The sequence below is a fragment of the Theobroma cacao genome, chromosome 9, assembly GCF_000208745.1.
Source record: "Theobroma cacao cultivar B97-61/B2 chromosome 9, Criollo_cocoa_genome_V2, whole genome shotgun sequence".
In the NCBI taxonomy this organism is placed as follows: domain Eukaryota; kingdom Viridiplantae; phylum Streptophyta; class Magnoliopsida; order Malvales; family Malvaceae; genus Theobroma; species Theobroma cacao.
This window is the reverse complement of record NC_030858.1, coordinates 36,607,981-36,731,762: the sequence shown is the minus strand read 5'-3', so window position 1 is coordinate 36,731,762 and position 123,782 is coordinate 36,607,981. Positions and strand designations below refer to the sequence as shown.

The 123,782-nt window shown below is 34.5% G+C and overlaps 21 protein-coding genes, 1 long non-coding RNA gene and 3 other non-coding genes across 36 annotated transcripts in view; 12 read left to right on the top strand and 13 right to left on the bottom strand.

Annotated features, from left to right (window-relative positions):
* On the bottom strand, window positions 8,571–10,752 carry LOC18590769 (exocyst complex component EXO70A1). The gene has a single exon (XM_018128312.1). It carries the CDS (start codon window positions 10,626–10,628, stop codon window positions 8,757–8,759), a length of 1,872 nt encoding a protein of 623 aa, XP_017983801.1. The 5' UTR covers window positions 10,629–10,752; the 3' UTR covers window positions 8,571–8,756.
* Window positions 21,078–21,151, top strand: TRNAR-UCG. The gene has a single exon. It is a non-coding gene; the product is annotated as a tRNA-Arg (tRNA).
* LOC18590768 (60S ribosomal protein L35) lies at window positions 22,082–24,264 on the bottom strand. Its single transcript, XM_007016483.2, has 4 exons — window positions 24,153–24,264; window positions 23,907–24,042; window positions 23,650–23,806; window positions 22,082–22,366 (listed from the first exon to the last, which is right to left on the bottom strand). Exons 1-4 carry the CDS (start codon window positions 24,262–24,264, stop codon window positions 22,292–22,294), a joined length of 480 nt encoding a protein of 159 aa, XP_007016545.2. The 3' UTR covers window positions 22,082–22,291.
* LOC18590767 lies at window positions 27,785–29,693 on the top strand. The gene is made up of 3 exons (XM_007016482.2): window positions 27,785–28,272; window positions 28,472–28,547; window positions 28,733–29,693. Exons 1-3 carry the CDS (start codon window positions 27,853–27,855, stop codon window positions 28,900–28,902), a joined length of 666 nt encoding a protein of 221 aa, XP_007016544.1. The 5' UTR covers window positions 27,785–27,852; the 3' UTR covers window positions 28,903–29,693.
* LOC18590766 (dirigent protein 24) lies at window positions 31,970–33,434 on the top strand. The gene has a single exon (XM_018128076.1). It carries the CDS (start codon window positions 32,505–32,507, stop codon window positions 33,432–33,434), a length of 930 nt encoding a protein of 309 aa, XP_017983565.1. The 5' UTR covers window positions 31,970–32,504.
* Window positions 34,382–35,510, bottom strand: LOC18590765 (dirigent protein 25). The gene has a single exon (XM_007016480.2). It carries the CDS (start codon window positions 35,285–35,287, stop codon window positions 34,382–34,384), a length of 906 nt encoding a protein of 301 aa, XP_007016542.2. The 5' UTR covers window positions 35,288–35,510.
* On the bottom strand, window positions 35,702–37,368 carry LOC108663488 (pentatricopeptide repeat-containing protein At1g07740, mitochondrial). The gene has a single exon (XM_018128069.1). It carries the CDS (start codon window positions 37,309–37,311, stop codon window positions 35,887–35,889), a length of 1,425 nt encoding a protein of 474 aa, XP_017983558.1. The 5' UTR covers window positions 37,312–37,368; the 3' UTR covers window positions 35,702–35,886.
* Window positions 38,058–43,190, bottom strand: LOC18590764 (DNA repair protein RAD51 homolog 4). Of its 6 annotated transcripts, XR_001929570.1 has the most exons (11): window positions 43,034–43,190; window positions 42,856–42,935; window positions 42,639–42,754; window positions 42,481–42,562; window positions 41,715–41,849; window positions 41,475–41,588; window positions 41,301–41,388; window positions 40,981–41,051; window positions 40,684–40,833; window positions 39,306–39,394; window positions 39,007–39,085 (listed from the first exon to the last, which is right to left on the bottom strand). XR_001929570.1 is itself a non-coding variant. In XM_018128071.1 (10 exons), exons 1-10 carry the CDS (start codon window positions 43,119–43,121, stop codon window positions 38,280–38,282), a joined length of 1,137 nt encoding a protein of 378 aa, XP_017983560.1. In that variant the 5' UTR covers window positions 43,122–43,190; the 3' UTR covers window positions 38,058–38,279. The 6 variants fall into 6 exon arrangements, 5 of the variants coding, with proteins under 5 accessions (XP_017983560.1, XP_017983563.1, XP_017983561.1 ...); XM_018128071.1 differs by lacking the exons at window positions 39,007–39,085; window positions 39,306–39,394 and adding an exon at window positions 38,058–38,492; XM_018128074.1 differs by lacking the exons at window positions 39,007–39,085; window positions 39,306–39,394 and adding an exon at window positions 38,373–38,488.
* Window positions 44,246–46,750, bottom strand: LOC18590763 (glutelin type-B 5). Its single transcript, XM_018126480.1, has 3 exons — window positions 46,235–46,750; window positions 44,658–45,378; window positions 44,246–44,554 (listed from the first exon to the last, which is right to left on the bottom strand). The coding sequence occupies exons 1-3, from the start codon at window positions 46,428–46,430 to the stop codon at window positions 44,401–44,403; spliced, it is 1,071 nt and encodes a 356-aa protein (XP_017981969.1). The 5' UTR covers window positions 46,431–46,750; the 3' UTR covers window positions 44,246–44,400.
* On the bottom strand, window positions 49,118–49,189 carry TRNAH-GUG. The gene has a single exon. It is a non-coding gene; the product is annotated as a tRNA-His (tRNA).
* LOC18590762 (UDP-galactose/UDP-glucose transporter 5B) lies at window positions 49,574–54,083 on the bottom strand. The gene is made up of 11 exons (XM_018126496.1): window positions 53,554–54,083; window positions 52,717–52,830; window positions 52,366–52,458; window positions 52,140–52,205; window positions 51,744–51,842; window positions 51,309–51,388; window positions 50,849–50,961; window positions 50,653–50,741; window positions 50,374–50,460; window positions 50,206–50,274; window positions 49,574–50,131 (listed from the first exon to the last, which is right to left on the bottom strand). Exons 1-11 carry the CDS (start codon window positions 53,665–53,667, stop codon window positions 50,015–50,017), a joined length of 1,041 nt encoding a protein of 346 aa, XP_017981985.1. The 5' UTR covers window positions 53,668–54,083; the 3' UTR covers window positions 49,574–50,014.
* LOC18590761 (monofunctional riboflavin biosynthesis protein RIBA 3, chloroplastic) lies at window positions 55,405–58,684 on the top strand. The gene is made up of 7 exons (XM_007016475.2): window positions 55,405–55,557; window positions 55,658–55,982; window positions 56,145–56,366; window positions 56,493–56,818; window positions 57,340–57,469; window positions 57,572–57,868; window positions 58,257–58,684. Exons 1-7 carry the CDS (start codon window positions 55,502–55,504, stop codon window positions 58,521–58,523), a joined length of 1,623 nt encoding a protein of 540 aa, XP_007016537.2. The 5' UTR covers window positions 55,405–55,501; the 3' UTR covers window positions 58,524–58,684.
* LOC18590760 (60S ribosomal protein L23A) lies at window positions 59,194–61,335 on the top strand. The gene is made up of 4 exons (XM_007016473.2): window positions 59,194–59,297; window positions 59,392–59,432; window positions 60,181–60,538; window positions 61,011–61,335. Exons 2-4 carry the CDS (start codon window positions 59,420–59,422, stop codon window positions 61,093–61,095), a joined length of 456 nt encoding a protein of 151 aa, XP_007016535.1. The 5' UTR covers window positions 59,194–59,297; window positions 59,392–59,419; the 3' UTR covers window positions 61,096–61,335.
* Window positions 61,961–62,031, top strand: TRNAG-GCC. Its single transcript has one exon. It is a non-coding gene; the product is annotated as a tRNA-Gly (tRNA).
* Window positions 62,452–63,084, bottom strand: LOC18590759 (putative RING-H2 finger protein ATL53). The gene has a single exon (XM_007016472.2). The coding sequence runs from the start codon at window positions 63,082–63,084 to the stop codon at window positions 62,452–62,454; it is 633 nt and encodes a 210-aa protein (XP_007016534.2).
* Window positions 64,897–67,136, bottom strand: LOC18590758. Of its 3 annotated transcripts, none has more exons than XM_007016468.2 (2): window positions 67,006–67,136; window positions 64,897–65,961 (listed from the first exon to the last, which is right to left on the bottom strand). In XM_007016468.2, the coding sequence occupies exons 1-2, from the start codon at window positions 67,039–67,041 to the stop codon at window positions 65,053–65,055; spliced, it is 945 nt and encodes a 314-aa protein (XP_007016530.1). In that variant the 5' UTR covers window positions 67,042–67,136; the 3' UTR covers window positions 64,897–65,052. The 3 variants fall into 3 exon arrangements, with proteins under 3 accessions (XP_007016530.1, XP_007016531.2, XP_017981928.1); XM_007016469.2 differs by lacking the exon at window positions 67,006–67,136 and adding an exon at window positions 66,139–66,596; XM_018126439.1 differs by lacking the exon at window positions 67,006–67,136 and adding an exon at window positions 66,050–66,139.
* On the top strand, window positions 78,164–79,422 carry LOC18590755 (probable aquaporin TIP1-2). Its single transcript, XM_007016465.2, has 3 exons — window positions 78,164–78,379; window positions 78,535–78,785; window positions 78,870–79,422. The coding sequence occupies exons 1-3, from the start codon at window positions 78,247–78,249 to the stop codon at window positions 79,242–79,244; spliced, it is 759 nt and encodes a 252-aa protein (XP_007016527.2). The 5' UTR covers window positions 78,164–78,246; the 3' UTR covers window positions 79,245–79,422.
* On the bottom strand, window positions 80,017–83,238 carry LOC18590754 (very-long-chain (3R)-3-hydroxyacyl-CoA dehydratase 2). Its single transcript, XM_007016463.2, has 9 exons — window positions 83,102–83,238; window positions 82,930–83,015; window positions 82,647–82,694; window positions 82,451–82,539; window positions 82,163–82,216; window positions 81,396–81,463; window positions 81,267–81,316; window positions 80,995–81,092; window positions 80,017–80,359 (listed from the first exon to the last, which is right to left on the bottom strand). Exons 1-9 carry the CDS (start codon window positions 83,158–83,160, stop codon window positions 80,255–80,257), a joined length of 657 nt encoding a protein of 218 aa, XP_007016525.2. The 5' UTR covers window positions 83,161–83,238; the 3' UTR covers window positions 80,017–80,254.
* LOC18590753 (transcription factor MYB59) lies at window positions 89,313–90,690 on the bottom strand. Of its 2 annotated transcripts, none has more exons than XM_007016462.2 (3): window positions 90,472–90,690; window positions 90,244–90,373; window positions 89,313–90,100 (listed from the first exon to the last, which is right to left on the bottom strand). In XM_007016462.2, exons 1-3 carry the CDS (start codon window positions 90,677–90,679, stop codon window positions 89,608–89,610), a joined length of 831 nt encoding a protein of 276 aa, XP_007016524.2. In that variant the 5' UTR covers window positions 90,680–90,690; the 3' UTR covers window positions 89,313–89,607. The 2 variants fall into 2 exon arrangements, with proteins under 2 accessions (XP_007016524.2, XP_017982154.1); XM_018126665.1 differs by having other exon boundaries at window positions 90,441–90,567.
* LOC18590752 lies at window positions 96,008–97,470 on the top strand. Of its 2 annotated transcripts, none has more exons than XR_001929216.1 (3): window positions 96,008–96,568; window positions 96,703–96,874; window positions 96,983–97,470. It is a non-coding gene; the product is annotated as an uncharacterized LOC18590752 (long non-coding RNA). The 2 variants fall into 2 exon arrangements; XR_001929215.1 differs by having other exon boundaries at window positions 96,016–96,568; window positions 96,784–96,874.
* LOC18590751 (protein UPSTREAM OF FLC) lies at window positions 102,775–106,425 on the top strand. 2 transcript variants are annotated; one of them, XM_007016459.2, is made up of 5 exons: window positions 102,775–102,910; window positions 103,013–103,287; window positions 103,747–103,816; window positions 103,907–104,779; window positions 105,648–106,425. In XM_007016459.2, exons 2-5 carry the CDS (start codon window positions 103,035–103,037, stop codon window positions 105,814–105,816), a joined length of 1,365 nt encoding a protein of 454 aa, XP_007016521.2. In that variant the 5' UTR covers window positions 102,775–102,910; window positions 103,013–103,034; the 3' UTR covers window positions 105,817–106,425. The 2 variants fall into 2 exon arrangements, with proteins under 2 accessions (XP_007016521.2, XP_017984014.1); XM_018128525.1 differs by lacking the exon at window positions 102,775–102,910 and having other exon boundaries at window positions 102,932–103,287.
* LOC18590750 (putative nuclease HARBI1) lies at window positions 107,924–112,806 on the top strand. Of its 2 annotated transcripts, none has more exons than XM_007016458.2 (3): window positions 107,924–108,178; window positions 108,468–108,643; window positions 111,546–112,806. In XM_007016458.2, exons 2-3 carry the CDS (start codon window positions 108,511–108,513, stop codon window positions 112,589–112,591), a joined length of 1,179 nt encoding a protein of 392 aa, XP_007016520.1. In that variant the 5' UTR covers window positions 107,924–108,178; window positions 108,468–108,510; the 3' UTR covers window positions 112,592–112,806. The 2 variants fall into 2 exon arrangements, with proteins under 2 accessions (XP_007016520.1, XP_007016519.1); XM_007016457.2 differs by having other exon boundaries at window positions 107,925–108,178; window positions 108,464–108,643.
* LOC18590749 (methyl-CpG-binding domain-containing protein 7) lies at window positions 114,553–116,653 on the bottom strand. The gene is made up of 5 exons (XM_018126942.1): window positions 116,444–116,653; window positions 115,774–115,896; window positions 115,554–115,667; window positions 115,072–115,167; window positions 114,553–114,777 (listed from the first exon to the last, which is right to left on the bottom strand). Exons 1-5 carry the CDS (start codon window positions 116,651–116,653, stop codon window positions 114,553–114,555), a joined length of 768 nt encoding a protein of 255 aa, XP_017982431.1.
* LOC18590748 (zinc finger protein ZAT12) lies at window positions 121,267–122,220 on the top strand. Its single transcript, XM_018126642.1, has one exon. It carries the CDS (start codon window positions 121,500–121,502, stop codon window positions 121,989–121,991), a length of 492 nt encoding a protein of 163 aa, XP_017982131.1. The 5' UTR covers window positions 121,267–121,499; the 3' UTR covers window positions 121,992–122,220.
* The window catches only part of LOC18590747, a 3,273-nt gene continuing 3,054 nt past the window's right edge, over window positions 123,564–123,782 (top strand). Inside the window, exon 1 of the mRNA XM_007016450.2 lies at window positions 123,564–123,768. The gene's annotated coding sequence lies outside the window, so the exon portion shown is untranslated. The remainder of the gene's footprint in view (window positions 123,769–123,782) is intronic.

Here is a 123,782-nt window from a genome sequence, read left to right as displayed (position 1 = left end):
CGTCCGCCGGCTTCCTCCTCTCAGATCCCCTCCTTTTTTGTTGTTTTTGTTTTTGTTTCTTTCTTTTGTGTTTTTTTGTGTGGCTAATCGCTGTTGTTTGTTTCTTTTTTGTGCAGGGTTTTAAAGAGCCGGGTTGTCCAATTTTTTGGACAACCCGGCGAGGGGGTTTTGGCACCCCTGGAGTTGGTGGCCAGAACCCCCCATCCCGCGTAGTGGGTGGGGGATGGGACGGCGACGGGATGGCTGGGCGTATGCCCAGCCATCCCGATTTTTTTTATTATTTTATTTTATTTATTTATTTATTTATTTTATTTATATTTATATTTATTTATTTAAGTGTCTACACATCTAACAAAAAATTAAATAACAATAAATGGAGTGATTTTTGTTATATTTATATGTTAAAGATACTTTCAATTTAATCTATATTTATTTTGGCAATCAATCAATTGAATTGACTTTATATTTTTTTTTATCATCACTTTATTACTCTCTCACATGTAAAGATAATACTGAATAATAAACCTATCATTCGACTTTAATATTACATCATAAGCATAATAAACTTATTACAGAAAAAAAAAACAACAAAAGAAACACAATGTCTAAATTCGAGGCACATGAGCTTTATTTTGGGCCACTATTCCTCTCAGCAGCTGTGCATCTTGGTCTTTACAGGGTATTTTTTCTACAGATTGATCAGTATATTGAATTGGGAAAAATTTTAGATTAAACTAACAGATTAACAAGATTCTAACATGTTCAGAGGCATATACATCTACCTAATTGAAGGGCAATAAAATAAACTTGTTATGCAGAAAAAGGAACTGAAAGACACTAGAGACGATTAGGCAAGAAAACTGCAAGAGACTGCATAGAGACTTTAGAGCAGACAATAATTGTGGAAGAAAGGGCTGATATCATAATCACATTACGAGTTCATTTTAGATGATTTCGAAGCCTCCCACAACTTTTACCGCCTAATTAATTAATACTAGTAGTGCTACTGTACATTGCTTCCAATAGGGTGATATGCATGGATTATATAACAACTCAGCAAACATTGATTAATTTAAAACTTGGCTTTCGGTCCCAACGAGGGCTCTCAGCCATTTCTGGATATCGATCATGATCCATTAGAAAGCAACCACTACGATACATTAATTAATAAAGGGGTCCCAGCAGATTATAATATCTTTGTAGCTAAACAACCGTCAAATCATGTTGGCTGATTGCTTCTGATCACTGACCCAATTTAATAGCACCCCAATAGTGCTTCGTTGGAGGATTTGGGATCTTCTCTCTCTTTCCTTTCATGTCTAATTATTATAAAAAATATCTTTAAAATATCTTTAAAAAAAATATAAGTCAGTATCATTTGTATGTATTATGAATTTAATTATTTGATAAATTTTTTTATAAATGTAATTTTTCAATATTTTGTTGGCATGATATATATTTCTCAGTAATCCTTCTAGAGGTACCGCATCAATTTTGCAAAGTGATATTATAAGAATTGCATTTCCACCTGTTATTTTGAGATAATTTTTTTTTTCAAATTTATTCTAAATTCATCTATTCATCAATATTCAATTAAAATTTGGATGAAATATATCACGTGTTTTTCACCAAAGTACTACATGATAAGTTTTGTCCACATTTCATCCAAATTCTAGTGGAGTTTTCTTTTTAGAAAAGCATTTATATTTGTATTCATTGTTAACTTGGATTTACAAGGATGCCGATTAAATCTCTAATCTTTTAGATATAGAAATAAAATTGGGTACAACATAACTCATCCTATTTTGATATATCAATACAAAAATCTCCTCTTATCATCGTCAATTTGCACTTTCTCACCCTTTTCTTGAGATCACTCTAGGTTCCTTGAATTGTAAAATTCTAATGGAGTACTAAATAATAGATGAATTTAAAACAAATTGAAAGGTCATGGATGAAAAAAAAAATTGAGTTTTTTAATTGAATATAGTAAGAGTACTTAAAAGTCCAACACTGTTTTGACAAGACAAGGAACCAAGGGATTGCTGAAGGGCAAAATGGGTGGTGGGATTAAAGGAGAAATCCGCTTGCTAAAAGTTTCAAGCAAAAGGGATTCAAGTCAATTCTTCATCTTGTCGCTTGTATAATGCATCCATTTTCGTGAAGGAAAAGGATTGAAAAGAGATAAGGACATGGCGATGCAAGGCTATCTGTATTTGCCTTAACCTGTGCTTAATTATCAAGATTGTGAAGTTTTTGAGTTGATTTTAGTCCAATAGAAAGGCTAGGAACTGGACGACAACCTGTCTTTGATAGGATGAGATCCGGTGTACCAACTGGCTTAAAGTAGCAAAATGGACTATTCCAGTTGAAAGGTATATAAGGTTACACTGCATTTATAAGCTGAAAATAGCAGCTTGTTTAACTCTCTCAGACAGACTTATCCCAAATTCTAATTTGTTCAGTTTTTTTCTTTTAAATACCGAATTAAGCATAAATTCGACCAAATTGGATTGAAAAGGAAGGGCATGTCAACATGAATTCAATAAATGCAAGATATATATATATATATATATATAGATGTGTGACTAAGTCTTCCTTTAATTAATGTCCATTTGGTGGTAACATGCTTCATTTGTAAGCTAAGTATTAATGTAACTAAAGTTCACATTTAAGAGAAAGAAAATTGGGAATTACACCAGAAGTTACATGGAGAAATGCTATTGTTCTCGGTGGCAATAAGCATTGTCACATTGCTCGATTGAAGGAGAAAGTACTTTGCATCAGACAATAACAAGTTGCATGATACATCCCACTTGAATGAAGACCTAGAATTTTAAGTCATTTGGCTACGGCACAGACTACGGTGACATCATATTATTAAAATCCGTCGATTGAATAATATATATATATATATATATATGACAAGAATATTTAATTATGTTATCCAATCAATGGATTATATATACCCCAATACACAAAATTTCATTGAAATGAAATTTTTGTATCCTTAATTGAGCAAATATATACATGTAAGTATGTATATATATATATATATTTTAAAAAAACTAATAGGTATGTATGTATGTATGTATATATATATATATATATGTAATTCTCTTGCATGATTTGGTTGACGTCTGTTCGGTCTGGGGGTCTGCTTTAAGGTGGTGTTGATGCTGGCTCTCTGGCTGTCTACGGCGCTGGTTGTCTTTGCCTTGTGGTTTTTGAAGGTCCCAAGTGTTGGTCCTTTATTATGGTTGTTCTTGTTTTTTAGGTGCTCGTTCTCCTGCCGCTTCTTTTTGGTTGGGGCGCCGGCAATGTTCTTTTGTTTCGAATGTTTTGTTTTGCAGCTGAGACAACTGCCAGATCCTTTTTGTGCAGTTAAGCTTTAATGTATTGCGATTTGTCAAACCGATTTTCATTCCAACGGGAGTTGCAGGCAATTACAACGCGAGAATAGCATTGACATATCGAATGTATGGTTAATAAAATCAAGACCTAAACTCAAAATACAGAGTTTCTATAAGGAGATACTAACAAAACCGGCCACATTGTTTGAGTTTAATTAATCATATTCTTAATGCCTCAACTAATTTCTCAAGTATTTAAACTTTTTTTTTTTTTGCTACAACTACTGTTTTAGGTGACCAATTGATCATTAATCAAGGTGATTTTAAAGCATTTTGGATTTTATGTTATACAAACTGTAACATCATTTATGCTTTGAGACCTAAGTATTGATTACATGCCGGATCGAAATTTTTTATCCCTATTAAGTATTCTGTTTGATATTTTTTTTATAATTTTACACTATGTGTTCAAAAATCTTAACTTTTAAATTTTAAATTTTAATATAAAAAGTTTAAAAGATATATAATGTAAAATTATAAAAGAGACATAAATAAATGCAGAAGATTTCTCTTCTTATTTTCTTTGATTCCTCTCCTAATTAACAACTTTAACATTTTAAAATATATCGAGAAAAAATAGAGCGAAACTTCTGGGTTTTCAAAAAAATGATTTTTTTCTCAGCATGTGCTTGCCATTCCTTTATTGGAATAGAAAAGTGCCATCATCAATAATCAAATACATTTATAGCCTTGCTTCATACTTAAGTTGCTTAGAAAGCAATGCTATTGATTTGCCATATATGGAAATATCTTTATCACAACCATAACCAAAGATGAAGCATCGCGTGACTTGCAAAAGCTTACACATGCACAAGTATATATGTATATCTGCCTGGTAGTCAACCAAACCTTTTAGGTTTCTGTTGGTTGAGTGCAACTGATGCTGCACATTCATGGCAAAATGCCCGTGATTCGAAGTAGGGTATAGCGCGGCTGTTTAATTAAACATCGGCCATGGCTTGGGTGTTCGCAGCTGTAAATGTATTATTTTTCTAGTATGTCAACCAAACCCTTTCTTCTTTTCCAGGTTTCCACACTCGTCTTTTGCCTTCTTCTTCTTTTTTTTTCATTTTTATAGGTCTTTTTTTAAAATTCTTTTCATTTATATTTGTCAACATTCAATAACTATTGCAGGTGTATTACATATCTTGCTATTTTTGGAACTAATTAATTTCAATTTTCCTGGGTTCTATATGGCTTCAATTAATTCTTCTACAAGAAAAATGTTATCCATATTAAGTGTACATATATATTTATATATAATATAAGGTGAAAAAAGAATAAATTGAAATTTTTCTTAAAGTTATTCATTAGGGTAAAATATTTGATTTGTTTAAGTTTTGATTATAATTTCATGCGGGTTTATTAATTTTCAAAATAAACACTTCACTTCAAACATTTAAATAACAATAATACCTAAATGTGAAAATTCTAAAATATTTTTCTTTTTTTTAATTTTTTTCTTTTCTCAAGCCAGTCAGTAGCGTTCTTTTACATCAGTTGGTCACCTCGTGACTAGATTTGACGGTGATTAGCTCCTTTAATTTGGCGCCAAATTAATAAAAAATAAAATTATTTTAAAAATATTATAACGTCATCAAATTAATAGAAATATTAACGGTTGATTAATTATTGAACTTATGTATTTGGAACGATTTGTTTATTTTCAAATCTAATGGTCCCATAAGGAATTATGGCTAAAACTTAAAAAAATCAAGTATTTTACCCTATTTATTAATATAATGAAAGGGATAACCCCATTACAGAAATGAAACCTATAATTAAAATGCTAAATCAAAGTTAGCGTAATAACCATAAGATTTTCAATATCTGAAACATCAAAACAATGACACAACCACCCATTAGCAAAGTTGAATACAGCTTAAACCACAAAAATCATCTTCCCTGTTAGAAAATAGCACTACTTACGGCCAAGCACATACCCACATACTATAAATATTGCAAGTACTCGGTTTAGTGATAGCTTAACCGTAGAAGTTGAGAACCTTGCCATCACCATTTACCAACCCATCCTGGAAAAAATTGAGAAAATCAACCAGTAGCACACATACAAGACTAGTAAATTTCCATCCAAAATAAATTGTGAAAGAGATGAAAGCACCATCCTTAAATCGGAATTGATTTACGTTTATAGAAACATTATCGGCAACGAGCAATAATATTTTAAGATTGAAGATGAATGCAAAAGATGAGCAACTGTAATATTTATTAATATTTTTTTAAATTGCTCCCATCTTAATTATTTTAAATTTTCAAAAAATGTCAATTTTTATTTATCGCGAGACACACCATGATTCAAAATTATGACAAAATTCACATCACATGTTAAAAAGAATAAATTTTATTATTCATCGTAAAATAAGGAAGAGAAATAGGTTTAAACTGTTCATTAAAAATTATATGTACTAGGGGAAAAAAAAATAGATGGAACCCTGCTTACATTAAATGAGTAACATGGGGAGGATCAGTATGAATATATATTTGAGACTTTGAGTGTATTGTAACTAAAGGTCATTAAATACCCATTTATTTATAACTCATGAATAATCTGAACTACTCCTTGTTTGAATTTTTTTTATTTATTACTACTAATTAATAAATGAAAACGAGATCACACTGTTTATTGCCCAGAATTTTGTTGGATTTGAATGGGTCTATAAATTAGCAACAGGCATACATCACAATCCAACTGCCTGCTAGACAGAAGGAAGGGTTATAGACCATGAGCCTGAGACCTGGATGGGTCATATTTCATACAAGATGAGGCCTGGTGAGTCCAGTGGATTCATGAATTTTGTTCAGCATGGACATGCAGGTTGGCCCCGGAATTTTCCTTCTATTGGACCCTGCAGCCTATGGACTTGAATGAAAACCCAAAACCTCCTTTGCTTCGGCTAAATTAAAGCAGCCGTCCACAGATCGGGATAGATTTAGTTGGTACGTATGAAATTTGGAATTGACTTTGGCTCGTCTGTATAAATTTTATTTTTAATTCAAATATTTCAAGATTTTGTAAACATATCTAAGAATTAAAATTACATAAAAGATAATAATATGATAATATAATATTTTCATAGATTCAAATCGAAAAAATTTTATTTAAGATTTGACCCTAATTAGATTAAGTCTAAGTATCACTAATCCTATATTTATAAGAAATGAGATGAGTGTTGGAGACTTTCCTTCACCTAATACTACTTAAAAAACATGTTTTTTTGAATTAAAAACATGAACTCGTAATAAGAAATATCAAAATTTACTCAAACCTTCATTAATGTTAATTTTCATAATAGATATTAGGATTGAGATAAATCCAAATTAAGAAAAAAAATTTTATGGATGAAAAAGTTAATACAATAAAAATGTTACACAATTAGATGAAGTTGAATGTCAAAGATAAATACATCTGTTATGTTGGAAGTATAAGTTCATGGCATAGTCACCTTGCTCAAGAATAGATCTATTGGTTCTTGTTTCTTTTTTCCATTATATCAAAAGAAAAGCTCCTTCTAACAATCTTCAATTCAGCAGGCTTTGTCTCTCGGAGTAGGCTGCCAAATCAACTAACACAAAATTCGGTTGTAGGCAAGCAAACTCTTGTGCATCTCTGCAATTTCTTCGGGTTAGAAAATAATTCTGGGAGAAGGTTGAATTAAAATAATCTAAGCAACGTCTTTGCTTTTCCCGCCCGTTGATTAAAGCCACTAATTAAATAATATATTATCAGAATTAGCTTGCAGGTAACTTTCAGAATATATTCCAAAGAGATATGGCCATGCACTCCTTTAAACTTGACATGTCCAAGTTCGTGCCTCCCCTGGACAGCACGTCTCGTGATCAACGCTTCTGTCTTCTAAGCCTCACTTCTTGACTGACTGGTAAGAGTTTTGAGTAGACATCCTGTATTACTTTGTCTTTGATCTTCTGGCTGTAAGAAGTCGTGGTGTGGCAGGTTGATAACTAACTCCAACAATAATTGAGCTATTTATATATATATATATATATAGTTTGACTGCCGAAGCTTAATGTTCAAGTATAAAGAAGTCCTTGAATCCTAATTCTTTGGGGCGGTCAAACAAAATAAGTTTGATTTTGCCAACGTCAATGTATGTAAAAGCTTGTTTTCAATGCTATTGAACTCATCTCCATGACCTAGCGATGAGCACATTGCTCGTTCTAGCCTTATATGTTATTCATGAAAACTTATCAATGTAAGAAAGATCAACTTAGTGAAGTTTTCAAATAATATTAATCTAGAACTTAATTTTGAAAAAGGAAGGAAAAAACAAATCAGACTTTGTCTTTTTGAATATGAAAGGCGCTTCTCTTTGCTTGTATAAAAATGATGACGGATAAATATTTGTTAATTTTTAGGTATTTATATGTGAATTTGATTATAAAATTTAATACTTATATCTTGTTTGAACTCCATTAACAATATTTTATGAAAATCTGAACTCTTTTTATTTAGTTAAAAATTATATGAGTACTCGTTATATAATTTGATCAGACTTTAATTTAATAATAAAAAATAAAATTTAATTAATTTTATGTATTTTATGTATTTTTTAATCAAAATTAAATTACAAAACTCAAAGTAAATTTTATATTTATACTATTTATAAATAAATGATTTATTAATTATAAGTAATGCGTACTTAAAAAATAATATAAACATTAAAAATTCATAGCCTATAATCAATTTCGAATAATAAACACTTTAAAGTTACTACTTGTATCTTTCTCAAACTCTTATTCTATTGAAACATATCAAATAATGTTTTACCTAATATCTTTTATCATCCTTAACTTTCATGCAATTGACTCTCAACTTTCACGTGAATAATATGTAAATTTAAGATAAAAGAAAAGGACCAAAAGTTTAGTGGTTATCAAAAGAATTACTAATATTTTACTTTTAAGTCAACAATTAGTATAGTTAAACAATTGTTGCAACGAAGTCATTCATATATCGATGGAATCACTTTTTTCTGATGAGAATGATTTGCTAAGTGTCACTTCATTGGCATTTACCTCTTTCCCAACATCTTGTTAATTAGAAGCTTCCTTTTTAACTTAATCCACCCCAACACACCACAAAAAAAACCAAACAAATAGAAATAAAATCAACAGAAATTAATTAATATGATTAATCAAAGAATTTTGTATTAATTGAGTTGAATTAATCTTTTCTTTATACACGTGTCAATCAGATTCACTACACGCCTCATTCTTCTTATAATTATCCACAAAAAAACAAAACACGAGCCTAAAATCCAATGTGGTCGGCAATTCTTTCCACGCACCGAAAAAAGGTCGGTTTCAACGACTCCGACCACCTCGGCTTGAACTTGACGAAACACTTCCTGAACTTCCGCTTCCGAAAAACAAATCCGACCAGTAATTTCCCAAATCATCAGGGGTATATCTGACAAGTGACTCAACCCACATTTTCTTCCTCAGCTGCATTCCGCCGTATTTCTCGAAAAACTCCTTGTAGATCGGGACAATCCGTCTTGCCAACGAGATTTTGATGTCATCTCGGAGTTTCGGGTCGGCTATGACCCAAGAAGTTTGTTTTGTGTATGTTTCTTCAAAGGCTGAATTAAATTTTCTAAAATGATCTATCACTTGATCAACTGGAATCTCAGCCGTTGAATTTTCAGGCAGTGACGCGACCACTTTGCTCCATCCCACCCTCTCGTAATTCGTGGCATACTGTTTCACTTTCAGTTCGTGCCTTGTGACCCAATCGTCACCTAGAAGGAACTTCAGATTCGATTGGCGGACTTTTCCGACGATGTATTGGAGATTATTTGCTAAGAACAAATAAGAAAGCGCCACGTCTTTATACATCGCGGCTTTCCCGTCCAGTTTGCATAGCATGACGAGGATGAGCCAAGCTAAACGGACCGAAATCGGCGATGAAATGCTCTCCTCGTTGTCGGGGCTGCCGAAGTAAGACTCGGGTAAAGGAGATGGAATCGTTAACGGCCAATCTGCAAGGATGTCGGAGAGACTCCCGCTATAGTCGACGAGGAAACTGATGTAATTCATAACGTAGCGTGTAAGAGGGTGTATTCCACCGCCTGCGAGAGTCGATTTGGATGAATCCTTTTGAATCGCCATTTCGAAGTCCGTTAACATCGTTCTAACGGCCTCACCGAGCCTGATTAAGGAGTTAACGGCGGTTGATCGGACGGTTGAGGTTAATTCGAAGCTGAAGATTGATTCAATCTCGGGCCAAAGATCGGAAACAGCCTCGTACAAATCCAAAATACGGAACATTTTCTCGGGAGTTTTCTTGCACTTTGCTACAGTTTCTGGGAATCCAAATAACGCCAAAGCTCCTTCTTTCGAAATCTCAGAAAAACAAGATTCTCTGATCTTATCCGAAACCGAAAACACGTGATCACAGAGGATTCTCTCTCCATAAAACAGGGTCTTAACCGCCATTTTAACAGCGTTTAACCAATTCTTAATCTTAAGCTCCAAGACTTCCCAATCCATCTTTTGAATCTGCTGAAAAGTCAAACTTTCAACTCCCAGATGATAAAGAGCTTCATCGACGATCGATTTCCGAATAATCTTGTAAATTTTGAGGCATTCCCTTGTGTACCCAGCTGATATCATGGCATCGGCAATGGCTTTTAAATCGGTCATTGCGGCTAGGGAAACTCTCTCGACCTCGGGTATCGACTCATCCTCGTCCCTCTCGTTTTCAGACTCATTTTCGAAGTCTGAAAAGCTAGACCTCGAAGTCGAAGGTCTGGCAGAAGAGTGAGTAGAAACGGATTCCGGGTCAAGATAATCCCGGTTCGACTTTAAAATTTGGTAAAACTCCCTCTCGAGCCGTTTCATGGCAGTCTGCATCAGTGTCTGAGCTGGGACAAGTTTCTCGGAACTTGCTTGGTGTGAAGCCAAGTATTGCATGGCTTTTTGCAGACCCTTAACGGAACTCAAGTACAGCTTCGCTTCTTCCCGATTGTCGTCGGAGAAAAGAGAACCGATGTTACAGTGGGATGAATTGCTTTCCGATAAGGAGTCCCATTTAGTGATGACGAATTCGGCAACTTCAATGTTTTCCTCCATTAAAGACTCGGAAAAAGTATGGGGAAGTGGAGAAGCAGGAGGAGTGATCCTAGTAGGAGATGGGGATTTGAAGAAGACGGTCCTCATTCCTTTCCTTGGCATGCAACCAGTTCTTCCAGAGAGCTTTGATGGAAATTTAAACGTCAGACAGAAAGAAGTAGTGATGTCGAAGAAGAGAAGAAATGTGTTGGTATGTTTTTGCAGAGCAGTACTGATGTGGATTATGGGGTGCTGTGGGGGGTATATATAGAGGGAGTAGGCGACAGCTAGGAAGGCGCGGGGAAAGGTCAAAACAAGAAGACTGCGAACAAGGTGAGGAGGGACAGTCCACGCGGTTGAATATCATAACTGTAGCGTTAATTTTTGGGTTGCTTTGCTTTGCTTTTGTACAAATGAAGTTTTGCGTCCAGGAATTGGACTCTGTGAGCCTGAAAATGACCAGTTCCTTTGTCAAATTGCTCGTTTGAGATAGCCAGCTAGCTTTCCTTGCACTTCCATTACTAATTATTGAACTTGCAATGGAAATTAATTTGATTTATTTACATTATTTTTCTTTCTCCTTTCTGGGGCAGAAAAGGTCTAGAAGATTGATTAGATTTTGTTGGTAAAGTGTGAAAGGAAGGTAGATTTTTTTGTTTTCACTAATGGAAAGAATATATAATTAAACGATTTAGTATTTTTCATGGATTTTTTTGAGGTCCAATCAATTTCATTTAATTACTATAAATAGAGCCAACCTAGCATTTTTGTTGTAGCCAACCTAGCATTTTTGTGTGTTCTTATTTGTCTAATTCTACAATTTACTGAAATTGATATATATCTTTTGTCCCGAAAATACGAAAGTATTTGGCTTTAATTATACAAAAACATCAACTTCAATCAGATATATATATTCATTCCCATTTATTTTGAATTTTAATATATGAAGATGTAAGGCTCTCGTGTTACTATTAATCAATTGATTAATACTTTTTTTAAAAAAAAAATAATTTTTTACTGCTGGGCCACCATGTAATATTTTACAAATGAAGGACTGTATTCCTTTTCAGCCACTCCTTTTCTTTTGTCAATTTTTAGGCCACACCAATCTTTAGGATTTATTGATTCCATCGTAAATCAATTTCACTAAAAGAAAATCGCCAATTTTAATCCGGGAGATAAATGAAAGAACAAAGAAAGATTTAAGATTAGAGACTTGATCGGTGTATTTGTAATTTCATTTTTTATGAAATATGATACTTCGCTTTAAAAAAAAAAAAAGAGAAGACACTCTTTATGAGTTAATTTTTTAATTTTTCACTTAATAAGGCCTCAATTTAACCCTAAAATATTACTTGACGTGATTTAAAATTATGTAATTAATTAACTAATGGTCAGGTAGTCAATAATTAAACAAAAAAAAAAAAAACGAGTGCTTATCCAGGGAAGGATTTATATATGTATAAACTTGACCTTAAAGAGAGAAAAAATGACATACGCACACATTATTTTACTTGGAAGTTGGAAGATTTCCAATTGCTATTGCTCCGGCCCTACCCTCGCCCCAATAAGCTTATTTTAATTTCATGAAATTTGACGATGGAGCCAGCAGATTTAGAGGAAGCCTTCGCTGCACAAGAGTCTTGGACCTGTTCAATATTATCGAAATATTCTAGGTCTCCAATTACTTACCCTTAAACACGCTTTTTAATCATCTTTTCTCTACATATTTAGATGTATAATCTTTGTTCTTTTACCCTTCTATTAAGTTAAGAAACCGTGCTTATTGATTTCTTCTTCCTCTTTTGTTTATTTTATTTTATCATTATACGTTAAAATTATGCATTTTTTTTGAATTTTTTTATTGAACATAGCTAGTTAATAGTCTATCATAATATATGTACAAATAATTACTTCAATAAGCCTAAAACAAAATCGATACATCCCTACAAGTTTTCACTTTCCATGGCCCAAATTTTGCATGCATGCATGCATGCATTCGACCAGTATTACAATGACCGATCTCTATTGACAAAACCACAACCGCATGCAGATGCATATGGTGACGGTTTTCACAATGGTTTCTGTCTCTGGTTTTGCAGCCAATTTGTACAAAAATAGACAAAAACAACTTAAGGATAAGTTGATTATGATCAGCAATCTTGCTGTTTCTTCCAGCTCCTGATTGTCTGAAGTTTCAGAGTTGGCATTGAAAAGATTTATGTTTTGGATTGTCCTTTTGTGGTCGGAATTCAGAAACTGTTTGATTGAGTTAACCGAGTCAAAAAATTGGATACCTTTGAGAGGCAGCAGTCAACCAAATATATATATATTTTGACGGAGGGAACACAGTTTTGGGGTATGGCATTTGCCCACAATAAATTATTCACCGAGTAAATGCACTTCCAGAAGATGCAAGTTTACAAATTATAAATGATGTACCAAGAACAAAAAAATTACAGCTGTCCGGATACTGCATTTAGGTGGGACTTTTCAAATCCAATTCTATGTTGCTTCTTTCACTAGTTTACTTCGATTTTTCCAAATTTTGGAGGTATTTGGCTAATTAATTCTCAACCCTTTCAATGGAATTTTAGATCATTCAGTCAATATTTTCAGCATTGGAATGGTAATCCACCTAGTTTTACATGGCATTAATATTCATAGACGTCCCAAATTGGACTTTGGTTCTGATATAAACATAGCCTTCGGAAGTTGGGAAGTCCATGCACTTGAGAGCATAAACAAATGCCGGTATGTTATTAAAGTAAGGGGCAAGCAGAAAGGAGAAAAAGGCTCACCTTGTGGCGAGAAAGCAATCGTCCTTGTCATGATAATTGTTGTTTTCCTCTACATCACCAAATATGTCATGACGGCCGTACGTCATGGCGATCGTCACTCCCACTGAATTTCTCATCTTTGTCCTTTTCCTTTTCGGATCGGCCATGCTTTGTAGTTATGATCAAACAGACAACATGATGCATGTAAATTCCTGGTAAACTTCACAAAGAGGAACAAACCATGCCTTGTGAGAACAAGGCTTAGCTAGCTTAACCAAGGTTAATGTTACAAAAGTTACGAAGAAAACCCCCCAGCTTGTATTTTCACTTATTCTTGACCAGGCCACACAGTAATTGAGATTGCAGGCATACAGATCCCAATTTTTTCCGCTCTTTGCAGACTTCTAGCCGATGGCGTTTGCATTCTCTTAGTTGATTTGTTTGTTTTCATGATGGTCCAGATTCCAAAAGGTTTAAAACCAATCAGCTAATTGTTCAGAAAAGAAATTGCAGTTTCGGCTTTTATAAGTGAAATGCACCATTTGGCTTTAGGGAGATTAGATTAAAGTAATAGTAGTAATTAATCAAACAGAGACTATGACAGTAATTAATAACATTAATTAAGTATGTATATGTCAATTATTTGATTCCAAAGTCACCACTATCTAAAGAATTCATTTGTTCCTTCCCCTTTTGCAGGATGAAAAAATGGATAATAATTAAATGGGTTGATTTAGTCAAAAGTTGACAGCATTGTGGTATCTTTACCCTACAGCAACATAGTTTATTAGATAATGTAATCGGTTGAATAATCTCTCTCACTTGTTTTTGTGGTTGAAGCTACCCTTTTTTGTTTTATTTTGAGTTCCTTGATGAAGGAGCTAATGCATTTGTCTTTATATATATAATATATATATTAAATGTCTGATTAAGAAGTTAATTAGTTCGGGATGAATAGAATATTAATTAGTGATAATTAAATTGACATTAGATTAAATATAATTAACGGGTGCTATACATGTGATTAAGTTCGTGGCTTCTATGGTAGGTCCAACATTGCCTTGCTTTGATTAGATAGAGTGGCAAAAGCCAAAAGGCATGGAAATGTAAACAATTCCTTCGCAAACAAACAAAAATGGAAACGAAGCAAATAAAAACGCATGCTTAGTTAAATATCATTTAGTAAAACCCACTTAATCCTTATATCTGCTAGAAACCATGTGACAAAAGAATGTAGTGGATAAATAGTGGCTAATTTATAGAGAGAAAAAATTGTTAAGGTAGTGAGTGTTAATATAATTATAATAATTATATATTATACAGATTATAAGTTAAATAAATATAATTTTATTACATAATCGTAATTGAAAAGAATCGTGCAATTTAATAAAGTCATACTAATTTAACCTACAATTCGTTTTTTTTTTTTTTGAGAATATACAAAATAATTAAAGCATAAGAAATAACACCATGAAAACTAATCCACGGGAATTTTGATATCTGACTTAACGTTGTTCTTGGGCTATTGGCTGGTCGTTGCTTGTCTACGTTTATTCTACTTTTCTACTAAGAGGTAGAATGAAGGGAATAAATCACGTTTTAAATTGCAGGCCTCCAACAGCCACGCGTTCGGTCAGTTGCCCGGAGACCAAGGCACTGAAAAGAACGACTATTTCATGATTGGTGTGCTCCTATTAAATAAATCAGCAAAGGAATATCTATATTCCTTCTTCGCCTTCTTCTTCTTCAAACTGAGAAATGTTCAACTAATTCTAAATCATTGGATTATTGAAACAATTTCATTAAAATATTCTTTGAAAAATGTTGTCAGAACTTCATTTCTGTTGCTCTTTTTCTTCCCGTAGTTTTTTCTTGCTTCAGCTGCCAAGGTTTTCGGATGCTCATATCACTGAAATGAGCTAATTTTGCCCAGGATTTCAGATGCTCTATCATATAAAAATGCTCTATCGTAGGAACTGATACAAAAATTTTTACTAGAGTAGAAGGTGCTGTGAAAATATATCATACAGATAAAGTTAATATAATATTTTTTAACAGCAATTTCAGTGGAGTTGCATGATTGATTTTATTCAAAAATCAAATCAATAATATTTTTAAATTTCATTGGCATTTTGCTTTTCACAAGTAATTTGGGTTTTCATTATATATATCCATTTTAAGTGAACATATTGATTTTTATAAGTAATTGGTGTTAGGGACCAGTTAAAGTTTTATCGATTTTGAGGTTTTTTTTTTGTTTATTTTAATTATATTTCATTATTAAAAGGAATTCTCTAGCTTACAAGCTAGACTTTTCAAAATTTTGGAATTATTCAGTCAAATGTCAAGGATTTCGACTTTAAACTGATATATTGAACTATTCATCAAATCAAAAAATTCAGCCTTTGAATGATTCGCTTGTTCCCCAATTTGGTAGAGCCTAAGTTTTAATTTCAAAAAGAAATTAATGAATTCAATCGCCTTTTTCCTGTTGAAAGCATCAGTTGCATGTGGGATAGATGCCTGATTAAATAAAAAACTTAATTCATTTTCTCATAAAAGCAAAATCTAAAGCCTGGGGACCATGCATGCACTGATTAATGCACCCTTCAAAAACTCCAAAATTAAAAGGCAAACAGTTACGTGAAATTAAAGGTCGCTGAGCTTCATGATTGAGATCCAGAAAGCGCAATTTCCGCTGCCGAAATGGTTTCTGGATCATTAATTGTGTCGTAGGGGCCATGGTACGTACAGCCAAAAAATTAGATTTTGTGTAAAATCTTTAAGTAAAAAATTTAATATTTTTTATTATTTAAATAAATTTTAAAAAGAAGTTAAAAGAGGAGAGGACGTGACATAATTTCCATAGATCAACGAATTTAATGTCGTTGATCCGAAAATTTTTGACATTTACTTTTATATTTTTTCTTTAAATATGAAAAAAAATATTAAAAGATAATTTTATATATTCAAAACGGATATATATATATATATATATATATAAGATGTTTTTAAAATTAAAATCTCAAAAAAGAAAAATTATTATTGAGATTAATGTTAATTGGAAATTGCGGTGTCTCTTAATCTTATATTGATGTGTGATGAAGATATCTAGTAATATTATGTGTTACAAAAGGATCAAATTAATAAATTCTAATGCAGACTTTCTTGTAAACAAAGTATAAATTAGGTTCAACGTGCCTGGAATTAGAGAGATTAGATTAATTAATAAAGTAACAACCAAGCAAAGAGTCAATTAAGAAATGACGAAGCAAGTGGTTATTGGTTAATAAACAAAACACAATTATTAATGATAAAAACATCACTTTGATGCCTTTTTCTTCTTCTTTTTTCTGACGAAGCACCCAAAGGATTGCTCCATCGTAAGGCTTGATTAAGTCAAGAAATTAATAATTTATATATAAATAAACTATAAAATCCTATTGGGGTTTCTTTTTCTTTCTATTTTTGAGTTTCACTTAAAATAATAGGAAAATGAAAGGAGCACTACACCAATTCCTTCTTCATAGCCATCGTCTAGTTAATTGGTTGCTATGAGAATCATCAGGTGCTCTTTCCCATTAATTTTTTTTATATAATTTGGCTTTTGTCTTTATTATTAGCATTATATTATATACCTATCCAATCCATGACAATTTGATTTCTGAGCTTAATTAATGCTCATGGGGTCATCAATCTTTTGTAAGTGATGAATTAGTTATAAACTTTGATATATATAGTAATTTGCAGGCCCCTAACTCCCAAAATATGTGGTCCATTTTGAAGAGACCAAAAATCATAATATTGACTGTTTCATCATTGGTGTGCGCCATTAAATAGATAAGAAATTAATTAAGGAGAATATATCAAGTTTAAATTTATAGACATAATTTTCCATCTTTAATTCAATTATTTTGTATACAAAAATCAATATAATTTTACAATATTTATCTCTTAAAAAATCTTTAATTTAAAACAGTAAAAATTAAGTAAAATTTTATTCTTAATTAATTGAATATGATCTAGTTAATTAGTTTAAGAATTTAGATTTATGCTAAATTACTTCACGGCAATTAAGAAAAGTCCCACAAACATCTAAATATTTAACTTATTAATTAATATATGATTTTATTACTTAAAAAAATATGAATTCAAATATTTAAAAAAAAAAAAAACCTAATGTGAAGGCTGGCCATGACGTGACTGTGTTGAAAGGTTTCCCATGCTGGAAAAAGCTTTCACTTTCAGTTCCACTGAAATTTAAAAGATACCAACCAAGAAAATCCTGCGGGCCCTAGCTATGTTTGTTTGCATACGTAAATATCAGCCCCACCGCGTTCAGTGGCAGCAAAGGCGGTCCAATGAACAGCCTGCCCTTTTTTTTGTGGCCTATGGAAAAGGAAGGGAGGGGCTTTTTCAGTGTAGATAGATGAAATGTGAGGTATATATATATATCTAACAAAAGTCAAAAGAGACAAATTTCCAGGGTTCAACTGTTCCGTTTAGATTATTGAAAATAACCTGCTATGCCTATGGGCATGTACCTGGTTCCCTGCTAATGTGTGAACTTGTGCTACACTTATTCTTCCAAAGGGAATCCATTATTTATCACAAAAAGAAAGAACCCATAGCTTCTGAGTCTTTTTAATGACTAAAAGATTTCATGCAACATCTTCTTATTGGAGAGCTAATCGAATTCAATACATAGAGAGACAAACTCTTTCTTAGTACCTTTAATCTGGCTATATGCCAATGATTAAACCAAGAATAATCAAGCAACAATTAAACTAGCTGACAAGCCTATACACCTAAGCCTCTAATTTCCACAATTAACAGATTAATGCCCCAACAAAAGCAAACCCATTATTTTCTTCGACATTTTGTTAGAAAGATTCGAGAAAAGAAAAAGAAGAGAAAGTCGTTCGAGATGCAATGAGTCTTTAATCGATCAGTTTCAGTGTGAACAACTGAAGAGAATCATTAGGTCAACGAAATAATGTGAAGGCTCTCTTTTTCTGTGCATGTGTCATTAATGTGTCCAAACTGAGTGAAATTCTCTCACAATGGCATGAATGATCTCTACATTATAAAATCTTGAGCTTTAAGGAAATTAAACATGAAATTGACAAATTTGTTGCCATTTCTCATCAAGAATCTATCAACAGTTGCACCCACAATTAAGTTTTGGAACAACCCACCTGCAAGAATAAGCTATAAGTAAATGGGAGGCAGTCTAAATTATAGAAGAAAGAAGTTGAAAATGACAGCTCTAGTCAAATCTAAGGAGTAAGAACAAGACGAGGAAAGAGGGATAAAAATTCATAATTCTGATGTGACATATTAACAAAGTATACGATGGATTAGTTAATATACGAACAAAAAGCGAATTTAATTTCCACTTCAAAATGTTACAGCTTTAGAAGCAAGACATTGTCCGAAATGTGGACAAATGTGAACCTCAGGCGCGTACCTCAGTCAAAACCGAGTTAAAAAGTAAATGATCGAGGTCATCGGTTTGAGAGTAAACCCCAGCTAATGAAACGCAAGTGAAAGGAAAAATATCTTGATGTTGATTGCATTGTTTACACGGAGAAGCGAGAGCCAAGAGGAGTCTTCCTTTGGGCTCAAACATTAAATCCTGTGAACATTTCCTGCTGTTTTTCAACTGTATTTTACATTGAAATGATGCATGGTTTCTAGGAAAGTAAACCATTGCCAAAAGGAAAAGGAAGCGTATCTGAATGAAAATGTCATGATCAATTATGCTATCAACGTGTCCAAATTAATCACTCCAAAAAAGTACTGTTTTTCTTTACTTAACAGGTTGGCTAGGTCAAATCTCTAGTTCTATAGTAAGCCGAATAAAACCTTGCAGTCCTCAAAATTGGACCATATTTGGAACAATTGCTATACAAACAAAATTAAACTTCATCGCTTGGGAAGATTAGAAATGTGCAAATAAATCCATTTGCAAATGCCAAAGCCATCAGAGATATATACCAGTTGGCCCAATACTCTCCTAGAGCCATTATCTTGTCACCAAAATTAGAATTTGGTTAAAAAAAAAACAACTTAATCCATAACGTTTTCATCTTTAATTTAACAAAATTAAAATAAAATTTGTGGATAAACTTTCTGTCAGTGACGTATTTAAAATTTTATATGAAAAGTGATTATTACTTAATTTAATTAGAGGTGATGAAATTATATATCTTAAATTTTTTATATATTAATAATAATTATTATTTTTCATCATCATTTTCAATGCGCCCTTGCTTTCCGTCAACTCAAGAAACTTCCTAAGCAACACCCCATCCCCACAATTCAGTTATGAGTAGTAAAGTACAAGTAGGTTCTTGCCGTCTATTAATTAAATTATATCGAACATTTGACTTATTGATTAGTGTATAGTCTTTACCTAAAAAACAAATTTCAATTCCTCTTTTTCAATTAAAAAATATATATCTCCATCGAAATTAAAAATTGATAAATATGAATAGTATGAAAACTTAAAAGTAAAGTATATATGTACCCAAAAAAAAATTCATGGATAATTACAAATTAAGTTGAAACTTGGAAGAGTTTTCCAACAGACAAAAACCAAAGATGGATTATATCGAATCCCGCCGGTCTATCTTGTGATCAAACGTGAATGATGATGAACCTTTGCACCTAATCGTAAGAGAATGGACCGACTTACTAGGGGTCCCCACCTTCAAGTTTTAAAATTTCATAATACATTTTTATTGTTTTAAAAATTTTATAATATTATTTTTAAGAGAATTTTTTTATTTAATGAGATGTTTCAGTAATTAGTCAACAAATACTTTTAGTTGAATAAAACTCATTCCATTGTGGGGAACAAGTCTTGTAGTAAAATGTTGCATAATTTTCTTAGAAATTTGTTTATCTTTTCATTGAAGAGAAAATCATTCAAGATTTTGTTATTAATTCAATGATAGATGTTTGTAACTCTATAAAAGATTATCGAGCTCAATTAAAGATGTTCAATCTTAACATGCAATAATTATTTAAAAAATATTTTTATTTTATACTTAACGTGTAATTTGAATTATTTTGTATAATTTTCACATAAATTTTTTTATTTAAATTATTTTATATTTTTATCAAATATTGAATTTTTAGTATGATTGTTTTTGTTTTCACCTCCCACGAAATCCTGACTCGTCATTGAACCGACTAACCGAACTTTAGCTGTGATACATTTAATTCACAAAAAGTTGAGAAACTTGAAAGAAGAGTCGTGTGTGGTCTTTCCATCGTCTTCTTGAGAAATTTGCAGCCATACGTACAGGGAAAAGTCGTGAAGCACATGGAGTGCTGCATGTGGGTAAAGGTTCAGATTATTGAAGTCCATCGACCTAACAATGGCATTTATTCGAGAGATTTTGAGTTCAAATTTTTCTGACTTAGTCGTTGTGAGTATGTATTTTGATATTTGGTGTTGAAAGAAAGGGATTTGGGGGGAGACAATTTTGGTGTTGGAGGGAACCATGTGTCAGTTTAGATGAAACAAAATTTATTGTTAAAGCCCATCGACTCCAGTGAGGAGGTTCGGTTAACCTAGAGCGAGGATGTTGAACTAAGAACCAGGATTGAAGCCCACCCTCAAAGTCTGACAACTACATTACTTTAGGGGGGGTGGGGTGAAGCACTAAAATTTAACTCATTGTTAAGTCAAAATGCGATGAGATATTCACATGCATGGAATATGGAAAGGGTTTCAAAAGTTTGTTTTCTATATGCAACATATGAGGCCTTGTAAGTCAAAGACCGCATAGCGCAGTGGATTAGCGCGTTTGACTTCGGATCAAAAGGTCGTGGGTTCGACTCCCACTGTGGTCGGCTCCTTTTGCATCTTCTGGGTCCTAATGATTGGGCCGGGTTAATCTTTGACTCATCTCGTCTCCTTTTATCTTTTTTTCTCTGTTTTGGGCTTAATCCTTTAGGTTGAATTGGACGAACCCCACAAAATCCTTATGCTAAAGACAGAAATCCAATCCAGTACGAGTCAAATGAAATGACTCATGTCACAGCTACAAATAAAAAAAAAGTTTTTATGGGATATCTTGAATCTACCACAAAAATCCATTCCACTCGTAACCCAAATGGAATGACCTGTGTCAGAACTCACAATTGATAAATAAGAGTTTATTTTTGATACACTATTAACGTATAATCCTTATATTCTAATTACATAATCACAAAATATCACTTCAATTGTTTATGCTATATCACTTATAATCACAAAATGTACTTTACTTGTAAAGGAAACTTGTTAATCACAAAATATCACTTTAATTATGAAAGAAACACCTTTTACCTTTGACATCTAATCAGTAGATAATGCATATTACAATTTGTGGAGGTTCAGAGGTTAGAGCTTGTCCACTTCAATTTTATTGTTCATATTCTATTCAAATTCCTTTTAATCTTGGTTCAGTTGCTAGCCATCAGCCAGCCCCCAGTTTCCATGAGATTTACAATGTAAACAACAATCAAAGCAAATGGTGTTGCCTTCTCTTCTTTGTTCCTACTGTGACTGATTGCCCACACCCCCCTCAAGTTTTTTGGATTAAGAAGATATGAACACATTCTACTACAAACAACCTTGTTAAATTCGCATCAAATTTTCCACTTCAATGGGAACTGGGAGATATATCCTAGGTTTTGCTACACTGGAAGTAGTTCTTTAAGCTGTGTGTATATGCAACATTGCTCAAGAGGGTTAGGGAGGGCCAACCCTTGAATCTGCCACAAGCCCACAACCAAGCATTGATAAAAGCAGTAAACCATGGAATTATAAAAGAAAGGCTCGACCAACACTCATTAAGTTCCAATAATTCATAATAGTGAGAAAGATGGGAGGGAAATGGAAAAATTATAAAGAAAATGAAAATTCAACAACAACAAATTTAAATAATATCCTCCAATAGGCACATCGAATCTAACACAAAGGTATCCCTTCCTAAATTAATCTCAAGCTTACACCTTAATGGCATACTTCCTCATTGGAAAGTACATCTCCCTCTTCTTCTCCCGCTCTGTTTTCAAAGATTGCTGCATCAAACAAAATGCACGAGGTCAATTCAACACAGCAACAACATCAAGTCTTGTTCCCAAATAATACTAACATGTAGAAAGGATCACTGAAACTATAGTTTAAGGAGAAAGCAAAAGCGCAGTACACACATTTTTGGAGATACTTGGTAAACAGAAGCAGGTCCTCCATGAAAAACAACCCACAGTTGACAAGTATTGAACTTAAATTGGGGGCAAGATTCTAAAACAGCTTCCAATTTAAAACTTAGATATTATCTGAACAATTTGTCATCTATGTGGTTTTACCAGTTAATTTATTTCATTGTCCTTCAACCTTATGCTATCTAGACCATTAGGCATGCGAGAACTCAAGTACCTCATGGTCCTGAAACATTAACCGGCTAAGATCCACCCCAATCAAAAAAAAAAAAAATTGAGGTGCAGTACAAAGGAAGTCAATAGACACATTTGGAGTTTCATCAGCTTGATCAAGGTGGTAAAAAGGGTTTAATTATTTAGTAGAATATAGACAGCTAGAACAATAGAATTTATTCCAATCTAAGAACGAAAATCACCAATTTTCTTCGAATATGAACAACTATCAGAGACATACACCAATTTCTGAATGGAAATGGAGGAAGATATTACAAAGCAACTTTAGAATTGTGCTTTTATTGCAGAACATGTCCTAAACAAAAACATAACTATGATAAGAACTCTTTAATAAAGGGGTGTTTTTATCATAGTTAAGTTCAACTGTACTCTGTAAAAAAGAAAGCATGTGTTAAGACCAAACGTTAACCAACGAGATAAAGTTAGACGGTGCTTACAAGACTTTGAGCCTTTAGAATAGCCAAAGTTAGACAAATTAAGTTCAGCAATGCGCTGATGATGCATAAATGAAAGTACTTGGAGTAAATTAAGGGTGGAAAAGGCAGCAGCACATTTGATCAGGCCTCAAGGGAAGCAAGTTATATTAACAGCTTTGGCAACAGCTCTGAATATGAAAGCTTAGAATTTAATCATTAACATAGTGCAAACCAAGATTATTTCACTTTGTACATATACTCCATCATTCATAAAAGATTAAGAAATTCTGAATTGCAAATACTAAGACATCTTGAGTTAAAAAAAATAAAGCTAAAATAAAAGCATCTAGAAAAGTTCGTAACAACACAAATTAGTAAATTTCAGTTCCACACAAATAAACGTAGTTACATCATAAAATGCCAATGAAATCAAATAACAAAGCTGCCATGCTACACCAAAAGTAAAGGATAATGAAAAATATGCAAACTAACCTGGTGTTTGGTAAGGCGGCGGCGAATAGCTCTGGTCTTTTTGGGACGGAGATCAAGAGGCAAAAACTTCTTGTTCTTATAGGCTTCCCTCAATGCGGCCTTCTGCTTCTGGGATATCACCGTCAATACTTGAGCAATCGATAGCCTCACAACCTTACTAAAACCCCAACACCGGAAAAAGAAAACCCATCGTTAAAAAAAAGAAGACAAATTGAAAACGAGTAAGGAAAAGAAGAAATGAAGAGAAATCGAGTTACATCTTGGAAAGCTTGTTGGGGGCACCACCAGTGACCTTGGCTACACGAAGGAGAGAAAGCTCAGCCTTTAAGTCCTTAAGCTGGCTCAACAGCTCTGTCTTTGATTTGTTCCTTAACTCGTGTACCTTGATCCTTGCTGTAAACATGCAAAAATAAAGAAAAAAAAAAAGAAAGACATTAACAAATAGATACAAAACAAATTCAAAAGTAAATGACAAATGAGTTTTTGATTGTTATTGCCATTACCCATGGCTGCCTGCCTCTGTTTTTCTCTCTCTGAAGCGAAGAAGGTCTGGAGGGAGAGAAGTGGAAGGGTTTGCGGTTTTAATATCACTTTGTCCAAAACCCTAATTTTCATCACACGTGTGAATTGCACTTGTGAAGTTGTTGGACTTTCACTTCTCTTGGGCCGAGGTCTTCCAGGGCTTTGAGGAGTGTTTTGGTTGATGGGAACCCAATCCCTTTCATGGGTTTAAAAATCCAAACCTATCAAAAAAAGAATCAAACTTTGACAGCAAGTGCAGGACTTTGCTCAGTTCCTCATTCTAATTGGTTTTGGGCCTTCGAAGACAAAAACTATGATGGCAGGATGCTGTAGATCCTTCTTTGTACCAAAAGGACAAGCGAAAGTCTCCTTGATCGACTTTGCCTTATAACAAAAACAATTGATGGTCAGCTTTGCGCTTTCCTTGTTGCCATGGATTGCTCAGCTTTTCGCTTCAGATGATACGTTGGGGACACCTGGGTCACCTAACCTGACCTTTAGGAAAAGCAAAAGAGATCAACCTTGCCAATTCTGCTATAATTTGTCTTCAAACATTTTTATATAGATTTTCCAGGATGACATGTTTGACATGCTTTTCCAACCCTGATGGTGATTGATGCAACCTATTTCTTGCTATAAATAGGGAGCAAGGAATTGTTGGTTTGTAACCTACACACATATTTTAACATTGCAGAAAAGGATTTAACTTATTGAGCAAGTACATGAGCCCACTTTGTTTGGTTCCATTTCCTACCAATCAGGTGTGCCTTGCATTCAACAAGCAGTGTTAGTATAGTTCGTTTGATGGTGCAAATACTTTTATGCTATAACTTCTAAAAAGAGTTTATCTACTTTCTAAAGCAAATGCTGGTTTGATCATATAATTAAATTATAAAACAAGCAAATGCATGTGGGGTTGGAGGTTCTTTTCAGTAGTGATATACATATATAATTCTTACAAGGCTTTAACATTATGATAAACAAAAGAACTGCTTTGGAATAGAAAAAGAAGATTATATAACTGAAATGTTTTGCTGGACTGTGACTCTGTGAGTTCGAGGCAACTGCTTGGAAACATGTAGCCAGGTCTCTGCTTTTGTTTCGTATACATATGGTACGGGAAAGAAAGAAGAAACTTAAAAACTGAGGAAAGAACAGAAAGCAGAAAAGAGAGCTGAGGAAAAGGAGAAAAATTAACTACCCTTTAATCTGTCCACTGATTAAAGCCCCCACATCTTTAAACGCGTGATTATAAAACAAATGGTTTGAATTAGGGGAGACCCACAGCATTGCAATGGACAAGGAGCTTAAAGGAGGTAGCTGATCACATAAGAAATAATGGAAGAGAGAGACAGAGAGAAGAATCATGACTGGCTTAAAAGTTAGCATAACATGGATATACAGTTATTCTTATTTATCTATATTTATATGCACACTTTTTCTGCAATTTTCATGTTTGATTTTCATATGGAAAGTTTGATGAGCAACATTTCAGCTGAACCAGATTCCATGTTTGATGGATAGTTCAGGGTTTAAGTTTCATTGCTTGCAAAAGAAACATTTTCAAATGATATGGTAATAATAGACACTAACTTGATGTTCTTTGGGGAGCATTTCCATAGATCAATAAAATTATTTTTGGTCTAGATCAGTCCCCACTTAAATGTACTCAGCAATCTGCAGCAAAAGCTTTTAATAATCAAAGAAGCTGTAAATTGTGGGGTTGATCTTTCCTGTGAAAAAAAAAAAGCACCTTTCCCTCTAAAACCAACGGCCGTTAAAAGGATAGTTAGTTACTTCATGCTTCCTAGAATGCAGAGGCAGCAGAGTGGGAGAGAGGGTCAAGACAAAAGTGGCCAACTCTAATGCTAATCAGTTTGCAATCGATGATGGTACTTGGGATTTTCAACAACTTCAATTCACACTTAAGTGTTCTGCAAAAAGGACTGGACCCACGAGGGCTGCAGCCTTCTGATGGGAAACACCTCAGCCATTTCCCAGGCATAATCATTACAACAATCTAATTTAACAATATATTGACACTGCTTAACAGTAGTCGTGAGCAGTTCACAGCTTTAATTTAATGCTATCTACATTCAAATGCAAGAGTATATGTAAGCTTAGATGAACTCGGGATCCAATGTCAAATGAGGATCACATGTTTTGGGACAACTTGAACATCTCTTACTCTTACATGCCAGTTAAGTTTCAGATGAATTATAACTCAACATGTCTTGAATTTTTCTACAAGAGGTCAGGGTGCCAACACTGCTTAGAACTGATCACATTTCCAGCTGCAATCTGGATTGTTATGAATAAGAAAATGAATATTCTGTTGTATTTATTACAGGTTACGTGAGAACTGCATGTGCTCCAACTCTGGTTCTTATGCCCCAAAAAACTTGCCTAATGCATGAAGATTTTCACATAAATTACTGGTTTTTCTGACCGTTGTTTTGTCTGGTCTTAATTGCAATCCCCAAAATTTAGGCTCTAACCAGATTCAATTTGTTCCACAAGAAAACATCTTCTCGAACTCTGGTTACCTAGAATATTAGCTAATTTTCTATAGTTCATGGACAAAAAGTTCAATGAAAGTTCCTGGAAGAGTTTTGATGAATACTTTAACTGATCAACATGATGTATACGCTTTCTACAAATTTGCAGGTCACAAGAAGACGACAATGGAAATGAGAACAAAAGAAGTAGGTCCTTTATTAGCTAATTAACTGTGTGTTTGGAATAAAACATGGATTATTATATGGAATAAACTTAGATTAATTATAGACTATATGAAGCAGCATGCTGCTCTGCTGGTGCCGATCACGTCTTAATTAGTCAATATTCAAGCATATATACAAGCTTAAGTACCATATAAGAGAAGAATCATAAAAAAAAAAAATTGTTTATATTTGATTCAGGGGTGAAATTACCTCCATGATTGAGGAAGGGCAAAACAAATGGAGCATAGAAAGATCACTCTATAAGCAGAAGGAAGGAGTTCTGATCAAAGGCTGCAGATTGGGGATGAAATCATGAAAAACAGCAAACAACAAGCTTATGATTTTATGCAAACTAACCCTTTTAATATCAATCTCTCTTTTAACCTAAAAGTTATAGTTTTCCCATAATTATATAGGCAGGAAAGCCATATGTCAGATTATCAGTTCTAGTTCATGATAGGGAAATGGATTCAACAAGAGCTAGCTAGGCAAATAGAAAGATGCAATGCAACACTACCTATGAATGCATGCTTTCAATTAACCCAATGATGTGTTAATAATAAGATCAGCTACCTAAGTTTCAAAATCTGTAGCCCCCATGATACTAGTAGTGGTTGTAATCATATCGTACAAAGTTGAACCCAACTCTCTTACCCCACCTTATAGAAAAATTTAGAAACTAAAATAATCTAAAGTTAATCACAACTTTTGAAGGTCCTGAATTTAATCACATATTTTTCCAAGGTATGATTAATCAACACTTCAAGTGGGACCTAGCTGCTTCTTTTTAATATCTTTAATCCCCTCTCTCCCTCCCTCATCCACCTACTTTAAAAGCAGATTAGTTGGCCTTATTAGGAAGATCCTCATTTGCCTAACTCTATATCAGTTTTTCTTCCCCAAAAACTATTCACTCAAGCAAGACTTCTCTCAAAGTCATTCCCTCTCTTCTCCAAACATGAAAAGAATGGATTTTTTCTGTGCTTCTCCAGCTTCCACAGCCATCTGCTCTAGCGTGGACCATCGTTCCATGGTCCGCCGCGGCCATAGGCCTATCGACCGTCAAAATTCTAAGCCCTACGCACCTTGTTCATCACAGTTGCCTATAATCCCTAGGCCTTTCCATGAAAAGAATAGAAAGAGCTCTGTCAAACCAAGTGATGTACGTCGAAAAAGCTCTGCTGATACCCATGATCTAAATAGTCCTCCTGGTTCCGCTAGGTATCTTCTAAGTGATAGACCCTTTATTGATTGGTTATCAGAATCTGATCGTGTCTCAGCATTGGTTCCTGCTCAGCCTGCAAAGCCTGAGCATGTAAGCTCCAACGATTCTCCTGCTTTGAAGTCTTCTTCATCGGCTCGGTCGTCTCGCGACCAGGTTGGTCTTTAAGCTCCCTTCTTTTCTTAGATCATACGAAACAGCTATGAAGTTAAGGTTCCCAATCAATATGTCTTCTCTTTGTTCTCCTTTATCTCCTGTTTTGGTTCCGAAAAGGGGAAAAAAAAGGGCAGAAGGACTTAAACTTGATGATGTTAAATCACTAACAAACATATTCTTATTGTATTTGGCATAGCAGGTGGTGGTTTTAAGGGTGTCAATCCATTGCAAAGGATGTGAAGGAAAAGTAAGAAAGCATATCTCCAAAATGGAAGGTGAGTTTCAAACGTTCAACAGATTGTAAGTAAATTTTCAAATATGATCTCGGAACCCTTTTGCAAGCCAAAATGGCTACATCTGTTAGTTATTATCCATAAAACCCTAATTAGTTAGTGGTTTTGATCATAAAGAAGTTGCACTACCATATTTTAAGTCATGGTTTTTTGTACATTTTGTGCAGGAGTGACATCATTCAGTATAGATTTGCCCACAAAGAAAGTGACAGTAATTGGGGATGTAACTCCCTCAAGCGTGCTAGCAAGTGTGTCCAGGGTGAAGAATGCACAGCTCTGGCCATCTACAACACCATCATCCTCTCCATCTTCCCCAATGGTGAAAATGAGTCACTGATAACAAAAAAAAAAAAGGTGGTTTTGTTCTTTCTTTTCTAAATGTAGCATTAGAGTGTGAACTTTAACATATCAGCAGTTTATGTAATGTAAATTTTAATTAATGTAAGCTTTTATGGGGATTGTTGCCATAAGTTTTTAGGGGCCAGTTTAAAGAGGAAGTTTGGTGCTTTCTCAGTTCTCATCTTGATCATTCCTTTGGAGCAAGCAAATGGAATCATTTCAAATATTCCTTTTCCCTGAATTTAAAAACCTTGGCTTAGGCTGGCAGCTCTGGGGCATCTCTTTTCCTGTTTCTCTCCCAGATGTTACCCCCAGGCCCCAGCTGGTGGTGGAGGCTTGTAGCATTTCAGGGCAACACCAGAACTTACCATGTGAAATTTTCAAAAATTTTCCATCACCATGAAAGCAGAAAGGGTGATAAAATGAGCAAAAAGTTTCCAAAAATCTCTATACAGCTTGCATCAGGATTAACAGACGTGTATGTTACAGCAATCTGATTAAACAACATAATTGGTCCCCAAGCATGAGGCCCTCGCGTGTTCTGATGCACTAATGATATGTACAGTAGAGGGAGCATGATACCAATTTAGGGAGACAAGTAGTGGAATTGCCTGCAGTCAGTGACAGGACAAGAATTTTTAGCCTGGGACAAAATTATTGTTCACTTTTTCTTTTCTAGTAATAATCTTTTTTCTCTTCTTCTTCTTTCTTCTGGATGAGCCAAGAATCAAGTGGTTGGTTGTGTATTGTTCGGATGGTCAAAGTATGGGATTGCAATAACTAATATCACATTAAAACATCCACACTGCCCTTTGCTTTTCCATATCAAATTCAATTATGAAGTATCAGCATCTCTCTTTTCTTGGTCAGACTAGCTGTGTACTCCTAAAGGTTCATTAATTTGTCTTGATCAAACGCCTTCATGGAAAACCCTGAAATTGGGAAATAATTCAGTAATTAAAAACCAATGATAGCTTCAAATTTGACCTTGTCTTTACTATAGAGATTAACCAATACAACTTCTAGCTGAGCAACCTAAGCAGAATTCCTGTTTCTAAATCTATCAACCATTTGCGACACCCTTTAAACCTTATTACTCTTGGAAGTTCCTTCGGAATCAACCTAACCATCCATAGAAAGAAAAGTATATAGAAAACAAAGCCAAAGCCAAAACCAAAACATTCTTTGGTCTGATATGGTTCCTAGCTACAACTATAGAACATCAAATAAGAAACAAAACACCAAGCATTTGCCCCCAATCAATCCTTGGGTGGCACATCATTTTCCTAGTGTGGGCAAATATTGTACGTGCCTTCCCCCACAATAAACCAAATGATGACTCCAAGGAACACTTTTGGTTGCATGTCCATGTCAATATGAGTGGGGCTAGCTCTATGTCTAGATGCTTTTTCTTCTTCAACTTCTTCTTCTTCTTCTTGTATTTTTTGCTTTTGAAACTTTATCGTCCCTTAACCAACTTGTGGGACAAAAGGGTATTGAGAAATTTCATTTGGTTTGTGTGGAAGTGAGAAAAGTCCCAAATTTCTCACCACATTGATGAGTAGAATATATATATTATCTGCTACTATCCTTTTCTTTGCTTTGGTCTTTAATGTTTTGATAACTTTAGTATTTTTGACTAATCTCGGGCGGCTGGATAAAGAAAATACTAGAAAAATGTTAAAGGGGGCCACTGTCTGGGGATTATTATAAGATTTTCCTGGAGAAATTTTGCAACTGGGTCGGCGCACCACCTATGGTTTCCTACGGCTATTGGGCAAGGAAATAAATTTTCTTTCACTTGGATTTACTTCGGACGTGAATGCATGATATATGCAATATCAGAATCATAAGCTAGGTAACAAGTCAAAGACTTGCAGCAACAAACATGGGTGAATTTGATCATTTTTTTATGTTTTTGGTAATGATTGCGTAATGGATGAGATAGACTACCAGATAACAGGATGAACGAATAAAAATTTTATGTCCTCCTTCGTTTTTTGTTTTATAATTTTACATTATTTATATAATTTTATATTATCAATCAAAAAATTTAATTTTCGAATCTTAATGTAAAAAATTTACTATACATTCCGTAAAAAATTATAAAAAAAAAATCAAACGAGATATCATATAGTGATTGAGAATTTTTTTAAAAATAATCGCATCTTTCACTCTAATATTTTTTATGTTAAGATCTGTTGCTTTTGCTTCAAATCTAGATATGAAGTAAAAGTTGATATGATAAATAAAATAAAGAAGAGAAACAACAAGAATATTAATGTAGGAAACTGTTTTTAACCAAATGGATTTTACCAAACCCAACGCTTTAGTGTTCATTAAATCACCTCTTATAATATTTGCTTTTGATATGGCACCTTATTTAACTTGTGCAAAATTGGTTAAATTGCTTCCTCAAGTAGTTTACTCTATGTTACCAAAATCATACCTTCCATTATATATATTAACCTTTTTTCTAAACTAATTGCTTGTCTTTGAAAGTGCAGCAATGGCAAGTTGGGCTTAATTTCCACCACCTTTGTATCTTTAAGTAACCTTTAAATTTTCTATAATTAATTCAATAATAAGAAAGTAGGAGGAGAAAAGCAACTTGAATTCCAATATACAAACCCAATATGGCAGAAAAAAGAAAGAAAGAAAGAAAGATGAAAACGATAGGCCAAGAGGAAGAGGGACCAAAGAATTGTAAAATGTCAAAATCAAACCCTTATACCATCCAAAATATCTTTGTTTGTTTTCTCTCCTTTTTCAGACATGAAGCTTTAATTTATGTCTTATGGGGTTAAAAAGTTTTAGTAAATTTCCCCAAGATTAGATCATCTTTGTCACAAAATTTCCAAGAGCAAGACAATTTAAGTGGTTAGGACTTGGCTAACTCACTGTGTAAAGACATTTCATACAGGGACAATCAATCATTCATTTTGCATTGTGCAGGCTAATTTTGGGGTTTCGGGAATGAATTTTGAATTATCATTGGTAAGAGGAGCAAATATTATGAGGATTGCTTCTTTCTTTTCCAAGCAACAAAAGGGGGGGAAGTCGTACAATTCCTTCTTTTGAATTGTTTTGTTCTTTGTCTCCGCGGGGTACATTCAAGTAGACGAGTTGATGGCAAGGCTTTTATCTTTTGACCCATAACCAAGATTTTCATGCTTCCTTGCACCCTAAAGAAAGATTTCATGCTTGATGCTTCCTGTCTGGACCATGTTCTTCTTTTCACCTGGTTGGCTCACGGCTGGATGTTTTCCACACAGATGGGATGGAAATGGGCCAATTCGAGTAAGCCCCTTCTAACCCAAAGTGGACTATGGTTTGAGTCACAATCGGTATGTCCAAGTCCAATAGCTAGGTCAACTTACCTTTGCAGGCTTAGAGTTCTTCAACCCAAACCAACTCTAGAACATTTAACAACTCCATTTGCCTAAAGTTCAGGACTAACAGAAGAAAACAGAAAAGTATCAAGTATGAACCACTCCAAACGCGATTTTCCCTGCTCCACCATGGTTTAACTCATTCATCAAGCTTACAAATATAAATGCCTGCAAATTCAATCTTTCTTTCAGCCCCAACAAAGCTAAAATGGTCAAAGAGCTATGCATGAAGGGCACATTGCACCTCTTGCTCTTAGCCATCACCATAAAATATGTGCATGGAGCAATGCTCCTTCCTGACGATAGCACTCTCCCACCTGTACCGCCACCTGAAACCATAGCAACCAATTTCATTCCTACACCTGTAGCAAACGCAGCTGCGACAGTTGGTCCCGCCGTCACACCTCCAACCCCCAGCACTAGCAGCTCCCTGGCTGCAACCACGTTGTCATTCTTTATGCATGACATATTCGGTGGCTCCGCTCCGTCAGTAAGGGTTGTGGCTGGGATCATTGCCATTCCCCAAGTCAACGGAATCCCTTTCTCGAAACCCAATGCTGGCGTCTTCCCAAAACGTGGTGGTGTCCCTTTGATCACTGCTACCAAGGGCGTCATCATCAACAACAACCTTCCATTCCCTTCAGGGCTAAATGGTGCAACAGCCAACACTGTAATTAACAACAATGGTAACAACAATTTGATCAGAACAAATAACAAAAGACTCCCATTTGTCACTGCTGGTCAGCTCCCACAAGGAGCTACCCTGCAAAAACTCTTGTTTGGAACAACAACCGTGATCGATGATGAATTAACTGAAGGGCATGAAATAGGCTCTTCTATAATTGGTAAAGCACAGGGGTTTTATCTGGCAAGTTCGATGGATGGTAGCAGCCATACAATGGCATTTACTGCCATGTTTCACTATGGTGATGATCATGATGCTGGGGATGATGCCATTAGTTTCTTTGGGGTGCACCGCACGGCTGCGCTTGAGTCTCATATTGCTGTAGTTGGTGGAACTGGAAAACACGAGAATGCTCAAGGGTATGCCGTAATTCAGACCCTTCAGCACACAAATGAGCACACCACGGATGGAATCGACACGCTTCTTCAGTTTACTGTCTTCTTAACACACTAAGTTGAGGTTTTTTTTCTTGCAATTGTAGTAAAAAAGTTGGGGTTCTTAATTTTTGGTTGGAATAAATGCTCGAGTCTTGATATTCAAGTGCTATATATATATCTTGCTAACAAAAGCAGTCCCTAGATATTCATAAAAGTGAAGAAAGGCTTGTTCACTAGCAAAGAGAGATTACAACTTTGGTGTTTCCAGCTGCAACTTGTGGAAATTTCCCCTTTGAATTGATTGGCAGAACTAAAATGTGGAGCCGACATGTGCACAGCACATATTTATACTTAGAATTCAAGCAAAAAAGTTCAAACAAAATAGTAATGATAATTCGCACCCGAGCATTTAGCTCATTAGTTGTGCATTATCCCCCTATTTTGGTTGGTGCATTATCCCTTACCTATAGAGTAAAGTTCGAATCCCCTCTTCCCCAATTATAAAAAAAAATAGTAATGATAATTCAAAAACTGAGGCCAAATTAAGCCTTCAATTTTGTAGAGCTTAATTTAGGAGAATCTCAACTCTCAGATTTCCTCGGAAACTGCATACCTGTCATAGAATTTGGAGTCCTTCCATTTCAGTTTTTCTTTCTGACAATTTTCTATTAAAATAAGTGCATCGTCAATATACAAGGTTTTAGCATAAACCCGACTGGCTGTTGGTCATTGACCTCATTCAGTTCATGAAGAGAAATGAGAGTTGAGAAGGAACAAGAAAACCTTGTGGAAGTCTCAGGCCTGTGGAATGCTGTAGTACCAAATCATGCCAAAGATATAAGAGCCAGCATAAAACTTTTGGATACGGAGCAGTATTGTTTATGCCAACCACATTTTTCCTTAGATTGAAACTTTTGTTTAAGTAAGATTCATTTATTTCAATCACAAAGATCCTTTAGTATTCATAAAACTTGTACATATACTTTAGCAACCTTGGAAGAGACACCTTCAATCCAAAACACACTAGTAAGAAAGATAAACAGTAAACTGCAGTAGAGTCTCAAATCCATCGGTTTCATGCTGGTTTGTAGTTGGAAATGTCTTGACAATGGCGGATCCCTTAGCATTCAAGTACTTACCAGTGCCACCCATGATTGCAAGTTGGGACTCTGAAACAGCAGTCCTATGCACACCAAAAAAGCTGATGCTATCCGCATAGCCACCGCTCTCAAACATGGCTGTGAAAGCTATGGTCTGGCTGTTCCCATCAATGGAACTAGCCACATAAAACCCTTCTGCCTTGCCAATCAAACCTGAACCAAGCTCATGCCCTTCAGTTAGCTCATCGTCTATAACTGTCAATGTCCCAAACATGAACTTTTGAATAGTACTTCCTGCAGGGACTTGACCTCCACTCAGGACGGCAACCCCCCCGATGCCATTATTTATTGGGTTGTTTCCATTGTTTTGAACGGCATTGGTTGCACTAGTACCACCAAGGCTAGTGAGAAAGGGAACGTTGTTGTTGTTAATGATTCCATTATTATTGCTGTTGACAGAAACACCATTGTTAACTGGAAGGTTTGCACCATTAGGCTTGGCAAAGGGGACTTGACCACTGACTGCTGGGTTGGAGACAATCCCACTAACAGCTCTTGCTGAGGGGTTTGATCCGCCAAGTATGTCATGCATGAAGAAAGTAAGTGGATGGTGGGGGTCTGCGGCACTGGTCACTGTAGTGCCAGTGACAGCAGCTGAGGAAGCAACAACAGGAGCAGCACCAGCAACGGGTGGTGCCACTGAACTAGGATCATCAGGTACAGTGGTGGGAACAGGATTGTCCTCCTCATCAAGGACTCGAGCAACAGCCGCACAGGTGATTGTGAGAGCTAAGATTGTGATGGAGAGAAGGAGCGTGGAGGTTGCCATGAATTTGGGAGGTAAGATGAAAACCTACGATGTTGCTGATTTGAGATTTCCTTGGGGAGATATAATGACTTAAGGTGGGTAGTAATGCATATATAGAAGCTAAATCCAAGACAGCGTGTTGTGGAGTTGATCAGATGGAGCAGGTGCTTGCGTCTTCATCCCAATGGTGTTTTGGTTAGAACTTGAAGACATTATCAGTCTTTAAGACGTAGATTTAATAAAGTGGATGCATAAAACAATACTGTTCCGTTTTGTCTCATATTTCTACCTAATCCACTGCCTCAGACCTTGAGCGCACGTAAATACAGCATGATAATTAATGACACAGTATCGATCAAGCTAGTCTTGATGAAGAAGTACGCATGTGCTAGCTACCATATTCTAATTGCAAGGTAATTATAGAGGAAACATTAATAAAGAGGAAAGATGAAAGATTTTTTCTTACTATTATGCATTTACAAGTACTAGAAGTCAAACAATACATTTCTTGGAACCTGAATTAAGATCCCCGTAAACTAAGAATTTCAAACAATGATTATCAGGGGTTGACAGGGAAAATTTGAGTGCAACAACAGAAGCACGGAAAATCTACTAGTTAACTAATCACTAGCGACCAAGATAAGTTGAGTTTGGAGGTCATTAGTATCATCTCCACCACAAGCATCCCTAACCAAAGCTCCCCAATCCTCCAAATCAAAGCTCATCTTTCTCTTCTCCATCTCCTCCAAAACAAAGCAAGCACCATCAATCTTCCCACACTTCAATAGCCCGGCAACCAACTGACATAATGTTTCCAACCGCGGACAATGTCCACTTGTGAACATCACATTCAAAACCTTCAAAGCTCCTTCCAAATCCCCAACCATACAGAACCCATCAACCATCATCCTATATGTAGCAGCATTAGGTTCACAACCTTTAACCTGCATTTCAATCAAAACTTTATAGGCCTCTCCAACTCTACCTTCCTTGCAAAGATAATTCACCAATATATTGTAAATCACAACATCGGGCTTAAACCGCCTTTTCTTCATTTCACGAAGCAATGATTTAGCTTCCTCAATCTCCCCTCTCTTTCCAAGATAGGTCATCAAAACCCCAAAGTTAATAACTTTTGTTTTACAACCTTTATATTCCATATCAAACATCAGTTTTTTAGCTTCCTTGTATTTACCTAGAGAACACAAACCTTCCATTAACAAAGCATAAGTCACAGCATTTGGATACTTCCCTTTCTTAACCATGTCTTCAACTAAACCTTCAGCATTTTCCATCTCACCCTTTTTACACAAAAACCCTATAAAACTATTGTAAGTAACAACACTGGGTTCCACGTTTCTCTCAAGCATTTCATCAAACAAACAGCAAGCTTCATCAAACGCCTCCCTTTTAAGCAGCCCTTTGATCATTACATTGAATGTTGTCGAATTCGGGCGAAAACCCATCTTTGGTGACTTATCAAAGATCACTTTTGCATCAAAAAACCTATCGTTATCGACAAGAGCATTAAGAACCGAGTTCAAAGATTGAACCGTGCGGACACAATTAAAAGAAGGCATTTTATGGAAAAGTTCAATGGCTTTTTCAATCAAATGGGCTTTTCCATAACTTTCAAACAAAGCATTAAAAAGGGTTTCCTGGCAATGAATATTAAGATTTTGCAAATAGCCAAGAAGGGTTTCAACAGCTTCGAAATTTCGAGACTTTGCAAGTTTGTAAATCAGAGAAGAATATGAGGGATAATCATGTTTATACCCCATTTGGTAATATTCATGGAAAAGAGACAAAGCTTCATCTGGGTCTTGTATTTCTTTCAAATTTGTGACAAAAGGGTTCGGTGGCCATTTTCTGCGTCGGTTTTTTGTGGTTTTTTGAGGAGTTTCATGGTCGGGTTTGGTCGTTGGTTTTTTAGGACCAAAAGTGTGGTAATGTTTAGAATGTCTGTGGATAATCACGAAATGCTTTACTAGAATTCGTTGTATTTGGTTTATAGGTCTTGACACTCTTGAGGAAGAATGGAACATTAGAAGGGAAAAAAATGTTTTGATTCCTATGAAAAATTGCGAGAAAATGGGAAAAAGAATATGAAGAGCTGAGTTATCCCAGAAAGAAAATAAAAAGGAATATGAAGAGCTGAGAAGAAAAAACACAATATTAGAGTTGTGAATGGGCCGGGAGTCGGCCAGTTTGGGTCGGGTTTTTTTCACTTTTTCAGGTTGCTGAGGCTGTCCTGACTCTCTAGACTCTATTTTAACATATTCCAGGATACAGCAGGATCTGCATTCTAATCTATAAAAAATCATACCATACAGTACGTTTTGTTAGAACCTGGGACAGCTAATATTCTTCATAATCTGAAAATCAATATCAAATTTTCGGATCTCGTGACAGAAACTTAACCATCCTACAACAATGCAAAAATTTTGGAAACTGCCATTAAAGTAATATAGCTATGGACTATGAGAGTTATCTAGAACGATTCAGATTTTTTTCAAACAGGTTCCAAGACATTAAGTTGTTTACATCGAAGCACTGGAATGCAGACAAGATCGTTTGCCCTTGGAGCTGTTAATCCAGGCCGGTCAGTCATATCAACAACATCTCTGCCACAGGATTTCATTCCATCAGGAGTAACCACCTGAGTGAACACCTTCAAATCAAAGCATTGAATGATGGCTGCCACCACAGTCGCCAATTCTTGCAGGGCTAATGAGATGCCGAGGCAATCCCTCCTCCCAGTACCAAATGGTAACAGTTGAAAATGTTGTCCTTTAACATCTGAAACACTTGTCCCATTATCAATTCCATGGCCAGGCAAGAATCGTTCAGGCAGAAATTGCAAAGGGTTTTCCCAGTTCTTAGGGTCCCTTCCGATAGCCCATGTGTTTACAAAAAGTATTGTTTTTGCAGGAATATGGTATCCGTTTATGTTACAATCTTGTCTTGATTATCTTGTGAGCATAGGGACTGGTGGGTGAAGCCGAAGTGTTTCCTATATGATAGCTTGAATGTATGGAAGATTTGCAGTGTCTGATTCTTGTACTATTCTATTGTTTCCAACAACTTTTTCCATCACCTGCCTCGCTTTCTCAAGCACTGCTGGGTTGTTGATGAGCTCGGCCAGTGCCCATTCAATTGCAGTGGCTGTCGTATCTAAATGCATATTAATCTCCCTCTCCCACCTTACTCCCTTATCTTCACCTGTCTATGGCTAACATTCTGTAAGTGTCCTTTGAAGAAAATTGCAAATGAAGCTCACAAGATTCGGTAGAGATGATTTTCAGAGAGTAATATGAGAAACAGAGCAAGACGAGAACAAAGGAAATTTTTGGAACCAACAAGCCACTGATTCAGTTTTCATCCGTAGTATATATACCAACTCTTGCCTCGTGATTACAATCTCTTCCACGAAGCTCAGATCTATAATGAGCACAAAAAAGAAGAGAAAAACTGCTGAGCACAACAATCAAAGCATTGATTTTGCGCCAGCAACGGTTCTTAACAGCTAAAAAAAGAAGCAAAGAAAATAAACACAGCCTTTATCGGCTTAACAAACAGACTCATGAAACGACAATAGGCTAAGTCGTATGACTTAAGCAACTAAAGGCATGACAAAAGAAACAACACTACACGTTGCGTTTCAACATAAAAATGAAAGAAGCAAAAACGATGCCGTAAAACACCCTTCAGTCTTCTCCTTCAACACTGTTAATTCGCGCCCTTATTTGAACTTTCAGCTACTGGAATCACAAACTTCAACAGCCTTTGATGGTGTACCGAATGTGTGGTGAATCCTGCCTTTAGTAAAGATTGAAGGGTTTATAGAAAGAAGAGAACTAACTCTCATCATGCAATTTACCCAATGAACAACAAAAAAATTGGAAGTAGGAGTCCTGCCATCTTTTTAATGATCATGCTAGAGTGAAACTAAACTAGAAATTTACGTGTAAGGTATACGAGTGAGCTTTTTGGAAGTGTAAATTTTCAGGTTAGGTACATAAATGGTAAGCTGAAGTACCATGAATTTGGCTTAAGTTGCCCTCTATGAACCAGCAGGATTAGCTTTTGTCCTCCACAAGAGTCCCCCTAGAGAGTTCAAGATGGCCGCTAGCAAGAATAATTGTCATGAGTCCTTTTTCAATCAACGGGAATTCTTGGTGATGATAGTTGACTATGTTATTCGATTCTGAGAGATGATGAGGCATTATAATCGAGGTGACCAGCGGTTTTCATTAACCATGGCACTTGGGATATTAATAAACTCAGCATTTTGCAGTAAACAAACATGATTGAAACTATGAATAACACACAGCATTGCTAAAGTCCACTGGAGGCCTCTATTTACCTCAATTAGTTTGTTGGTTATAGAGTAAAATCATGAGTCTTAATCCGGCCTCATGGCTATTGGAGAGACTCATCTAGATTCTACATCTAGGCTAAGGACTAAGAACAGACCTCCAACTGCCTTGCTCCTGCACTGACTGCTAAATCCTAATCAAGTTTGGCCAGCTAGAGGCTAGAACTGGTGGGAGCCTGGTACAGAAGGGGCCGGGAAGGAGCCTATGTTCAAACGCTTGCTTACCCGTTCCATCTTCTATGTTGATTTTATTTTGGGGCTCTGAAGGTGGTTTCTCTTACTGACTTTACTTCAATGAACCCCCCCTCCCCCCCTGAAATTGACCCACCATGAAAGGTATCATGAAAAGAAAGCAACCTTGAATAAAATTGATTTAGACACTTCTGCCAGCATTAGGAGAAAGATTCTAAACTTCAGCTTGACAATAGATACAAAGATTCATTTGAAATGCAGTTCTTCACACAGCTAAAAGCTTCAGCACTAACAACTTTCCTTCATGACTTTGGTGGTAATAACATTGATTTAATACAAGGAGAAGAGTTTCGTAAGTCAAACCAATAATAGACCCTTAAACATCCTATATCAATCAATAAGACATTGAGAGAAGAAGAAGAAGAAGAAGAAGAAGAGAAGAGAAAGCAGTCAAAACAATCAGCACTTGCCATATACAATTGAATTACATCTGTTCCTGAATAATGCAGCTGAGATCATCTATGCTTAAAAGGTAACTAGCATTTTTACTTCATGAAACAGCTCCATTTTTACTATTTTCTTTACATCGCAAGCTCACCTGTATAGTCTGCCCTAAATCACAAACCTTGCAGCCTCGCCAGAAGCCTAATATAAATGTGAAAAAGTAAATTAAACGAATGGTTAAGAAGGTTGTAAGGACCGCTAAGTGCTTTTCAGTTGCAGACCATAATTAGGAGCAATGCAAAGTGATTACTAAAACAAGATAAAAGCTGCAAGGTAAAGGCATGCATGAAAGCAATAATTTATGAATGTGGAGAATTTGAGAAACATGAACATGTGAGCATACCATGGATGGGTGTTTTAAAATGGAAACATTGCAGACATTGCTCCCACGGTCACAGGACAGAAGAAGCCTTGAATGTGGGATGCTCTTCCAACTCTCTCCAAGAGCTGGTTTGGAAGTCCCTCCCTCACCACCCACTGTATGATTGGTCACCTATAATAAGATTCCTAATGAATAGCTATTACAAGGAGAAATAGTTATATGGCTAGAAATTACTGGTTGGAAGCAATGGTAGTCAAATTTTAGAATTTTATTGGTCAAGTCATGCTAGCACAGAATTGCTTCAAGAGCAAAACTTACAAGCACCGCAAGATTATGCTGATCTGCAAGCTTTTTCAGCAAATATCCAGCAGAAACCATCAAAGCACGCCCTGAATACATTAAGCTTGAATTAACGACTCCTTATATGCATATTGGCAGTATATGACATGTTCAGTCCTATGAACGAACAAAGAAACACATAGAGTAGGCTCTCTAATTATTAACATGGGAAAAAGAAAAAACCATTTGTTTTTCTTTTTTCTTTTTCATTCTACTTGAAAAAGAACCTTCTATCTAAATATTGATCTGCAAATTAGTACATAATATACCAGAGGAAATAGTGATGCGTGTATATATACCCTGTGAGCTGGTTCCTCCGAGTACAGGGGTGATCAGCAATGAGATTGAATCAATTATTAGCAATCGCATCTGACAGACTCCTCTGTCCTGAACTGATGTTCACTTGGTCAATAACACTAGAAAATGAAAGTCAATCAAAGCATAACAGTGTGGATTCTTCATTTCATTGAAACCTGAGATCTCAATCGATATTCTAGCTTATGTAGCACATCAAACATCTCAAAGATGTCAAACACAGAGTGACACAATATGTTGCTCATTACTCTTTGCAGAATTTGGTTTTTGATCTGCAAAATGACAAACAAGTAGAGACCAAAGTGAGTTAGCATCAAAAGGAAAAATAGAAGTGTAAGGATATAAGATAAAGAAAGGAACTAAGAAATAAATAGAATAATAAAAATGAAATATTTCACCTCAGAAGATGCAAGCTCATTAGTCATTCCAAGGAAGTGGGCAATGCGTTGAGGGGAAAAAGAGTTGCCTGTATCTAAGTACACAACAGTGCCCATATGATTACTCGCCACATTTGATGCAGTTTGTAGGCAAACCTCAACATCACCAAGAATTTGAATCAGCTTTTAAACAGATAAAAAAAATGTTTAATGACAAAACAAACAGACTTATGGTCTCATTACGAAGATATTTTAGGGATCAAGTAGAACCAGATTAGTTCATCCTAGTCCCTAGAAACAACACAACTTGTCCTAATTTAGAAACAAAAAACAACCTTTGAGGCAATTTATAGGCCAGCCTCAACTTCACCCAGAATTCAGTTTTTAAACAGGCAAAAACATCAATGATGATAATTATGAAACGAATGAACTCCCACTCTTGTCATCAAGTAGAACCTGATTATTAACCTTACAAAGCAAAACAAGCTAACCCAATTTACAAACAAAACAAAAACAAACAATAGACCTAACCACTTAACATTCTCTAGCAAAGTATGAAATCGAGACTACAACAAAAATAGTTGCTTCATATGATGATGGAGAATTGTACATTGGGCTCTTACCTCATAATGTACTAAACTGGTGACTCTCATGACCCAAAACCAGAACATTTGTCATCATTAACTTGCGCAAAGAACTTATATAGGTACAATCAAAGACATAACATAACAGTTTCTGCATAAATTTTCACTAACACATAAAAAAAAAAGGGGGAATTAATTCTTACTTGTGTTTTACCAGAGGATGATGGTCCAACTAATTCAGTTAATTGGCCAACACGGATTCCACCTCCAAGTAAAAAATCAATCCTACATGAACAATACTTCATCAAATTCCTCATTGTACCCACAATTAACATTATAAGAAATTAAGTGACAATTATACCCTTGAATTCCAGTTGGTAAAGAGTGTTTATTCCTTTTAGCATCTTCCAACAATTCCATCCCATTCAACCATGGCTGATGCATATCATCTATGATAGAGAGGACTTGTGTAATTCCCTAAATGCCCCCACCCCCAAATAAACAAAAATCGTAAGTTACAATTTAAAAAAGAAAAAAGAAAAGAAAAGATAAAACAAAGGATATTTCTTAAATCTAACCTCCTTTAATCTCTCTGAAGAAATATTTTGTTCCGCGAAAGCGGCTAACTTATAGAGATCATGAATCAGGAAATCTTCGACTGCGAAGGGTTCATATGCAAAATCAAACATTTAGAAGGACCCAAAATGGAAAAAGAAGGGAATGAAAAAAATTTTGTTGGGGGGAAAATAAATAGACCTGAGAAAATTCCGTGAGAAGCGCAGAAATTTAGGAAATTGGAGTCTATAATCGTATAGTCTTGCTCTAGATTTTTCAACGGCGCCATTTTTGGTCTAAACTAGAGAGACCAGAGGCAGAAGCGGGAGTAGGTTTTTTGCGCGCGCGGGAGAGGGCATGAAAAGTAAATTAGAAGAAAATGCGAAAACGGCGCTTGATTTAATTAAAAGAACGAGCCCATGAGAGTACCAACGCCTCGGGCTCAATAACGCAAAACTCAAGGATGCAAACCCAAAAAGATATAAAAGAGCCCAACATCTACAAATGAAAAATAAAATTATAATTTTATTTTTTATGAAAAATATCATTATACTTTCGTGTAAATTCTATTTATCTTATTTCAATTTTTTTCACATTTTTCCTAATTAGTTTTTTTTTCTTAATTAGTATATGTAAATAACTTCTATTCTCACAATGGGATAGATTGTTAACTTTTTCAATAAAATTACAAAAAAAATTTTAAGTATAAACAAATAGTTGATTATATATATATATATATATATATATAAGTGGGAAAGAAACAAATACAAAAATTACATCATTCTAATCTAAGCAACTCCTAAATTATTAGCAAAAAGACATGTAAATATTGCTTCTGGAAGGACTCAAATATATGAAGTCCCAAAAGCAAATCTTCATTATGTGTAGTCAACGAATCTACGCAATGATTCACAATAAAGATGACCATTTGAATCAAGATTATTACCTAACTAGCAATCTTCTCTATAGTTAACAAAGAGTCCAAATGAACTTGTATCAAATTTATAGGTAAATCCCACTATCCAATTGCCAAATAAATAGGTGAATTTTGAATCCAATGTATCTTGATAATTTCATTCAACAAAATTTACAACTTAGCTTAAATGGAAATAGAAGTTATCCACAAGATACTAATTGAAAAGGGCTTAAGTACAATTTATCGCATTTCTGTTAAGACTATTCTATTACCCATTAATTTATTTTTAAGCAAATTATGATTTACATTTTTTAATTTTTTTCTTTTTTTTGTTTGGTTCTACAATTTTGTTCTATTTTATAGCAAGAAGAAAAAAAATTGCTTCACTTTCAATTTTGAAAGCGAAAAAAAAAAAAAAAGAGCCAATATGACTTGAATGTAATTTTTTGTTTTCCAATTTTTCATATTGTCGAAACAATATATATATATAACAATAGTTGCGGGAAGGGGTAAACTATTAACTCATATGTGAAAAATTAAACCATGTTTGATATCACATCATCCACTGACATAAGGAAAAATCCAGTTCAGAATCACATTTATTGGAATTCCCCATCCTAGTTCTAGTAGCTTAAAAGGAAGCTTTGTTTCTTCATTTTGGTGGGGGAAAGAAGATGGCATCCGAGGTTCTCTTGGAGCGGAAAAGCTTCTCTGTCTCATCAGGAATGTTGAAAGATGCCCTAAGCACTTCAGGAGATAGAGCCTTCCAAGTCCCAATGCTTCCAGCCAAATGGGTGAATACAGGGCTGGGAAACATAGAAAAAGAAGAAGAAATATATCAGAATTAGACAACAGTTGAATGTTAAAGAATTGAAAGTTGAAGCCTGGGTCAGGAAAGAATTGATTTACTTGGGAGTAGTGATGATGGAGAACCATGACAAACCATCTGGATCAGCAATCTTTGAAACGACAAAGAACCTTGGTACAATCAACAGATTGCCGGCCTTCACAACGGTTTCCAGGACCCTTTTGCCATCAACGCCGACAACCTGGAGACGGCCACTGCCCTTAACAATGTAAGTCACCTGCAGTGCTGAATCACAGGAAAAACCAGGGGAGCACATTGCGTTTCCTTCCAACCTGACAAGATCAGCACCAAGCCCAACCTGACCGACCAAAGGAAGATTTCTAGTATTCAACACCACCACGTTGCCAGCATTCTTAATATCCGTATCTAATGGCGCCTCCTCACAGTTCAACGCCAATCCTTGTCGGTGTTCTGGCTTGGGCTCAGGCATCTTGACATTGGCATCAAGCTTGACAATGCCTTTGCCTGTTTGCTTCCCGAGGAGGGCCTTGACGGTGTCATCATCCACATCCCATGCTCGTTTCACAAACTCAGTTGTGAAGCCAGTGAAGATGCCGTTGGTGCCCGTCAAAAAGAAATCAGTAAACTGACCAGCTTTGTGGCCTTTTGAGGTATCGCCCAGAAAGAGCACCACCAAGTCAGTGTCCTCCTTGTTATACCACCAGGTAATAACACCAAAAGGAAGAGCAATAGCATCACCCTTCTTAATTGCAATCACTTTCTCTTCTGATTCAGGAAGGACAATTCCACCAACACCAGCTCCTACATAAAGTCATACCAAGGAGCTAAGTCAGTGAAGAGATCAAACATACAGATGGAGATGGATTGCAATATTTCGATTACAGAAACAAAGACTATGAATTGCTTGCAGAAACAAAATATGATAGTACTATAATTTTACAAAATAGCCCTTCGATTCTGATATATTGCCTATTGGTATTTCAATTAGATCAAAAATACAATTTGGGGAAAAAAACCACAGCCTGTGCCATTCTCAGTGATTACTGATGTGGAAACCCATTAAACAAAGATTTGTCGATGTAAAACAGTCGGTTCCTCAACAAAACAATAAGAAAAATGAAAAAATGAAGGACTTGTGGACTTAAATAAATCATTCTTGGCCCTTTCACAAGCAAGGATTGATTTGATGTATAACCAATATTCCAAAAATATATTAAGTTGTCTTTTCCCTACCAAATAAAAGCAACACAAAAAAGAACAAAGAATAAAAACACAGAGCAGATTCCATACGGGAAAACCACATCCGAGGACATCAAACATCAAGAATAAAGAAAATCAAGTATTCCGGTAAACTCCATACCCCAAAAACCATTCCTACACAAAACCGACTCCTTTCTTTTCACTTCCCCACAAATAAAACAGCAAATGAATCCATACAAAATTCGAATCATATACACTGAACAACATAAACAAAAAAAAAACATATTTTGATCATATCCTACCTCTGATCATATATCATAAGTCAACAAAAATTAAAAGAAAAACAGATTACAGATAAAGCAGACACCCTAACCAGAAAAAGTTACGGGAACATAGAGTCAGACAAAAACCCAGAAACATAAACAAAAAAAAAGAGACAGATTTGCAAAGATATTACCTTGAAGAACATAAGCAACCTTGGAAGAATCAGAGTAACGAGGAAGGGCAAAGCCATCCTTTTCAAGCGCCAACTTGGCTGCACCGATGTTGCCTTGCCGCAACATAGGGAGTTCATCAGGGCACCAAGCATGGTAGCTACCACCATTTTCACCGTACACTTTCTTGGCCAACTTTGGAGTAAGATCAATATCCATCTTCTTCCCTTTTCTTGCTTCAGTAAAAACAACCCAAATCCCAGAATCAAATGAAATTCTACAATTATCAATCTACTACTGATTTTCTGGAGTGTGACACTGAGGGAGTGATACAGAGTATTTATAGCAGTCCAAGGGTCACATGATGATATACAGATAAGGATTAGCAACAGAAAGGGATTCTGAATTAGGATATCCAATTAATGGAAATTAATTGTGATTACGTTGAAGATTTTCGTTGTTTCTTAGTGGGATTCTTATTCATAGTATAAAGTTTGATGGAGCAAAAAAAAGGAAACTTTTTCAATGCCTGTTAATGTAAATTTGACACGTTAGGGATGAAGTTAATTAAGAGATTGGATCGAAACTAATTACTATTAGGTGAGATTCTTTCTTTTTTGTAATAAGCAAATTAGATAATCTTTTTATGATTTTTAAACTCTGAAGTAAATAATCAGTAAATTAATCTAGAATTTATATTTGAAATCTTACCCACATATAAATTTTATACACTATCAATGAATCCAATGTTCCTATCTTATCAATAAATTAACGAGTTTTGAAACCTAAAAATTCGATTTAATTGTGAATTTATTTTTTCTAATGAGTTTTGTTTAGGTATTAGTACCTTCACAACGTCTTAATTAATACTAGTTCCATATTCAATTTTACATGTAAGTTTTAGTACTAGTTTCATATTCAATTTTACATATAAGTCTATTTTTTCACCCTAATTAGTACTTCAACACCTAAGCGAATCTATTTTTTTAATAAATTTTATTTAAGTATTAGCACTTTCACAATACCTTAACTGGTGCTAGTTCAATATTCAATTTTATATCCTTTACTTATTTTTTTTATTATTTTTTGTTCCAAACTCTTTTGACATAATTTTGGACGATTTAGATTTATTATAGGATAATTTTCATAAATTTATTTATGCAAATTCTTAAGTTTTAAATGACAAAAATTAAAAATCAAAATCAAAATTAAAAAAATTAATTCAAAAGTTATTAAATTATAAAAACACTTTAATCAACACTAAATATCAATTAAACTAATTTCAATATAAAAGAAAATAAAATCAATTAAACTAATTTCGATATAAAAAAAATAAAAGAAAACTCACCTGGTTTGCAGACCTAAATACCAAACGCAGCGTTTCTCCTAGATTTAGAAAAAATTGAAAGCCAAAATCCAAAATCCAAGGAACTCAAGAATTATTTTCACTGCTCTCTCTTCTTGGGTATATTTATAGCCCATGTGTTTTATTTTTTCTTAAATTGGTTTTTTGAGTTTTGATTCAATTTAACTTAATATCCTTTTTAATTTTCAATCTAACTTAATTTTTTTTTTAGATTTTTAAGTTCATATAGAATTAGGATTTGTGTAAATCTATTTTACCTTTTTCATGTTTATCTCTCTTTTTTTGGTTATTTTCTTAATTTTTATTTTTTTATATTTTTAAAATTCAATAAACACTTCAAACAAATTGATGTGTCTGCTATGTTTAAATGTTTATATATATACACTATTTGTGAGCTACGCAAAAATTATATTTCTAGTTATCCTTGGATTATGTTGACAAATAAATAAATTTTGAGTTTTGATTCAATTTAACTTAATATCCTTTTTAATTTTCAATCTAACTTAATTTTTTTTTTAGATTTTTAAGTTCATATAGAATTAGGATTTGTGTAAATCTATTTTACCTTCTTCATGTTTATCTCTCTTCTTTTTTGTTATTTTTTATTTTTTATTTTTTATATTTTTGAAATTCAATAAACACCTCAGACAAATTGAGGTGTCTACTACGTTTGAATGTTTATATATATACACACACATTATTTGTGAGCTACGCAAAAATTATATTTCTAATTATCCTTGGATTATGTTGACAAATAAATTTGAGTCCATTTCAAAATTATTAAATGAGCAATTCAAATCTTGGTTTTGTTAAATAATAATAATAATATAAGATAAATAGCAACGTACCCAAAAAAATATTATATGTTTGAATTTTCAACCTCTTAAAGTTTTAAGTTACTTGGGCCAAAAACAGAAAAAAAAAAAAAAGGAATTGTTACTTGGTTATAAGAGATATTTAAAGAAAGATTGGCTGTCATTTTCAATTTTATCATTTTTATCCTATTTTAGTAGTATTTTATTTTTCTTTGTTGGTTAAGTTTTAAAATAAGACACCCCATGTATTCTCATGATAAATGAATTTTGATTATTTGAATTTGGTTCTAGTTTGTAAAATTATACATTATTAAAATGATGAAATAAAAATTAAATAAAAAAATCCAATATCCTCATCATCAGTTTTGAGAATTTAGTCAATGGTATAATATTCATTATTTTTGAGGTATTATGTCCGAACGTTATAAATATCCGATTAAATTTTAAATTATTAGTTGAATATCTTTGACACTATTCATTAAATAAATATATTCGTTAAATACTTGATTAAAATCAATTTTTATGTATATTATAAATAAAATTGAAATTAATAAATTAAAATAAATTTATAAAAAATAAATTAAATTTAAAAAAATGAACAATAGGAAAGAAGTTTTTTACTATTTGAGAAAAACCATGAGAAAAGTAAAAGGTCTTTGAACTTTTACTATTTGATCCATGTGACACAGCTTTGTTCATAAAAAATAAGGGGAAAAAAGAGGAAATGTGGCTGCTGGGATTCGAGCCCAGGTCTCTACGGCCACAACGTAGAATTCTTACCACTAAACTACAGCCACTTCCCCAAATGTGGGCATCCTCCAACTAAGTACCATTCTATGACAGGTTGAATTCAACGACAACACGTGAAAATGACTCCTTTCTCCTTGGTCGTTGATCATAGAATTTGATAGCTTTAGAAACAAGTGAAAATGGAATTCATATCATTTAGAATTGACGTTATGTTTTTCTAATTTCATATTTGATCTATAAGTTGGGTGGGAATTTGTGTATAAAAGAGTTCAAAAGAGAGGCAATAAATTAAGAACAAATTGTTCATAACATTGTATTATGACTTTTCAACCAACTAAAATGATGAACTTCATTACTCTTCTTTTGGCCTTTTCTTCCCTCCCCCTTTGTTCAAACTTGAATTGGATATAATGCAAATTAAGAGACTTCAATGAAAGGCAACCTGACCAAATCAATCCACTTTAATAATTTTCTTCAATTCTTTTTCTATTTCAAATTTGGACAGAAAGACCTACAATCATATGCTTGAGCAGTTGCATATACATCTAATTCCTTTTAGTAAAACAAAACACAGAAGAAAAGAAAAGGGTGCAGGATGGACAAAGAGCATTTCTGTACTTTAGTTGACGTGTTGTTCATCATTCATATCCCTGCAGAAGAATGTAGTGTCACTATTTTAATTTTTTTGTTTTTCCAAAATTTCAATTCCATCAGCTATGAAGCTGCAGCTCAGGTGCTGCTTGGATTTCATGAAATTGTTCGACCCTGAGTCTTTGCTGACAAGCTTCGTATTATGCAGCTTTAACACAGACAAACTCTTTATCACAATGAAATTAGATGCAGCAACTGGTGCAAAATTTGACCTGTAGATATCAGGGGTTCCCTTTCAAAGGACTAGAAGCTCCATTCAGTGTTCGTGGCGGAGGAGGGGGCTTTGGTGATGCTTTTTTCAAGAAGCTTTTCGCATACAAGGAGCCAAAGACAATGACCTGATCAAGGAATCAGATATATCATCAGGCTTTGGAAATCAACAAGATGTTGAACAATTGCAGTGAAGACTTACCGCCCCAATCCACTGTTCCCAACTAAGGGGATGGACAAACCACACACATGACAGCATGATGCTCGCCAGCTTGAACAACAAACAGAATCGGAGGAATCACCATTAATAAAAAATGTAGCTTTAGGTGGAAATGAAAGATTAAACTTGTTGTAGAAACTTTGACTATACCTGTCTCGTGGTCATTATGGCAGCAAATGTGAGGGCGCCAAATGTACGAATTGTGTAAGAAATGAAGAATTGACTGGCTGTTGCTACCTATAAGAAATAATCCCTTACAAATTCAGAGTCCCACATTATGTGTTTCTCTATAAGATGGAGAAAATAACACTTGACATATAGGACTCAAAACTAAATTAAAAAAAAAAAAAAACCGAAGAGCACAACTGCAGATTCCATTGTCTGTTTGAGGCTATTAAACTTACAACAGGACAGCAAAATATCACTTACAGTGGAAAGTAATGCAATATCAAAGAAACAATCATTGTGACGATAAACAAAATCTATAGCTGGAAGCAAATGTCCCTGTAATATAAGACCTAAACCAAACAGAAAAAAGTTTACACAATCAGCAAAAGCAAACAAACCAAACCTAAAGGTAAAACAGAGGATCCTTCCGAAAATAGAGTATGAGAAGGAATTTTACCTGTCAAGCTGAGAACACAAGAACACAATGTTGTGTAGAATATTTGATTGTGTATTTCCATATCATAGCCTTTGAATAATTTATCTTGGAATGTGCTTGTAAAGCCATCAAACCTATGAAACAAAGAAATAAGCATCTAATGCATCAAAAACCTTTTCCCCTGAAAGCTGAAAGCATTCAGAATTGCAATGCTAGTTGGATTGAGACTAAAGAAATACTTCAGTCGAAAGTAGCCTTGTATGAAGGAGCCATTATTGACTAATATAAGTCAAATCAATGTTACAGATATCATCGATTTTTTTTTTTGAACAATAACGGATATCATCAATTAATAAGCAATTGAGAGTTTAGACCTACCATTGTACTTACATGATTTTATATTTTGAATATCCAATTACAGAAAGGATGAACAAATACAAAATATCCTTTATGGTGAGAGGAATAAGTTTCAGATTGATACCCAAGATAACCGAGCATCAGGGAAACGCCCCAAACAGTATTTTCTCTTCCTTTGCTGTAAGGACTAATGTCAGTTCCTGCCTACGGTGAAAGCAGAATTAGTTTAAAAATATTAGAGTTATAGCACAATCTAAAGCAGCTAATCTGCACTAAAAATAACAAGAAACCATCATGTATAGAATGAATCATGTATTACAGCAACCATCAGATAAAGCAGCTAAACCAATATCTATTTATAATACCATGGTTCAATGCCTCACGATTTTATATATCTATTCTCCTTCCATCCACCAATAAAGCTCTTATATAAACCAAACAAATCATGTACATGGAAATGAAGACATGCTGAGAATCATCAAAGCATCCAAGGCATAAATGACCACAAGGAAAATAATGAAATCGGAATTAGTGATGCAGACAAAGACCAGAATTTTACCGGAAATAGTATAAATATTGAACAACCTAGGGTCACCAGAAAAGCCACCAAATAGTCAAAACCCTTATATGTCTTCTGCATGATGAAAGTACCCCAAATCTGTATGAAACAAAAGTAGAAAAGAAGTCAGAAAACTTTGCCACTTGAAAGTGATAATAAGAAATATGGGGGCAGGGGGGAAAGGGATGAACTAGCATTAAGCATCCATTGGATGAAATTGAAAAAATCATCCTCAGACAATGAGCAACATCATATTTCATGGAAGGATATAAGACATACAACATAAAATTAGGAAGCAAGGATGTTTGCAATGACTTTTAGCCCAAAAACTTACACAACCATTTGGATAAATTGTATGCATAAACCTTCATAATTAGGCATGCAAAACTAACTTACCATAACAGGTATCATTTTGGCACACTTAGCAAGAGTCTGAACTGGAAAGCTGACATACTTGAGGGCCTAGAACACGCAAGTGTTGTCATTAAAATTATACCATAACTGCATCTAGAGGTGCTTATTAAAGCAAATATATGTTCAATAAAAAATACTGTCTGCAGATTAGAGTTTTTGTGGAGAGCAACATCATCATAATAATGCTGATATAAGAAGAACGCTTTACCTCATACTGACATGTTGTGGTTAGGATGTTTGATACTGATATGAGGCAGTACTTATAGACTGGAGCAACAGGATCCAAGGCTTTCCTACTTGCCTAGAAAGAGAAAATAAAAGCAAATGAAAATATATCAGCACATCTTGCCATCTTCTGTGTGAGATTCATCTTGTAGCTTTACTGTACGGTCACAAGGCATGCCACTCTTAACATTAAGCCAAAATTTCAGATGCAGAGTGTGTGACCCTCTTATGATCTCTATAAACCTTTTCTTTCTCCCCTTAATGCCAATCACAAATAAAAAAATACAACAGTAGTAAATACATATGCAGCAACTTGTCAATAACAGTTACATACCAGTAAAGAACCAGCAGAGACAGCTGATGTTGTGATGCGGTTGCAGAAAACAAGAAACAGTGAGTACTTAAAATATTCCTTGTTCACCCCATATGGAACTCTCATGATCTTTTCCTGCATGAAAGTTAACGTCAATTAAGACCTTGGAACAAAAGAACACAGGCAACACTACCGTTTTATAGATGATAACGATATGCACTAAACATGATCATGCTGCTGTTAATATATAACCATGTTTCTGCAATATTAACGAAGTAAGACATTATTGACATAACTGCCATTGTCTACATTTCTTAGTTTCTGTTTTCGACACCCCTTTAACAAGAAAGATCAACCTGCTTGGAGCTGGAATTAATACTCCAATCTTCAATTCTAGCATGGACTTACTTATCAAAATAAGAAAATGAACTTACATCTTCCTAGATTATGATGAAAAATATAAGAATCATTGTGATATATCCATCACCACAGTTAAAATTCCCTCTTTACATTTTTTCTTTTGCATATTCCAAGTTTCCAACCAAAAAGGTATTAAAATCCTCCATCAGAACTTATTACAAATAAAGATTTGGGCTTGCATATTTTACTAAATCAATCGTTCTAGAAGCTTTAGATAAAGATATTAAAATCAAAACTTTCTTTATATAAGCAGTTTACATTGAAAACAGACATAGAAATTACAAAATAAACCCAACATTTCAATCTTTTGAAATTCTTTTTAAATACAAATGATGCAACTAAAAAATAACAACAGAAATCCTATGAATATAAAGACAAGAATCCAAAAATAAAGAAATAGAGACGAAATTTTAAAAAGAAAAATTAGAAAAGACGAACCTGTAAAATTCCATAAATAACAAGAGTAATCATGATTCCACTGACAGCAAAAATCCCTTTCCATAGTTTGTTGTTCTCCTTCACCCCATTCGTCGTCGGCAATTGTTCGGCCATGGCCCATTCAGCACTAAATCAAACCAATTTAATTTAATAAAAATTATTTTTTTCAAAATAAAAAAAGCTTTGGAAGGCGAAGAGAAAATCGATGTACGGAAGGGGATCAAAGAGAGGACATTTTTTCGCCGGGATACGTGGTGGAAGGGAGGGTCTTTAAAAAGAAGAGGAAGAAGCGGAAGCTTGGGACTGAGAAAACAAAAAGTTGTCGTTTTTAAGCTTTGGGGAGATCAGAGTTAGCGTCGTTTTAAGCCGGCGAGTTCCAGCTGCCGTCTCTCTCCTTGGGCCATAAAAGCTTTTGGCTTTTTGAATGGATTGTACGGTCGGGCGGTCGAGAGGGTTTAAAAGGGTTTGCCACGTCAGTCGCCGAGAAATGGGCTTTAACGCAAGAAGAGCGAGCGCGTGAGATTCTACCGTCTGTTTATTTATTTTTTTATTTTATTTTTCTGGGTCAAGAACGGAGAGAATGAGTCAACTCAATTTGGTTTGATGGCTATTTATGGCCTGGAGAAACTACAGCTTCAAACTTTAAATGAAGATGACCCTAAAGGTCAATTCCTTATGGAGACTGGCTATGGTTTCACGGGTTATTTGTCAAACTCTGCTGCTTTCAGGTCTCAATATCAAACTCACGTGACCATAATTTTCCATACTTAAGATTGCTTAAGATCAATGGGATTTCTTCATTAATCAATTTAGATTACTCGATGTGAAATTCAAGTAACTTTCATGAACTTCAAGCTCAAATGAAAGGACCTTGAAACAACTTTTGAGCAGGGGGGGAAATAAGGCAAATGCCCAATCTTTTCTTTGTGGGTTTTTCCTGCCAAATTTACCATAAGATGGAGCCACTGTCAAATGGCAAACCATTGAAACAAAGGACTGAGAACAACCTGACTTATGTCAAGATCAGGTTAAGGTCCCCAAAGAAAAGAAAAATGATTAGACAATTCGAGCTCCAAAAAACAAACCGGGAAGGGGCATCCCACAGAAGTGTGTGACAATGTCGGGTTCCTACAGCAATTACTAGTAGAAACAAAGAAATCAGACTGCTGCTGCAATAATTTGGCTTCATGTAACGTTTATTGCAAAGAAGAATGCCCTTTTGACGGGCTTAAAGGGTCAAAATCTAAAGAACTGTTACTAATATATCTCTGTCGGGAAAAAGAAGGCAAAGCAGGGCGTTTTAGTCTTTGGCTAGCTTGAAATGTACTCCACTTTTGTGTTTTGCGTTTTATGTTCAACAGAACAAATTTTTGCCGGTTGCGATGCAAAAGAAAACGCCACAGACAGAGGAGCAATAAATATTGTCAAATTACTGGTAATTTTGAAGTCCTTTAGACAAGTCGCAACCAACCATGGTCAAACTTTTTTTGATGGCAAAAGTATCCACTATCCAGTCGTTGGAGAAACAAAGTGGGGAAACCTCCGGGGCACCCTTTTAACCTTTTAGAAAGAATTCTGTTTATCCCTTTTGTGATTTCTCCACTATGTGACAGAAGAATATAAGTTCAAGACTAAAAGGATTGGTTAGGCTGAGGAGATTAGAACATTGTTTTGGCTCATTACTCTGTTTGGATGGGGTAAGAAAGAGACAGTTCGGCTTGAATTTGGTTCCAGCCAGATGCTGTCATGTTGGAAGGGCATTCATGTCATTTTGATTAATATCATGTGGATGGCTACAAGTGAAATACCATCCACAACTAGAGGTGGGCTTTTTTTCTTTCCATGGCACGTTATATGCAAATTATGGACCAAGAAAAACACTGACAAAGCAAGTAGAAGAGATTCTACTATCTCAAATCCCTTTTTTTTCCCCAGAAGCTTTCATTCCATGGAATGTGCTTTGTTTCCTCACCCTTTGTTCCCTCATATCTTCCTAAACCCAAGGTATATGTATATATCTCAATAATACATGTCACATGTGAACTATGATCTATTTTGTTGTGTCCATATTGAATTTTGTGATGGAATGATGGTGCTGTTACAGATTTCCTAGGTGTTTTGGTATCCCTCGTGGAGTAGAAATCAGGCTATACAGAAAAAGATGGTTGAATTCTAGTTGCTGTGCTCTAGGGGTATCTGAGATTGGAGCTGGAAACCTGTTTGATGACAACTCCTTGAACGGGGCTGAAAATGGATCCTTGTTGGGTGCACTTGATGAGTCAGCTTCAGCACCATTTGGAACAGTGGATGCTGAAATTACCCCTGAAACCATTGATTTTTTCGTTAGTGATGCTGAGGGCGATCCTGACTGCCCTTCGAAGGGATTCGCTTCCATTGAGCAGGCATTAAATACATTACGCCAAGGAAAGGTTAGGACTCACTGTCACTCTATTTAATCCTTTTGCATCTTTTGGATCAGCATTAAAATTCTTCAATGTGAATTGAATGGATTACTTTGATCCAATTTTTATAGAACTGTTTTATGTACAACATGACTAGTGTTGACAATCATCACTGCATTATTTTCTTAGTTTGTGATTGTTGTAGATGATGAGAATGAGGATGTCGAAGGAAACCTCATAATGGCAGCTTCTCATGCAACTCCAGAGCAGATGGGCTTTATGGTTAAGCATGGTTCAGGCATTGTTTCTGTAGGTATGAAAGAGGAGGATCTTGAAAGGCTGAAGCTTCCTCTCATGTCACCAGAAAGTGAAGATGAAGATTCTTCTGCCCCAACTTTCACAGTCACAGTGGTATGTTTTGCAAGCCTTAAGATTGTTAAATTGTAAGCGCTGAATTAACTTGTTGCATACTAAGATTTGAAGCTTGTCATAATAATTTAATTCGAGGTGTTCCGGTAACTTCATATGTTTTGTTAGGATGCAAAAACCGGTACATCAACAGGAGTGTCGGCTTCAGATAGGGCAAAGACTGTTCTTGCTCTGTCTTCTCCAGAGTCAAAGCCTGATGACTTCAGAAGGCCAGGTCATATATTTCCTCTCAAGTATAGGAATGGTGGGGTTTTAAGGAGAGCTGGTCATACTGAGGCTTCTGTGGATCTGATCATGCTCACTGGTTTGCAGCCGGTTTCTGTTCTTTCGACCGTTGTTGATCCAGAGGACGGTTCTATAGCGTCTTTGCCCTTTCTGCAAAAGTTGGCTTTGGAGCACAGCATACCACTTATCTCGATAACTGATCTGATCAGGTAAGCAATGAGAATGGAACTTGGTTTTAACAATGTCGGTGTTAAACTTGCAGTTTCAGTTTCAACTACATAGGCTCTCTCCATGGGTTTAATTGGGAATTCAGTGACATTGTTTATTCACCCTTGATGCACTGACATTGCCAGAAATGTCTCTAATCACTCATGGAAAGCTATGAGTGAGTCATCTGTAAAGAAATATTCTTGTAATATATGAGTATATGACTTACACAACATTCTATCCTACAGAATCGCCCATTCCTGTTTGTACTTGTTAGTTCAAATACAATTTTATCAAGTAAACAAATAAACATATATAGCATAAAGTTTACCAAAAACTGTTTAGATATTCTATGTCAATATATTTGCCAGTTCAAATTCTTTCGGCTTGTCAATTCATTATTGAACCTTTGCTTTGGTTTTCTCCATATATTTAAATTAAAGTTTTATCTATGGACATTTTATGCCTGTCGTCTTGCCATTGTCTTCTCAAGTTGCACTAAGTGTGGCCTGTTATTACGAAGGTACCAGAGAAAGAGGGAAAAGTTGGTTGAAAGAACTGCCATTTCACGTCTGCCTACGAAATGGGGTCTATTTCAGGCTTACTGCTATCGATCAAAGTTAGACGGAACAGAACATATAGCTGTTGTTAAGGTAAAACTGCTCCTTGTAAAACAAGGTTCAGTTGTTTTCTATTAACTTCACACTGTCCAAAGACGTCTGCCAAGCTGATTTCTCTTTTCAAACCTCAAATAGGGAGACATAGGGAATGGACAAGATGTTCTTGTAAGAGTTCATTCAGAATGTTTAACAGGCGATATTTTTGGATCAGCAAGATGTGATTGTGGCAACCAGTTGGATTTGGCAATGCAGATAATCGAACAAGCTGGTAGAGGAGTTGTGGTTTACCTTCGAGGTCACGAAGGGAGAGGGATTGGCCTTGGTCACAAACTCCGGGCCTATAATTTGCAAGATCAGGGCCATGACACAGTTCAAGCCAACATTGAACTTGGTTTAGCTGTGGATGCTCGTGAATATGGTATTGGTGCCCAGGTCAGCCATTTATCCCCCTTCCCCCTCAATCATCAATAGAAGAACTCAGTTTCAAACAATGGGGATAGACAAGTTGCCATGTATTTAGCAGAAAAAATCAGACAGACCATTTTCCCTCATGCATCTCCTTCAACTTCTTAGACCCTGGTTGATTTAACCTCCATATTGACTAATATATAGCAATCATGCTTCATCATAAGGTGTAAATGATGGTTTCAGAGTGCTTTATTTTGAACCATTTTCAGAATCTACCTACTAAAAATTACTGTCCATAAGTTTCCTTGTCAAAGTAGTTTTCTGCATCATTCCATTCTGATAATGTTCCTATTTGTAATCTAACCACTAGACTTCAACAACGTTTAACTTCTTCAACTTTCGATGACAGCAGATTCTGAGAGACATAGGCATTCAGACCATGCGCCTGATGACTAACAACCCGGCCAAGTTCACTGGTCTCAAGGGTTATGGCTTGGCTGTTATTGGAAGAGTGCCGGTCTTGACACCCATTACAGAGGAAAACAAGAGGTACTTGGAAACAAAGCGTACCAAGATGGGTCATATTTATGGTTCTGATCTGCAAGGACCATTGGCTGAATTCACCAAACCAACTGTAAATAAGAAAGAATCGTCTGAGGGGGAGTATAAGGCAGACTGATACACTTGTTCCAACTTGGCTCTGCTCCAGAAGCAGAAAGAATTCACTTGGAACACATGACATAGAAAGAAAAATTTTCAAAGCCAATACATAAGCAGTTATTGTTTTTGTTCTACATAAAATTTTACCAACCTGGCAATTGATAATAATTGAAACTGATATACATACTTGAGTAAACTTTTCTTTCGGATTTTTTTTCTCTTAATTTTTAAAATTTGTATTTTTAATAAAAAATCGTAAAATTAAAATAATAATTGATATATTACGTGCACGCAACGTATGACCGTGTTCACATGACAGTTAAATGTATCTGTACGACAATTGACATGAAATGAATTAACATGATTACATTATAAAATCATATCATATATTACGTGGGTAGAAAATATTAATTGATATTGAATCTAACGGTTGTTAATTTTTTGAAGTTACGTGAGTTCAGATTAAAAAAAAATCATTTAAGTGCAATAAAAATAATAAAAATTTAATAACATAAATAGATATAATTTATTTATTTTTAATTATTAAAACTTCAAAATAAACTTTCATTTTTCTTAAATAAATAATTAAATGACCCGGTATCCTAATCTGGCCCTTATAAAACGGACCAAGGCCTGTTATTTGTAGTGTTTTTAATTGGATAAGCAGGCCCGCATCAAGAGCCCATTGGACACTACAAGTAATTTCGAAAACCCTATGTATATAAACCCTAGTTTCCTCTCCACCTCTCCCAGCAAACCCTAGAACGGCTCCTCCGCTTTTCCCCATCGACAGGTTTCCTTCCGTCTCTCTCTCTTTATCTTTCTCATTTCGGTTTTTAAAAAGATTTTAAGCTTCATTTTCGGTAATTCTTTTTTTTTCTGGTTAGGGTTTAGAAGGGTTTGAGGCATCAACCAATGGCTCCAAAAGGTATTTGGATTGAGCTTTAACTGATTTCCAACTGCATAGTTTGCTTCCATTTCTTTTGTTTTTCTTTATAATACTAGTTCTAGCTGTGATTTGTTTATCTAATCTCTGTTTGGTTGTTGATAGATGCAATGAGTTGAAATGGGCTTAAATTTGTATTTTTATTTTCTACTGGTTGGAGATTGCTGGCATTCTTTTGCTTTTGTAAACTTAGTGCTACTGTTAAGTCTAGTTCTGATATTTTTCTTATGTCTGTCTGGTTGTTGGATTAGTTCTTGTAGGGAGATAATTAATTAAATGGCATAGCTTTTCATTGCACAACTTATGTTCTTTTTATTTGTCTGTTCATTGCGTAGCTATGGAACTTTGAATGCTGGATTGGGAAATTTTTCTCATATCTGATTTAACTGTTTTCATTGGAAGTTATGTGAACTTGCTGATGACATTGTTAGCTTTGTTGTTTCGATATTTATAGGATTGTATCTTTGGGTTATTGTGGTTTGTTGATTTTATTCCTATTTTGGTATTACTCTGTGTTGTGAATCCAGTTGGATGAGTAACTGCTGCCACATTTGAGTATTTGATTAGAGGGGTTCATTAGAATTTATTTAAGTGATTTCTGTAGGATATGGTTTTTGCAATGGCATTGGAGTTGCATAGTATAATGTTCGGCCAGGATATAACTTATTCTAATAATGGCATTTATAGCTTTTCTTTTCATTTATTAAATCGACTGTTGTATATTATGCAGTTGAGAAGAAGGCAGATCCAAAGGCACAGGCCTTGAAGGCTGCGAAAGCAGTGAAATCTGGAGCAACTTTTAAGAAGAAGGCCAAGAAGATCCGAACAAAGGTTACATTCCACAGGCCAAAGACCTTGAAGAAGGATAGGAACCCTAAGTATCCACGCATTAGTGCTCCACCAAGGAACAAGCTTGACCATTATCAGATTCTCAAGTTTCCCCTCACAACTGAGTCAGCGATGAAGAAGATCGAAGACAACAACACTTTGGTTTTCATTGTTGATATTCGTGCAGACAAGAAGAAGATAAAGGATGCTGTCAAGAAGATGTATGATATTCAGGCCAAGAAAGTGAACACGTTGATCAGGTAACCTTTATTTGTGCTTGTTACCTATTATATTGTCCACTAGCTTTTAGTTTATAGCTCAGGGTGTTGTATTGTTTGATATGATCATTTCTTCATGAGATTGTAGACCAGTAGGTTATTTGTTGATAACTGGCAAAATATGTGACATACATTTGGACAACTCCTTTGTTATTAAAAGGCTACATGTGGAGGACTTTAAAAGAATAAGACATTAGTTAGGCATGTTATTGTATTTCTAACTATTTGTTCCTTGTGTTGATATGGTATTCTCTGTCCCATTTGTTTTAGAACAATGTGTTGAATATTCTAAAGCAGTATATATGGTTACTTTGTGTTCTTGAATGTTTTGTCTCCTTGTTTTAATGTTTTATTGATTATGCATTCAATTCATTTCTATATATTCCTCTTTTCTACCCTCCTTTTATGCTTATGATATTATGCGGACTTAATGTATGTGTTTCTGATGATACAGGCCTGATGGTACAAAGAAGGCATACGTTAGGTTGACACCTGATTATGATGCCTTGGACGTAGCAAACAAAATTGGAGTTATCTAAGATAGTTGGTGGCTACCTTGTTTTGAGCATTTATTTTTTGTTTTATTGCAAAGAGTAAAGACAGTTCTTTTGAGACTTTGAGCAGGGAGATTTAAGTTTAGCTGTTAAAGTTGTAATCTTGTGTTTACTGCCAGTTAATCTTCTGTGGTTTAACGTAAAACAAAAGGTGATTTTTGATTTACGTGTTTTCGAAATTTTATTGAAAATGGTTCAGCGCTTGAAAGTTAGCTATTTGCTTCTGACATGATCTCCTTGAGAGCTGGTGATGGATTACACTTATTTTGAAATTTATTCCCCCAGCAGTAATTTGTTCAAAGCCACTGCAATAGTTATGATCCCGGTGACGGTGCATCAATCAGTCTTTCATGTGTATTCTGGTTTGATTGGCAAGCTTCAAAATAACAAAGGCGACCAGTCGTGGTGATGGTTTCATGGTTGCAGCGAGCTGACACTAACTAATTAAAAAGATTTTAAGGCAAAAACCTCTTTAACATGATTGCATTTTGGAGGCGTGTTGCTTGAATTTAAGTTTGAATATTTGCATTAGTTGGGCATTTCAGGAGGTTGGTCTTAAGGTTTATACGTGCAAGATATATATATATATATATAACCTTTTGCCTCTTGATGCGGTCTTAAGGTTTGCATGAATCTTTTGTAGCCACTTTCTCGCTGATTGAGGACTGCTTTCAACCCAAGTATCACAGATGGTGAAGGGCGTTGTATCTAATTTTCTTAATGGGAAAATGATCTTCTATCAACAAGAACTTGAGTAGAGGACACCCATGAAAGATCCCTCAACATGTCATTTCAATTGGCAGAATTATTCGAAGAGCATGAAAAAGGTGCACCCAGCTAGCATAAATCCGCACCAGTGGTCTAGTGGTAGAATAGTACCCTGCCACGGTACAGACCCGGGTTCGATTCCCGGCTGGTGCAATTCTTTTTGAATAATTTCATGACTACCGTGAACCGTTCGATCCCATCTCATTAACTAGGAGAGTTCAACTAGTTAGAAGGTCCATAAATTTGGTTATTTGATGTTTTGTGCTTGGATTGCAGAATCTGCAGCGTTCATGTGGACTTACTACAAAAAATTCAACCCCACATTTTTTGTTTGTATTGCTACAAAAATTGAAGATACCTTTCGCCAGAAATGGTATCCGTTTATCCTACAGGAACTAAATTATCTTGGTTTTGAGATTTTTTGCTGTCAACTTATCTCTTATAAGTTGATTCATTGCACTCTGGCAGCTTAATTTAGCCCTGGGAAGGCGAGTTCTTGGTACAATTCCAATGTTCTTTACCAGCCAAGCTATCTGACGACTCCTTCCCATGTGTGTTCTCTACTCAAAATTGTTATAGACCACCTGTTGGTTCATACCTTAGTGCTGAATTTCGTAGGACCTCAGAGCGTAGCATTTGGTAATGTGCTGCCCTGTCCTGCGAAAAATCTTCTCTGCTTAAGGTCTCCAACATTGTGAACATAGATATAGATACAGAACATTCTGGCCTTATTGGTAGCTCAGAAACACTTGATCTGCAAAGTGGGCAACTTGAGTGTGACTGAAACCAAGTGTCAATGCAAGAAATGTGGAACGCATGTGTGCAATTTGGTAGATGTCTTAGCAAATCTCCTTCTTCAAACTCACCCAAGCAAACTGCACAATCAGTGTTGCTCGGCTGTGGTTCTTCTTTGTTTTCCTTCTTGTATTGGGAGATGGGAAGAGAGTGTATAACGGTAGATTCCATTGCATTGCTCTGGTTCTGTGAAGGAGGAGGATCAAAGTCGCCGTCATCTAGAAGTCGCCTTTGACCCTGGTTTCTAGAGTATGTTGCAGCAGTGAAAGCACAGCAGAGTCGTTTTAGTTCCCCGTAATACCTAAACACCAGGAAGATAATGCAAATGATAGCAATTGAGGCAATTACCCAAGGACTGCACAGCCCAGGTCGTGCAGGTGAAGATGGAGCTGGAAAAGGAGTTGAAGGCATGCTATAATCAAAGATACAGTTAAATGAAATGTGAAAATGCAAAGTATGCAAAAAGGGCTTTGAATTAGGCTAACTTGATGGATTTATGGTGGCTAATTCCGGAAACCTGCTTGAGAAAGCCTCTAGGAATATCGGTCCCAGTGGAATGCTGAAATGGGGAATCGTTTAAAACTAGAAAGGAGCGAGTAAAGACATACAGGCACTGGTGATAATATTGAGATGCCTTATTCCATCGGCCGCCAAATAGTGCAGCAGCTAGTTAGATACTGACATTTAAGATTGGAGACAAAATCAAGGATAACTTCTTCCATTGGCTGCCAAATATTGGCTTATTCTTCCATTCTGTAACACACATGCAACTTTCAATATTTTTCTTATATAGCAAGAATACACCCGAGTTCTGATTTCTTTCAAGTAATAGAAGTTGCTAGGTTTCAATAATGAAAAAATAATAAAAGAAATGAAAAACAGAAAAACCCACTATGATTAACATGTTCCTGTAACCTTACCTTATAATTTATGGTAAGCTATATTATGTCTTCCCTTGGTACCACATTTTTCAACACTGCAGGGGTCTTAAAAACCAAAACTTTGCTTGGCAAGGAAGTTTGCTCTAAATTGGCTTTCTTTTTCTCAGGAGAGCCATACAGAAAAAACTCATCAATGGGCATTTTACTCATCTGGGTTTGACTTCCAATTGCAATGGATTATAGTCCAGTACCAAACCAATCAGGATGGGCCCTTTCAAATTTTGACAAGCAACAGCCGATATCAAATGTTGCAGAGTTACAAACATTTTTCATTTTTTGGTTACTCTACTGAGAACATCAGAAGCTCCAAGTCTCGAGGCAAAATAAAGAAATATAGTCATGTTATGAAGTCGTGTCGTTATCTGAGATATCTTGGAGCATTACCTCTTAATGTATACTTCTGAGTCTAAATAGGCCCTAGATGAGCAGGGTGGAAAGTTGCCCTTATTTGCTGCAATTCAAGTCCGAAAGTGGTGGTGGTAAAACAGTGAAGGCGTCTACATCACTCATGCCTAACAATCAGAAAATCTTCGGCCACCATCCGGAGACAAGGTGCTGCACCAACTCAACTACCATTCCAACCTCTTTCCATTTTCATTGACAATTAGTTTCTACTGCACTGAGACCAGTCTCCCAATTTTCCATCTCCTTATTCTCCATATCTGTTTTGGCTTCATCTTGTGGCCTAGTTCATCCATTTTTGTCGAGTTAAGTAGTTAAGCTGGCTTAACCACTAATTGGTTTTTTTTCAAATGCATTAGCATTGTTCTTTGTATCCCTGCTAGAATCAATCAGGATCACAAAGTTAAGAAAAGCCGGAGACAAGGCTTGAAAATTGTTTAGACCAGCAATATGAACAAATTATCATATAAAATTTCACCAAAGAGGATAGTGAACATTTTTTTTTTTAATTTGATGATTCAAATATAACAACCGGCTTTTTCTTTGCATCTGGGATGATTGATTCGAAATGCTTGCTCCTGGTACTCCAAAGAATTTACAGAATTAACTTTTAACATGAACATCTGCAGTCTTTGGAGCTCTCTTGAATGAATCTGCACCTTTCATACTGGCAAAACTTCACTGTTTTAGCCTATCTTTTTGTCATTTTACCAATCATAATAGATTTTAGTTTAGTCTAGCATCAAATTAATGGCTTAGCTATCTCTGGAAGGAGAAGATTTTTCAGGTATATGTAGGGTTGTACTATGCAGTTGATTTATTTCATAATTCTGATGCAACAGAAAGGGAAAAAATGAACAAGAAATGTGAAATCAGGATATACAAGAATAAACCAAAGTTAAAAAAGTGTTGAAGCAGCTATGCTATATCATTTAATTCAAACCCCAAAAAAGCGTATCCAATTTACACCATAAAACCCCTCAAATTTAATCTTTACAAAAATGAAGCAAAGCTTGTTTTGGTTTTTTCTTTTAACTCATTGAGACCTTTGGCGCTTTCCTGCTATGATTTGAGTGCTAACACCAGCACCAGCACTCGACAGTCCTGACGCAGAAGCAGAACCTGCAAAATTCAAAATAGCTGCTGAACACATTTGACGTGACCCACGAGACATCTCAGGATATGATGATGAGTTCAATCGTTTTTGAACGATAGTCCTATTCGGATTGGCCCCTGGTTTTTGGTTAGCTCTTTCAGAATCACAACCTTTGATGGAAACAGGGGGGATTTTGAAAGTCTGCATAGGAGGAGGGTTTCTCCATCGAGGAAGGGGCCCGGCAACAAGAAGTGTTTGAAGAAGAGGGCCTGCTTCCATAACAGCCTGCAAGAGCTTTCCTTTTTGAGGCAAAGGTTTCCCCTTCGCAAGATTATCAATTACAGATGTAGCAGGATCAATCTTGGTCACCCCTGAGGAGACTAACCCAGTTGGCATAGAACCATTGTTATACTCCTGAACAAAGGGCTGATTCACAAACCCCAGGCTACCCGAATCCGCCATGTTAATGCTTGAGAACTCTGGTGAAGTGACCGCATCGAAGAAGGAATCCACTTGGGAAGAGCCATGTGAGTGGTGATTATATGTGTCTGATAAACTGTTAGATTCAGTTATGCTTGAGTTTGCTTTTGCTGCAACCATAAGGGGACTTTCAGATTGGGGATGAGGGAGGATGGGTTGCAGTTCAGTTGGACTGGAAGGCAATAACTTGTTAAGTAGTTTCTGCAGCTGATCTCTTGCTTCATCTCTTTCTTGGTACGCAAGCTTTAGAAGATTGAGCAAATGCTTTACCTCCTCCCTGTATTTCCAAATCTGCTCACTTGCTTCCATTTTGACAGACTCGAGCTCAATTGTAGTGTATTGAAGCTTCAATTTCAGTTCATCAAAAATCTGTTAATTCAGAAAAGAAGGGTTAGTATCAGACTTCGTCAAGTATGAAAACAAAGCACAGAACAAAATCAAAAAACATCTCACTCACTTAAAAGCATGCACCAGAAAATGAAGACAAAAACATAAAAAGATGGAACTAAAACTGAATCATTATGGTTTCAGCAAAATTGCATTTACCAAACCTATAGCTTCAGTGGGGACATGTAGACCAAAACTAGTCTTTGGAAAAAGCATAGATATTTAACAAGATATGAACATAAAGCAAACAAACCAAGTGGATCAACAACCAGTTCAAAGTTAGGAGAAACAGTGTGATCACTGCTTAGCCCATGTGGATCCTAAGTGCTTTCAGTCAAACCATGATTCACTTTGAAATCATGTTTCATTAAACCCTTGTGAAACCCCCCAAAAAAAAATCCATGAGAAGACATTAGACCCCATTTCCTAATGCCACGAAATACCACTAGTTTCCACCAAAACCGACAAGTAGTAACTCCAAATTTCTACCAATGCATGTTTTGCTCATATCAGGACAGAACGAATGCACATGTTTACCCAAAAACTACACTACATGCCATATGCTGCAAGAATTCCATTTGGACACCCCCACAAAGAAAATGAAGAAAGAAAATGGTGTAGCATATACCATAACAGGGCTGTTTAAAGGAAAATTTGATTGTGGTAATGTTTTTCTTATAAACAAGAAAAGATGTCAGAATTCAGACAACTCAAAGTTATTCATTTCAAGACGGAAACGTTACTCCTTTCAAAAAGAGTTTGGATAGCAATAAAACATAGAAGAGAACAGAAACAGAAAGGCACCGGCCTAACATGAAAAACCATTAACTTTGAGATTGAACACCTGAAATATGAATGACAGAAACCAATATGATAGCTTTAAGGGAAAAAAAAAGAGATAAAGTGAACAAGACAGAATGAAATGGACTTGATGTCTCAAAATTAAACAAGACCCACACAAGGTGAACAAGAAAGAAAGACCACTGAGATAAAAGCAGAAAATGAAGAAACAGAAAAAAGACCCACCTCTTGAAAATTCCCCAAGGAGCCCAACTCTTCCATTTTCTGGGGTCCTAGAAGGGAAAAATAATGAATGCAAAGAAAAAAAAGGAGGAAAAACCAAAAATGCTGAGGGTGGGAGTTATCACAAGGTCTCTAGTCAGTCATTTATAGAGCATTCAAAGGCCAATAAAGACAAGAGAAAGAGATGGCTCTCTCTCTCTCTCTCTCTCTCTCTCTCACACAATGTTAGAGAGGAACAAGTCCACATCAAAGGAAATGAAAAAAAAATTAAGGAAAGCTCTAAACTTTCCAATTAGAAAAAAAATAAATAAAAGACCTTGGAGAGATTCGCCTTTTTTTTATCTCCATTAAGCTCTTCCCACTCTTTCAGGACTCTTGTCTCTTTCTTGAAACAAAATTCCCTCCCTCCCTTTCTTTCTCCATAGTTTAAAATTATTTTTTTATTTTTATCCCTTTTTTTGTATAGCCATCTCTCAAGGGTCAATGACTAAACCAGTAAGATTTTTCTTTCTGTATGGCATTTTATATAGAGGAATAAACGGCTGTTTTCATTTTTTTCCCCCTCCTTTCCCCTTTTTTTAATCTTTCCTTTTCCTAGTTCACGCGGTTTTGTTGTTTGTTCATGAGAAACCAAACCATTGTCAGCAATGGTATCCCCTCTTTTCATTGGCTAATCAAGGAAGTAACAGCTGATCAACACCGTTCATTGGTTTCTCTAAACTATGGTAATTGGTAGTCTTAGCTTTCATTAGTAGAATGAAATCTTGGGTTTTAATGCTCTTAAATGCTTAAGATATACCCTTTGCAAACAAGCTTTTGCTCAAGGGAGGGAAATTTTTCAAATGAACTAATTTCTTAATATGATCTTTAATTATTTCCATGCATAAACCTTCGTGCTCCTTTGTCATACACGACAACCAGGATTGAACAATTACAACTCACACGAGTTTATGTGGCAATCTTTGATAAAGATGAGTTGAATCTGTACTGAGTGTGTATATATCTCATGCTGTGAACATGGGGTTTTAAAGATTGTTTTATGCTTAAACATGAAAATGGTTTTTGGATTGTTCTTCACCATGGACATGATCAGGGTTTTCCCAGAATTTTTTATATTATCTGCCTTAGGGTCTGTCCTAGATTGCATTCGTGAACTGCCCAAGAAAACTGAAAAACTCAACCATATAATGCCTTGACTTATTCGGCTTGCTTATTCTAATATTAATCTGCTAAACTTTTTTTCTCTCAAAAAGCTCCTTATAGCTGTCTAGCCATGGCAGATTTCTCTCTCCCCTATTTCCACATGATTTCTGTATAGTCTTTTGTCAGCATCCCGAATAAGCATAAAACTAGTGACAAGTAATCCATCAAAGTTTTCAGATGGTGTCTGTGTTTCGATTCCTTATGTTTTGAGAATCAAATTTTATTTGTTTTTTCTTCGACATTTTGTCAGGAAGGCATACCAAAAATAAGTGGAATAGGCTTCAAAATTCTAGCTATAATCATGGAGAAGTTATTACCTTGTCTATTTTACTCCTTAACATTACCCTTAATTTCAGAACAAAATAACTTCAAATTTCCGATTATCAAGTTTCTTGCCTTTTCAGATCATCACTAACAGTAAGCAATGCTTAGCTTGTTCTGTTCTTTACCCTCTTCTTTTTAAAAAAAAAAAAAATTATACCTGTAAAAATTCATCGAATTCGTTCTTTACTTATTTGAATTTTTATACACATAAAAATTCATTGAACTCACGATAAAATAATTAGTTAAAATTATTGCTCTAAAATATTTTTAAAATTAAGACTAATTTTTATACATGTAAAAATTAATTGAATTCGCAATGAAATAATTAATCAAAATTATTACTAGAATATTTCTAACACTAGGAGTCATTTTTATACCATGTAATATTTAATCGAATTCACAATGAAATAATTAGATAAAATTAATATTAAAATATTTTTAATACTGAGAGTAATTTTTATAGTGTAAAAATTCATTGAACTCATGATGAAATAATTAGGTAAAATTAAACTTATAATATAAATATATTTAATATCGAGAGTAATTTTTATAGATGTAAAAATTCATTGAACTCGAGAGGAAATAATTAGGTAAAATTATGATTAAATAATTCCTAGTAACCAATCACTTTTCGTGATCCATTGCCACACGGCACAAATCCTTATGTCGCAACAAAAATTCATGCAAAGCAAAAAATCCTTTTTGTAATACATTCTTCATATATTTAAGGTACAAATCCAACCTGATGAAACCTCGTTCTGACAGAGCCGATGAACATGGATGAGGAATTATGTTAGACGAAACCAAGAAGCTCTTTCTTTTATCCCCGACAAGCGGTTTCGGCACTCTTTCACATGTCATCTCCAATTTTCTATTACCAAAACATAATAAAATAACTCCTTGTGGAACAAAAGCCTCCATACCCCCACATCATTACCCTCAATAATGATGCCACATTCTTTACTAATCATGGCGTTGTTCCTTAATCCAACTGTTAATCTCTTCGCAGCACACTTGAACTGTGTACAACTGGGTAATGCTAATATTAATGGAAAAGCTAGCTTTTCATAAATAAATTATTTATTTATTGTTTTGGTTTTTGGCTTAGGAAGCAGACAAAAGCTGCTGAATTATAAAATATATTTGGTTTAAGACAAAGATGTAAATATTTTTTTTTTTTGTGCTTAATACAATGAATGTAGTGACTTGTGAGAGTGTATGAGAGATTGTGTTTAATTCATTGTTTAATCTTTTGCTTTATCGGTTGGGCACTTGCATGAGTTATCAGTTGACCCTAATTATCCTCTGAATTTGATCAGTAAAACTAATAACTTAAATTAATTTGAACAAATAAGAAAAATTCAGCCCTCATAGACTTCAACTCCCTCTTATCAAATATTTCCTTCTAGTTGAATCCACTAATTAACAGTCAAAAATGAATATTCTACTCAAAAAGAGACTTTGGGTGCTAGAATCAACCTTTTTTCAAATTAGTTATTAGCAAAAACTAAAGGGTTTAATTTGAAATTAGGGAGTAGGGTGTAAAAGTATGCTAAAAGAAAAGTATATGGTGTATGCTAAAAGAAAAGTATATGGTTGAATTCGATCTTCTGTCCATTAGCAAAATTATCAAACAATTGAATTGTTTTGTTAGGTCTTTTTCCAATTTTTGTTTTTTTCAAAACTTTATAACGAACAAGGTGACTGGATTGGATAGAGAACGCAATGGTCTTTGCTACTTCAAAGCACACTCTACCACCCTTTCACAACACCAGCTTCATATTCTTGGAAGCTTGATTTATAGTATTAGTGTCTTGGTCATTCCTATATTATGTTACGAGGATAAATTTGAGACTAAATTATTCTATTTTGTATTGATTAAAAAATAAAATATATATACAAAGAATGTTTTGATTAAATATGTACAGAAAATATATTACAATAAAATGTATATATATATATATATATATATAGATGTAATAACAAGAAAATATTGCTTTAGTAGTTATATCGATTGATTAATTAAGAAAAAATTAAGAGGATTGAAGTAGAGATATGTTCGAGTAATTTTATATGTTTTCATAATGCCCAATTTTTAATAGGGAAAAAATTAGTATTTAATTCCTTTTTTAATCAAAATTAAAAAAGCAATTGATCTTGATTCAAATTATTTAATTCTAAACCAAATGCTTAAATTTGCATGTAATTGCTTACACATTTTAGGTTCCAAAATAATTACGTTTTATTCAATCTTTGACTATTTCAATCTTGTTATCTCTAATTAAATAATTTATCAGTCACTATATATAAACAATAAAGAATAACAAAACTTAACAACAAAATCTTTCAAGTTTCAACATTAAAATAAAGAAAAAAAATTACAATTCAAACCCTTTTTTTTTCAACTGCTTAACGTATCTTCTTGGCGCATATACCCACTAGCTTAATTAGCATCTAATGAGCTATACTTAATATCAGGAAAAGATAAAGCCATAAGATATGGAAAAATGCAATGCATTAAAAACTTAACCTATGGGGAGGGGAGTAACAGTGGCCTAGGGCTACTAAATAAATAAGGTTATCCCAGTAATTGCAATAAGGTTAAGATGAAGAACGGTCCAGTAAAGTGGAGACCAACTTCCCTCTTTTACTATCTATATATATATTTTTTCTAGTTTCCTAACGGGTAACGACTTTACCTGTCGACCCACTCATGTGAAACTTTGAGAATTCAACTATTATTTATCACCGAACAGAAGGAATTTCTTTGAAAAAGAAACCAAGTTTACTTGGTTATTGTAGGATGCCACAATGTCTTTCCTTATTAACGGAATCAGATTTTATTGATTAAATTATAAAATTTATAAATTTAATCTTTATATAATAATTTGTGTTAATTTAGTTTTTAGAATTTTTTAATTTATTATTTTCAATCTAAATTTTAACATTTTTAAATTTTCACTGTTAAGTATATATGCTGACATGATGTTTTGATTAAATTGATATTAATAAGAAAATGTTACATCATTTCAATCAATATTATATTAATTCGATGAAAATGTCACGACAGTATATTTATTGATGAAAATTAAATTGTATTGAGATTTGGATTGAAATTAATAACTTAAAAAAGTACAATAAATTAATTTAGATAAATTATTGTATAAAGAATATATTCATATTTTTAATAAAGCACATAAATCAATTGTATAATTTAACTGATTTTATTAAATGATTTAAAATTTCGATTGAAATACGTCAAGATGGACATAGTTATATATTTAACATATTTTTAACTAAACAAACCTAAATTTTTTTATTATCACTCTAATAATAAATATAAACATAAATGTAAAATTTAAAGATAAAATTCTTTTGTCAACAGAATATATTTGGCTCTAAGCACTTTTTTAAGGTTTTTGGCTCTCTAAGCCAAAATATAAAAAATAAAAGGAAAATCATGAGCAAAGAGACAAGAAATAAAAGTCTCTCTCAAAGGGTGGGGCTTTGGGAACTAGTGTGCTAGCCGATGGAGTTGTCATCTAGTGCACATTGCACATGGCGGTTAGGTACCGGTCATGTGCGAGGCCTCGGCGGTATGACACTTGTAAACAGGAGACGGAGTCACCGTGCGAAGCCGCACGAACTTGCCGTAAGGACCGTGCGGCGTGGCACATGCCAACGCTGCTATTTCTATGCTAGCTAAGATGGTAGGTTGCACGTGCCCCAGGTTGCTAGCTAGAAACTTGACTTGGACAAGTGCCGCGCAAGATAACAACCGAGGTCTTTCCTCTGCATTGGCATATGCGGTGGGAGTCCTCTTTAAGGAATGCAGTCCACAAACGGCATTGCCTCCGTTCATACGAAAACAAAACGGTTCTGTTACGAGGTCAAGATGACGATTTTGAGATATATATATAGATACGTAATTTCATTTCTGATTCGACAGTTTCGTATTCATATTTACAAAATTTAACTTACAAACATAATTAAATTGTTTGATTAAAAAAATCGATAAAAATATATGATTGAATTATAATTTGTAATCTGTCTATCAAATTTTATTGAATTTATGACCTTTTACTAACTTTTAAAGTCATTTTACTTTTTTACATCTTATGCTTGTGCTAAAAAAACATAAAATCGACTTCCGTAAGTCTTTCCGAAGGGATCCTTCGACTCTTAGCTGGGATCGTACAAAACGGTTTAGCAGAATAAAAGTCAGCAGTCTAATTTTAGCTTTCACCCATTTTCCAAGCCAAGTATCTAACGGGGACATAGAAATTTAAAGTCGCGGAATTGTCATGATCAAGTGCAATGGAACTAACTATAATGCAGGGCAACAAGACTAGCTGTAGCAACGGCTGCTATCAAATGCTTACTCCATCTTCCAGTTCATGAAGGTGGGTGATGATGGTGATTGCCAGAGGGATACCGTGTAGGCGAGGATAGGGAACAATCAACGTTGAAGGAGAGGGAGGAAAAGGGTTTATTGAGGAGCATGTGTTTGACTTAAATTGAAACTCTGAACGAGAAATGATTAAGAAAAGTTGATTTAATGTCACGTGTTGAACACATTCATAAGTGCCTTATGCATAATTCAGTACCTATACGTTGCACTGTCATCATCTGTTGGTCAAATTTTCATTCTTTCATTGATTCCATTGGTGAATGAAGCCAGACAGCAAACCTTGCGCATTTCCTGGGGTTCAAACCTGAAACTTGAAAGCCCCCAGTTTTTCTTCATTTGCTCTATCCAAACCGACCTCGTGCACACCATGATTTTGAAACTAGAACCCTTTAGAGCAAAGCCCTCTCAAAGCTTCCTCTGCTAAATTTGACACTGGCATGGTATGTCTGCTTATTGTACTGCCGATGCTATTTATGCTAGCTAATCATGTGCTTCACATGTAGTAAGGGGAAGATCAAGATGCCAATTTTACTTGGCAAAACAAAAGTTTTATACGTTTTTGTCTAAAATGGGGTCAGAAAATTTTGAAGTTGAACAAGGCAATTGAACTTATTTTACTATATTTAGACGGTAAGTTATTAACTTTATTAATTATCATAGAAATGGAAATAATCAAAGATCAGATGCAACAAAACAAGAACTTAAACCAAATTATATTGGACATAAGTCCTAACTTTAAATAGAGGCAAGCAAATCATAAAGATAAGAAGCAAGTCCCATTCCAAACACGTACTAATCAATAGCAAGGTCATTTTGCAGTATGCTTGTGTCATAGGATTCCCACCATTCCAAGTTCCCTCTTAACCCACTTGTTCGACAGAAGAGCTTTCCAATTTTTCAACACAGATTTGACCAAACATAGAAAACAGGGTCGGATATGGTTTGACTGAAGATCTCCAATGAGAACATTCCCTTCTGTACTTGTTGCCTAATAATAAAAAGCTGGTCTAAAGTTTGAACAAAGTGCATGATGAGCTTCTTGTTTTGTACATCTGCATTAAATTTGAAATGCCTGTTTGATCCATAAGTTGTTGCATGGCGGCAAGAAGATCCAACAACCAAGGTGGACAAGAAGTGAAAAATACAAAGATTTAGATTAAAATATATTAAAAGTAAATTCGTGCGTCATTTATTAAATACATCACAACTTCTTTTTTTAGAATTTATATAATAAAATTTGAAAATTTTGTTAAAAATCTTCCTAAATTCTCTATGTGGTTAAATATAGAAACTCCGTTGTAACTTCTTTTGTATATAATATAAATTTATAAATATAAAAAGAAGGATGGAGATGTCTGGATCTCATAGCCATGGAAAAAGTTTGGAAGGGGAAAATGACGAGGAAAAGTCTCGAGAAGTTTGAGGCGGTGGGGATTTTTGTTGGTCAGCAAAAGTCATTAACAGGCTATACTGCCTTTCAACAAAATCATTGCGAATGATGATGATGGATTTAGACGCGTTATTTGGCTAAATGTGGCTCCAGCAGGACTCAAGGACAGCCTGTAAACACATTGGAAGAAGAAGAACAAGAAAAACCAAGGAAATTAACATGTTCGAGAACTTAAACGTATATGTAAGTTAATTAATTAATATATATTATAAGGTGGATTTTGTTGGTAATTTGATTTTAAATTTAACTTTATTAAAGATGATATATATATGAAATGAAAAAGATTAATTTTATTCTTTAACTTTATAAGAAATTAATTAAATTTTTTTTTAAAAAAATAGTACACTCTACTTACACCTCTTGCCGTTTTAACTTTTTTTTCAATTGATATGTGATTTCTTTTTTCTCAATTAATATTCTGTAAATCATTTAAATTCTTGTCGGAAGTTAAGCTATCAATTTTATCAGGTGAAATTATCAAAATATTTTTAATTCAAAGCTAATTTATTTGTTCGCAATTAAGATTGTTTTGTAATTTTATTAAGTAAAATTAATAATCTAATTCTTGTGAGAATAAAAGTTATCATATAATTCTAATAAAAAAAATTACAGAATATTACATAAGAGATGTTAACATCACAGAAGGTTTTAATGAAATTTATTCTTAAAAAAAATGAAAAGCCTAGTAGGAAGGAGTTGAAAAACTTTAAGGAAGCATATAATTAGGAGGGAATTAAGGGAATGATCCCAAAATAGGAGGGATTGTTCCTTTAACATTCTTCTTCTCACAATTATGGGGGGATCTCTTTCCTTTTTCTTTGGTTCAAAATAATTGATATGTTTCCCGAGAAACATAGGAGAAGAGATGAGTTAAGCACTGGGGCTTGAGACCATGGAAAGAAAAAAGAATTGGGCTCTGTTCAAAACTTAGATTTGTCATTCTAATTTGGACTGGGACATTTCCAACTTTGCAACATTTTTCAATCCAAAACAAAGGATCTTTATAATTGGACTGAACTAGAAACAAACAGGCCAGATTTTCTTTGTAAAGTTTCCTCAGTCAATGTGAAAAAACTTGATTAGTGAAGTAGCCAAGAGGATCTGAGGATGGGTTTGGGAATCTTCAAGCCCAGATGAGAGTTTAAAAAGGTTGTGTAAGCTTCTGACCTGGGTTGGAAAAGTAGCTAGGAAGGACCTTAAATTCAAGAGTTAGTGCCTCCTCTGTTGATGCAAAACAAACAGGAAACAGTTGATTACTTAAAAGACTAAAACATGACTGATTTGAACCAAGACAGTACAGACACACCCAGTTCATCAACAGAAAAATATATGAACTCGGATAGGATTACCATGAGATGCAAACAGAAAAACAGGCAGTGCGAACTCATGAGATGGCAAGTCAAGTTATTGACCTCCCAGAAACTGAAATAAGCAACTGAAACTGAATGTTGGAACCCTGTCACAGTCATGTAAGAAACTGACCATTACAAGACTTAGCACAATGAGCACAGGTTTTAGCTTGAATCTTGGCCAGTGACAAACTGACAATTCCCAGAAATATTTATAGTCAAACTCATAAATTAGCTTCTACTTCCTTTGATTTCTCTCAATTGATGCTAACATCTTTTACTTTTTATGTCGTAGCTGTACATAACTTCAAAATTACATCAGTTTAGGTACAAAAAGCTCCAAAAGAATCATTCTTTTTTGTACAGGATTAGGTTCTCCCCGTGACCCAATTTGGCTAAAGGCATTGGATTGAGACAGTGATCTAATCCGAGGGGAGAATTGCCTATATATAGCCTTGTTCTTCTTCCAAAGATATAAAGAACAAAAACAAAGGGGAGAGGCATTTGGTTTGAATGAAGTTGTGGGACTCCCAATTGAGCCGCCCATATTAAACAATGACCATAGATAAGATTAAATATGCAAAGACAAGGAGAAGAGATGTCAGACATTGGCTTAAAGAAGTTGGCACTTGATCAAATTTTATTCTTGGACAAGATAAAACCAACAGATAATGCATGAAACTAAAATTTATAAACATATTATCATATGATTTGGAATGGGGAAATAAATATTGGGTTTGATAATCATTCTTGCTTATTTATTTCTATTGAATTCCTCAAGTCCACCTTCCCACATTACCTACTTAATTTTCAATTAGTTCTAACAACTCATTTGAGCTTTTCTCCTGATCTAATCCGATTAACAAAAGAAGCTTAGACTATTGATAGAGTGATATTAAAATTAGAGCATATATAAGTGAACATGTTATTGTCAGTTTGTCACATAAAAGTAGCCAAAACCCTTTAAAAACTTCCTAATTGCATACCCTTTTTTTAAGATTTTGAGCAAGTTTTTCCCTCTAAAAAAATTTGCCCACTTTTTTTTTTCCTTTTCTATTTGTTGTTTTAGGTTGACTTGATCTTGATATGTAGATAGATCAAAGTGCTCACATGGGGAGAGAGAGAAAGGGAGAGGGAGATGGAAATTCTTTAATTATAGTTGCAAGATCATGGAGTGAAGTCACATGGCAATGCTTGGCCAAGAGTGATAAGAGCATGAGATAATAGTTTAATGTGATTGAATACTAGCCATAGGAATAGTTTAAATGTGGCGGAAAATGAGATTCCAATTTCCAATCTTTTGCTAACTTCACTGGGCTAGCTACCTAGGGTGATAGCTTTAAGGTTTTAACTCTATCTATGTTGAGATTCTTACTTCAAAAGTGTATAACTTAATCAGATTGTGGGAAAGGAGTGGGGAAGTGCAATTCTTTTTCAATGCAATAATTTCCTTCCTGCAATTCATTTCCATTCCTAAGAAGTAGTTTTCCATCAACGTTTGCATCCTTGTTCTTTTTTTTTCCAATTACGCTAAAATAACAAAAAGCATCAAAAAATATGATATATTTAAGATTTAGTTTCTACGAGGTATCTTAGGACGTGACGTATTTGATCAAATATTGTATCAATCATTTCATGATAATGACATTTTCAATATCCGATTGTCAGTTAGTTAAAAATTTTAAAAATAAATTAATTAATTTATATGTAAATATATAAATATTTGTGTACATATATACATAAAATTAAAAAGATAACGTGATGTAAGAATTTCGATTTAAAATTTTTAATTTTGTATTGTAAGTTAATTTTATATTTAAGTTTAGATATTAAGAGGAAAGTAAATCATTAAAAAAAAAGAAATTTTTTTATTATGATTTTTGAACAAATTTAATGGGGCCCCTATCACCAAAATCAGACGGTGGAATTTACCACATCCACTCCATCTAGCACCTGATGTCATTGCCTGTTTCATGATCGCCACTAAACCAAAAGAAAAGAAGAAAAAACAGCATAAATAATTAGTATTTACCACTTAATGAAGCTTGATTAGTGCATGATAATGAAGCCAGCAAAGCTAACCACCACCGTCCACGTCACCACAATACAAACAATCAAAAGGTCGGTCAAGCCACAAAACAACGACAATCACTGGGGGGCCCATTGCCAACACTGTTGGTCGGTGATCAAAATTCTCCACGCTCCGATTGGGCCTCCAAGTCCACATCAACCGTACACGTGGCATCATGGGAACGATTTGGAGGCCCTTCGCCTACAATATTTCCCAGACAATGACATCCTCCTTTTTCTTTTTTCTTCCTTCTGTAGTTGGAAATTTTGGCTTATTTACCGGTTCGAAACCGGCTCTTCCGGTTCCTAGGCGTTACGTTAGACCCCTATATATAACTAACACAAAAGAAAGCTGAAGCAAGCAAGAGATAGAGAGTAGCAAGAAATTGGCGCAGAGCTCAAAAGCAAAGCTAAAATTTCAGTTTTAGAAAAGTAAAATGCCGATTTCTCGAATTGCAGTGGGATCTCCAGCTGAGGCTGGCCAAGCGGATGCCCTCAAGGCAGCTCTAGCTGAGTTCATTTCCATGCTCATTTTTGTTTTCGCCGGTGAAGGCTCGGGCATGGCTTTCAGTACGTATCCTGATTCCATCACACCGTCTTGACAACATATTTAACGTTAAAACATGTGTTGAAATGTCGTGTCCTAAAGTTAACAGTGGCAATTTTCCTGTTTGTTTCGTGTTTAGTATGTTCTGTGTACTAAAGGGTGTGTGTACCTTTGGCAGACAAGCTCACTGACAATGGCTCATCAACACCGGCCGGCCTAGTAGCTGCATCACTGGCTCATGCCTTCGCTTTGTTTGTGGCGGTTGCAGTCGGTGCCAACATCTCAGGTGGGCACGTAAACCCCGCCGTTACATTCGGTGCCTTTGTTGGCGGGCACATTAGCTTGGTCAGGAGTATTTTGTACTGGATTGCTCAGTTGCTCGGATCCGTGGTTGCTTGCTTGCTTCTTAAGTTTTCAACTGGTGGATTGGTACGTAAATCGAGATGGAAAAAACTAAGTTTAATTCAATGATTAAAAATAATCGTTTTTGAAAATTTTCGTGCTTTGATGCAGACAACATCAGCATTTTCCTTGTCATCTGGGGTGGGAGCATGGAACGCAGTTGTTTTCGAGATTGTGATGACCTTCGGTTTGGTCTACACCGTTTATGCGACAGCTGTTGACCCCAAGAAAGGTAACATTGGGATTATTGCACCCATTGCAATTGGTTTCATCGTGGGTGCCAACATCTTGGCCGGTGGTGCCTTCGACGGTGCATCCATGAACCCTGCAGTCTCCTTCGGACCAGCTGTCGTCAGCTGGACATGGGACAACCACTGGGTCTACTGGCTCGGCCCATTCGTTGGCTCTGCCATTGCAGCCGTTGTCTATGAGATCTTCTTCATCGCCCCAAACACACATGAGCAGCTTCCATCTGCAGATTTCTAAGATTTCCTCTGGTCTCTGCTTGGTTTCCATTTGATGAACAAGGGGTTGAAAGTTGGGTGGGTCACTTTGGTTTCATTGTTGTGGGTGCTTCCTTGTTGTTTGTATCTCTCCTTTGTTAATTGTTTTTTCCTGTGAACTTCTGTTTTTTGTTCAATCAGTTGATATTCTTCTCACTTCACTTCTGCTCAGTTGACAGATTTCAGCTCCCAAAAAAAAAAGCATTTAATTTGGTGATTACAATCACAAAAACAGTATAAGGTTCAACAACCTAATAGATTAAAAAATATGAAAGGTACCAAAGAATCTGGACAAGTTGTTTATATTTGTCATCCTTAGCCACAAATTCCCCTAGAAAAGTTTAAACTTTAGTCCCGACAACATTCTAATGATTAGCTAATATACACAAAATGTAAGCTTTTCCCTTTTTTTTTTTTTGTTTGTTTCTTTTCTAATCCAATGGCTGAGCAAAGGGCGAAACAACCCTCTTGGTGAAGTTCAAATTTCCTTTCTTTCTTGTTTGGGAAAAGACTTCATATTTCTTTCAATTAGTATAACTTTTCTCGCATCCATTTCAAAGATTGAGGCTATCAAATTCAAAGGAGCAAAGATATCAAAATGAGCTTTGGTATTTCAAATCACAAGTTAGAACTTAATTAGAACAAGTTAGTTCAACAAAAAAAAAAAAAACAGAGTATCCATTTTGGTCGAGAAGCAATGCCGTGGGATATAAACAAGAAGCAGCAAACTCACTAAAAATCTCAAGTCATAAGCATATAAATTGAAGAACAGAAGGATCTGATTCATCTGCTTAATATAGGGCACATTTCAAACCCAGGAAGTACACCTTGCTTGTTACATAAAAAATACGCTACGAATTGATGAAGTCCATCTTTTATTATCATGAATATCAAAGTTCTAGTAACTTATATTCCAGAATTACTGGTTAAAAGTAAATAAAAAAGGGTTAATCTCATATTTGGCCCTTGAAGTATAGGAAAAATGTCCAACCTTCATCTTTTCTTCTGCTCATGGTGTTTGCCCAGTTTTGACGGTCGTTGCTTAAATAAATGGAGGTAAAGTTTCAACCAAAGGAAAGGGTAGATGAGAAGAAAACCCTGATTCAAAACATATGAAGTGATCATTAGCAAAACAATAGAAAACTTAAGAAAAAAAAGCATAAACTTTGAAGAAAAGGAAATGAAACTAATCATCATATAATAACAGAACCCTGTCACAGCGTATGATATATCTGGAATGTGGATAAAAAGGAGACTAAACCAATCTTCTTTTACAGGAATCCATGGGGAAAACAGAGGAGAGAAAGTGAAAATAAATAATTCCAGGTCCATGCACAACTACCTAACAAGAAAGCAAGGAAGTTTAGCAAATACGGATGGGTAAACAAGCCACTTTGCTGCTGCCTTTCAAATATGATGAAAACTTATGTAAGCCTTTTTATCTCATAGTTATATTTTTCAAAAAAAAGAACTCATGTTGAAGCCTGAGTGCACTCTTAAGTTGGGAATGGCTGTTGGCAGGTCTTGGACAGGCTAATTCAAGCAAAGAAACATTTTAAAACGCCAAATAAGAACTGTTAAGACCTTGGCCAAACACACATGCACCGCCCCAGGTTCCATAAAGAGGTGCAAGGCATATTATCCATGGCCCAGCAACATAAGCATTATGTATTACAATAGCTAAAGCAAAATCAAGGTTTCTCATATTTGCAGATATAAAACACTGTACGTACCCTGAGAAAATTATAATAGCTAAAGGGAAGACCAGCAAAGAAATCCTCATAGAGATTCTTCTTCTTTATAAATGGAAGTGCTTCGTACATGAGCCACACTGCAATGAAGTGCTCAAAGGATGAAATAAATCAGAAGGAAAAGCAATTATAAAGTACGAAGATGGTGGATTGAGTAGCATAAATTTATGGTCGACATCATCAATATTGTCCAAGCAAAGAACAAGATAACTATATCAATTCTAAACATGGATGAATGCAAATCTTCAACTCACTTTCACCAGGAGCAAGTCCCATAGGATACAGCGCAATGAATGCAGTGTACCTGGAAGGAAGTAAAAAAGTTAAATTTTAACAGAACGTTAGTCTGTATTCAATTCTAGTTGGAAAGGAAAATATCAGACCTGAGGTAGGTGAGCCAAGATGGACAACTGCCAAAGGTATTTGAAGCATAATGCGAATACCTGATTACCTGCAGATAGGATGTTAGTGTTCTATGTAATTTACTTTAAATTCTGAAACAATCATGAAGTAAAACCAGGAACACGATGAGTAAGGGAATTTAGAAGGATGAACAGCCAATACTCGTGACCGTTTCAATAATTTGAATAAAGAAAAAATAAATGAAGTGAACAAAAGTTGGCATATTACAGTAAGTAAATTGAAACTTGCAATTCCTCTACAGTAAACCAAAAGGAACTTAACCAAACACATAAACATTAAACACTCCAAACACAGTGCAAACCATAATTGCACCAAAACACATCTAGTATGAAAACTATTTTAAGAGTTCTAGAGAATTCCACTATTAGGTATTGATGGCCTGTTGGAAGCAACCAGGCTTTCAATGACAAGGCATAAGTAGCAATTAGTTTGATCAGTCAATCTTGAGATTGAATTTAGTTGGTTTAGATGGTCTACTACCATTAACTGTCTTCATATCTGTTATTCAACTCATAACAATACGGTGGGTGGCAAATGTGTACATTATATCGTTCAGTAAATTACTCTAAATTTAATCATTTTGAAAAGATACAAGACAGTGATGAATTTCCCATCTTCTACCATAACTAGGTAACATGCCACTATAGAAGCTCATAAAAAATCCCATCTTGTTACAGGATGCATAAAGATACCAAATTCAAGTAGATAGATTAATAAATATACTCACCTCAGAAAGGCTCCAAGCAAAAAAAGTTATGAAAACTGCAGGAAACTCCTGGACCTGTTAAAATTAGATGAAAAATATATTGAGAAACAGGCATTTATCAGTATACTTTTATTTTAGACCCAATGGTCATTGTGTCATTGCTTGAACAAGGCCACCAGAAAAGAATGGTTAGTTACTCTCAGCTTTAAATCGTATTGTGTGCATAGGCAGCCAGTGCATCAGCAGCCAACTTGCTAATTTTGATTGTCAAAGCCGAAAAACCAAAACTTTAAGTCAAACAATGACAACCTCATCAATCTGGCGGACAATCGCTAACAAGAAATGTGTTCTTCCACCCCATTGCATCAGAGGAAACAACACTCCACTTGGAACAATCCCTATATTCCACAATGGGATACGAAGAAACCAATAACATCACAAAATTATAGCACCATTCCCACCAAAAATTTTTGCCGCTGAATGTATTAAACCCTAAAGAAATTACCTATTGCTCCATGTATAACTTCCAAGAATGCACAAGTTTGTAACAAACCTTCAAAGAAAAAAGAGATAAACATTCAAATTACACTTTGAACCCATGTCTCCACACTAAATGAATCTCCAGGTCAGTGAGAAATGGTAAGAAACAGAAAGTATGACAAATCTATAACATCTTAAATTCTTACATATCCTTCATATTCCCTACTATAACTGAAAATTTAAGTTCATTTTCCTTCATTTGATTGGGAAACAAAAATGGGTACTTAAATTAAAGAAAAAAAACTGACAGATTAAGTCCCCAGCAGAAGCATAAGCTCCATTGACTGAGTTGGTGGCTATGATACTGATCAGAATTATGAACAGAGAAATTGTCCTGACAAGAAACAAGAAGAAAGAAGTAATCTTAAGATAAGTTGCAAGAATGAAAGGAGATTTTAGAGAGAGAGAGAGATGGGTCACCAGCCAAAAGCCTGAAGAGAATTGTAAGCAAAGAGATAGAGCTTCAGCAGTTGAGACATTGTTAACAAAACCTGCGCGGCCTATCTACAGTTACAGTTTCTCTGTTGGATATTAGTTTACTTACAAAAATCTTTTAACGCCCCTTATGTCCTTTTTCTGGTCTGTTAGGCATGGGTTCGAGTACCGTCCTTATGCTACCCGTCCCGAATCTAATTTCAATATTCGTTTATATATTTTTTTATTATTTAAATAATTAAATTAAAAATATTCATTTTTTCGGATGTTTAGATTGAAAAACAATTAAAACTTTACCTTCTTTACAAATAATTTTTTTATTAAAAACTGATAAATATATTTAAAAATATGATTACTTAAATTATTAATGTGATAACATTAATATATTTAATTAAAAATTATTAAATTATTAATTATATTTAAAAAATATAAATATCATATCATATTACAAAAAAATATAATTACTATTATATATATTTTTTAATTAAAATATATTTATTTTTAATTTTATGTTAATATTACAAAAATTATAACCTATAATATATATACTTAAAGAGAGTATTTGAGATTAGAATAGTTTTGGAATCTAATTTTTTTTTAATCTCAAATAATTAAAAACAAACTCATATAGTTAATTAAATTAATTCATAAAATTATGATTATTAATTAACTTAAAATATTTTTTAATATATACATTATATATATTGGATTCATTTATAAGAAATATAATTACTATATTATATATATTAATACTTTTAGTATATATATACTTTAAATATAAATATATTTATTTTCTATTTTATATTCATATTAAAAAAATTATAACTTGCAAAATTATTAATTATAATATATACACCTTTGGTTATATAAATTTATAATACACAAACCTTAAGAGAAGTTGTGAGATTAGAATAATTTTGAAACTTAGTTATTTTTTTTAATTTCATGAAATTAAGGACAAACTCATATAATTAATTAAATTAATTCATGAAATTATGATTGTTAATTACCTTGTAATGCCTTTTAATATATTTACTTATATATATTGGGTTCATTTATAAAACATATAATTACTATTATATATATAGTAAAATACTTTTAGTGTGTGTATATGTATACACTTTAAATATAAAATATATTTACTTTCTATTTTGTGTTAACATTACAAAAATTATAATTTATAAAATTATTAATTATAATATATGTACCTTTATTTATATAAACTTATAATATATAAATTTAATTATCTAAAAAGAAGTTGTGAGATTATAATAGTTTTGAAACTTAACTTGTAATGTCTTTTAACTTAATTAAATTAACTAATGAAACTATGATTATTAATTAGCTTGCAATATCTTTTAATATATATACTTTATATATATTGGATTCATTTATAAGGAATATAATTACTATCATATATATACACTAAAATACTTTTAATATAAATATACTTTAAATATAAATATATTTATTTTTTATTTTTGTGTTAACATTATAAAAATTATAACTTATAAAATTATTAATTATATAATATATATATATATACTCACTTTGCAGTATATAACTTGTAATATCTTTAATACATACACTTTATATTATATATTAAGTTCATTTATAAAGAATATAATTATTATTATATAAGTTAATAATTACTAAACAATAAAATAATATTGATTTATCTTATATCTTATGTTCATTTATAAACACACTTTATAGTTTTTGATTATTTAAATTTAAATTTTATTATTTGTATTTTTATTAATTTAATTAGTAGTTAATTATATGAAATATATAGGAGAAATATTATTGTATATGGATACGGGTTCGGGTAATTGGGTACCTATGAAGAATATTTTAATAATTTTTTTATTTAATCAAGTTTTTAAACGAGTTAAAATAATTATAGGTAGTAGGAATGTACTAGTGTTACGATTAGGCTAGTAATTATTGAAATTATTCAGGTAGTTAATATGATTCGGGTATTTAATTTTTTATAAGATTAGGGTTCAAGTACCTCAAAATGGGTACCTTACCCATTGACAACCCTAGTCAAGAGTCTAAAAGCAAGAAAATGCAAACAAATAAAGCATTAAATATAGCTTTAAATATCATAAGTTTATCTCTACCTACTATAAAAACAAAAAAAGAAAAAGTAAAATACGCAAATCCCCTTAACTTTTAATCATAATTATGCATAGGTTTATCAATTCTAAAACTGAACACTTCATTTCAAAAAAATACCTTTTTTTGGACATATAAGCATAATTTAGTGAATTGTTAATATTTTTGTTAATTTGATAATGTAACATTATTAAAAAAATAATTTTACCTTTTATTAATTTTAAAAATTATCAAATTATAACTTTTAAAAAAACAATAATCCTCTCGCTGGCCGACTACCTCGAGACCGAATCTGACCGAAGAGCACCAAAATTTGTCAAATTGCACATATATGGGAACATTGATTTGGTGCTCCTTAAGGGAGTACAGGGAGATGGGTGGCCAGCTAGGGTACGAGAATTCGCAAGCCGACTTGAAAAAAATAGATGGAAAAAAATAAAAGTATTTTAGACATTTTATATTTAACATTAACGTCGTTTATGTATTTGGGGATAAGTGTTCATTTTGAAAACTAGTAGATCTGCATGTAATTATAATTAAAAATTAAACATATTAATGTATTTTAGTAAAAAAATAGGTAACACTAAAATAGGTGTTTATTAGTTTATTTTCTCAATTTTTCTTGATTTCATGATAAAAGAAAGTCATAAAAATGTTAATTAAAGATTATTAACTTCATTGAAATGTTCAACCTTAATTCCTTTAATTTTAATTTCAAACATTGAGCTAGTCCTTCTGCTAGTATGAAATTTGATGAAATCAAGAAAAATTATTAAAACAATTTACATTAGACTATTACTCTATATGCTTTCTAAAGTGGCAGCAATATGATGCATATTTGATCAATTTTACTGACTAATTAATTAATAATTATAAAACAAGTATAAGTTATTAATTTTGTTTAATAAAATTATTAAAATATTCTCGATTCAAAATTACCTTATTCATTCACAAATGAAGATATGTTTATAATTTTGTTAGATAAAATTAATGGCTTAATTTTTTGTGAGAATAGAAGTGATCCATGAAATGTTAATTGAGGAAAAAAGATATCCATAAAGTGTGATAAGAAAAAATTAAAATCATAAAGGATGTAGATGTAAATTATGAGAATGGGGACCAACATACAATGTGCTAGGCCGGCTGTTACATGAAGTTCCCTAACCAATTGGGTGACACTTTAAATGTAAATAAACTGATTGCTATCTTGATTGTTGAGTATTAGTTTTGTACATACTAGAATTAATCTCCCTGACTATCTAATCACTAATGTATTAGCAAGATCAAGTAGTGCAATCCTCTATTTCCTTGTAAGTTGCTTAGAGAAAACATGGAATTGTCCACATAATAGTAATTGGTTTGGAGAAATTTAAAAATAAAATGATGTGCCCCTAATCTCTAGATTAATGGGATCTTTGGTTTTGGGCACTAAAATGGAGGAAAACTGATATAAAAGCACCAGGCCAACTTGTTTAAGTGATACGGATCTTAGACAATGACCAATGGTGGGAGTGAGAATCAAAAACTGAGGAAGGATTGGACAAAGGATCCAAGTTGCTGTTTTCTAACTACAAATTTTAGAGACAAAGTGGCAGAAGATGTTAGAAGTCTATTGATGTCTGGTGTCCATTTTGCCTCCTTTTTTAGGGCACTGGGCAGCATTTTCTTTTATTATTATTATTAAGAGATTACAGTGTCTGGTAATCCACCAAATTATACCTAAAACAATCTCTCCATAGGATCATAGATTCATGGTCGATGGGTTGGTGCCTTGGTGGCAAAACAACCTACTAAATCTACTGCTGTTTGCAAAGGTAGATCATTCCTTAAAGTATGACAGACATGCTTACCTACAAAGTTAAGCAATTGTCTCAGGAACCTGTTCCCTGGATTGTTGAGAAACAAGACAAAGGTACATTCTTTTGGAGTAAGATGTGTTGCTACTTGACACTGTAGAACTTTTTTCCAAGTTAAACTATATGGATCTGGAGAAAGCAAAGTAAATCAGTCACATGGAAAACTTGCACTGCTATTTGAAGCAAATAGCAGGAAAGAAGAGTGAAAACAATTATGAAAGAGCTCCTGTCAATGCATGTAGATGTAGTTGGGGGATTGGAGAAATATACTTTGTAAAAAACTGTTAAGTGCATGTTTGGCCTAGCTTTTTTTCAACTTATTTATCTCTTATAAGTAAAAGTCATGCCAAACATGATCTTTTGAAAAGTTCTTAAAAAAAAACAGTTTTTTTTTTAAGAACAAAATTTTTTAAAAAAGAGCTTAAAAAAAAACTTCAAGGAATAGCTTTTTNAAATTGATTAAGAGCTTGTTTGGCCTAGCTTTTTTTCAACTTATTTACCTCTTAAAAGCAAAAGTCATGCCAAACATGATCTTTTGAAAAGTTCTTAAAAAAAAACAGTTTTTTTTTTAAGAACAAAATTTTTTAAAAAAGAGCTTAAAAAAAAACTTCAAGGAATAGCTTTTTCTTCTCTTCTTTTAAAAATACAAGAGAATTTTTATTTTTGTTTCAAAAATATCCTCATTTGTTAAAAATAATTATAATATTACCCTATAAAAAAAAAGAAATACATTCTATGATAATTTTAACAAAAATTATAATTTATTAAAAAGAACTTATAAAAAGAAATTTATTAAATAATTTTAACTTAATTTTAAAAGTTATTATTTTTCATAAGAGCTTTATAATAACTTTTAAGTTAGAAAAAAGTCAAGCCAAATAGGCTCTAAGTGGCTTGTGTACATGAGAACCTGGTCAAACACTTCCTCGAACAGCATAACTCTATTTTTCTGAAGGGGCCTTGACAAAATTTGTGTAGTAAAATAAAAAATGAGAAAAGAATAAGGAAAGAAAGAAAGCTAATTGAATGATTTCACATCTTCACCGTGGATCACAGGCTTAACATCTCTTTTCTAATTAATTACTGGAGCAGAATAAAAAAATTCAGAAGGTTCTAAAACCTGCTCTTTGCAGGCCACTCTTTTCATGTAGTAACAATTTCCATAGACCATCAGAAAGATGCTGAAAAGATTTGGAAAATTAAAACTTTAGCTGTAGAATCTTTTGAAAAAATGTAAAATTCCTCTGCCCTTGGGGGTGATTTTTCTTGAATTCATTCCACTTTGTCTGAGACTTGGTGGCCATGATTCAGCTCAGCTTAGTGCGCAGTACCTGCTATATGATTGGGCAGTCCTAGTTAAAATTGCATGTCACTGTCCTACTTGTTGAAATGATAGTGGCCGTTCATATTACTTTCTTTTGGCTTCCCTTACTTCTACCAATTGCTTCCCTTTCCACGCTTTGATTTCAGCTAAGAGATGAGGTAAAATACCAGCATCCAGAAAAAGTATACATATAAATTAATTTGGGTGGCATGCCACTAAATCTGTATATGGTTTTAGGAAGATTACAGATAACGTACAATCAGGACCACATCATTCAAAAAGCAGAAACTCTTCAAATTCGTGGAAGTCGCCTATCCATTGATGCTTGTTTAACTTACTTTATAGAGACTAGACCTGTCCCAATTAGTTCACTATCACTAATGCTGCCTTTTCTTTTTCCTGTACAGGATAACTGCCAACTAAAATATATGATTCGAGTTGTAGCAAAAGGTCTTAAGCTACATAACAAGAAGCCAACTTTTCTCTTCCCAAGAAGGGTCAGCTATACTTCAGTGCTTGTTCATGAAACCTGATCATATTGTTTCCCAAAACAGGGTAAAAGTAAGATGGTGTTTGGTGAGCTATAATTTCTTCCCAAGATAATGAAAATCACGGGGAAGACAGAAAATTTGTGCTAATACATTCATTCCAGATCAACCTGGAAGGAAATTAAGCTTATTTTGGATAGTGATGGGGTTTGATTAATCAGTTCAATAAGTCAATAGCTGGACATTAGTGTCAGGTTTTTGACATTCAACCTCGACTTTGCTAATTGCTTTTAAATCATAGGAAGGCAAACATGGGAAACTGATAACCAAACAAGTTCTACTGTCGGATGTACTTCGCATGCGGTATAGCTGTATAGATTTCATTTATATGTATGAAGATGAAAAGCTCAAGTGGTAAAGAGCAGCATGCTGGTTCAAACTTTAAATTTCAAAGGAGTATTTATACATACATCCATGAAAATACTAGGTCTCCTCAAGGGAGACTTGATAAGGTTCTCCCTTCCTCTCTGAGGACTAAAAGCACACAAGACACTGGGGACATAGACTACAGCATGAGATAATTACAGTGATATGCAGGATGACATAAGAAAGCTGTATCAGAAAGCTTAGAGAAAACCAGCTATACAGGTTAGAGTTTCCCTAGGAAATAGTATTACATATGAACAAATAAATGAATTCTAATTAGCCGGTTAAAGGTGCTGTCCCATATTCAAAACAAGAAAGAAATTGATTGGTTGGGAGAAACATCTTACTCTCCTCTTCATCCATCTTCCACGGCAAGTCCCAGCAGTACTCCCATGAGGGAGAGGACATTGAAGGACAGGAGAAATTGCAGCCTTCTTCACTGTAGTTATCACCCAGAGGTTTTAATGTGTTTTCTTCGGACAGGTCAATATCCTTCCATATGTCATCCATGGAGTACCCCTTTTCATCTTCGAATTCCGGACTGTTTTTTCCTGCCAAAGCTATCATGTTGGGACCTCCAGTGTCATAAAAACTTACCTTTCCATTACCTGAAAAGGGCAGGGAATCCACTGTAGTAGTAGTTGATGATGATGATGATGGTGACATGGCCCGTTTCTTTTCTTGAGCCTTTTTCCTCATATGAGTCCTCCAATAATTCTTTATCTCGTTGTCAGTACGCCCAGGTAATTTCCGAGCAATTCTTGACCACCTGCATATGATTATCATTTATATACCTAGTGAATTCAAGTTCATGAAACCAAAATTCTGAAGAGAAAGAGTTCAAGCAATCTTCAGGTTCTTAATAGAAACAGAGTAGGAAACAAAACGAGATTTTGTGGCATATTCTCAAACCTATTTCCCCATTTGGCATGAAGCTCCAGCACGAGGCGCTCTTCTTGGGGTGTCATCTTGCCCCTTTTGAGACCAGGGTGCAGGTAATTAACCCATCGTAACCTGCAACTCTTTCCTGTTCTGTTCAAACCTACAACAAAATCATGTGGTTAAAGGAAGCTCCTTCCAAAACCTGCCAATCTTCCAGACAATCCTACCTATCAGTTGTCTCCCGCCACACCTTCAAACCTGAAACTTTGGCTATAAAATCCCATCGTCGATCTCCAAACAAGTGCACAAAGTTGACCAGAAGGATGTCCTCCTGTTCTGTCCAGGGGCCTTTTCGGATTTCCTCTTGCACCATTTTCATTGGTTTTTTTCCCTTTTCTCTCTGTCTCTCTGATTCTTTCGTCCACTTAATTTCTGGTTCATGGAGACTTGAGTGTATACTACTCATATATATATACTATAACCTACTTGCTGTTGTCAAGGGCTCTGATTGTCTTTTTTTAGTTTAAAATATGATGATATTGCATCTTCACAGTTTCCTGTAATGCGCGCATGCTCATTTGTGATAGCCACCTTATGCATCTGATGTCAGCCACTATAACCAAGTAATCAAAGTGATAGGTTGATCTGTTGATGTAATTTCCAAATCTTCTTGCTTCTATGTGAACTGCTAAACTATTGGCCTAGTAAATTAAGTGTCTGATAAGAAACACAAACTAAGTGCAGGTAAAGTCTCGTCTCATTAAAAATACTAATGCTATGTTCAATTATGAAAGTCATAAATGTAAGATGATTATAGGAATTCTAATATTGTTTACTTGTCCTTGTTAGCTAAAGTGGCAAAAACAGAATTGCAAAGAATACACTATCAAAAAGGAGAGGGGAATAAAAGAAGAAAAATTAATTGCGAAGTTCATTGGATAAGGGGGAATAAGGCAATGGAAGTCCCTAGATCCCTTTCCCCATCCATTCAATTAGAGGAAATGATGGTAGTGTCCCTTGACTTTAGTAAAGGAAGGCCATAGATGCAGAAGCTAAGTAAATATATGGGAAAAGAGTAGGACAAAACTTGAAAAGTAGGGAATGGGAAGGCACTGTTTGGGTGTCACAAAAGTAACCTTTTTTCTTTAGAGAAGATGGAGTAATATATTATTCTAGGAACCCTATTGTCAAATGCTTATTAGATCAACATTCTACTTGATTTTGCTTGTCATGTAATAGAAAGAGTGAAAAAATACGTCCTGCTTCAGGAGGCAAAAATAGAATTGGTCAGTCTAGCGCCTCTAGCATCATGAGTTTGGCATCTTGTTGGGCTATTTTGAATTTTGCCCCAAGTTGTTACTATTACATTCATTCTGTATACAAAATTTGTGTTGCTTAGCCAATTATAAGATGACTGCAAAGGTTACCAGAACCTTTTTGTTGAGTTTTGTCATTAAGTTTCTTCATGTGACAGCTAGATATAGCCAATCTCTTGACCTTCTACTTTTAGGAAATTGTGCTTCACTCACTGCTTTTAGTAACTTGTTCTACATCTGGTGTTTGCAAAGATGCATAAACTTGCATTACCTTAAACCTGCTCCTTCATAAGAACTAAGTCTTGTTAATTTTGACCTTCCTAGGCCTGCACTGACAAGAGGAAAGTACAGTAGGTCTCACAGTTATCAATTTACTACCACTATAAAATTATGTATTAACATCAAAAATTCAAGAAACCTATTCAGTTTTACAGTTTATTTTCTCTTTTATGTTGGATGATGGTGGTTTTATACAATTAAGATCAGTTCAGTTCTGCTTACTTAAAAATGCCAAGAGTTTACTGATAAATTTCAATTTCTGTAACTATATCTGAGTGCTTGAATATGGATAGTTAAGGGATTGTAAGAAATCAAACTGTTAGTGCTTCAAATTATAGGAATTTTGCGGGAGAAATGTATCCAGAATCTCCTATCAAAAGAAAAATAAGAAACAGTCCTGAATCAGCTTTGGAAAGAACATCTAGAAGATCATAGGACCTGAGAACCAAATCTGCCCTTGCATTTCAGTGGCCATTGCTTAGATCCGTTAATTTTGTTAGGAGAAGAATATTGAAAATGGGGATGGTTGTCAAAGGCACCTTACAGGTTTAAGGTGATGTGAACTTTTATATGCTTAGAGTCGCTCTAATACACTGTCGATATGAGATTCATAACTTCTTTCTAGGACCATTACATCCTCTCTTGACTCCCTGTTGGGAGCTTCTCTTCGATATGAGACTTATGGGAGCATATCTTTATAATGTGAGATTCACATGGTTCACACTAGAACTATGACATCCTCTTCCAGTTCAACAAGGGCTCATTGTCTTCAGTGGTACATTGCTAGTACCTCAGAGTATGCTTTGATACCAACTGTTACAATCCACACCAACCTCTATAAGGTATTATCCGCATGTTCACATTGGAGTAATTATCCAAGTTTAACGAATTGAAATAGTTTTTGTTTAATTTTTCGCTTATTACATATTTATGTGCTCAGCATATCTCTAATTTAATAAGTATGAAATTTCAATTACGGATATATCACGTGGCATAAATTGACAATGGAAGTGACTCACAAAAACCAACAAATATGAAGAGGATCTGCTCTAATACCATATTGTATTTTTAGAACGAATATCTAATCTAAAATCCATTAATAATAGGTCTGAAATACTTGTAATTTAACATAAGTGGTATTTCTTTAATCACTGCTTCATAGCTTTCATGTAATATAATATATCTGCTGATAACCAAGGTTGATATGTGCCTTGAAACGGGTGGCTTGTATCTCTAGGTTATTTTCTAAAGTTCCAATGAATGCAGAAACTGTGGCCTACTTTCATTTTCAATTTGATTGACAGCTTAACTGATGGTTACTAAAGGGATCAGGCAATATGCTTATATCACTATGAACAACATGACAGGGAGATATTTAAAGTGGAATGTGGCATCATGTGCCTCTGCTAATGCTAACAACATTATATTTGTGGTTTTGATGTTAGAACTGTTTCCAGCATGACACAAGCTGATATAAAAACAAACCATTTTTGAAAGGAAACGCCATGGTGGCTCCTTGCTTTAAGGGCCCTTAATTAATTATAAGTGGAGTGGGGATAGCAAGACTAGCCTAAAAGAATTGAATCTCATATTATGAGGTGGAAGCCACCAAATTGTGGCCACCCCACTCAAATTTATATCCTCCCCCTCTCTTCCCCTTTTCCTGACGCGTGGTCCCATGAACATTCTTTATAATGTCAATCAAGTGAAATTGTCAGAGAAGATATGTTACACAAGTGTGTCTGTCACATTCACAGATGCGTATCACAATTTTCTTGTAGTTTCTCTCACTTTCTTCCCCAGTAAGGGATGGATGTAATTTGTTTTTGTTGTTGGCTTACACTCCATCATCCAACAGTAAATATGAACTTGTCTGCAATTCCTGGTTCTTGGGTTTGTCAGGAATTTTCAGATACTGATGCTTGCCATCCATTTGTTCTTTCCCCCATGATTGACCTAGCTCCTTTGTTTTGTGTTAAGCAGCTAACTAGACCTGGCATACCAATTGCTTGCATTTTGCATCTGGTGTACCACGTGAAACCTGCTTGGCATCTGATATTTCTACATAAAAATGGCATGATAATATAGATAATGAGAAACGATAAGATTTTTTATTCTTAGATCATGCTGTTTTCTTACTTTGTGTACTAATTGGCTACATCGGTTTACCATAGAAATAACTATATATTTTTCTCGAGCTGCGGTTTGTGCAATTCTGCCGAAGGATTGGTGGAAGACAAGGGATTTGTCTCATTCCCCAAAAAAGGTCCCATTGTTTGGGATAGTGGCGGTACTCTAGTACTGGCAATTGATTTGGCTTGACATCTGATTAGTGATTACTAATAATAGGAAGAAATGATCACGTTGATGATGATTCTTCACAGCACCACCTCAAAGTAGAATGTCATACTGCGACTTTTTAAGCTTAGGGGCCTGATAAGAATCCAAGGAGAATATCCAATAGTTTTTTTTTTTTTTGGGATTGTAGGAGACACTGGTGATCAGTCAAAGGCGAAGCAGGTACAGTGATCAAGTTTAGAGTGATTAACAAAATTCTGGGTGCTTTTCATGGACCACTTTCCACTTTTACTGAAAGTCATCAGATTATGAAAGTGGGATTAGCATTTTTTTCCAAGTTCAGAATAGATATAATACTCTAGTTGACAGTGAAAAGATTATATTGTAACAGTTGCTCTATGTTGCTTTCATGGGATACCTCTAAATGATCATGGTCATTTCATGTATAATACTTTATTCAATTTTCTGACCTCACCCCCCCCCACCCCTCCCCCTCCTTTTCTTTTTTTTATTCATCAGCAGGTCTATCATTGAATTGGTTCAGCACTCAAGAGCCCTTATCACCCTAAACTCAAACTTAACCTCTGCAGCATGAGCCCTCTCTCTAATCTCTAACAATGGTTAGCTAGCTCCTTTTTATGGATTACACCTGCACCACTATGAATGCAATGTCTAATCAATTAAGAAAAAGGAAGAAAAGGAAAGCATAGTTTACATGGAGATAAGGGTGTTGCATCAGCTTAAGCTTTGGTGGTGTGCGTGTGTGCGCGTCTTTGCTGATAAAATCAGATTGCTATTCTAGCTTGCAACGTAATGAGATTGGAATGGGAATGCAAAGGATGGGGGACCCAACAAGGAATTGCTACACGAAATATTTTCAGAATGTAAACTGAATCATGATCATGTTATCATGAACTTTTGTCTTTGTGTGTATGTCAACAGTTTTCCAGGACTTAGATGGAACTGGGGTGAAGAAAATGAAAGAGTATCTAACCAAAAGGGTCACAGGAATGTGACGCAAGCTTTGCTACAGTGGAGACCAATTTGTTCTCCATTATGTGACGAAAGAGCAGTAGTCTTTCACACATCTGAGGCCAAGTAGCCCAGTGCCCCTGGGTCCAATCGCACATTCTCCCACCATTTTTCTTTCTATTTCTTTTTAAAAAAAAAAAAGCTTAGGTAGATAAGCATAGGGGTCTTTTGCTTTACCATTAAGCTAGGTTTCTCTAATCAATATTAGATATGACAATTCATGTTTACATGTTTTTAATGATATTGTCTAAACATAAAATATTAATAATAGGAGTAAATACAAATATGATATGATTAATTAAATATATTAAAATCAACACGACACCTTTGATTAAATGAGTCGAGTTAAATGTTATATGACACAACACGATTTATATCTCATTAATATGATTAATAAACACGATTAAATTAAATTATGTACAATTATAAATGAAATATAAATAAATTATTCAAATTAAAAATAATTATAACAAAATCAACTATCATCATCAATCATAAGAAACTCCACCACCATTATCATCAACCATAATAAAAGAGAAAAAGTATTTATACAAGGATTTAAATAGTTCATCCGTTCAAGAAACACGTTTACACAATTAATTAATTAAATAATAATTTTAATCTTGAGTTTCATTACTAGAAAATAAGGTATTACCGATGGAATACCAATGTCTTACCAATAGAAAGGAGGTCAAGAAAGCACTAATGGATAACCGACCAAATACCAACCGAATTTACTGACAAACGTACTTCAATCGATAATCGATCAATAACGCGTGGGCTGCAATTATATTTGAAAGGCGAAAAAAATACCAACTGAACATTTTGGTCAAGAATGACCATACCGACCAATTATACCGACGGATATTTCGTCAACAACACTGTGATTATAGGAACAAAATTACTAACGGAAGTTTAGTCGGCGTACTCATAATTCACTCTGTAGAGTTCACCGATGGATTTGCCAAGAGAATTTTTGTCAATATAAGAATTTACGATTGCCGATGAAAATTTTCATCGGTAATTTCGTCAATAATTCTAAATAAAATGCTTAGGGTTCTCTTTTCAAGCATTTCTCTTTCTCCCTTTCTTTTCCCCCAAATTCCCCTCCCTATCGACCACCCCTAGCCCTCTTTCTTTGGCGTCAACAAACAGCTCCCTCCCCTAATCAAACACTCTCTGTCATAGACCTAAGTCCTATCAAAGTCTCTCGAGCCGACAACCCCGCCCACGCTTTCCTCCCGTGACAAAGAGCCTCCCTTGTTCACTCTTGCCGACCGACATGTAGTGGGGGCGACCACCCCCACTCCTCTCTCCCCCTTGAATATCGTGTTGGCCGATTACCCTTGCCCCCAATTCGAAGTTGAATTCGGTGCTAACAACCCCACCACTCTCTACCAACTACCCCTTCCCCCGTGAGGACAAGTAAGGTAATTTTTTTTTATTCCTTCAAATTTATTTTATTAATCCTATTGCTAATTTTGCCACTTATTTTTTGGATTGGGTATGTTGTTATTTTTATTGCTATGTGAAACTAATTGAGCATATAAGTTGGATGGATCAGAGTTGCTTGTTAATTGATTGTGAAGTGTGAGGGATTGCATTGTTGAATTGAGTTGAGGATTTTTTATTTGTGCTTGCAAAGACCAACGACATTCTCCGAGGTTTTTGAGCACACTCACAAACGACAAAAAGGTACCAAAGAGTTTGTCTATAACAAGTCGAAGACTGTTAGTGTAAGTAATAGAAATAAGTCAGTTTATTTTAATTATATTATTGAATATGTGTATGTGTTCCTTAACAATTTCATTAATATATAATGTCATTTTCTTTTCTATTTGTAGGAATCATATACATCTGTTATATTGCAGAAGTACAATGATGATCCATCATCCCAACTGGAGTTTGATCCAATAGCATGGTCTGAGGCAACTAGAGGACCGCAAACTACTCGAACCCACATCTACAGGTTTAGCACCAAGATGCGACTTTCTTCTCTATTTGCTCCAACTGCAACATCTAAGTTTGCTTGTGGTCCAATGCTTTCTACTGCTGTTGCACAAGTTTCATCATCTGAACTTGAAGGCTATCAAGAAATAAAGACCTATGTGAAGGAGTTGAAGACTAACATGTCTGATATTAAGTCCATCATGAAGGTTATCCTTGAGAAGCTTTCAGATCTAGCTGGCGGGTCTTCATCATCATAGTAGTCTCATCTTCAGTCACAACAACAATCTCCTTTTTCTCATGATTTAATCGACGGACAATCATAATTCCTTTTCGTTATGCTATAGATTTTTTATATTAACGTTTTTCATAGACTTTGAACATTTTCTTTTAATTTTCAAAATATTTGGGGTGTTTTTCCATTATATAATACATTTGAAGTAATTTTTCAAATAAAATTATTACTTTAATATATTAATATTATTATTCAATGCAAGACACAAAAATATATATAATTAATTATTACCGATAAAATTACCGGTGGAATTCTTTCAATACCGACGTATTTTTTTTCTTATGAAATTTGCTTTATTACCTACGAAATAGAACCCATTATTGACAAAACAAGTCAAAAATTTTAGTTGCTAATTCCGTCGGAAATTTCATAGGAAATCAGTAAGCAAAACACCAACGCATTTTCTGATCACAAGATCAATCAGTATATTACCAACGGATGTACCGACAGTAAATTTTTCAATCAATACCTTTATTGATAGATTTTTGACATCATTGACAAATTTTTAAATTGACAGATCAGATTTTTTACCAACGGAAATACTAATAAAACTTTTCATCAATAATATTTTCAACAAAATTTTACAATACTGACAAAAACTTATTACCGACGATGATATTTTTGATTGAGTAACGACGGATTTTTCCGTCGGTAATTGTTATTACTAATGGAATGCACACCTTTTTTCATCGATAAAACTGGATTTTTTAATAGTGTTTGATGGGTACACAGTAAATATGATTAACTATGTTTATCTTGAAAGGAATAAATGACTTTGATACGTAGCTTAATTTCATATAATGTTTGTGTTGTGTTATCATGTCGAATGTAAGATTATCGAGCTTAATTATCAAAGACTAGCTGAAATCCCAAAAAGGAAAAGCTTTGAACTGAAAATTTGTGGGCGTTGAGCATGGAGCAAATTAATTTGTGGTTAAAAGACCTCTCTCTTCCGAGCTCTCTCTCCCCTTGGCCCTTGCTTCTTTCAAAAGCCAAAATCATTGAACCATTCTTCAGCTTCCAAAAACTTAGACGTATTTCAATTGGATGCTGCCTTCATTCTGGTAGTAATCCACTTGACAATTTCAAAGACTTTTCAATAAAAAATAATATTTTGACACAATTTTCTTTGGTTGACAAGTTTTTGAGTTTACTATATATCTACTATATGTTTATGTGGTGCACTACCTTGTCATCGTTGTCATCCTCTTGCTATTTGTCTGTTTTTCTAAGTCATGAATCAATAACAAATCAAACTCTAAACTTTAATCAGGAACGAATCAAGATTTTGCATAAAAAGTTGATTAAAGTTTAATTATAAAAATAATTATATTATATACATAATAATAAAAATACTAAAAATAAAAAAGTGACGGTCACCATCATTTTGATCCTTGTCATCGATGACCTTAACCATACATAAATAATCTCATAAAAATTAGTTTTTAAAAAAAAAAGAAATGAGAACTATCAAACAAAATCGCAATTTCTTGCCATGAAATTTAATCTCAAAATCAACTGATTAAATTAAAATCCTTCCACTTACTTATTTGCATTAAACAAGCTATATATATAAAATAGTACATTCGTATCGTATTTTTTTTTCTATTTATATTTCATATAATAAAATTAATTAACGAAATGATTTTTATGTTTACAAGAAAATACTGTAACATAAATGTCACATATAAAAGTTGTGGGTTTAGAAAGATGGTATAATTTGGAGCCAAAATAGTTGTTGGAGATTATTACTCTATTTTTCTTTTGTCGCCACGTGTGTCTGCTCCTAAGGTTTTTTTTTCTTCTTTTCCAAACAGAATTGACACTTCAAAAGAACGGTCCAATGGGATGGCATTTAAAAATTCCCAAACCCAACTATTTGGGCCTATTGGATTTCTATCTTGGGCTTGACAGCCCATGATCCACTACTAGAAAACACACAACATGTGCGTTGATGGAATTACCGACATTTCATATTTTGTTTTATTAAACCATGTATATTTCTTTTAACATGCTATATTAAAAGAAAGTATATATAAGAGCTCGAAAATTGATGAGTCTAGGTACAATTTTTCCTCTCTCACATGCCTTGCACACGTATAATCACATGTTAAACACTTCGTTTTCCTTTCTTATTCACATTCACACTAATAGAACGGGTCACATGCCAAGTATATCCTTCTTCTTGCATTAAGCATGTCACGCGTATGTCATCTTTAGCAAAAAAAATTATCACGTATATACTTAAGTTTTTAATATGTATTTTTATTTTATGCAATATCTGTATATAAATATTGTCATCTAATTAATAAATAAATTTAAAATTTTTAAATTTTAAAACATAAATATTTATAATTTTAAAAATATTTATTTTAAAATTTTAAAAATATTTTATTTTTAAATAACAGCATATAAATACTATAATCTGATAATATAATAAATGTAACTTTTATTTATTTAGATGAAATGATAAAAATATATACACATTTAATTAAAGCTTCGAATGCATAAATATTTATCATCATCATCATTCTAGTCATAATTGCACGATTCTTTATTAAAAAATTGCTGCACCATTTTGACTCTCTTTACCTCTCTCTCTCTCTCTCGAATCCGTACTTTAGTTTAAAAAATAAAATAGGCGTTTCAAGAATATATTTTTTATAACTCGTAAACTCACAATGTAGTATTTTTTTCTTTATTTGAGGAAGAAGTATTTTAAATTTTATTTTTTAATAAGTTAATTTTAATTAATGAGTTAAATATTCAGATGTAAACTCACAAATATAGTTTCATTATCATAAAATTAAAATTTAAAGATCAAATCCAATCGCTATTTGTAGTATATTATAAGTTTTTATAATTAAATATTAGTAATTAAAATATAATTTATTATTTTATACACATAACATGTTAATAAGTTATAATACATGAAAACTTGATATATTAATAAATATAATCATATAATCATATAACATTTTCACTTTTCACATCAATACCNATATAATAAAAATATAAAAACTCATTTACTTAAAATAAAAATACATAATTTGTTTAAACATAATATTTTTGTTAATTTTTTTCATTAATTCAAAATATTCTAAAACATTATATCTAAACATTTCAATTTATATTGAATAATTTTCAATATCTTATTTTTTTATAAATTTTTTGTTTTTAAAAAAAGCAAAAACATAGATTAAATAAAAATTTATAATTTATCATTCCTTTTTCTATTTGGAGGACACCGCCATTTTCTACAAGTGTGGGGACTTGTTGACACATTTTGGAGCAAAACTGCCTTCGGGTCCTCCTTTCACATGACTCAAATGCATGTCCATTTGTAACCAAAAGAAAAAAAATTCCACGTGCCTTTGCATGGGAAAGAGTTTGAACTTTGGACTTTTTTGCCGATAATTTGGACTACCGACCAAATTTCTTCCGCCTTTGGTTTTTTCCTTTTAAAATTCGATGGTCTACAAACATCCCCAACCCTTGCTTTCCGCTGCAACTTTATGAGACATAGAAACGGTAGTCTCCAATCTTAACTGGACCCACACTGATTACATCTTTCACAGGAAAAAAAAACACACACTCGCACCGTCTGATCCCATCCCAAAGATCACCAAAAGATTTTGGCCACGTCCAGTTGCAGATCACACAGTACCGTATCAAACTGTCGCCTATTGATCTGAACCGTTGGATCAGTCTGACCGATCTGATTAACTAAATCTTTAACCTTCCAGATACAGCCATCCTCCAATCTGTCACGGATTTCAAATGCCACGTGGATGTAGGGTCCACTGTCCTTTTTCTCTGACCGTAAAAAAAATTTTAAATCAGAACGACAAGACATTGAACAAAGCAAAATTTTCACATTTTTATAGTCAAAGTTTGGTGTGGACCTTTAAAGATTGATAAGTCAACTCATTTTTTTTTAAATAATTTTCTATTCAAACTGTTTTGAATTTTCTCGGGAAAATTTTTTTTGAATTTGAGAAAGGGAAAGTGGCCAATCCCCCAATGAAACAAGTTGGAAATTTTGCATTGACGTATGAGGCTAACGGGGAAGTTGATGGATCATTGCTCCAATGCGTTCATGGTCGTCATCTTTCATTAAATTTAAGGATTGTTTGCAGTCTTTTTCACCGTCACAAGCAACAGCTGCGGGCTTCAAATAGAAGCAGACAGGTTATGGGATTTCCTCCAACTCGCTTAGAAAATCTACCCATTTTGTTTTGTTGACAATTTCGAAAATTTTCGATAATCGGTTTATTCTTTTATACTCATCCTCTAAGCCCCAGCTCGTGATCTCAGGTGAAATTTATTTATTTATTTTTATCTATTCCAAAGCATCAATAATAAAATATTTGTTTCGAGAAACTTTCTCCATCAACATTTCGTAAATAATTTATATTTTCATAAAAAATTAAATTATTTATTTGTTCAAAGTTAATTTATTTTTTATATTATCTTAATCAATGTTGCTAGATATTAATAAATATTTAGCTGAGGTTAAATTTAGTGTACTACAACTTTCTATCTTTCATTTCAACAAAAAGGGATGCCAATTTCTTGAAAATGACTTGGGATGGTTAAGTTCATCCCTTGAATGTGTGTGGTACTACCCCAGTCATACCATATGGTACGGGGGCCACGGGGCAAAGCTCTAAACAAATCATGCCAATTCAATAAAAATGTACTTCTAACTTTATCACTTGTAAACATCATGTCTAACCATTTTGGTTCAATAAAGTAAATTTTTTATAAGTATTTATGCTTAAAACAGGGGATTTTGAAAGTTGATAAGTAATTATTGTTTATCGTGTCCTTGACCTTAAAGATTTGCATGGTTGCCAGCGTTACCACATTAAGAGCAAAAGATTATGATGAAATTAAGTAGTAAAAATATTTTTAAAAAATATAATTATCAATATTATATGATACACAATATGTTACAATACGAATTAATTTGTTATGTTGTGTTTAATTAAATATTTAAAAACATATTATATGATGCACGATATGTATTTTGATTTAAAAATTATGTTTAAAATGTTTATGATTTAAAATAATTCAAAATTTTGAATTAAAAATTAAAAATGCTATTTTAAGAAAAAAATACTAAATTTAGGTATTAATAACAAAATTATAAATACTAAGTAGCATCTAGCCGGTGAATTATTATTAATAGCATAATCTAGTAAGAGTTCCCTTAAAAACATCCCCAAAAATGATATGGGTAGGAGCACATTAAAAAATGTCATGTTGAACGGCATCGTTTGACTTACAATTTTACATCTGTTGGTTGTCGTACGAGATTAAATAAACCAAGGAATTTGACTGTCAAAAGCCAGTGCAAGAACTGAAATCAAAACAGCCCTTATTTGTTCCCTAGCTGTTGTCTGCCGCATCCCCATTTTGAACTCCCTCCCCCTCCTCTTCTCCATTTCACACTCTCTCTTCCCTTTCCTTTAAAATCCAAATCTAGCCATTTCTTCTCTCTTCACTTCCTCCCACTCTCCACCAGGTAAAATATTTTTGTTCCCTCTTTTTTATTTACCTCCTCTTTCATCTCCTTTGTGATGTCTCATTCTCTCTCTGTTGTTTCTGTTGTTGGGGTTTTTTTCAGATAGAGAGAAAAGGAAAGTGCAATGGCCGTCAGTTCTAGAGGGAGAATGACAGAGTTTGGGATTGTTTCAAAGAAGTGGAAAGAGAGAGAAATAAGCCCAGAAAGAAACAAAGTCTGGATTGAACCCAAGCCTCACACCACCACCAACAGCAGCAAGTCTTCCAATACTGAAAGAAAAGTTGCTGTTGTTTACTATTTGTCTAGAAATGGTCAGCTTGAACACCCTCATTTCATGGAAGTCCCTCTCTCTTCTAATGATGGACTCTATCTCAAAGGTGAGAGACTTAAAACCCCAAAAAAGTAGCTCGTTTTTTCTTTCTAGGTTTTGTCTTTAGAAGGAAGAGAAAAAGAACATCAAACTTTGAAAAATTTTCTTTGTTTCTTCTTTTTCTCAGTTTCTGTTTGGTTTCTAAGAAAATTAAGAAGAGTTCAAAATTTTGAATTTGTTTTTTACGTTCATTTCTTCCGCCAAGTGGTTATAACCAGCTGGCAAAAAGTGAACTTTCTGTTTTCTCGTAAAGAAAACGACGTAAAAAATTCATCTTTTTTTTCCGGGAAAAGTGAACTTTACTTTTTTTTTTCCTTGCGTTTCCCATCAAAACCTTTTCTTCTCTTTTCTTTGTTGATGTTGAGAAAAGTACTGGATTTTCTTACATTTCTTACATTTTTTCACGACAACCAAACGGATTATTATTCTAATACAATTTGACTTAAAAATATCTTTCTTTTTTCAGATGTAATCAACCGCCTAAACCTCCTTCGAGGCAAAGGCATGGCTAGCCTATACTCGTGGTCCTCCAAACGGTAATGCTCCCACTCATTCCCAGCAGTCTGATCAGATTACCACTCCCCTTAACCGTCCGATACTAATATTTCATTTTTTTCAAAACTCAGGAGTTACAAAAATGGCTTCGTTTGGCACGACTTGGCAGAGAACGATTTTATTTACCCATCTCACGGCCAAGAATACGTTCTCAAAGGATCGGAGATTCTCGACCACTCGATAAGTCCTCAACCCGTCGAAATTGCGTCCTCTTCTTTTCGATTAACAAAACTGCCAGAGTCTCTAAAGTCAGAGAACGATCATGATCTTCCGTTAGCCAGACGGCGGAGGAATCAGTCTTGGAGTTCTATCGACCTCCATGAGTACAAAGTTTATAAGTCCGAGTCAAGCTCCGAGTCAACTCGGAGACTCGCTGCGGATGCGTCGACTCAGACTGATGATAGGAGGAGAAGAAGAAAACCGGTTAAGGAACCGGAAATTGAAGAGCTACAAAGTCAAAGTCAAGAGTTGGAGCAGAATCAGACTACGGAGCTGAGTAGGGAAGAGATTTCGCCTCCGCCGTCGGATTCAAGTCCCGAGACTCTGGAATCGTTGATGAAAGCTGATGGGCGGCTGAGGTTGTGCAATGGTAGTGGAAACGAAGAAAACGTGAATCGAACGGCTGAGAGTTGTCCGAGCGGGAGAATGAAGGCGTCGTCTGTTCTGATGCAGTTGATATCTTGCGGTTCGATCTCGTTTAAGGATTGTGGACCCAGCTCGGAGAGGGATCAGGGGTTCTCCTTGATTGGGCACTATAAGTCAAGGTTGCCACGCGGTGCAGCAAATTGCAGCCAGGTGGGGAAGGAAGCAGGAATTGAGAGGGAAATTGGTAGCTTCTCAAGGGTAAGATTGGAAGATAAAGAGTATTTTAGCGGGAGCTTGATCGAGACTAAGAAAGAGGAGGTTCCTGCCTTGAAGAGATCTTCTTCTTACAATGCCGATAGGTACTACCCTTAATGCACAAATTCATTAAGGATTTTAATTATGAATTACTTTTATACTTTCACTTCCATTATAGCTATAAAATCTTAACAAAAGACTTTGTAATATAATTAAGTTACATATGTTTGACTCGGATTAATTACGGCTATTATATTTATTAATTGTATATTAAATTATAGATTCTCATTCATAATTACCACCTTTATTGTTGTGTAAGGAAATAGTTGTAATGATTAGATAAACCAAAGAGACTTATACATCTCCTGAAAACTTGACAAAGACTGAAGAAGCATTGATGGTGATACAATTGAGTAAAAGGATGAACTGTTCTTTACCTGGAAAGCAAGCCAAGCTGGTTGTTACCTTACCCTTTTCTTGGGATTTTAAGTTCAGACACACTATTGATTCTGAATGAGGCCCCTTCTGGCCTGTTTTGGGTCTTGAATGTAAGGTTCGTACGGGGTAGTTTTTGGCAGAAAGCCAGCTAAAGCTATTCATATTGGTTGCACGGATATAATCAATTGTTCCTGTACTGGAGTGTATGTCTTCTGTATCTGTTCTTTTTAATCATCTCTTTTTAGCTATCAGCTGTCTTTCCATTTAATGACTCATCATATTAAATGCTGGCCGTCCCAGAATTAAAATCATGTAGTTGGGATTTAAAGAAATGAAATCTATAGGAAACTTATGCAACAAATAAATAGACTACTCTAGTACTAGGATTGAAGTGGGGACCTGAGAAAAGTAAGCTTTTAAGCTTATAATTTGATTAAAGAAAAGCCCATTAAGATTGTTGACTTCCTTAGAATTTGCTTTTTGCTTGTTGCTATGTTCATTTTGATTAATTTTTGTTAACTTTTTAATCACCAGGAGCTCGCAGTTGCAGTTGGCAGAGAAGGAGATAGAGGGAGTGCGTACAAAGTGCATACCGAGGAAGCCGAAAACTCTGTCAACAAAGAAAGAAGGCAACGTGAACCCAGATGTCTGTGGTGAAAGTGGAAGCAACAATCAAATGGGGAGCAAACGGCACGACGTTTAGAATTGGAAAACTAGGTTTGTGAATTCGTCGTAAGGGTTGTAGTTTTGGTAACAAAACAGAGAGAAGTGAAGGGATAATGGAGAAAATATTATAGACAAAAACATGCAAGCTACGGCACGGTGAAGCCCGCGCAATGAGAGGGAACAGTGTAGGGTTGGGAATCTTGTAAAAGCTCTTTTTGTTGAAGCGTGTAAATTTTGTCCATTTCCAGTTTGGAGCTTTCAGCTTAAGGTCAACTTTTGATTCCTTGGTTTCTGTGAGAGTGGCTAAGTGGGTTCATTTTGTCTTAATTTCGGTGTATTTGCATTAATCTCCAGTAGTTCTAGGGCCCCTTTTTGACTATAACTTGGTTTTGACTTTGAAACATGGGAAATGGGATTTCCATCCTAGCCTAGGTATTATCACCTGCTTTGGTCTTTGGCTCCATTGTGGGAAAGTTGTGTGTTTTTCATGGCTGGCCTGTCATTGAGATTGGAGATGTTAGACTTGGAAGAATGTACACCAAGCAAGTTCCCAACTTTGCAAATTTGTACTATTTGCCATTGGAGCTTGCATGCAGTTCATAATTTTGAAGAGAGTTAAAAGGGGTAATATCTGGTATTGATCTGAGTCTCTATTTGGTTTAGCAACTCTCCGTGTGACACTTTTCTGATGCTTGCAATACGTAAAAATATTAACATTTGGTTTGCATTTCACTGAAGATAAATTCAGTAATAATAATGCAGGAAGCCCATTAACAGAGAAGATTAAAAAAATGAAGAAAAAAAAAAGAGAACTCGTAAAAGATGAAAGAAAAACCAATGCTTTGTCATTTGTCAACGTTCTGCATAAAAGAAGAACGCATGGCCAGTTTGTCTTGGGTCAAACCTAAAAGCAGAGAGGAGGTAAGCTTAATGCTAAAAGGCCGTGTTAGCTAGATTGGTAGCAAGCTTGCAAGAGAGATAGAAGAAAAACACTAAAAAGAGAGTGGATGGAGAGGGATGAGATCTCTGATATTCTGCAGGGTGCAGGCCTATAAGCTTTCATATATGCTTCCTTAACTTAGCATTAAGGTGCCTTTTAATCCTACCATCGACACACTCTCCATTTAATATTGAGAAAGGAGAGGAGCCAAATCCCCATATGGGCTGGCCTACAATGGTTTTCATAGGCAAGCTGACCCATTACACTCTACCCACTAAATCAGGGAAAATCAAAGATGTGACATTGGGCTGTCCCTTCTACTCAGACCCCTTAAAATAATAAGAATGCAGCGCCACCGATGTCAGTTATTCACCTTGCTTTTGGGTTCCAAGTTTACCTAGAACTTGACAGAGTGGGTGAAACTTGAAAGAGAGAGAAAAAAACATGGGTAGAGTCAGAAAATTCTGACAGATTAGATAGCTAGGAATTTCTGAAACGTTGGTTGAAAGGAATGGGTCTCATAGTGAAGAGCTCCAGGTCCAGGCTAGTTTAGTTAAAACCCAACATCAATAGTCAACTGGCGTATATTATTTGTGCCAAAATCAAGGATAACAACCTTTAACATCCTTGCGTAGCCCAAAGGGCCTCCAAAAGGAAGCATGACCATGGGCTTTTCTTTCCCATTCGCATACTTCACTCGGTGAAAGACATGAACAAAAAGAGAAGTAAAACACGGCTTTTCCTTATTGCAAAATAATGCTGGAATTTTGCACTGTGATTCGATTGATTAGAAAAATCAGGCAGCTTGCATAAACATATGAAGCTTGTATCAATATAAGATAAGAGTTGGTGTTTTTCCACTTAATTTGAACAGAGAACTAACACAAGGAAACAATTTGAAGAACAAAGTAAGTTAGTTTGCCAAATTGTCATACTTGTTGCAATTAAATAAAAGTTGGGAGTAGTAATGGACCAAGCTTCTTTCTTTGCGTGTAAAGTAACCTTGTTATGCGAAAGCATATATACGAGAAAATGACCAAAGTAACCAGAGAAGCTGCCTTCGGTTTCCTGACCATCCATGACTGACTTTCACCCCATTTACCATATCAAGAGCCAAATTAAACCAGATGGCATTTTAGTCATTTTAATTACAAATTGGCCTTCCAATTCCCATATATATAAAGTCCAAGGCATGTAAAAATTTGTTTAGTCAAGTTTTTTTTTTTTTTTTCTCTCGATTTTGAGGGAAACCTCCAAAAGCTTAACACAGAAAACCTCTCTTTCTTACGAAAAATCGAAGCATGTTTGAGTCGTAGTAGTTATCAAGAAAGAGAAGATATATAAGAAAAAAGATTGTATCTACCAAATTCCAATGCCCATGTCTTTTGTTTCTGTTGCCACATTGTCTTAAAACAAGCACTTTCAAAAGTTCCTTGCTTCCCTGTAGATTTCTCATCAGGTAAACATGAATACTGTGTAGCTTCTCTTCTCTTTTCCCATCCAATTTCATCAAAGTTTCTCCTTTGCTTGCATGCTTTCGAAACCATTAACACAAAGCCAGTGTGTTTCTTATATATATAGTTACTGCATGTTGCTTATCACTATTCCTTTCATGATCTTTTTTTTTCTCTTTGTCTAATGGTTTATGATAGATATATGTTCTTATGATTAATGGGTTTTGGTGTTTTTGATGAATTCTAATATAGTTATTGTAATTCATTCTTGTTTTCTTGTTTTCTTTAAGTTAGTGGGTTTTGTTTTTGGATTCAATTGGGTGTCGTTTTTGGGCTGATGGGTCCTGTAAGAGGGTTCAAAAAGAGAAGGAAGATAGAGAAGAAACCCGAGGAAAATGCTTCTGCTTCTGGTTCTTCAGAGAAGGAAGGGTCTTTGGATTGCTGGGATGAGCTTTCCAAGAGGATGAATGGTATGTTTCTTTTTAACAATCGTATTGCTTCACTGTGTCAAACTCTTGACTTTTGTTCTGTTTTGATTGTCTTTATTTTGAACTGTTCTTTTTGCTTGTGGTATGCTGATATTCGCTCTAGTTGATCAGTGATGGCACGGAAGATATATAAATTTCTATTAGCAGTTGACAACTTTTCAGTTCATGGGTGGAGTTTAATTTTGGCAAATTTGACTGGCTTTACGATTTCATCGTATTGGAGTTATGTGTTGATACATAGAAAATGCATCTGGGAACATAAAAGCAGGATCCCTAATCTGACTTTTAAGTCGTTCTTTTTAGCTAACATTCTGGTTTTGTTATCTTATTGAATTGGGAAGATGATAAAATAATCTTTTTTCAATATTATGATTTATAGTAACTGAAAACGTAGTACAAGACAAGGAAATAAGGTTATATTGGTTTTTGGACAATGCTGTTGCTTATACATTCTCACTGCTTTACAGGAAAAACCAGCCTTAGCTCTGTTTGAATAGGATAAATGTTTGATGCTCAGAATGCTTAAGTTGTTTTCAATTACTTATAGCTGTTGAAGAACTTATTCTTGTCTTACCTTCAAAGTTGTGAACTGGTTTACTTTAAGCAAGGTTTTAGTAGAAAATTAAGGGGGACTCAGCTGGTGAGAAGTGAAATTGGAGATAAAGGGGCTGGTCATTGTAGATAACCTTTTTTTTGGATGCAAGTAATTGTAGATAATTTGAGTATACATCTGTAACTTGGGAGTATTAGGCAATGTAGATGAAAAAAAAATCCTTTTCATTCTTCTTCCTCGTCCTTTCAGTTATCACATTATTTTTGGCTCCTAGTTTGCCTTAGCTGGAACTTATGAGACTTTTCAAGCCTTGTTGTGCAAGGATAAGTAGCATCGATTTTATATCTGTTCGTTGTGCTAAAATTAATGGAACTCTGCAGATGCCGCTTAGGAATGGAATTGCCTAATCACATTATCAAGGAAAGGATTTGGCACTAGATCATTAGGAAAAAAAGTTTTCTTTTAATCTATAATCAGAAGGTTTACATTTGCTACTGGCAGCATCATTCTTTCATCTTGAAGATTTTCCTCTGTTGGTTTATGTTATTGCTGTTGTATGTTAGGTCTTTCAGAATATTGTTTTTGTTCTGCTGGAAACATGCCATCAATGGTACAAGTAGTGTTTCCTTTTCATGAAAATATTATTTTTCACATTATCTAGTTCTTATTTCTACGGTCACTATATGTCGATTGAAAATGCCAAGGATAAGGTAAATCTGGATCTAATCTCTTGAACATGAAAAGTTACTGATAAAGTCAATCAAATTAGTGATTCATCATGTTGGGCAGGAAATATATTTCCTTCATGTTTTTTATTCATATTCTGCATCGTGGAGTTCAACACCACAATGCTCTGTTATGTCTTCTAATATGTCACTTCTTGATGGAAAATGCTAGTGTTAAAGCCTTGAAATATCTGTAGAAGGCAGTAAGAGCAGAAACTGCTGGTGTGAGCAGACGATCTGGACATACATTCTCGTGTTGAGACATATAATATTAGATTGAATTTCATAAAAGTAAAATGTTGCTGTTGAGTGTATGGTATATTCTTTTGGTTTTGGAAGTAGGAAAATTTCATCTGATAGGCAGTAAGTTTAGGTCATTACTTGGTAACCAAGGAATAGATTACTGCATTCTTGCTTTTATATGCTTCTTCTTTCTTATATTCATTTCTGTTGTTTGCTTTGGCTGTTTCCTTACTGCTGACTTCTATAGGTTGGTTTATCTTGTATTTAGTTGCTGTATATTTTGTGCTTTTTGTCTTTTTTATATTGAAACTCAACACACTGCCAAGACCACATTAGTGTTAGTTACTTAGAATATGTTAACAAATTAAATGGCTGATAAGTGATAATCTTAGGTTTCAGCCAGGATGTTTCATAGGTTGAAAATTGTTGTTTAAGCTATGTGCTGAAAGATCTTGTCATTACATTCTTTTTAGGCTACAGTTGACAGTTCTGCAGATCTTATTGACTAGTGTTGTCAACAAACTATAGGGTTTGTCAACTAGGAGAGATTAAGAAAGAAAACATAAGATAAAAGGTGAAGCAGATCTGGAGAAAGTAACCTTTGCTTGGCAAAGTATTTGTAAATTAAGCTAGTGTACTCCCTAACCTACCTAAAGAGTTTTCTGACCAAATTCAACATATTATAGGAACAAGGCATAGGAGTTATATAATGTTAAATGCCTTGTTTCCATGAGCCTTCTTTTCATGGGTCCATTGTAGTAAAATGATGAGGGCCACTCTTAATTTAGTAACTTATTCCTTTCCTTGCTCAACAAGATGTGAATTGTCTTTATGATGATAAGCAATAGTACATTGTATTAATCTTTTCTGGTTGAAACTTCTGGGTATCAGTATTAGCAGCTGAAAACCATGCATATGTGGCTGGTTTTTTGTCACCTCTTGATTTTTACTGGCCCTAACCAGTAATTGACACAAATCAGATTCAACAGACGCTGTTACGTTTCAACTTTACATGCAATGTTTTCATATTTAATGCTCCAAAATGAGCATGTTTTCTCCTATATAATACAATTATTCATGCATGTGTATAGTTCTGACATTAATTTTCACTGGAAAAACCATAAAGAGAGTTACTATGCCCAAGTCTACTGTCTACTCAATTGTTTTATTTCCTATGATTATATTTTGTCCAATCGAAACGACCACAAAAGTTGTATTTTTTCATCGATAAGCTAATCCTGATACTTGAAATAATGTTTGTCAGAGTTACTACTTGTGAAATCCAATAGAGCACCTGTACCAACCCTATATGTTGCTTATGTGTAAATAATGCTTTCTTCTTATTGGCTCTTTCTCTCTGTAGGTCTTCAATCCCCATCTAAAGGTCTTGATAAGTTCAAATCTGTTTTCAATATTTCCAGAAGAACCTTCAACTACATATGTTCACTTGTGAAAGAAGATATGATGGCTAAGCCAGGAAATTTTACATTTTCAAATGGTAAACCTGTGTCTTTGGAAGATCAAGTAGCTGTAGCTTTGAGAAGGTTGAGCTCTGGTGAGTCACTAGTGACAGTTGGTGATTCGTTTGGGCTGCACCACTCAACTGTCTCCCAATTGACCTGGCGCTTTGTGGAGTCTATGGAAGAAAGGGGTCTTCACCACCTTCAATGGCCTTCCACTGAAGCAGAAATGACAGAAATAAAGTCCAAATTTGAAAAGATTCAAAGTCTTCCTAATTGCTGTGGTGTGATTGACACTACTCATATTATGATGAGTTTGCCTTCGTCAGACCCCGCAAGTAAAGTGTGGCTTGATCATGAGAAGAATCACAGCATGGTCTTGCAGGCAATTGTGGACCCTGAAATGAGGTTCAGGGACATAGTCACTGGGTGGCCAGGTAGAATTGAAGACTGGTTGGTGTTTCAGAGTTCAAATTTCTATAAACTGTGTGAAAAAGGAGAGAGATTGAATGGCAAAAAACTTGAGATCTCTGAAGGATCAGAAATAAGGGAATACATAATTGGGGATTCAGGCTATCCTTTGTTACCCTATCTTGTTATACCTTACGAGGGGAAAGAACTACCAGAATTAAGAGCTGAGTTCAATAAAAGGCATTCTGCAACTCGGCTGGTGGCACACAGGGCATTGGCAAGGCTCAAGGAAATGTGGAAGATCATCCAAGGGGTGATGTGGAGACCTGACAAACACAAGTTGCCAAGGATCATCCTGGTTTGCTGCTTGCTTCATAACATTGTTATTGACTTGGAAGATGATGTCCAGGATGAAATGCCTTTGTCTCATGACCATGATTCAGGGTACCACCAACGGAATTGTGGCTCTGTTGACATCAAGGGTGTACACCTGAGAGATAAACTTTCTCTCTACTTCTCAGGGAAATTGCCACCTTAATTGTTTTCCATTTCTGATGCCTGACTGGTAGTTTCTTTATATGCAAAAGGTTTAAATAGGATCTTTCGCAGACAAATCGATTAATTGAGGTTGGTTTTCTCTTATTTAATTTACAATTGTAAGAGTTAAGATAAGCATTGCGTTTTTATACAAGGCTCCTCATATTATAAAGTGATGGCGAGACAGCATGCGAGACATTTAGATGTTTCCTATAATTCATACAATGTCCAGAGGTGATTGGTAGCTTGTGTCCTGTTTCTCTCCTTATATTTTGATGTTAAGTGTAAAGTTCAGAATGCTGCTGCCGTGCCAGCAGGAAGAGGGTTCTTCCGGGACAAAAGCAAATCAATTACAAAATGAGTGAAGGTGATGGCCTTGACTCTATTGCATGACTGAACAATCAAATTTTCAATAGCGGGATGCTCATCTGGGACTTGTTAGGCCCAGCTTTGAGCAAAATGGAAAGTATACAATTATCCGACCTGCCTGATTCTAACCAGCTACCTAAGTATGTGTTGACTTGGATCCCACTACACTCCTCCGCCCTACCAACTGAGCTAAGATGGGGTTGATGAACAAGGTCCAGTACTTGCAATTTGAACCATCAAATCACTTGGGAGTAGAATCGAGGTCTACCCTGTACAGTTGGACAAATTCACAGGAGGCAATCTGTCACGTCCAATGCCAATAGAAACAACTGGTTTTCACAGTAACGACATAAGCACAGCTCAGATATTTCTGCACTAAAATGTAGAGATTAGAAGTCTACAACACAATTCAAAACTCCCAAGGTAGACCTAGCATCACCAGAAGCTCATGCCAACATTCCGCTCTACATTCTGTAACTAGGATTTCTCCACTATCATTTGTTACCACCTGCAGAACCGAGGAACAGCAAGAGCTCAATGAGCATTCAGTCAATCGTGATAGTGAAATTGTTTGACTATGATTCAATGAAAGGCCAACCAACTTATAATTCCTGCATCTGGTAACAAGAAGTTTAGAAATCAGATAGAACCATCACTTGCCAAACTCTTAGCATCTTAAAAGCCGAGGTGACTCAGTAAGTTCAAAGGTTTAAAACGAAATATTCAATAAAATTTTTTTTTATTAAAATTTTATTTTTTTAGATGTAAAATTTTTATATTTTTAGAATGGCTAATACAAAATCAACAATTAAAATTTTTGATTCAAATAAATAATTATCACATGAAATAAAGATAATATAATAATATAATATAAATTCTAAATTAAAGTAAAAAAGTCTGTAAATTTTAAAACAATAGTACTTAATTGTTGAATGCTTATTACAAAACACAAATGAGGCTCACGATTTTATGAAAATAATAACATAACAAATTTATTGTGTATTATTTGGAGGAAAATTGAAGTTAAAAGAAGAAGGAAGAAAAAACAAATGAGAAAAGTAGAATTCAAAAAGTAGATATTATACATTGAAAAAGAAATAATTGATTTTATATATAAAAAAAATAGTTGTTAGAAATCATTAAATATGTTAAATTGAAAATAAAAAAAATAAGTAAGAAAAAAATAGTTATTGAAGATAATTAAATATATATGACTGTTAGTTGATTGAAAGTAATATAATATTTTAAAAATTAAAAAATAAAAAAAATTAAAATTTATTAAACACATAATTAAAAAGTAAAAAATAAATAATTTTATTAATTATTAATTATTTTTATATTTTTTAATATAATAAATTATATTATAAAATTATAGACTCTCTCCAAATTGAGGGCCTAAAGCCCTTGCTTGGTGGCTTCACCCAAGGGCCGGCCCTGTTAAAAGCAACTGGAAGCTAACCATCATGATGGTCATTTATTTTTTCAGTCAAATTTAAGAGACAGTTACTGCAATTAGCGAGGAAAAATTATCGAAGGCACGTTACAGAATATAAATTGGGTTTTGCTAAGAGTAGAGCAAAAATACCTGCAAAGCTACACACGACAAAACTTGTCCTTCATGAATAATATAAATGTGTCGGACCATGTTTGCTGTACAAATTCTGGAACCACTGATTCACCCATAAATGGGTTCCATGGACTTCCACCAGATCCACCAAGAACCCACTTTACTTTTGCTGTAGGGCTGGTAAAATCAAGCATTGGATCAACCTCCACAGCAGATTTTAATTTCTTCCGAGAACCAGGTGGCCTTGATGGCTGAAAACAGAAACATGCACGACTGGAGACTGTCAACAATTCTCTTGAGATTCTTAATCTTCAGGTCACTTCTCTAACTCATTGTAATACGTTTTTGCAATACCCCAGGTGTAGTTATTCTTTTGGCATCTTCTGGGTATTTCAAAACAATTTTGTAGGGAAACGTCCCCATCAGAAATGTATTTCCTATGACCAGAAATCTGTAAGGGCAGTAACATAAATTATAACACTGAATTCAACTGTAACAAAACTTAATAGTTTAACACTACAAATGGCACGCCTGCCTTTAAGTACCTCGGATGCAGCTCCACTTGCTTCCATCTCTGAAAGGTATCTCTCAACAGATATCATGGAACGAAATCGCTGTCCAGTCCCAGGCTCAATGTAATACTGCAGACAAATTACCATTTCTAATATTCTGAGTTTCAAAAGGAAATTCCATGAAAGTACTTCTAGACAAGTAAGCCTGGTATCAGTTGTTCTTTTCTCAACTCAGTTAAAGGTAGAATGATGAGTGTATTTCTTCGGCTCTTTGCTAGTGTATACAAGTTCATTATATGAAGCCGTCAAATTAAAAGGAAAAGAAAAGACTTCTGATTGTCAAAAAGCAAGAACTGAATGCACACTGAAACAAAACCATCAAGAATGGGATCATTTGGGAGTACCTGTATATCTTATTTTGGTTGCAATTCGCAAAGTTGGGTGCACACAAGGTCAAGGAGTAAAAAGAAAAGAAGCCTACAAACTTCAAATAAAAATTAAGCATGCAAGAGTACCCTGTCAATCACTCCAGCATATCTAACATTGGTACGGGGCTTTTCCTCAACAATCCAATCATGACGCAGCATGAACGGTGAAGCACTCCTGAATACGTGGGGCACAATTTGCTTCTGCAAAGAGTACCAGCACAGTTGGTGAGATCAAAATAAGCAAGAATACAACTAATCCTCATGGCAATAAAAACATGAAAATCCATTCAACAGTTATAGAACTCACAGAATTTTCATTGCCAGGTTTCACTCTTGGTGGTCTACGAGTATATTCCATGTCTCCACATAGGTACTCCTGAGCAGCTGTGAGGGAACGAAACTGCCGTCCAGACCCAGCTTCATAGTAATACTGCAGAAAATAAGATGGAAAGTTCTCAAAATTCTGTCTTCTAAGAAACTTCAATGCATGAACTTCCAAACACAATTATCCCACATTATAATTATGAACTTTCAGAATGTTCTAAACAGAGCAGTGACATCTCTCCCTCCCTCCCCCACCCCCTAAGGCCCAAGGCCTAAAAAATGGATCAGTGACCAATTTAAATACGGAAACTACATCTAAACATTCCCTTATTTATAAATTATGGAGACTAGGATTCGCAAATTAGAAGATAATATTAAAATTTTCCGGCCATGATGGGAAAATGGATTACAGCTCAAAGATTCCTTGGATTCCATAAATCCTCATCCAAATCAATTAATTAGAAACGCAAAGATCAACCTCCAAACTGAAGCCTCTCAGATAAATACCTCAAAACAAATGCATGCATGCATGCATGCATGCAGAATGCAGATGCAGTTCATTAACTAAATGAAAAACAATCCCAGAAAAGAAGAACAAATTGTAAATACAAAAATGAGAACGTAAAAGAAAAAGAGGAGGAGGAGGAAGCAACCCAGTCAACTCGGCCGGGACGGGCTGCAGAGTTAACACGTGGCCGTTGCTCGACGACCCAACCACGTGGCAACTCGACAGATGATCTGATCATGGATGAGGTGGGCCTGGTGTCCACAATCTGCAGCTGCGTTTTACTCGGATCGTGGGCTTCTCGTTCTTCGCCTGCCGGAGGTGGATTCTTCTTCGACGGTGACGATTTGCTCTTCATTGTTCGGAAATGTTTGAAGTTTTTTCTTTTTCTTTTTCCGGTGTGGTGTCGGACGCTGTGGTCACCGGTCAGTGAAACGGGTCCCGTTTGAAGGGAATTAATCGGGTCGGGTTATTCATGCGCCTTTTGCGGTGGAGCTATAGAGCAGCAGCTCAGTTACGTCAATGGCTTCTGGAGATTCCGAAAGTTACTCCCTATGCTTTTTACCTCGAAGAAAACACTAGTTAAAATCTGTTTTTTTTCTTCTTTTTTAATTCTAGTGAAAAATATAAGTTCATAACTTTTCTACTAAATTACATATTATAAAAATAAAATTCGCATCAATCTAATAAATTATTATATACAATTATTACATTTTAAAAAACAATAGATTAATTAAATAAATCTAAAGGAATGCTTTTGACATCATAGCTGATGGTCGCATGACATACTTAGGTAGGTCATCCATGAGAGATATAAGTAGATAGAAATGTATTTTTAAGTTCGTAGATTTTCAAATCTTGAATTTTTAATTTTGAATAACATTATATTTATTTTATAATTTTTGTCTTGTATTGAAAAAAGTCATATATAATTAAAAGATATAATATTTTAAAAAAATTTTAAACTATTTAAAAATTTTAAATAAATTTTTATTTTTTATTCAATTTAATTAAACTCTTATATTTTTATTTTATATCAAAAAGATTTTTATAATTAATTATTAATTAATTATTATTAATCAAAATATTACTGTCATTTTTTATATCTCATAACATTAATACAATGATAACGTAAAGAGTGAACTGTCACATGATAACGTCAACATGTCATATTATAATTTATTATAATATATTAATATATCACGAATCACGTGATATAAAAACAATAAATGATGTGTTGATTAGCAACTATTAGTAAAATACATAAACTTAATTATATGTAATTAAAAAATGAAATTTATTTAAATTTATATATAATTTAAGAAAATTTTTAATTATTATGCTAACCAAAAAATAATAAGCGAATATTAACGCAACATAATTATAGTAATAATAAGTAGAAGGTTACTACTCACAAGATGGAAATAGTTTTAATAGCTTATTTATTCTTTAATATTTAAAAACAAATTTCAAACGTTGAAAGAATCATGGAAGGATGGATAATGTCAACAGCTTGGAAGCGCAAAAGTGTGGTTTTGTTCGTTGTAAAGGAAATAACGGATGGTTTCCAACTTTGGTACTTTTCCAGTGACAACAGCCAGACTGGACCGCAAAAAAAAAAAAAAACCGTAAACGCAACGCTGCCTGCGCCCTGATCTACAACAACAACTGTCAGTTACGGGAAATTGAAAGTTCTTCTCTTCTCTTCTCTACATGTTCTTTTTAATTATTATTGGTTTTTTTTTTTCATTTTTCCGTCATTATTTCGTAGAGAAGCAGATAAATACATCCCTGAGTAAAGGCAGCCTGTACCTGACCCTGAACCTGTATCGACTAATTTTCAAAATCTTTGACTACTTCACCAAAAGATGAATATAATTAATAAACAAAAAATTCAAAGAATAATTGTTTTGAATAGATCGCTATGCACGCACGTGGATTAGGAAAGGTCTTCGGATTCATTTGGTTACATACGATGTTAGTTTTTACTTTTTCGTCTGACTTTTATTATATAAGTAAAAGGAAATTTTTATGTAAAAGTCATAAAATAATATTTAAAAAAATGAGTTTCGAATGCAACACACGGATCATAATCTAATTATACATAAATGAGAACCGTCAAATATTGCAGGGAGAACACGCCGCATACGCTTCACAACAGATGACAAAGACACGGTACTCTTCGGTTTCTTTTTTTTCTTAATCCTTTTTTTTAAATACTTTAAAATGAAGTTCTTTTGTTTTAGATTTTTAATTTTTTTATATACAAATTTTTGAACATTTATAAATTTTAAAATAATAAATCAAAATCAAAATCAAAATTTTATCTTAATTTGTTTGTCCTTTATTCATTTTTTTCATCAAATGAATTTAATTTGGACCATTAATTTTTAAAACATTATATAAAATTAAAATCTAAAAAATATGTTTTGAAAAATTTGAAATTCAAAATTTACAAAGCTTGTTTTTAAAATTTTTATTAAAAAATAATGATCAATATTGAATTTATTTGATACAAAAATTAACAAAAAAGATAAAATGAGATGGAAAACGTAATATTTTATTAAACACTGAACCTGGGAAGCAAGCCAGAGCATTGGATCCCCTAGCAAACCAGGCTAGTAAAGAAAGAAAATATTTTATTGAAACTATAAATGATTCATATCCTCGAATCTTCTTGATATTTATTATTCTTCAAATCTGAATTATTGAGTTTTAATCAGTATGTTCAAACTCAAACAGTCTAAATTTAAATTAAAAGAAAAAGGCCTAAAAACAACATGGAGAATATATAAAAACTCAAACGTGACAGAAACAACAAAAATTAAGAAAAAAAAAGATTTGGTCTTATTAAACAACATGATTATTCTTTTGTAGTTTTGATTAAAAGATTCTTTGATGAGTGGAAAAAGATAATTGAAAAATCAATGTTTATGACTATGGGACAAGATTCTAGAGGAAGAAGCTTCTGAAATTTGGTCTTATTTGTTTTTTAGATCATGTAGTTTGAAACCCAGAAGTATGGCAAGAAAATTCTACCTATTGAGATTATTATTATTATTCAAATCGAAGCTTCCAAAATCAAATAAATATTTGTTCAAATAACTACGGCTACTTTGTATTCAACTGATCCCAAAGAAGTAGTTGAGTGGAAGTTTTATCATCCGTACAGTTGAGGAAAATCTTTACCTATTTAATTTTTTATTAATAAAATATTTTGATTTCTTTTGACTGAATTTGCAATTGCTATGTGTTTTTCAGCGGCAAGTTTCATGCTCTTGTTATGTATTTTTAATTGTTTGCCGTTAAGAAAAGGCAATTGCTATGTGGCGCATGAAGTTTTTATCCAACTGCATTGAAGCGTTCAAAACAAGCTCCAAGGATCTTACCTTCACTCACATTAACAGACAGGCAAACACTTCGGCTGACGGGCTTGCAAAAGCTGAGATTATCAGATTCAATCGTTTTTTGGCTTTGTTCTAATCCTTTGTGCTGTTTTGGAAAACGAAGGTGCTTAATCTTTATTTTATTCATCTCATTGGTTCACTTTGTTGAGTTCGTGAATATTTGGATTTATATTGAAATTTGTCTCTTTCTATTGTTGTGGCTTTCCTGTAAGTCAATCTTTTGAATTGTCTTTTACAGTTTCTTTGTATTGCCTTAACTGGCTTTGTTTTTATGATCATTTGCTATTAAGAAAAACAGAAGAAAAGGCAATTGGAAAACATAGAACGACGCTGTTTTCTTTAATAATAGTATTAACTTAATAATTGCATTACTCCCTGTACAAAGCGTGTAGGAGGCCTCTCTTTTAAACATGTGGACAAAGAAATGGAGAAAGAATATGGAAAAAAAAGAATTAAAATAAAATTTATTGCATTCCATAGTTGATTTAATTTGACATCGTGATATGGCGATTACCATTTAAAAATTATAATTAAACACAATTGCAATGGTAAGTCATTGACTACTAAATGCTGTTTGAGCAATTAACACTCTTCTTAAGAAAAATACATACAAAATTCCTCTAAAAGCAAATGTGGACGCACTTAGATTCTGCAAACATCAAATTTCCACTCCGAAATTGCAATGTTTGTTAACGAGAATGCACCGCGGAAATCTTCTAGGAATATGATGCTACTACTCTTTACTACTTAATCGACAAGAACTTTCTTGATTCGGACTGTGAAATAACAAAGAACTTTATTTCCAGTAAAATGAAAAGGACACACGTTAAAAAGGCGGGTAATAGCTAGGAAAGTGGATGTGAGTCAGTAGGAAAGGTGTGAAACTAGGAAAGTCATCCTTGAGCTAAATTGAAGACCGCGTTGAATTTTTTACTAAATAAGACATACTTCGTTGTACTACAACTACTTTCTTCCCACGTTTTCTCTGTCCCCATTTTATGTTGTTCCCTGTTGCAGTTGATTTCGGTTTTACATGCAGCTAGTTCTTTGCCGTGGTGTGGCCTTTTTTAAAACTCACATGAGTCGGTTCAACACCCCCACGCGCCATGAGAGAAGCGTAGCGACAAATGACATCAGGATTCCGGAATTCTATTTCCTTGAAAACGCTTATGCCCAAATATGCAACCTTCCACTGATTTCAGTGCCAAAGTTAAGATGCTATAAACGTAATCGTGTAGTAAATTTAATAGTTTTAACTTCCCAATTTTTCTGCCAATATTGAATGGAAAAATCCAAATCGAACACAAACAAATACTATTGACTTAAGGAACAAGTAATGAAGAAAATTATGATATTCGGGGAAAAGCATGGAACGTGATGACCACGCACGAAAGCTGTGGCGGGGGATAACAACAACACTGAGAACAGTGTACAAGTGTCTAGAATTAGGAAGAGTCCTGGTAGGGACTTTCTTAACATGCTCCGCTACGCGGTGACGCAAACGAACTGAATGGCGGCTTACGTTTCCATATATACCCATGAAACTTCCATCGTAATTGCAACAGTACCCAACACTCTTTACTTTCTTAACCCGCAAGAATCATTGACAAATCTGAAATGTTGACCTTCCCAGCTTAGCACACTCTCGCCAGCTGCCTACCTATAAATATAACTCCCAAGCTCTCATTCCTGCCATCCAAAGTTTTCCATTCAGATTTTCAGCAGCAAAAACCTTAAGCGTAAGTTTCCACATTTCAGGGTTTCCCTAAAGTTTCGGACTTTTTTTTTTGGAAAAACATGACCATGAAGAGAGGCAGAGAAATTGAGGCCATGGACATGGCAAACTGCTTGATGTTGCTATCCAAGGTTGGCCAAACCGACCCGTCGAAGCATTTCCAGGGTCGTGTCTTCGCATGCAAGACTTGCAGCAAAAGATTCTCATCTTTCCAAGCACTCGGAGGGCACAGGGCTAGCCACAAGAAGCCGAGGCTAGGAGGAGGTGATAACCTTTCGGAGATGCCTGCTTCACCCAAGAAGCCAAAGACCCACGAATGTTCAATCTGTGGCCTGGAGTTTGCCATGGGCCAAGCCCTTGGGGGTCACATGAGGAGACATAGGGCTGCCTCAAACGAAGGGTTGGTGACTCGGGATTTGTTGCCAGAGATGAAGAAGTCGAGGGACGCTGAAAGTGATTTGTGCCTGGATCTGAACCTGACGCCATGGGGAAGTGATTTGGAGTTGAAGCTAGGGAAGGTGGCGCCGGCACCTGTTGTTCATTGTTTTATATAGGATCTTTTGGTTGTTGTTCTTGTAAAAAATCTGGTTCATGTTTACAAATTTTTTATGGGCATTTTTTCTTGACATTTGTTCTTATGAACAGGGTATAGACTTAGATGATTTAATTTCTTGATTCTTTTTAGTAGTTAGTTGGAGTTTAACATCTTGTAGACTCAGTTGCTCCTCCATTTTTACTAGTGATTTTCCTTATTAAAATCCTACATCTTTTCTGGTCCATGCACGAGAACATTGTTTTAAGTTTCAATAATTAATTGCTTTAAATGAATTGGAAAAAATCCTGCCATGAGAAGCAGACTTCTGAAGAAAAAAATAAAGAAATAAAATTTATTACTTGAGATTAATTGAAAAGATTGACGAAGAAACACTTTCTCATCCCCGACCATGAAAGAACATCGAATATCATCCCCTACCAATAAAGAACATTGAATTGGCTTAAAAGACTCTCTAAAACACTAAGATTCATGAACATTGAAAGAAGTGAAGAAATTGAGTTGGTTTGTTTCCATCTTGCAGATGAATTGATGAGGCAGCAGCATTGGATTTGTTTACTCGGCTTTGGGCTCAAGTCTTCAGAAACATACAAAGAAAATAGAAGTATATATTTATCCAAAAGATGTTTTTTCCCTAATCCGAAAGTGTTTTATCCCTAAAAGTACTTTACTAGAACATATATTCATCTGTGAATATCAATATAATTTGATTTGGTTGTAACTTAATTTTGGACCATAGTTGTGTTTTATGCTCTTGGTCTTAACTTAAACTAGACATATTTTGTAACATTAGAGGCATGGACTCATCATAAAAACATGAGTGGTAATCTCAAAACTTTTCCATTCTAAGGAATGTATCAACACAAAATGAGGTTATTCTACCATCCTTTAGTGTACTACTTTTAAACATTTGTAACATTCTTTCATATTATATCATTTTAAATGAAATAAAACAAAACCAAAAACGAGATAACATTTTAACAAACATTCTCGCACTCTTTTATTGTCAAGAGTAACTCGAAAAATATAATTTTATGACCTAATAATTATTCTAGAGCGTCTTGATGAATGAATCGTATTACAAATCGTATTGATACCTATTAAGAGAAATTGTATAAGTTTATATGCTATTTCTTGTTAGAGGGGAAAAGGGAAAGTGTGACACAAAATTTAGATTGTGAGGAATTGTTTGATAATTAGATACACTCTCCTTACCAATTTAATGAGAGCCAGCCACGTCGTCCGTTCCTCGTGAATACTGTCACAGAAGATTATAAATCATCGCTAATGAATTCTTAATCAATGCCTTTCAAAAATCTTGCGGTAGAACTGTCACCATCTGATTGGCCCACGCAAACTGCCTTTAAGACAGTTAAACCATCCAAAACTCGACACGTGTTGAACGTTTCAACTCCCCCCTTAGCACCGGCCGTACAAGATTCGAAACCCAAGATAATCCAAAGTGACGAAAACCCACCCTTGGATGAAGTTGGTTACAGTCCATCGACGGTCAAGGTCCGTTACTCACAACACACGTGTACGTTAAAGATGAAAGTAAGCGTGACGTGTGATTAAGCAGTTGTAGACTACGTTTCGATATTCCTTTCAGGAGCAAAGATCAGGTGCTCCTCACACACAATATCAAACTTAGCTCTCTCTTTACTTTTATTTTTTTTCCTTTTTTTTTGGTTTTTCTCTTGCTTTGCTCGCCGGTAAATTCATCATAAAAATGAGCGGCGATCGACCGGGTTCCTTCGGTTTTCCGGTGATAAAGAAAGGTAAGGATCGTGGA

What these genes read in the sequence shown, in the direction of transcription:
- LOC18590769 (XM_018128312.1), bottom strand. Translation starts at nt 10,628, where the DNA reads ATGCCAAGGAAAGGAATGAGGACCGTCTTCTTCAAATCCCCATCTCCT.
- LOC18590768 (XM_007016483.2), bottom strand. Translation starts at nt 24,264, where the DNA reads ATGAAAATTAGGGTTTTGGACAAAGTGATATTAAAACCGCAAACCCTT. An exon ending in ACAGAGGCAGGCAGCCATGG is followed by an intron (nt 24,043 to 24,152) that starts GTAATGGCAATA and finishes GCATGTTTACAG; the next exon opens with CAAGGATCAAGGTACACGAG. An exon ending in CCCAACAAGCTTTCCAAGAT is followed by an intron (nt 23,807 to 23,906) that starts GTAACTCGATTT and finishes TTGGGGTTTTAG; the next exon opens with TAAGGTTGTGAGGCTATCGA.
- LOC18590767 (XM_007016482.2), top strand. Translation starts at nt 27,853, where the DNA reads ATGAAAAGAATGGATTTTTTCTGTGCTTCTCCAGCTTCCACAGCCATC. An exon ending in CTCGGTCGTCTCGCGACCAG is followed by an intron (nt 28,273 to 28,471) that starts GTTGGTCTTTAA and finishes TTGGCATAGCAG; the next exon opens with GTGGTGGTTTTAAGGGTGTC. An exon ending in GCATATCTCCAAAATGGAAG is followed by an intron (nt 28,548 to 28,732) that starts GTGAGTTTCAAA and finishes CATTTTGTGCAG; the next exon opens with GAGTGACATCATTCAGTATA.
- LOC18590766 (XM_018128076.1), top strand. Translation starts at nt 32,505, where the DNA reads ATGGTCAAAGAGCTATGCATGAAGGGCACATTGCACCTCTTGCTCTTA.
- LOC18590765 (XM_007016480.2), bottom strand. Translation starts at nt 35,287, where the DNA reads ATGGCAACCTCCACGCTCCTTCTCTCCATCACAATCTTAGCTCTCACA.
- LOC108663488 (XM_018128069.1), bottom strand. Translation starts at nt 37,311, where the DNA reads ATGTTCCATTCTTCCTCAAGAGTGTCAAGACCTATAAACCAAATACAA.
- LOC18590764 (XM_018128071.1), bottom strand. Translation starts at nt 43,121, where the DNA reads ATGGCGCCGTTGAAAAATCTAGAGCAAGACTATACGATTATAGACTCC. An exon ending in TTACCAACTGGAATTCAAGG is followed by an intron (nt 42,563 to 42,638) that starts GTATAATTGTCA and finishes TTGTTCATGTAG; the next exon opens with GATTGATTTTTTACTTGGAG. An exon ending in CATCCTCTGGTAAAACACAA is followed by an intron (nt 41,850 to 42,480) that starts GTAAGAATTAAT and finishes GGTGATGTTGAG; the next exon opens with GTTTGCCTACAAACTGCATC.
- LOC18590763 (XM_018126480.1), bottom strand. Translation starts at nt 46,430, where the DNA reads ATGGATATTGATCTTACTCCAAAGTTGGCCAAGAAAGTGTACGGTGAA. An exon ending in GGTTGCTTATGTTCTTCAAG is followed by an intron (nt 45,379 to 46,234) that starts GTAATATCTTTG and finishes GACTTTATGTAG; the next exon opens with GAGCTGGTGTTGGTGGAATT. An exon ending in TCCATCATCACTACTCCCAA is followed by an intron (nt 44,555 to 44,657) that starts GTAAATCAATTC and finishes TATGTTTCCCAG; the next exon opens with CCCTGTATTCACCCATTTGG.
- LOC18590762 (XM_018126496.1), bottom strand. Translation starts at nt 53,667, where the DNA reads ATGGCCGAACAATTGCCGACGACGAATGGGGTGAAGGAGAACAACAAA. An exon ending in TTGTGTTCTCAGCTTGACAG is followed by an intron (nt 50,742 to 50,848) that starts GTAAAATTCCTT and finishes TGTTTGGTTTAG; the next exon opens with GTCTTATATTACAGGGACAT. An exon ending in CCATAATGACCACGAGACAG is followed by an intron (nt 50,275 to 50,373) that starts GTATAGTCAAAG and finishes TTGTTGTTCAAG; the next exon opens with CTGGCGAGCATCATGCTGTC.
- LOC18590761 (XM_007016475.2), top strand. Translation starts at nt 55,502, where the DNA reads ATGGAATGTGCTTTGTTTCCTCACCCTTTGTTCCCTCATATCTTCCTA. An exon ending in CATATCTTCCTAAACCCAAG is followed by an intron (nt 55,558 to 55,657) that starts GTATATGTATAT and finishes GTGCTGTTACAG; the next exon opens with ATTTCCTAGGTGTTTTGGTA. An exon ending in TCGATAACTGATCTGATCAG is followed by an intron (nt 56,819 to 57,339) that starts GTAAGCAATGAG and finishes GTTATTACGAAG; the next exon opens with GTACCAGAGAAAGAGGGAAA.
- LOC18590760 (XM_007016473.2), top strand. An exon ending in AAAGTGAACACGTTGATCAG is followed by an intron (nt 60,539 to 61,010) that starts GTAACCTTTATT and finishes CTGATGATACAG; the next exon opens with GCCTGATGGTACAAAGAAGG.
- LOC18590759 (XM_007016472.2), bottom strand. Translation starts at nt 63,084, where the DNA reads ATGCCTTCAACTCCTTTTCCAGCTCCATCTTCACCTGCACGACCTGGG.
- LOC18590758 (XM_007016469.2), bottom strand. Translation starts at nt 66,195, where the DNA reads ATGCTTTTTCCAAAGACTAGTTTTGGTCTACATGTCCCCACTGAAGCT. An exon ending in CCACTGAAGCTATAGGTTTG is followed by an intron (nt 65,962 to 66,138) that starts GTAAATGCAATT and finishes CTGAATTAACAG; the next exon opens with ATTTTTGATGAACTGAAATT.
- LOC18590755 (XM_007016465.2), top strand. Translation starts at nt 78,247, where the DNA reads ATGCCGATTTCTCGAATTGCAGTGGGATCTCCAGCTGAGGCTGGCCAA. An exon ending in AGGCTCGGGCATGGCTTTCA is followed by an intron (nt 78,380 to 78,534) that starts GTACGTATCCTG and finishes TACCTTTGGCAG; the next exon opens with ACAAGCTCACTGACAATGGC. An exon ending in AGTTTTCAACTGGTGGATTG is followed by an intron (nt 78,786 to 78,869) that starts GTACGTAAATCG and finishes GCTTTGATGCAG; the next exon opens with ACAACATCAGCATTTTCCTT.
- LOC18590754 (XM_007016463.2), bottom strand. Translation starts at nt 83,160, where the DNA reads ATGTCTCAACTGCTGAAGCTCTATCTCTTTGCTTACAATTCTCTTCAG. An exon ending in TCTCTTCAGGCTTTTGGCTG is followed by an intron (nt 83,016 to 83,101) that starts GTGACCCATCTC and finishes GTTTCTTGTCAG; the next exon opens with GACAATTTCTCTGTTCATAA. An exon ending in GGGACTTGCTCCTGGTGAAA is followed by an intron (nt 81,093 to 81,266) that starts GTGAGTTGAAGA and finishes ACTTCATTGCAG; the next exon opens with TGTGGCTCATGTACGAAGCA.
- LOC18590753 (XM_007016462.2), bottom strand. Translation starts at nt 90,679, where the DNA reads ATGAGTAGTATACACTCAAGTCTCCATGAACCAGAAATTAAGTGGACG. An exon ending in TTTTATAGCCAAAGTTTCAG is followed by an intron (nt 90,374 to 90,471) that starts GTTTGAAGGTGT and finishes ATTTTGTTGTAG; the next exon opens with GTTTGAACAGAACAGGAAAG. An exon ending in CATGCCAAATGGGGAAATAG is followed by an intron (nt 90,101 to 90,243) that starts GTTTGAGAATAT and finishes AATCATATGCAG; the next exon opens with GTGGTCAAGAATTGCTCGGA.
- LOC18590751 (XM_007016459.2), top strand. Translation starts at nt 103,035, where the DNA reads ATGGCCGTCAGTTCTAGAGGGAGAATGACAGAGTTTGGGATTGTTTCA. An exon ending in TGATGGACTCTATCTCAAAG is followed by an intron (nt 103,288 to 103,746) that starts GTGAGAGACTTA and finishes TTCTTTTTTCAG; the next exon opens with ATGTAATCAACCGCCTAAAC. An exon ending in TCTTCTTACAATGCCGATAG is followed by an intron (nt 104,780 to 105,647) that starts GTACTACCCTTA and finishes TTTAATCACCAG; the next exon opens with GAGCTCGCAGTTGCAGTTGG.
- LOC18590750 (XM_007016458.2), top strand. Translation starts at nt 108,511, where the DNA reads ATGGGTCCTGTAAGAGGGTTCAAAAAGAGAAGGAAGATAGAGAAGAAA. An exon ending in GCTTTCCAAGAGGATGAATG is followed by an intron (nt 108,644 to 111,545) that starts GTATGTTTCTTT and finishes TTCTCTCTGTAG; the next exon opens with GTCTTCAATCCCCATCTAAA.
- LOC18590749 (XM_018126942.1), bottom strand. Translation starts at nt 116,653, where the DNA reads ATGAAGAGCAAATCGTCACCGTCGAAGAAGAATCCACCTCCGGCAGGC. An exon ending in AACCTGGCAATGAAAATTCT is followed by an intron (nt 115,668 to 115,773) that starts GTGAGTTCTATA and finishes TACTCTTTGCAG; the next exon opens with AAGCAAATTGTGCCCCACGT. An exon ending in ATGCTGGAGTGATTGACAGG is followed by an intron (nt 115,168 to 115,553) that starts GTACTCTTGCAT and finishes ATTTGTCTGCAG; the next exon opens with TATTACATTGAGCCTGGGAC.
- LOC18590748 (XM_018126642.1), top strand. Translation starts at nt 121,500, where the DNA reads ATGACCATGAAGAGAGGCAGAGAAATTGAGGCCATGGACATGGCAAAC.